The following is a 144,179-nucleotide window of genomic DNA, read 5'->3' on the forward strand; positions in this document are numbered from 1 at the left end:
TCATCATTTTGGACCGTGGGCTATAGCCCATATCGTACGGCATACTATAGCACGCCGTTTTTCATCATTTTTGAGGATTTGAAAAAAAGGAAAAAATGAAAAAAACCATGGGTTATAGCCCATTGTTTTTTTTAATTTTTGATTTTTTTTTTATCCTCGTTTTTCATCATTTTGGACCGTGGGCTATAGCCCATATCGTACGGCATACTATAGCACGCCGTTTTTCATCATTTTTGAGGATTTGGAAAAAATGAAAAAATGAAAAAAACGATAGGTTATAGCCCATTGTTTTTTTGAATTTTTGAAAAAAATAATTATCCTCGTTTTTCATCATTTTGGACCATAGACTATAGCCCATATCGTACGGCATACTATAGCACGCCGTTTTTCATAATTTTTGAGGATTTGAAAAAAATGAAAAAATGAAAAAAAACGATGGGTTATAGCCCATTGTTTTTTTTTAATTGTGATTTTTTTTTAATCCTCGTTTTTCATCATTTTGGACCATGGGCTATAGCCCATATCGTATGGCATACAATAGCACGCCGTTTTTCATCATTTTTGAGGATTTGAATTTTTTTTTAAACGATGGGTTATAGCCCATTGTTTTTTTGAAATTTAGATTTTTTTTTTATCCTCGTTTTTCATCATTTTGGACCATGGGCTATAGCCCATATCGTATGGCATACTATATCACACCGTTTTTCATCATTTTTGAGGATTTGAAAAAAATGAAAAAATAAAAAAAACGATGGGTTATAGCCCATTGTTTTTTTTTAATTTTGATATTTTTTTTATCCTCATTTTTCACCATTTTGGACCATGGGCTATAGCCCATATCGTACGGCATACTATAGCACGCCGTTTTTCATCATTTTTGAGGATTTGAAAAAAATAAAAAAAACGATGGGTTATAGCCCATTGTTTTTTTTGAAATTTTGATTTCTTTTTTTTATCCTCGTTTTTCATCATTTTGGACCGTGGGCTATAGCCCATATCGTACGGCATACTATAGCACGCCGTTTTTCATCATTTTTGAGGATTTGAGAAAAATGAAAAAATGAAAAAAACGATGGGTTATAGCCCATTGTTTTTTTTAAATTTTGATTTTTTTTTTAATCCTCGTTTTTAATCATTTTGGACCATGGGCTATAGCCCATATCGTACGGCATACTATAGCACGCCGTTTTTCATCATTTTTGAGGATTTGAAAAAAATGAAAAAATGAAAAAAACGATGGGTTATAGCCCATTGTTTTTTTGAAATTTAGATTTTCTTTTTTTATCCTCGTTTTTCATCATTTTGGACCATGTGCTATAGCCCATATCGTACGGCATACTATAGCACGCCGTTTTTCATCATTTTTGAGGATTTGAAAAAAATGAAGAAATGAAAAAAACGATGGGTTATAGCCCATTGTTTTTTTGAAATTTTGATTTCTTTTTTTATCCTCGTTTTTCATCATTTTGGACCATGGGCTATAGCCCATATCGTACGGCATACTATAGCACGCCGTTTTTCATCATTTTTGAGGATTTGAGAAAAATGAAAAAATGAAAAAATGAAAAAAAACGATGGGTTATAGCCCATTGTTTTTTTTAAATTTAGATTTTTTTTTTATCCTCGTTTTTCATCATTTTGGACCATGGGCTATAGCCCATATCGTACGGCATACTATAGCACGCCGTTTTTCATCATTTTTGAGGATTTGAAAAAAATGAAAAAATGAAAAAAAACGATGGGTTATAGCCCATTGTTTTTTTGAAATTTTGATTTTTTTTTTTATCCTCGTTTTTCATCATTTTGGACCGTGGGCTATAGCCCATATCGTACGGCATACTATAGCACGCCGTTTTTCATCATTTTTGAGGATTTGAAAAAAATGAAAAAATGAAAAAAAACGATGGGTTATAGCCCATTGTTTTTTTTGATTTTTTTTTTTTTTTTTTATCCTTGTTTTTCATCATTTTGGACCATGTGCTATAGCCCATATCGTACGGCATACTATAGCACGCCGTTTTTCATCATTTTTGAGGATTTGAAAAAAATGAAAAAAACGATGGGTTATAGCCCATTGTTTTTTTGAAATTTTGATTTATTTATTTTTTTATCCTCGTTTTTCATCATTTTGGACCGTGGGCTATAGCCCATATCGTACGGCATACTATAGCACGCCGTTTTTCATCATTTTTGAGGATTTGAAAAAAATGAAAAAATGAAAAAAACGATGGGTTATAGCCCATTGGTTTTTTTTTAATTTAGATTTTTTTTTTATCCTTGTTTTTCATCATTTTGGACCATGGGCTATAGCCCATATCGTACGGCATACTATAGCACGCCGTTTTTCATCATTTTTGAGGATTTGAAAAAAATGAAAAAAACGATGGGTTATAGCCCATTGTTTTTTTTTATTTCTGATTTTTTTTTATCCTCGTTTTTCATCATTTTGGACCATGGGCTATAGCCCATATCGTACGGCATACTATAGCACGCCGTTTTTCATCATTTTTGAGGGTTTGAAAAAAATGAAAAAATGAAAAAAACGATGGGTTATAGCCAATTGTTTTTTTGAAATTTTGATTTTTTTTTTATCCTCGTTTTTCATCATTTTGGACCATGGGCTATAGCCCATATCGTACGGCATACTATAGCACGCCGTTTTTCATCATTTTTGAGGATTTGGAAAAAATGAAAAAATGAAAAAAACGATGGGTTATAGCCCATTGTTTTTTTTTTAATTTAGATTTTTTTTTTATCCTCGTTTTTCATCATTTTGGACCATGGGCTATGGCCCATATCGTACGGCATACTATAGCACGCCGTTTTTCATCATTTTTGAGGATTTGAAAAAAATGAAAAAATGAAAAAAAACGATGGGTTATAGCCCATTGTTTTTTTGAATTTTTGAAAAAAATAATATCCTCGTTTTTCATCATTTTGGACCATGGGCTATAGCCCATATCGTACGGCATACTATAGCACGCCGTTTTTCATCATTTTTGAGGATTTCAAAAAAATGAAAAAATGAAAAAAAACGATGGGGTATAGCCCATTGTTTTTTGGATTTTTTTTTTTTTTTTTATCCTCGTTTTTCATCATTTTGGACCATGGGCTATAGCCCATATCGTACGGCATACTATAGCACGCCGTTTTTCATCATTTTTGAGGATTTGAAAAAAATGAAAAAAACGATGGGTTATAGCCCATTGTTTTTTTGAAATTTTGATTATTTTTTTTTATCCTCGTTTTTCATCATTTTGGACCGTGGGCTATAGCCCATATCGTACGGCATACTATAGCACGCCGTTTTTCATCATTTTTGAGGATTTGAAAAAAAGGAAAAAATGAAAAAAACCATGGGTTATAGCCCATTGTTTTTTTTAATTTTGGATTTTTTTTTTATCCTCGTTTTTCATCATTTTGGACCATGGGCTATAGCCCATATCGTACGGCATACTATAGCACGCCGTTTTTCATCATTTTTGAGGGTTTGAAAAAAATGAAAAAATGAAAAAAACGATGGGTTATAGCCAATTGTTTTTTTGAAATTTTGATTTTTTTTTTATCCTCGTTTTTCATCATTTTGGACCATGGGCTATAGCCCATATCGTACGGCATACTATAGCACGCCGTTTTTCATCATTTTTGAGGATTTGGAAAAAATGAAAAAATGAAAAAAACGATGGGTTATAGCCCATTGTTTTTTTTTTTATTTAGATTTTTTTTTTATCCTCGTTTTTCATCATTTTGGACCATGGGCTATGGCCCATATCGTACGGCATACTATAGCACGCCGTTTTTCATCATTTTTGAGGATTTGAAAAAAATGAAAAAATGAAAAAAAACGATGGGTTATAGCCCATTGTTTTTTTGAATTTTTGAAAAAAATAATATCCTCGTTTTTCATCATTTTGGACCATGGGCTATAGCCCATATCGTACGGCATACTATAGCACGCCGTTTTTCATCATTTTTGAGGATTTCAAAAAAATGAAAAAATGAAAAAAACGATGGGGTATAGCCCATTGTTTTTTGGATTTTTTTTTTTTTTTTTATCCTCGTTTTTCATCATTTTGGACCATGGGCTATAGCCCATATCGTACGGCATACTATAGCACGCCGTTTTTCATCATTTTTGAGGATTTGAAAAAAATGAAAAAAACGATGGGTTATAGCCCATTGTTTTTTTGAAATTTTGATTATTTTTTTTTATCCTCGTTTTTCATCATTTTGGACCGTGGGCTATAGCCCATATCGTACGGCATACTATAGCACGCCGTTTTTCATCATTTTTGAGGATTTGAAAAAAAGGAAAAAATGAAAAAAACCATGGGTTATAGCCCATTGTTTTTTTTAATTTTTGATTTTTTTTTTATCCTCGTTTTTCATCATTTTGGACCGTGGGCTATAGCCCATATCGTACGGCATACTATAGCACGCCGTTTTTCATCATTTTTGAGGATTTGGAAAAAATGAAAAAATGAAAAAAACGATGGGTTATAGCCCATTGTTTTTTTGAATTTTTGAAAAAAATAATTATCCTCGTTTTTCATCATTTTGGACCATAGACTATAGCCCATATCGTACGGCATACTATAGCACGCCGTTTTTCATCATTTTTGAGGATTTGAAAAAAATGAAAAAATGAAAAAAAACGATGGGTTATAGCCCATTGTTTTTTTTAAATTGTGATTTTTTTTTAATCCTCGTTTTTCATCATTTTGGACCATGGGCTATAGCCCATATCGTATGGCATACAATAGCACGCCGTTTTTCATCATTTTTGAGGATTTGAATTTTTTTTTTTAAAGATGGGTTATAGCCCATTGTTTTTTTGAAATTTAGATTTTTTTTTTATCCTCGTTTTTCATCATTTTGGACCATGGGCTATAGCCCATATCGTATGGCATACTATATCACACCGTTTTTCATCATTTTTGAGGATTTGAAAAAAATGAAAAAATAAAAAAAACGATGGGTTATAGCCCATTGTTTTTTTTTAATTTTGATATTTTTTTTATCCTCATTTTTCACCATTTTGGACCATGGGCTATAGCCCATATCGTACGGCATACTATAGCACGCAATTTTTCATCATTTTTGAGGATTTGAAAAAAATGATAAAATAAAAAAAACGATGGGTTATAGCCCATTGTTTTTTGTTTTTTTTATCCTCGTTTTTTATCATTTTGGACCATGGGCTATAGCGTATATCGTACGGCATACTATAGCACGCAATTTTTCATCATTTTTGAGGATTTGAAAAAATGAAAAAATGAAAAAAACGATGGGTTATAGCCCATTGTTTTTTTGAAATTTTGATTTTTTTTTTATCCTCGTTTTTCATCATTTTGGACCATGGGCTGTAGCCCATATCGTATGGCATACAATAGCACGCAGTTTTTCATCATTTTTGAGGATTTGAAAAAAATGAAAAAATGAAAAAAACGATGGGTTATAGCCCATTGTTTTTTTGAAATTTTGATATATTTTTTTATCCTCGTTTTTCATCATTTTGGACCATGGGCTATAGCCCATACCGTACGGCATACTATAGCACGCCATTTTTCATCATTTTTGAGGATTTGAAAAAAATGAAAAAATGAAAAAAACGATGGGTTATAGCCCATTGTTTTTTTTTTTTAATCCTCGTTTTTTATCATTTTGGACCATGGGCTATAGCGTATATCGTACGGCATACTATAGCACGCAATTTTTCATCATTTTTGAGGATTTAAAAAAAATGAAAAAATGAAAAAAACGATGGGTTATAGCCCATTGTTTTTTTGAAATTTGGATTTTTTTTTTATCCTCGTTTTTCATCATTTTGGACCATGGGCTGTAGCCCATATCGTATGGCATACAATAGCACGCAGTTTTTCATCATTTTTGAGGATTTGAAAAAAATGAAAAAATGAAAAAAACGATGGGTTATAGCCCATTGTTTTTTTTGAAATTTTGATATATTTTTTTATCCTCGTTTTTCATCATTTTGGACCATGGGCTATAGCCCATATCGTACGGCATACTATAGCACGCCATTTTTCATCATTTTTGAGGATTTGAAAAAAATGAAAAAATGAAAAAAACGATGGGTTATATCCCATTGTTTTTTTGAAATTTTGATTTTTTTTTTTATCCTCGTTTTTCATCATTTTGGACCATGGGCTATAGCCCATATCGTACGGCATACTATAGCACGCCGTTTTTCATCATTTTTGAGGATTTGAATTTTTTTTTAAACGATGGGTTATAGCCCATTGTTTTTTTGAATTTTTGATTTTTTTTTTATCCTCGTTTTTCATCATTTTGGACCATGTGCTATAGCCCATATCGTACGGCATACTATATCACACCGTTTTTCATCATTTTTGAGGATTTGAAAAAAATGAAAAAAATAAAAAAAACGCTGGGTTATAGCCCATTGTTTTTTTGAAATTTTGATTTTTTTTTTATCCTCGTTTTTCATCATTTTGGCCAATGGGCTATAGCCCATATCGTATGGCATACTATATCACGCCGTTTTTCATCATTTTTGAGGATTTGAAAAAAATGAAAAAATAAAAAAAACGATGGGTTATAGCCCATTGTTTTTTTTTAATTTTGATTTTTTTTTTATCCTCGTTTTTCATCATTTTGGACCATGGGCTATAGCCCATATCGTACGGCATACTATAGCACGCAATTTTTCATCATTTTTGAGGATTTGAAAAAAATGAAAAAATGAAAAAAACGATGGGTTATAGCCCATTGTTTTTTTTTTTTAATCCTCGTTTTTTATCATTTTGGACCATGGGCTATAGCGTATATCGTACGGCATACTATAGCACGCAATTTTTCATCATTTTTGAGGATTTAAAAAAAATGAAAAAATAAAAAAAACGATGGGTTATAGCCCATTGTTTTTTTGAAATTTGGATTTTTTTTTTATCCTCGTTTTTCATCATTTTGGACCATGGGCTGTAGCCCATATCGTATGGCATACAATAGCACGCAGTTTTTCATCATTTTTGAGGATTTGAAAAAAATGAAAAAATGAAAAAAACGATGGGTTATAGCCCATTGTTTTTTTTGAAATTTTGATATATTTTTTTATCCTCGTTTTTCATCATTTTGGACCATGGGCTATAGCCCATATCGTACGGCATACTATAGCACGCCATTTTTCATCATTTTTGAGGATTTGAAAAAAATGAAAAAATGAAAAAAACGATGGGTTATATCCCATTGTTTTTTTGAAATTTTGATTTTTTTTTTTATCCTCGTTTTTCATCATTTTGGACCATGGGCTATAGCCCATATCGTACGGCATACTATAGCACGCCGTTTTTCATCATTTTTGAGGATTTGAATTTTTTTTTAAACGATGGGTTATAGCCCATTGTTTTTTTGAATTTTTGATTTTTTTTTTATCCTCGTTTTTCATCATTTTGGACCATGTGCTATAGCCCATATCGTACGGCATACTATATCACACCGTTTTTCATCATTTTTGAGGATTTGAAAAAAATGAAAAAAATAAAAAAAACGCTGGGTTATAGCCCATTGTTTTTTTGAAATTTTGATTTTTTTTTTATCCTCGTTTTTCATCATTTTGGCCAATGGGCTATAGCCCATATCGTATGGCATACTATATCACGCCGTTTTTCATCATTTTTGAGGATTTGAAAAAAATGAAAAAATAAAAAAAACGATGGGTTATAGCCCATTGTTTTTTTTTAATTTTGATTTTTTTTTTATCCTCGTTTTTCATCATTTTGGACCATGGGCTATAGCCCATATCGTACGGCATACTATAGCACGCAATTTTTCATCATTTTTGAGGATTTGAAAAAAATGAAAAAATGAAAAAAACGATGGGTTATAGCCCATTGTTTTTTTTTTTTTTTTCTTTTTTTTTTTAATCCTCGTTTTTCATCATTTTGGACCATGGGCTATAGCCCATATCGTACGGCATACTATAGCACGCCGTTTTTCATCATTTTTGAGGATTTGAAAAAAATTAAAAAAACGATGGGTTATAGCCCATTGTTTTTTTTGAAATTTTGATTTCTTTTTTTTATCCTCGTTTTTCATCATTTTGGACCGTGGGCTATAGCCCATATCGTACGGCATACTATAGCACGCCGTTTTTCATCATTTTTGAGGATTTGAGAAAAATGAAAAAATGAAAAAAACGATGGGTTATAGCCCATTGTTTTTTTGAAATTTTGATTTTTTTTTATCCTCGTTTTTAATCATTTTGGACCATGGGCTATAGCCCATATCGTACGGCATACTATAGCACGCCGTTTTTCATCATTTTTGAGGATTTGAAAAAAATGAAAAAATGAAAAAAACGATGGGTTATAGCCCATTGTTTTTTTGAAATTTTGATTTTCTTTTTTTATCCTCGTTTTTCATCATTTTGGACCATGTGCTATAGCCCATATCGTACGGCATACTATAGCACGCCGTTTTTCATCATTTTTGAGGATTTGAAAAAAATGAAGAAATGAAAAAAACGATGGGTTATAGCCCATTGTTTTTTTGAAATTTTGATTTCTTTTTTTATCCTCGTTTTTCATCATTTTGGACCATGGGCTATAGCCCATATCGTACGGCATACTATAGCACGCCGTTTTTCATCATTTTTGAGGATTTGAGAAAAATGAAAAAATTAAAAAACGATGGGTTATAGCCCATTGTTTTTTTTAAATTTTTTTTTTTTTTTTATCCTCGTTTTTCATCATTTTGGACCATGGGCTATAGCCCATATCGTACGGCATACTATAGCACGCCGTTTTTCATCATTTTTGAGGATTTGAAAAAGATGAAAAAATGAAAAAACGATGGGTTATAGCCCATTGTTTTTTTGAAATTTTGATTTTTTTTTATCCTCGTTTTTAATCATTTTGGACCATGGGCTATAGCCCATATCGTACGGCATACTATAGCACGCCGTTTTTCATCATTTTTGAGGATTTGAAAAAAATGAAAAAATGAAAAAAACGATGGGTTATAGCCCATTGTTTATTTGAAATTTTGATTTTCTTTTTTTATCCTCGTTTTTCATCATTTTGGACCATGTGCTATAGCCCATATCGTACGGCATACTATAGCACGCCGTTTTTCATAATTTTTGAGGATTTGAAAAAAATGAAAAAAACGATGGGTATAGCCCATTGTTTTTTTGAAATTTTGATTTTTTTTTTATCCTTGTTGTCTCCACCAGGCCGAAGGCATGTGGGGAGAGTATGTTTTGCACTCCGTCCGTCCGTGTGTCCGTCCGTGTGTCCGTGTGTCCGTGTGTCCGTGAACAGCTAATCTCGGCCACCGTTAACCCGGTCGATGCCATATTTTGCACACACACTCCCTGGATGCCAACCATGAACCTCTGCCCCAAACTTTCCAGAACGGCCTGTTATAGCGCCACCAGGAGGCCGCTTTGTGCAAAACAAGTTTTTCAATGCCATATTTTGCACACACACTCCCTGGATGCCAACCATGAACCTCTGCCCCAAACTTTCCAGAACGGCCTGTTATAGCGCCACCAGGAGGCCGCTTTGTGCAAAACAAGTTTTTGCACAGTACACCTACAGATTTTGTCCAAACATCACGCAAATTGGTACACAGTCTCTCTAGAGCCATTCAACCAAACGGGTCTTTCAGATTTATCAGACTCCATCCTGATTGGTTAAGATTGGCTTCCAAAGTTCACAGGAGTGCTCAGTTTCAAACAAAATGCTGCAAATCATGAACACATCGCGTGATTTCCGTGAAATTGTGCACCCACATTCCCACTAGGCCGAGGACGAAATGCCACATGAACAATTTCAACTCAGCCTCAAGGTGGCGCTATAACTGGCCGAAAAGTGTTTTTACCTCTAACTGCACGGATCTGTGGATAACCTGGTGGAGACCTGTGCCCGGAAGGGCACTTTTTCTAGTTTTTCATCATTTTGGACCATGTGTTATAGCCCATATCGTACGGCATACTATAGCACGCCGTTTTTCATCATTTTTGAGGATTTGAAAAAAATGAAAAAAACGATGGGTTATAGCCCATTGTTTTTTTGAAATTTTGATTTATTTATTTTTTTATCCTCGTTTTTCATCATTTTGGACCGTGGGCTATAGCCCATATCGTACGGCATACTATAGCACGCCGTTTTTCATCATTTTTGAGGATTTGAAAAAAATGAAAAAATGAAAAAAACGATGGGTTATAGCCCATTGTTTTTTTTTTAATTTAGATTTTTTTTTTATCCTTGTTTTTCATCATTTTGGACCATGGGCTATAGCCCATATCGTACGGCATACTATAGCACGCCGTTTTTCATCATTTTTGAGGATTTGAAAAAAATGAAAAAAACGATGGGTTATAGCCCATTGTTTTTTTTTATTTCTGATTTTTTTTTATCCTCGTTTTTCATCATTTTGGACCATGGGCTATAGCCCATATCGTACGGCATACTATAGCACGCCGTTTTTCATCATTTTTGAGGATTTGGAAAAAATGAAAAAATGAAAAAAACGATGGGTTATATAGCCCATTGTTTTTTTTGAAATTTTGATTTTTTTTTATCCTCGTTTTTCATCATTTTGGACCATGGGCTATGGCCCATATCGTACGGCATACTATAGCACGCCGTTTTTCATCATTTTTGAGGATTTGAAAAAAATGAAAAAATGAAAAAAACGATGGGTTATAGCCCATTGTTTTTTTGAATTTTTGAAAAAAATAATATCCTCGTTTTTCATCATTTTGGACCATGGGCTATAGCCCATATCGTACGGCATACTATAGCACGCCGTTTTTCATCATTTTTGAGGATTTCAAAAAAATGAAAAAATGAAAAGAACGATGGGGTATAGCCCATTGTTTTTTGGATTGTTTTTTTTTTTTTTATCCTCGTTTTTCATCATTTTGGACCATGGGCTATAGCCCATATCGTACGGCATACTATAGCACGCCGTTTTTCATCTTTTTTGAGGATTTGAAAAAAATGAAAAAATGAAAAAAACGATGGGTTATAGCCCATTGTTTTTTTTAAATTTTGATATTTTTTTTATCCTCGTTTTTCATCATTTTGGACCATGGGCTATAGCCCATATCATACGGCATACTATAGCACGCCGTTTTTCATCATTTTTGAGGATTTGAAAAAAATGAAGAAATGAAAAAAACGATGGGTTATAGCCCATTGTTTTTTTGAAATTTTGATTTTTTTTTTATCCTCGTTTTTCATCATTTTGGACCATGGGCTATAGCCCATATCGTACGGCATACTATAGCACGCCGTTTTTCATCATTTTTGAGGATTTCAAAAAAAATTAAAAATTAAAAAAACGATGGGGTATAGCCCATTGTTTTTTGGAAAATTTGATTTTTTTTTTATCCTCGTTTTTCATCATTTTGGACCATGGGGCTATAGCCCATATCATACGGCATACTATAGCACGCCGTTTTTCATCATTTTTGAGGATTTGAAAAAAATGAAGAAATGAAAAAAACGATGGGTTATAGCCCATTGTTTTTTTGAAATTTTGATTTTTTTTTTATCCTCGTTTTTCATCATTTTGGACCATGGGCTATAGCCCATATCGTACGGCATACTATAGCACGCAGTTTTTCATCATTTTTGAGGATTTGAAAAAAATGAAGAAATGAAAAAAACGATGGGTTATAGCCCATTGTTTTTTTGAAATTTTGATTTTTTTTTAATCCTCGTTTTTCATCATTTTGGACCATGGGCTATAGCCCATATCGTACGGCATACTATAGCACGCCGTTTTTCATAATTTTTGAGGATTTGAAAAAAATGAAAAAATGAAAAAAACGATGGGTTATAGCCCATTGTTTTTTTGATTTTTTTTTATTTTTTTTTTATCCTCGTTTTTCATCATTTTGGACCATGGGCTATAGCCCATATCGTACGGCATACTATAGCACGCCGTTTTTCATCATTTTTGAGGATTTCAAAAAAATTAAAAAATTAAAAAAACGATGGGGTATAGCCCATTGTTTTTTGGAAAATTTGATTTTTTTTTTATCCTCGTTTTTCATCATTTTGGACCATGGGGCTATAGCCCATATTATACGGCATACTATAGCACGCCGTTTTTCATCATTTTTGAGGATTTGAAAAAAATGAAGAAATGAAAAAAACGATGGGTTATAGCCCATTGTTTTTTTGAAATTTTGATTTTTTTTTTATCCTCGTTTTTCATCATTTTGGACCATGGGCTATAGCCCATATCGTACGGCATACTATAGCACGCAGTTTTTCATAATTTTTGAGGATTTGAAAAAAATGAAGAAATGAAAAAAACGATGGGTTACAGCCCATTGTTTTTTTGAAATTTTGATTTTTTTTTTATCCTCGTTTTTCATCATTTTGGACCATGGGCTATAGCCCATATCGTACGGCATACTATAGCACGCCGTTTTTCATAATTTTTGAGGATTTGAAAAAAATGAAAAAAATGAAAAAAACGATGGGTTATAGCCCATTGTTTTTTTGATTTTTTTTGATTTTTTTATCCTCGTTTTTCATCATTTTGGACCATGGGCTATAGCCCATATCGTACGGCATACTATAGCACGCCGTTTTTCATCATTTTTGAGGATTTGAAAAAAATGAAAAAATGAAAAAAACGATGGGTTATAGCCCATTGTTTTTTTTAAATTTTGATATTTTTTTTATCCTCGTTTTTCATCATTTTGGACCATGGGCTATAGCCCATATCATACGGCATACTATAGCACGCCGTTTTTCATCATTTTTGAGGATTTGAAAAAAATGAAGAAATGAAAAAAACGATGGGTTATAGCCCATTGTTTTTTTGAAATTTTGATTTTTTTTTTATCCTCGTTTTTCATCATTTTGGACCATGGGCTATAGCCCATATCGTACGGCATACTATAGCACGCCGTTTTTCATCATTTTTGAGGATTTCAAAAAAATTAAAAAATTAAAAAAACGATGGGGTATAGCCCATTGTTTTTTGGAAAATTTGATTTTTTTTTAATCCTCGTTTTTCATCATTTTGGACCATGGGGCTATAGCCCATATCATACGGCATACTATAGCACGCCGTTTTTCATCATTTTTGAGGATTTGAAAAAAATGAAGAAATGAAAAAAACGATGGGTTATAGCCCATTGTTTTTTTGAAATTTTGATTTTTTTTTTATCCTCGTTTTTCATCATTTTGGACCATGGGCTATAGCCCATATCGTACGGCATACTATAGCACGCAGTTTTTCATCATTTTTGAGGATTTGGAAAAAATGAAGAAATGAAAAAAACGATGGGTTATAGCCCATTGTTTTTTTGAATTTTTTTTTTATTTATTTTTTATCCTCGTTTTTCATCATTTTGGACCATGGGCTATAGCCCATATCGTACGGCATACTATAGCATGCCGTTTTTCATCATTTTTGAGGATTTGAAAAAAATGAAAAAATAAAAAAACGATGGGTTATAGCCCATTGTTTTTTGGAAAATTTGATTTTTTTTTTATCCTCGTTTTTCATCATTTTGGACCATGGGGCTATAGCCCATATCATACGGCATACTATAGCACGCCGTTTTTCATCATTTTTGAGGATTTGAAAAAAATGAAGAAATGAAAAAAACGATGGGTTATAGCCCATTGTTTTTTTGAAATTTTGATTTTTTTTTTATCCTCGTTTTTCATCATTTTGGACCATGGGCTATAGCCCATATCGTACGGCATACTATAGCACGCAGTTTTTCATCATTTTTGAGGATTTGAAAAAAATGAAGAAATGAAAAAAACGATGGGTTATAGCCCATTGTTTTTTTGAATTTTTTTTTTATTTATTTTTTATCCTCGTTTTTCATCATTTTGGACCATGGGCTATAGCCCATATCGTACGGCATACTATAGCACGCAGTTTTTCATCATTTTTGAGGATTTGAAAAAAATGAAGAAATGAAAAAAACGATGGGTTATAGCCCATTTTTTTTTGAAATTTTGATTTTTTTTTTATCCTCGTTTTTCATCATTTTGGACCATGGGCTATAGCCCATATCGTACGGCATACTATAGCACGCAGTTTTTCATCATTTTTGAGGATTTGAAAAAAATGAAGAAATGAAAAAAACGATGGGTTATAGCCCATTGTTTTTTTGAAATTTTGATTTTTTTTTTATCCTCGTTTTTCATCATTTTGGACCATGGGCTATAGCCCATATCGTACGGCATACTATAGCACGCCGTTTTTCATAATTTTTGAGGATTTGAAAAAAATGAAAAAATGAAAAAAACGATGGGTTATAGCCCATTGTTTTTTTGATTTTTTTTGATTTTTTTTTTATCCTCGTTTTTCATCATTTTGGACCATGGGCTATAGCCCATATCGTACGGCATACTATAGCACGCCGTTTTTCATAATTTTTGAGGATTTGAAAAAAATGAAAAAATGAAAAAAACGATGGGTTATAGCCCATTGTTTTTTTGATTTTTTTTGATTTTTTTTTTATCCTCGTTTTTCATCATTTTGGACCATGGGCTATAGCCCATATCGTACGGCATACTATAGCACGCCGTTTTTCATCATTTTTGAGGATTTCAAAAAAATTAAAAAATTAAAAAAACGATGGGGTATAGCCCATTGTTTTTTGGAAAATTTGATTTTTTTTTTATCCTCGTTTTTCATCATTTTGGACCATGGGGCTATAGCCCATATTATACGGCATACTATAGCACGCCGTTTTTCATCATTTTTGAGGATTTGAAAAAAATGAAGAAATGAAAAAAACGATGGGTTATAGCCCATTGTTTTTTTGAAATTTTGATTTTTTTTTTATCCTCGTTTTTCATCATTTTGGACCATGGGCTATAGCCCATATCGTACGGCATACTATAGCACGCAGTTTTTCATAATTTTTGAGGATTTGAAAAAAATGAAGAAATGAAAAAAACGATGGGTTACAGCCCATTGTTTTTTTGAAATTTTGATTTTTTTTTTATCCTCGTTTTTCATCATTTTGGACCATGGGCTATAGCCCATATCGTACGGCATACTATAGCACGCCGTTTTTCATAATTTTTGAGGATTTGAAAAAAATGAAAAAAATGAAAAAAACGATGGGTTATAGCCCATTGTTTTTTTGATTTTTTTTGATTTTTTTATCCTCGTTTTTCATCATTTTGGACCATGGGCTATAGCCCATATCGTACGGCATACTATAGCATGCCGTTTTTCATCATTTTTGAGGATTTGAAAAAAATGAAAAAATGAAAAAAACGATGGGTTATAGCCCATTGTTTTTTTGAATTTTTGAAAAAAATAATATCCTCGTTTTTCATCATTTTGGACCATGGGCTATAGCCCATATCGTACGGCATACTATAGCACGCCGTTTTTCATCATTTTTGAGGATTTCAAAAAAATGAAAAAATGAAAAAAACGATGGGGTATAGCCCATTGTTTTTTGGATTTTTTTTTTTTTTTTTATCCTCGTTTTTCATCATTTTGGACCATGGGCTATAGCCCATATCGTACGGCATACTATAGCACGCCGTTTTTCATCTTTTTTGAGGATTTGAAAAAAATGAAAAAATGAAAAAAACGATGGGTTATAGCCCATTGTTTTTTTTAAATTTTGATATTTTTTTTATCCTCGTTTTTCATCATTTTGGACCATGGGCTATAGCCCATATCATACGGCATACTATAGCACGCCGTTTTTCATCATTTTTGAGGATTTGAAAAAAATGAAGAAATGAAAAAAACGATGGGTTATAGCCCATTGTTTTTTTGAAATTTTGATTTTTTTTTTATCCTCGTTTTTCATCATTTTGGACCATGGGCTATAGCCCATATCGTACGGCATACTATAGCACGCCGTTTTTCATCATTTTTGAGGATTTCAAAAAAATTAAAAAATTAAAAAAACGATGGGGTATAGCCCATTGTTTTTTGGAAAATTTGATTTTTTTTTAATCCTCGTTTTTCATCATTTTGGACCATGGGGCTATAGCCCATATCATACGGCATACTATAGCACGCCGTTTTTCATCATTTTTGAGGATTTGAAAAAAATGAAGAAATGAAAAAAACGATGGGTTATAGCCCATTGTTTTTTTGAAATTTTGATTTTTTTTTTATCCTCGTTTTTCATCATTTTGGACCATGGGCTATAGCCCATATCGTACGGCATACTATAGCACGCAGTTTTTCATCATTTTTGAGGATTTGGAAAAAATGAAGAAATGAAAAAAACGATGGGTTATAGCCCATTGTTTTTTTGAATTTTTTTTTTATTTATTTTTTATCCTCGTTTTTCATCATTTTGGACCATGGGCTATAGCCCATATCGTACGGCATACTATAGCATGCCGTTTTTCATCATTTTTGAGGATTTGAAAAAAATGAAAAAATAAAAAAACGATGGGTTATAGCCCATTGTTTTTTGGAAAATTTGATTTTTTTTTTATCCTCGTTTTTCATCATTTTGGACCATGGGGCTATAGCCCATATCATACGGCATACTATAGCACGCCGTTTTTCATCATTTTTGAGGATTTGAAAAAAATGAAGAAATGAAAAAAACGATGGGTTATAGCCCATTGTTTTTTTGAAATTTTGATTTTTTTTTTATCCTCGTTTTTCATCATTTTGGACCATGGGCTATAGCCCATATCGTACGGCATACTATAGCACGCAGTTTTTCATCATTTTTGAGGATTTGAAAAAAATGAAGAAATGAAAAAAACGATGGGTTATAGCCCATTGTTTTTTTGAATTTTTTTTTAATTTTTTTTTTATCCTCGTTTTTCATCATTTTGGACCATGGGCTATAGCCCATATCGTACGGCATACTATAGCATGCCGTTTTTCATCATTTTTGAGGATTTGAAAAAAATGAAAAAATAAAAAAACGATGGGTTATAGCCCATTGTTTTTTTGAAATTTTGATATTTCTTTTATCCTCGTTTTTCATCATTTTGTACCATGGGCTATAGCCCATATCATACGGCATACTATAGCACGCCGTTTTTCATCATTTTTGAGGATTTGAAAAAAATGAAGAAATGAAAAAAACGATGGGTTATAGCCCATTGTTTTTTTTTAATTTTTTTTTTTTTTTTATCCTCGTTTTTCATCATTTTGGACCATGGGCTATAGCCCATATCGTACGGCATACTATAGCACGCCGTTTTTCATCATTTTTGAGGATTTGAAAAAAATGAAAAAAACGATGGGTTATAGCCCATTGTTTTTTTGATTTTTTTTGATTTTTTTATCCTCGTTTTTCATCATTTTGGACCATGGGCTATAGCCCATATCGTACGGCATACTATAGCACGCCATTTTTCATCATTTTTGAGGATTTGAAAAAAATGAAAAAATAAAAAAAACGATGGGTTATATATAGCCCATTGTTTTTTTTGTTTTTTTTTGTTTTTTTTATCCTCGTTTTTCATCATTTTGGACCATGGGCTATAGCCCATATCATACGGCATACTATAGCACGCCGTTTTTCATCATTTTTGAGGATTTGAAAAAAATCAAGAAATGAAAAAAACGATGGGTTATAGCCCATTGTTTTTTTGAAATTTTGATTTTTTTTTTATCCTCGTTTTTCATCATTTTGGACCATGGGCTATAGCCCATATCGTACGGCATACTATAGCACGCCGTTTTTCATCATTTTTGAGGATTTCAAAAAAATTAAAAAATTAAAAAAACGATGGGGTATAGCCCATTGTTTTTTGGAAAATTTGATTTTTTTTTTATCCTCGTTTTTCATCATTTTGGACCATGGGGCTATAGCCCATATCATACGGCATACTATAGCACGCCGTTTTTCATCATTTTTGAGGATTTGAAAAAAATGAAGAAATGAAAAAAACGATGGGTTATAGCCCATTGTTTTTTTGAAATTTTGATTTTTTTTTTATCCTCGTTTTTCATCATTTTGGACCATGGGCTATAGCCCATATCGTACGGCATACTATAGCACGCAGTTTTTCATCATTTTTGAGGATTTGAAAAAAATGAAGAAATGAAAAAAACGATGGGTTATAGCCCATTTTTTTTTGAAATTTTGATTTTTTTTTTATCCTCGTTTTTCATCATTTTGGACCATGGGCTATAGCCCATATCGTACGGCATACTATAGCACGCCGTTTTTCATAATTTTTGAGGATTTGAAAAAAATTAAAAAATGAAAAAAACGATGGGTTATAGCCCATTGTTTTTTTGATTTTTTTTGATTTTTTTATCCTCGTTTTTCATCATTTTGGACCATGGGCTATAGCCCATATCATACGGCATACTATAGCACGCCGTTTTTCATCATTTTTGAGGATTTGAAAAAAATGAAGAAATGAAAAAAACGATGGGTTATAGCCCATTGTTTTTTTTTTATTTTATTTTTTTTTTTATCCTCGTTTTTCATCATTTTGGACCATGGGCTATAGCCCATATCGTACGGCATACTATAGCACGCCGTTTTTCATCATTTTTGAGGATTTGAAAAAAATGAAAAAAACGATGGGTTATAGCCCATTGTTTTTTTGATTTTTTTTGATTTTTTTATCCTCGTTTTTCATCATTTTGGACCATGGGCTATAGCCCATATCGTACGGCATACTATAGCACGCCATTTTTCATCATTTTTGAGGATTTGAAAAAAATGAAAAAATAAAAAAAACGATGGGTTATATATAGCCCATTGTTTTTTTTGTTTTTTTTTGTTTTTTTTATCCTCGTTTTTCATCATTTTGGACCATGGGCTATAGCCCATATCGTACGCCGGTATGGGCCATAGCCCATGGTCAAAAATGATGAAAAACGAGGTTAATTTTTTTTTCAAAAATTCAAAAAACAATGGGCTATAACCCATGTTTTTTTTTGTTTTCATTTTTTTCAAATCCTCAAAAATGATGAAAAACGGCGTGCTATAGTATGCCGTACGGTATGGGCTATAGCCCATGGTCTAAAATGATGAAAAACGAGGATAAAAAAATTAAATAAAAAATTCAAAAAACGATGGGCTATAACCCATGTTTTTTTTTTTTTTTTTTTTTCAAATCCTCAAAAATGATGAAAAACGGCGTGCTATAGTATGCCGTACGATATGGATTATAGCCCATGGTCTAAAACAGGGGTACTCAACTGGCGGACTGCGGTCCGCGACCGGACCGCGGACCACCTCTTTGCGGACCACATCAGATGGTACATTTCTCATGTGAAATTGCTGCAAAGGCCCCCAAAATGTCCCCCAAGGGCCTCCAAAATTCTGGCGCGCGCTGTGCGCGCGCGCAGTGTGGCCTGCCAGGGCGTATAACTCCCGGCCTGATTTGGAGTTCCACTCCGGGCCTGTACTCTGCACCCCATTATTGGTTGGGTGGAAGGGGATCTGATTTGTATAAGCTTGGCTTGACCATACTAAACGGGCATAGAGCCCCGCTCTCCGAAGGACGCCGCGCATGGGACGGGACCTCGGTCTTATTCAAAAAAAAATTGTGGACCTTCATCATTTCTAGTTGAGGACCCCTGGTCTAAAATGATGAAAAACGAGGATAAAAAAAATAGTCAAAAATTCAAAAAACGATGGGCTATAACCCATCTTTTTTCAATTTTTCATTTTTTTTAAATCCTCAAAAATAATGAAAAACGGCGTGCTATAATATGCCGTACGATATGGGCTGTAGCCCATGGTCTAAAATGATGAAAAACGAGGATAAATAAATTAAATCAAAAATTCAAAAAACGAGGGGCTATAACCCATCTTTTTTTCATTTTAATTTTTTTTTCAAATCCTCAAAAATGATGAAAACCGGCGTGCTATAGTATGCCGTACGATATGGATTATAGCCCATGGTCTAAAATGATGAAAAACGAGGATAAAGAAAAATTCAAAAATTCAAAAAACGATGGGCTATAACCCATATTTTTTCATTTTTTCATTTTTTTTCAAATCCTCAAAAATAATGAAAAACGGCGTGCTATAATATGCCGTACGATATGGGCTGTAGCCCATGGTCTAAAATGATGAAAAACGAGGATAAAAAAATTAAATCAAAAATTCAAAAAACGAGGGGCTATAACCCATCTTTTCTTCATTTAATTTTTTTTTTCAAATCCTCAAAAATGATGAAAACCGGCGTGCTATAGTATGCCGTACGATATGGATTATAGCCCATGGTCTAAAATGATGAAAAACGAGGATAAAGAAAAAATCTAAAATTCAAAAAACGATGGCCTATAACCCATCTTTTTTAATTTTTTAATTTTTTTCAAATCCTCAAAAATAATGAAAAACGGCGTGCTATAATATGCCGTACAATATGGGCTGTAGCCCATGGTCTAAAATGATGAAAAACGAGGATAAAAAAATAAAATCAAAAATTCAAAAAACGATGGGCTATAACCCATCTTTTTTTTATTTTTTTATTTTTTTCAAATCCTCAAAAATGATGAAAACCGGCGTGATATAGTATGCCGTACGATATGGATTATAGCCCATGGTCCAAAATGATGAAAAACGAGGATAAAAAGAAAAATTTAAAATTTAAAAAACGATGGGCTATAACTATTTTCAATAGAAAATATGTAGTTAATGAATAATATTTAAATTAATAGTTGATTTAAATATAAACATGATTTATTTAAAAATATAGTCTGACATTAATCAATTATCATTACTGAAACAGACGTTCTCTCTACCGCAACATACTTAAAAGTATAGCGGTGTATGAGAATGGGTGTTGCGGAGGATGAGACACAAACTTTGGCATGCTACTAGTCCTACATACTTACACCTAGCAACCCCATTATAGCCAGGTTAATCTTACGGTGGACATGTTTGCCTGAAACCGAATATTTGAAATGTTTCATAGTTTTAGAAATATAGTGCTTTCAAATTTACAATGGGGCTCAATGGCAGACATTTCTACGTCAAAAATCACTTTCACCTAGAAACTCCATTCACACTTTTTATTATTCAGCTTAATGTGGAGACACATGCTGGAACTTTTTTACTTTGAAATGTAGTTTCTGAGTTATTTAACTTAAACGCCCAATGTATTCTCTATGGCAATAGCACAAACTTTGGCATGCTACTAGTCCTATACATACTTACCTGAAAAGGAATCTTTGAAATGTTTCATAGGTTTAGAAATATAGTGCTTTCAAATTTGAGAATCTTACAATGGGGCTCAATGGCAGAAATTGGCACGTCAAAAAAGCACTTTCACCTAGAAACTCCATTCACACTTTTTATTATTCAACTTACTGTGGAGACACATGCTGGAACTTTTTACTTTGAAATGTTTTGTAGTTTCTGAGTTATTTAACTTAAACGACCAATGTATTCTCTATGGCAATAGCACAAACTTTGGCATGCTACTAGTCCTACATACTTACACATAGCAACCCCATTCTAACATACTTAGCCTATCTTACGGTGGACATGTTTGCCTGAAAAGGAATCTTTGAAATGTTTCATAGGTTTAGAAATATAGTGCTTTCAAATTTGAGAATCTTACAATTGGGCTCAATGGCAGAAATTAGCACGTCAAAAAAGCACTTTCCCATATCGTATGGCATACTATAGGCAAGCACGCCGTTTTTCATCATTTTTGAGGATTTGAAAAGAAAAAATATAAACTCGCGGGAAAGTGAGTCCATGGTTTTGGAAGGCATACTATAGTATGTCGTTTTTTTGCGATTTCGGAGGATTTGAAAAAAGGGTGAAATTCCCAGTTGCTCATAAAACATCACTTCATCACCAATGTTTACAGAAGAAATATACGTGTGAAAACTTTCTCAAACTAAAATAAGAGGTTCTCATTTTGTTCTGGGTCTAGTGAACAGAAATCATATGGAATAAATAGACTTGTGAACCAAACTGTAGGGAGTACAAACACAGTAGAGAACCTTGGGGTTATCATCTATGAAAAGGCAACACAATGAGCAGAAGTTTTAAATAAACCATGTAAATACAACAAATTGAGCAGAGCACTGCAGGGACTTGAACCCCGTTCTGGTAAACCAGGAGTACCACACTAGTGCCTTAGCTTGTTTTGTTGTAATTTACAGGTCCATTATTTTCATCTTGTTCTCAAATCCTGCAAAATCATGAAAAACGCCATGCAGTCCGAAACCATTAATTGCGAGTTAATTGCACAACCAAACACTGTTGTATATTGTGTAGACGTAATAGAGGCTAGTATTTTATAGAGAGGTTTTATGTGAAGGGAGTTTAATTGTGTTTAAGTGCTTTGCTTTCTATAACCCACTGAGTATTTACTTTAATAAAGATTGTTATACATGTAAAACCCTTGTCTGTGGTCCTTCCAGGTTCGGACATGACTACAGTTTGTAGTAAATATACTAAACCAAGTCATTTTTTTAGACTTAATTTTCGTATAGAAATGTTTAGGCATTTTGAGCAAAGATTCCGGGAGGAGAGAGATACATTTCAGATACAAAAGTCAGAATACGAAAGTGAGGCAAGAGGCGACACATGGGTAGGGATGGAGCTCATTATTTTTTATTCATAACGATCAGGCTTCTTATCGAGCAATTTATATTATTTTGTGGAAAGACAGGAGACAATAAACTCTGAAGAGAACCATTATCTTATACTAGGGCAGACGGAAGGCAATTGACCTTTTTACCAATAAAATATTAAAGAAACTGTTAACAGGTTAATATATGTTCCCCCACTTTAAAAGCTTAAGTGTTTACCCAGATAGTGCTGGTTGGCATTTATTGATGGCCTCTTGACTTGATTATTTAAACATGACCGGGCCATTATACTGCTATGCTCAACAAGCTCGATAAGCCCAAAGCTTATTGATAACTGGTACTCAATAAGCTTATCGGATTTTTTGGGGTATCGAGCTCCATCCCTACACATGGGTATCAACGTTTTATTGCTCACGGTCAAGCGGTTCATGAGCTATGCCCGTTTAAAGTTTGAATTTTCAGTTGAGTGCTAGAGCGCCACCCATTGGCCAATGGTTGTGTAGAGGGCTACCATATTGCCAAGTTTCACGAAAACCCGACAGCACAGTTCAGCCAGAACTGACATTTTTGGTGGAAAGAGAAAAGAAAAATAAGGGACCAAGAGTCCCTTCGGGCTTGGTCCTTAAATAGACTTAACCCAACTGCCCCTAAAAAGAAATAGCAACAGCCCCCTATCCCCTCTCCTTGATTGTTTAAAAGATATTAAAGCCTGGATGGCCCTACATTTAAATATAAATGAAAGTAAAACTGAGGTAATAATGTTCGGACCAAGTGTCATCAACGCTCCTCCCTTAGACCTGGGCCCACTTCAACCCTTTGTGGTTCCCATGGTCTACAATTAAGGAGTTAAAAATGGATAATGCTTTTAAACTTGATACACAAATAAATGCTGTGGTTAGATCTAGTTTTTATCATTTGAGGCTTTTATCACAAATCAGTTTTATCTTTTAAGGACCGTCCTAGAGCGAGTGATACATGCTTTTATTACAACTCGCCTTGACTATTGCAATGCCCTCTACGCCGGCATCACTCAAGCCTCCCTCTCCCGCCTTCAACTTGTTCAAAATGCTGCCGCACGACTTTTAACAGGAACCCGGAAATATGAACACATCACTCCCGTTTTAGCTGCACTCCACTGGCTCCCAGTAAGTTTTAGAATCCATTAAGATTTTGTTTGTTTTTAAATCTTTAAATGGATCAGCGCCAGTTTATGTTTCCGATCTCCTAAAACCCTATGTTCCATCTAGGTCACTGAGGTCAGACAATCAAATGCTCCTTGTCATCTAGTCCCAAGGCAAGGTGTGAGAGAAGAGGGCACCGAGCCTTCTGAGTAATTGCTCCGAAACTGTGGAACCAGCTTCCTAGCCATGTCAGGCTGGCTCCAACACTACCCGTTTTTAATGTGTACTCCTGATTGCTTGATTTTATTGTATGTTTTCTACTGTATTGTGTTTTGCCTTGCCCAATTGTACAGCACTTTGGTCAATTTTTTAGTTTTAAATGTGCAAAATTGGATTGGAACTGTAGGGAGTACAAACACAGTAAAGAACCTGGGGGTTATCATCTATGAAAAGGCAACACAATGAGCAGAAAATGAACCATGTAAAAACAAATTGAGGGCACCGCAGGGAGTTGAACCCCGTTCTGGTAAACCAGGAGTACCACACCAGTGCCTTAGTTTTTGTTTTATAATTTACAGGTCCAAAATCAGTCATTAGTTTAAATTCTGCAAAATATGTTTTAAACTTACTCTTGCCGACCTCCTGCGGCAAGAGAATTAAAAGGATAGCCTACACACTCAATTTGAATCATGACTATAAATGATAGCCATGATTATGTCTTTAAACAATTGAAAACCGGAAGACTCACTCCACAAATACCTTAAGGAAAACTCCTCAGACATAAACTAAGAAAATATTTTGTCATGCTCATAAAGTGCTGCAAAGTGGTAAAAGTGAAAAGTGCAGCAGAAAACGTTTGGGTCATAGGGCCATCGTCAATGCCTCGCCTACTGACCGGCATGGATGACGACGTTTTAGCTGCAAATGGCAGCATAAATAAATCACATCAATACACACCACATAATGTGATGTTAACTGACACGATGAAGCTTCACTCGCACATCATAAAAGACATACATCACATCAACCAACATCACATACCTAGCCCTAACCTAACCCTATGCTCATTATGTGATGTTGGGATGACATGATGAAGCCTTACTCACAAATGTGAAATGAGACGAGCCATAAACACACATCACATACCGGGCCTGTATTCATATGTGATGTGGGCTTACATAATGAAGCTTTACTCACAAATTAGATATGATAATATAGCACCAACAATGGTCTTATGACCTAGATGTTTGCTGCTGCACTTTTCACTTTAAGCACTTGGAGTGCTTTATGAACATGAACAAAATAGATTTTCTTGGTCTCTGCCCAAGCAGTTGGCCTATAGATTTTTTTCTATCTAGTTGTCCCATGTAGGAAACATGGGGCAAGACTGTACAATTTATGCCATTTGTGGACGATTGACATAAATTATACGAGGTAGCAGCATTCTTTGCGCCCCAGTATTTGTCAGCAATACTATGAACATTAGTACACAACATACAACAGCAATAAACACAATTTGTATGGCGTGAACAATGCCGACAGACGTGACTGACGAGCTATCCGCAATTGCTGTGAAATATCACCTTTAAAAACTCCCATAAATGCACATCACATAACGGGCCTGTGTTCATATCTGATGTGAACTGACGGGACGACGCTTACATGAAACAGCTCCAAATGAGAAACTGTACACGAGACACTACCCGAATCACACATACACTAGTGAAGAACTAGTGTCATAGATAAGAAAGAAATAACTAAAAACAAAGCAAAATGCGATTAATAACTCTGAGACCACAAAAACAAATAACTTTATTAAAGCAAAGAATAGAAGAGAGAAAAGATGAAGGTTGGGTAGAAACCTTGTACGTCCAAAACAATTACTTTTCTGGACAAAGAAAATAAACTGATCAAATATTATTAAGATAATAATCTGTGTTCCAATGTTATTTTTTAGTCACAAGCTCTTGGATACTTCACTGGTTCGATATAAAAAAAAAAAACAGAAAAATCCAAATATTCAATAATCGATTATCTTTGCGTCGTGAGATTGGACATTTGCTACTTGTGTGTGACACTGTAGCATGACCAAGTAAGGAAATTAATTCACAAAAGAAGGTTGAACTATGGAGATACAAGGTTTCTGCCCGACAGCCAAGGTTAATAAACTGCTCACTTACCTTCAATATCAGCCAGTAAACTCAACACACACCTAACCAAGGAAGCAAATGACACAGCGGCCATCATTTGCTTCCTCTTGTTAGTTTGCACAGACCTACAGCATAGTAAGCTGTAAACACAGTGTTAAGGGGCTACATGCTACCATAATGACACAAGACATAAATCACATACCTCCACATCATTTGTACACACATAAAACACTAGTGAAGAACTAGGGCAATAGATAGGCAAGAAGAAAGACATAATAAAGCAAAATGCGATTAAAAACTATGACAACAAAAAATAAATAACTTTATTAAATCCAAAGAATAGAGAATAGAAAGGAGACACAAGAGAACATACATATGTGATGTGGACAGACTTTACCCGTAAATTATGTTAAACGATAAATAAATCACATCCACAAACATCACATAACGGTGATGTGGATTGGCATTATACACACAAATTAAGTGAAACTATACATGGCACGGTGTCCTACGGTATGGTAGCATGTAGCCCACTTAAACAAGCAGCAGGAATCAGACGGTTAACTAACCTTCACTAACAGCACCCAGCAGTGGCATATAGTTCACCCAGCAGTGGCAACAGCATAGAGTTCACCCAGCAGTGGCAACAGCATAGAGTTCACACCTCCAGTCAGCTTCACTTTCTGAAATGGCAGGGGAAAGAAAATAATTAGTTGTCGGCCTACAGGATGACATTATGGAAGTCATAACAGTCACTGACAGGGCTGTGTCACCATTATTACACACTTTCCTGGGGTTATGTGTACAATATGTTTTTTCCACTTTCCATGACACCTTAAAATACCAAAAACTCATATTGCCCACATAAAATCACTAGGAAAGTGTTTTGGTCTACGGCAGTTATCTATGGCTCTGGTATGTGAAATACTGCAATAACAGACATTCTAGGGCTATAATCTGCCTTGTGCAACATTTCTTTTATGAAGCCTAAAAGCTAAAAAGAAATTAAAACTTTGTATTCATGTTCAACAGACAACAGCAAACACGATTACAATTGTTAATCGCAAACCTTTGTATATGGTCAACTTAACATGTTGTAATGGTGACACAGCCCTAGTTTCTACTACAGCCACATGTAATCCAGGTACGTACCGTGGGGGGGCTTCCGTCACTCGGTTGAAGATGGCCGGTATTAATAGAGCCACGTAGGTTGTACGCCTCGTAATCTCAGGAAGAGCGTTCGTTGACACCGTTATACGTTTCAGCCCAGCCGAGTAGACACCATTACCAATACCAGCTATCTCCTGATGACTGCATCCAAGGTCACCGCATGACACCGAGGTCACATGATCAACCTGTAAGACACAAACATACACCAACATTACTCTTTATCCAGATTTTATACATTGTAGAAAATAAATCTATAGGAAATTCTACTAAATTCTACTACTAAATTCTACTTTCCTGGGGGTTTTATGCATCAGTATTTCAAATGAGTCCATAGACTCCATGATGTCATGGACACTGGGCTCACTTCCTTCCTGGACTACATGTTGTCTCAGTAAGACAGCCCTCCCCCTATCCACAAGGAGGAGCAGTGGACCAAAGCATTGTGGGAATTGTAGTTCAGGAAGGAATTGAGCCCAGTGTCCATGCCATCATGGAGTCCATGGACACTTTGAAATACTAAAAATACATAAAAACCCCAGGAAAGTGTTTCTCAAAAATCATAAAAAAAAAAAGATCTGGTTGCAAAAGGGGTGAAGTGGCCCTTTAAAGTTGAAATCAGGTTGCTCTGTATGGTAGAAATGAGCTTGTACATCTGCTACTTTTGAATTCTGAGAAGTTTGTACATTTGAGTTTTCCATCCAGCAGAGAGACATTTAGTTTCATCTTATGAATGTGTCTGAGCCACAGTTACAACTTGTGTTACCATTATGTACTAAAGTAAAAGAGTATGGCATCAAAATGTACTTAAAAAATGACCAAAAGTACTCATTTCGCAGAATGTCCCATTTCAAATGTTTGAAAGAAAATAAAATCTGAAAATAGAGCTACAATCTCACAATGCATTGTGAGATTGTAGATCAGCTACTTCCAAATGGCCAAAATGTGGTTGTAGCCCAGTGGTAAATTGCAATGTAAAAGGATATACATTTTTTAATAATCCGAATCTACAAAATAACTAGTAAGGTGTCCAAATAATAGAATATAAAAGTAAAATATATTGTCCACAGTACTTCAGTCGATGTAATTATTTACTTTCCACCTGTTTAAGTTTATTTGTTTGTGTCTCAAAAAGTACAAACACATTCCTCATATTGTTGTCCTTTTAGAGTCACAATAAACAATCAACAGTCCTAACAACACTAATGTTTAAACAATAACACAGAGTTAATGTTGGCTAAAAACCATGCGGTTCTCAAACAAATGTTACCTTCCAGCTACGCCACAAACACACTGCTATGGACCGCGTGCGGCTACATTTTAAATCATAAGCCCCGCCTACTGTATCCGGATCTAGACCGTCCAATAGTGTCGTCCGTCAGAGTGAATGAATCACGTGATCCATTAAAAATCTTGTTTGTACAATACACTTTGTGTGTACAAGCCACACGCACGCACGCACAGACAGACAGACAGACAGACAGACAGACAGACAGACAGACAGACAGACAGACAGACAGACAGACAGACAGACAGACAGACAGACAGACATTGTATACATTATATAATTTGTGGGTCCTTGACAAAGACCCACAAATTATATAATATGAAAAGGTTTGTCAAGAACTGCTGCATCCATAATAATATTCAGACACATGCAGTGTCTGCTGGTGAACACTAGATGGCAGCAACACGTCAGTTTTTTTTTATTGATTGAAATATTTATTTCAGTTTGTAGAATTACAGTACATTTCAAGCACAAACTCAATACAAAGACTGTTAACTGAGTGGACGACCCAATTAAGCATTACACTTGTTTACAACAGGGTCCACATTGTTCAATTCATCAAAACATTTAGAGACATACAAATAGACACTTCTATGTAGTTAAAGAACAGAACCCATCATATAGGAAGCAAAAAGGGAAAAGATACATATACAGTGAGGGGAAAGGGGGGGTGGGGGGGATTCGGATTTTACAGAGGCCAGTTTCGAATTGCAGCCATCCGTAGGTGCCCTTTGAGAGCGGTTTTGAAGGAGTCAAGGGATTCACATGTCTTAATGACTGTTGGTAGGGCGTTCCACATTTTGGTGGCATAGGAGCGAAAATAATTTAGTCCCTTGTTTGTGCCGAATCTGGGTTGTACATGGTTTGTTGCACTCCCTCTGGTGTTGTGGGTGTAGACTTCGTTTACATTAAGGAAGTATTTAGACAGGTACATGGTATCTTAGTGGTGTATCGAATCTTGTGGACCAGACCCATTGCAAGATGCTGTACTCTGTCGTCGACCCTAAGCCATCCCAGCCTGTCAAAGTGGGCAGGGGTGAGGTGGGTTCGGGGGGTGAGGCCAAGTAGGAGCCTGACCAGTTTGTGGGCCTTTGAGGTGTGGTACCAAGAGGTGGATGCATAGTCAAAGAAACCTTGTACGAGGGCTCCTGTTAAGGTTTTCAAGGTGTTTTTGTTGACCAGTGAGGAGATCCTGTAAAGGAATCTTGTTCTTTGATTGACTTTTTTGATTACGTTGGTGGCCATTTTATCACCAGAAAGATTGGCCTCCAGGATGGAACCTAGGTAGGTAATTTCATCTTTTCGTGTGATAATATTGTCACCAACCCTAACCAGGAAGCCATCTGCCTTGCTGAGATTACTATTTGATCCGAAGAGAATGGATTCAGTTTTTCCCAGGTGTAAGGATAGTTTGTTATCAGCGAGCCAGGTGCAGATTCTACCGAGTTCAGAGCTGAGGGTCTTTTCAACCTGCAGTTTGTTCCTGTCCGAGACCAGCAGTGCAGAGTCGTCTGCGAACAGGAACAAGTTGCAGTCACAAGCTGATCTCATGTCGTTAACATATATTAGGAACAGTAAAGGCCCTAGTATGCTTCCTTGTGGGACGCCACAGCTCACTGGGAGGGGGCGGGGACAGTGTTCCGTTCACCTCCACCATCTGTTCTCTCCCCTCCAGTTTCCCAGTCTGTCCATGACAAACGACTTTAGTTTAAACATGTAGTTTCACCTGCTCTCTCTCTCTCTCTCGAAGTGTATATTTGTATGTCTCTAAATGTTATGTTGTCACATTCATTAATATTCACGGACTAGTGGTGCATTGCATTGTATGTAGTCATAGCACGTCATAGTACATATGTATAGCATAGTAGTATAGTTTATATGTATAGCTTAATTATATAGATATTCTACTGTTACTTTCTTAGCTTACGCATGTTACTTGATAAATGTTTTTATGTGATCTATTCCCATGCGTATTTTGTTCTTGCTTAATGTAAGTCGCTCTGGAATAAGAGCGTCTGCTAAATGCCTAAATTGTAAATTGTTATGATGAATTGAACAAGGTAAACAAGTCTAGTGCTTTATTGGTCGTCCACTCACAGTTTGTATTGAGTTGTGCAATGGTCACACATTATATAGGAGGAACATGCACACCAAAACCCAGTTAAAGCTACTCATAGCCTAGTTAAGATCAAAGATTCACAGTTTAAGAATGCTTAAAAGAAAAGCCATAGCTCGGCTGATGCCACCGATAGAGAATAGATTCAAGCAACCTGTCAGAACCTTGATCTTGCTTTAGACAGAAACAGATACAAGAATGTTCACACCTTTATTAGAGCATACAAAAAACAACAAGTTTAATTAACAACATAACATCTTGACAGAACAGTCCAAGAATCTGCTGCCAACTCCAAAAGTACAAGTTTGGACAGCAGCATGGAATTGATTACTTGTTACCATCGTTGTTTTTGGACAGAAATCTCATTTGTAAAATAATAAAAAACGGTTTTGGACATAAAAGGTTTCCACCTGACAGCAGTGCTATGTTACTTTAGAAGTGTAAAAAGAAACGGTCTTAATTAATATCAGCTTAATTTAAACAGTGCAGTAAAGCTGGCTTTACCCATATTAAAAAAAGAAAAAAGGTTGCTGTCCTATCACTTTTTAACATAGTGGAGAAAAAAAGACACATACCGGTATTTAGAAAAATACAGCAAAGTGCTTCATTTACTTTATTTAATATTTATTCTTATTCTGGGCCAGCCTCTAGCAGAAAACACTGAAGGCCTTACAAAAAGTGTCACATTTAGGTTCAGTCACACAGTCACAGTCACAATCTGAATCACAGCCTTCTTCTCTTCTTGGCTTCTTCTGTCCAATATGGTCCGGATGTTCTGCGTGAGCTATGGAGGGAAAAGTCAAGAGGCATTAAAAATCACACCCGTGTGAACTGAGTGGTGCAGCTCTCCCCCGTATCCCTCTCTGTTTCTGGCGCCCCCTAGTCATGGTCATGTTGGTGCTCATGACCACATGGGTACATGACACACACATGGGTACATAGGTGTACACAGACATTGCTGGTTGTAGGAGTGGTTGCACCACTCAAAAAATGGCACATGTACACAGCATACAGGTAAAGTATAGCCTCTGAAGGAGGCTAGTCATCTAGAAGAGGGTCTGTGTGTTGGTCTGGAGGTAATCTCAAAAACTTTAAGTTGCTTGATTCAGTATTTCGATATTTGATATTAGTTTTATCTGCCCCGCCCCCTTCATATACAAACCCATTGTAACTTCAAACTTCATTTTAACCAATGACCATGATAGATTCATCGAAAACACCCGTCCTTTTTTCTGGTGACTGATATTGTCCTTCTAATACGCTTATCGCCCTCAGGCGTCTTACTGGTTTACTTACAGATTGCTGTTTTCCACAGGCGTCCCTGTATAGAGCTTGTCTGCGTGCCACTTCCATGTCATTGGAAAATTTCCAAGTCATGGCCTTGGCCCTGACTTGCTTATCATCCAGATTGGGATCAGCAGCCCACTGTAAAGTACAATTCATCATTTATAATTATGACATGACAGCTATTCTAATATGTCTGTGTGTGTGTGTGTGTGTGTGTGTGTGTGTGTGTGTGTGTGTGTGTGTGTGTGTGTGTGTGTGTGTGTGTGTGTGTGTGTGTGTGTGTGTGTGTGTGTAATTATGACATGACAGCCATTCTAATATATATATATGGGTGTGTGTGTGTTACAGTAAAATCGAGCTTGAAGGGGAGAAATAATCAACCAGACAGACAGACACACACAGAGACACACAGAAACAGACAAAGACACAGACACAGAGACACACAGACAGACACAGACACTCTCTTACTCACCAATTGCACAATGCAGTCTTCTAGGGTTAGGACCTTAATCGATTTCAGTGACGTAATGGCCTTGCTGACATTTTGTCGACACTCATTCACCATGCTCTGCAAAGACAAATGTAATATAACAGTATGTCATTAAACCAACGTGACACATTGGCAAGGCAGTAGCAGTGTTGTTTTTGGCAGCAAATTTTGATTTTAGTTTTAGTCATAGTCTCTTCAATAGTTTTAATTTAGTTTCAGTCACATTTTAGACACCTGGAATATCTTGGTGTTAGACTAAAATTAATTTTGGCGGGCCTTGATGATCTTAACCCTTAGACTACCAGTCCCAATTTTTTGGTTTGGGTAACAAATTGGCATATTTTTAATTCATCGTTTTAACATACAAGAAAGATCTGGTGGATTGAAGAGATGATTTTCTTTTTTCATTCATTGCAAATGTATTCTCTCGATTCGCCACCAGATGGCGGGAAAGCATAATTATGCTGATTTTGGCTAAAATAGACAGATCTTCCTAAGTCACTTCCGGTTCAACGATCAACAACAACCTGTAGTATTTTGACCCTAGTCAATAGCTTGGCTGGTCCGGATTGCTAAGCTAATGCTATATTTTTCATAACTAAGTCAAATTTACCTCAAATCAACCCCAAAAGATCGCAAAATATCACATTTTTTACAGCGACGCACATAGAGACGGCGCGCATGCACGATAGCGCACGATCACGCGGATTTCGGCCGTTTTTTGGTAAATTACATCCAACATTAGTGATATTAGCGAAAAAATATAAATTTTTGCTCTTTTGACCCCGCGATAACTGATATTGATTGTCATTCCGTTTTTTCCGTTAACGGGAGGTTTAGATTTTTCGATTAATTCCGTTTTTTCCGTGAATTGTAGGCCAAGGGTTAATGACTGTTTTTACACTTGCTGAAGCTCTACAAGCTCACAACGCGTCACAGCGTGACGCGTTGTGAGCTTGTAGATCTGCTATTTTCAGCATGCAACCAAGTGTAAAATGACTTATACTGGATCTCTTCTCTACTGGGTCCCTTGCTAAAATTTAGTCTAGTTTTTATTTGTTGACAAAATTGTCAGTATATTTAGTCGTTTTTATGTACCAGTAGTCTTTGTCAGTGAAAAAAGGTAGCCGACGAACAACTTTCGTCATAGTATTAGTCGACGAAAATAACACTGGGCAGTAGCTAGAAAAGCAGCTGGATGTGTACGTACCGTTAGCTGCTGATTGCTCCTCTTGTTCAGGGCGGTGTGGATGGGCTGAAAGCGCTGCCCTGAAGGCCCAGGGATGTTTGAAGGCCCAGGGATGCTTGGTGGCTGCTTTGCGACGGCGGCACGACCCTTTGTTATACAAGAGGTAAGCGTGTTTAAACAAAAATAAAAAGGTATACAATTGGGTCTATTATTACCACTTTCCCTTTGGTGCCCCTACTTTGGACATGTCATTATAAGCGACATTTACGTTCTTTTTCGAAAAAATATATAATACAATAGCAGATCTACAAGCTAACAAATTGTGATTGGATGTGAAGTGAAAATGTTCATGGCATTAAGTCTAATTATTATTTTGTTGAAATGTCATTAAATGGCAGTCCGTAGCCTAATGCATGTCAAACTGGGGGGGGGGGGGTCCTTGAAATTATACAGGTTGAGAATCACTGCTAGACCCGTCAAGTCTTCTCTTATGGGGGTCCCTGGCATATATTTTCTAATGGGGCTCTGCGGGTTGATAAGTGTCAATTTAGGGGGTCCTTGACACAAAAAAGGTGTGGTATAGAGCAGCGGTTCCCAACGTGGGGTCCGCGGACCCCTAGGGGTACGCGACGCATAGCCAGGGGGTACCCAAGCCCCCTCAAAAAAAAAAATATGTGTGTGTGATATGAAATGTCCAGTACCTCCCCAGTGCCTCCCCAAGTGCCACCCCAGTGTCTTCCCTGCAGTGTCTGCCCAGTGCCTCCCCAGTGTCTGCCCAGTGGCTCCCCAATGTCTCCCCAGTGGCTGCAGTTTCTCCCCAGTGCCTCCCCAGTGCCTCCTGCAGTGTCCCCTCAGTGCTTCCCCAGTGCCTCCCCAGTGTCCCCCTGAGTGCCTCCCCAGTGTCCCCCCAGTGCCTCCCCAGTGTCCCCCTGAGTGCCTCCCCAGTGTCTCCCCAGTGTCTCCCCAGTGCCTCCCCAGTGCCTCCCCAGTGTCTCCCCAGTGCCTCCCCAGTGTCTCCCCAGTGTCCCCTCAGTGCCTCCCCAGTGTCCCCCTGAGTGCCTCCCCATGCTCCCCAGTGTCCCCCTGAGTGCCTCCCCATGCTCCCCAGTGTCCCCCTGAGTGCCTCCCCATGCTCCCCAGTGTCTCCCCAGTGTCTCCCCAGTGTCTCCCCAGTGCCTTCCCAGTGCCTCCCCAGTGTCCCCCTGAGTGCCTCCCCAGTGACCAGCCGAGTGCCTCCCCAGTGCCTACCCAGTGTCCCCCTGAGTGCCTCCCCATGCTCCCCAGTGTCTCCCCAGTGCCTTCCCAGTGCCTCCCCAGTGTCCCCTCAGTGCCTTCCCAGTGCCTCCCCAGTGTCCCCTCAGTGCCTTCCCAGTGCCTCCCCAGTGTCCACTCAGTGCCTCCCCAGTGTCCCCCTGAGTGCCTCCCCAGTGTCCCCCCCGAGTGCCTCCCCAGTGCCTCCCTGAGTGCCTCCCGAGTGTCTCCCCAGTGTCTCCCCAGTGCCTCCCCAGTGCCCCCCCAGTGTCTCCAATAGCAATACAAGAGCAATAATACAAATCAATCTTAATTTATTAATCTTATTCATTAATTATTGAATCAAATTAATTAATTAATCAAAATGTTCGACGCAAGAAGGCCCCCCTGCGGCCTGCGCCCAGCACCATGCCAAAGCTTTTTCCTGCAGGAAACACTGCTTGTGGTTGTAAATATATTGTTATCTGTGTTGCGAGGATGAGGGGGTACCTGGAAAAATATCTACCGCAAAAGGGGTACCTGGTCCAAAAAAGGTTGGGAACCCCTGGTATAGAGAACTGTTCCCTGTGTGTCAGTGTATGTGTCGTTTACCTCGGCTTCATACTCGGCCCAGGCAGCTTTGCGGTCAGCCTCGCTCAGCTCCTCCTCTGCTTTATGGTCAAGCAGCGACTCGTGCTCATGGTAGGACACGATGTGTTCCTTCAAACTTTGCAGAAGCTCTGCCAGTACCAAGTCCTGAGACAGATGGACAGAAAACAGTGAACAGTGAACTCTGAATAACCCCATGTATTATGTTGCCAAATTATGTTGCAAAATAATTTAGGTTTTCTTTTAATTTTTCTGATTACTTTCCCCATTTCTATTGTATTTTTGTTGTTAAATCTGGTGAGATCAATTCCTTTTTAATCTAAATATCACCTGCACAACCCAATATTATGCTGCTTATGTACTGGCTTCAAGCGAGAGAAAACAACAAACTAAATAGTCTCAAAATGGCATCCACGTCAAGGTTCCTCGACGTGGTTCCAAATGCACCCTCACAGGTCTGTAACTCTGAGTGTACAAATGGAACCAAATGGATCCAAACTAAGAAATCAAAAATGAAATCCTTTAATTACCTTGGGCAACACAGGTGTGGTCCGCTTGCTCTTCGTAGAGTTGGGGTCATCCAGCAGGTCTGGGTGAAACATGTAGAGTTCATTCAGTTCAACTTGGGTGAAGTGCCTCTCTATCTGTTGTTGGTCCACCACACGGAATGCCAGAGACTGCTTGGCCACCTGACGGTCATAGATCTTCTCCTCCATTGTGCCCTAAAAAAATAATAATAATAATGTTCCTACCGTCAGGTCTTCATCAGGCAAATGATGATATTTTGCCTGACCTAATGGTTGAAACGTTAACACCATTAATAAGAGTACGTTCTTTGGAGCTATAAAACAGTGTGCAGATGTTTTTATCCTCTTCTTGATTCTCGCCTTGATGTACTGATGTCCAGCACCTGGCCTAAATACAGGCATCTTCTCTGGGACATGAGAGTATAAAACTATAGGATAAAACTCTAATAAAACACTAATAAAACTATAGGATAGAACTAATAAAACTATAGGATAAAACTCTAATAAAACTATAGGATAAAACTATAGGATAAAACTCTAATAAAACTCTAGGATAAAACTCTAATAAAACTATAGGATAAAACTCTAATAAAACTATAGGATAAAACTAATAAAACTATAGGATAAAACTCTGATAAAACTATAGGATAAAACGCTAATAAAACTAATAAAACTCTAGGATCAAACTAATAAAACAATAATAAAACTAATAAAACTCTAGGATAAAACTCTAGGATAAATCTCTAATAAAACTATAGGATAAAGCTCTAATAAAACTATAGGATAAAACTCTAATAATCACACAACAACCCCCCAAATTCACACCACTTTACTTTATAAATCTCAAAGCACGAAATTGATAGATCAATGATAATGCATAATGAAGAGTTTATAATAAATACCTGAGCCAAGAAGCGATAAATAAACACGTTCTTCTGCTGACCGAAGCGATACACCCTGAAGATACTCTGCGTGTCGTAAGAGGGATTCCACGAGGCGTCAAAGATAATGACTCTGTTGGCTGCTACGAGGTTGATGCCCAGTGACCCGGCTCTTGTTGAGATCAGAAACAGCCGACCACTATGGGAAAAGATCAAGGCAAAGGGGAGAAGCTTAGTAACAGAAGGGGGGAAGTCTGCACACTAGAAAATGTTCCCATAGCAATTAATTTAGTGCCACCACAACACCAAATTGTCTGTTTTAGTGTTTTTCTATTCAGCACCTTTATAGCATTGGAATGAATAGTTTATTTCGGTACTTACTACTTACATTTTTTACATTTTTAAAGACAGATTCTATTATACGGTCAAGTTTAGCACCGAAAAGGTGTAGGCTGAAGCCAAAGCTTATTATGCCTACCCTTTAAATTGAATGCATTGAATGGTTGTATGTGCTTAAAAGAGTATTCCGGTTTCGGTTGTTATCATATCCAATAATGAGTCATACAAGAGAAGAATTACATAACATCCAGAGCACAGTGCAGCTCCGACCATGCACGCGGGGCTAAATCAGTGATTCTCAACCTGGTACAAAGGACCTCCTCGGCCCAGGCCGTAGCGTAACGGTCTGGGCACCGGACTGGTGATCCAGTCGCGGTGTGCCGCGGGTTCGACTCCCGAACCCGACACGGCCTTTACCGCATGTCATCCCCCCATCTCTCTCCCGTTTCCTGTCAGCCTACTATCTGTCCCTTAAAAAATCAATAAAAGGCGTAAGCCGCAATAAAAAATAAAAAAAAAGAGAAAAAAAAAAGGACCTCCTCTGGTGGTGCGAGAAATGTTCCCGAAAATGAAAAAGGTAGGGGTGAGGGGGAGTACAAGTTTTGCTTTGCGTTGTCACTGAGTGCCGTGTTTAGAATGGCTTCGTGACGAGCACTGCAGACGATGCATTCACGGAGCACAGGGTGGCAACCCAAGATATACAGAATATACAGCGTAGCGTAGGCTAGGGATGTGATCATGCTGATCTCTTTATTGTAATCTATCTATAAATGCACCAAGTCTCTGTCTGTACAGCTCCCCGTGTGTAATCCACGTAACTCGGGAACCGTTCGCACCACCGACAACCGCTTTCCTCACCCCCAGAGGAGGTGCAGTGCCCGGTGTCGAGTCAAGCGATTTTTGTTTGTGTTTTCTTCGCCCTCACCAGTGGTTGTTAATAATAAAATCACAAAAACTCTAGTCTGGAATTCTCCTTTAACTCCACACAAAATGTATAGGAAATGTCTAACAGAACGCCATCATCAAACATTAAATACTTCTTGTTGGTAAAGAGTTATACTATAGTGTACTTACCTACCTACCTAGGTTCCATCCTGGAGGCCAATCTTTCCGGTGATAAAATGGCCACCAACGTAATCAAAAAAAGTAAATCAAAGAACAAGATTCCTTTACAGGATCTCCTCACTGGTCAACAAAAACACCTTGAAGACCTTAACAGGAGCCCTCGTACAAGGTTTCTTTGACTATGCATCCACCTCTTGGTACCACAGCACCTCAAAGGCCCTTAAAACAAGGCTCCAGACCTCCCAAAACAAACTGGTCAGGCTCCTACTAGGCCTCACCCCCCGAACCCACCTCACCCCTGCCCACTTTGACAGGCTGGGATGGCTTAGGGTCGACGACAGAGTACAGCATCTTGCAATGGGTCTGGTCCACAAGATTCGATACACCACCAAGATACCCATGTACCTGTCAAAATACTTCCTTAATGTAAACGAAGTCCACACCCACAACACCAGAGGGAGCGCAACAAACCATGTACAACCCAGATTCGGCACAAACAAGGGACTAAATTATTTTCGCTCCTATGCCACCAAAATGTGGAACGCCCTACCAACAGTCATTAAGACATGCGAATCCCTTGACTCCTTCAAAACCGCTCTCAAAGGGCACCTACGGATGGCTGCAATTCGAAACTGGCCCCTGTAAAATCTGAATCCCCCCCACCACTGTATATGTATCTTTTCCCTTTTTGCTTCCTATATGATGAATTCCTGTTCTGTTCTTTGACTATATAGAAGTGTCTATTTGTATGTCTCTAAATGTTTTGATGAATTGGACAATGTGGACCCAGTTGTAAACAAGTGTAATGCTTAATTGGGTCGTCCACTCACAGTTAACAGTCTTTGTATTGAGTTTGTGCTTGAAATGTACTGTAATTCTGCAAACTGTTAATAAATATTTAAATCAATCAATCAATCAATCAATCAATACTTTATGTAGGTAGACATGTGTTGAAGTTGGATATTACGTACCGAACATTAGTCGCATCATTGAACAGTTCAGTCCATTTCTTCCTAGAGGTAGCAGTTGTTGTCCCGTCAAGACGATAGTAATCGCTGTTTCTAATCCAGCTGCCAGTACCTACAAAGGCAGGAGTTTGAAGCAGAAGGACAGTGACACATTTTAACACCCTCAACTAATACGTTGTGCAGATGAATTGCAGTATAAAAGTATAAAAAATACTACCTTCAAATGGGGATGATTTTCCACTCATTGCGGCATGGTGAGCAGTTTCCAGAAAATCTTCAATCAAGTCTAATGCTAGCAAGGATTGACTGAACACCAGCCTAAGAATGCAAAATGAAGAAAACGATCATTCAAGTATAGAGAAGATTGGAAATGTCATGTAATTTATCACATCATTTATCTCAGCAATTTGAAATGTCCACTGAAAAGACATACACTTTGTCGTCCAGCGCCTCAGCCATCCTGAGAATCTCGAACAAGAGAACCATCTTCCCTGAGTGCTCCAAGATGTGCGCATCTGCTTGAGTCAGCAGGTTCTTGTACCAGTCGTCAGCTGCTGTATCAGGTCTCGAGCTGCTGGTCACCATCTCTCCTGTACACAGTATGGCACAGGGCAGACTGTTTTACATGTTCACTTTACATAGCTTTACTTAGCCATTGGCTAGACTAGAGGCCTTTCTAGCATTTCTAGCATCTTTATACTTTGCCCTCCTGCAGTGCCTTGCTGGGCTCCTGCCACTTGGCCCTTGTCCTTGGCCCTTGTCGTTTCATTGCTGTGCGTCCCGTTACACTCTCTCTCTCCACTGTTCAAGGTATAAAATGGACAGAAGGGAAAATAATGAGAGATCTTTGGTTTTAAATTAGATTTAGAAAACATAAATGCAGCTTGTTTAGCAAGTACAGTGCTAAAGTGCTTGGAATCAAACTCGGTCAAGAGGTGCACCCTCATTCATAAGTTGGCTATTTTGATGGGTGCTAAATAGCTAACATTGTAGAGAGGGAGAAGGTCTTAATGCTTCCAAAAAAAAAAACAATGTGTGAAAATCGAACTCACCTCTGAACATCAGCGGATTCTTCACCTCTCAAGAGAGCATTGGCTTTAATGTAACTTCTCCCATTAAAACGCCCCTGCAATCAAAAAGTATAACCATCAGTTAAGTGAAATTAAGGATGTATTTTACACGCCATCAAGCCAAGACAGAAAGACAAGCACTTTGGTCAGTATGTTTACTTTGTTTTCTTTGCTGATGTAGTTGAGATGCAGGCACCAGGGATGTGTCCAGACTCTGCAGAGTATCTGGTAGTCTTTGAAGAGACTTGTTCCAATCTTGACAGTGGCCCCCATGCCCGCACCTGCAAAAGCGGTTTGCTTCAGACCGTTTTCAACAAATACAGTATGTACATACAGTACATATACATGCATTGTCCAGTATGTCCAACAGGGAAAACAACTTTGAAAGAACCACCACGGGTACTTTTACTATGGATAATAAGCATCTTATCTGCTGCCAGAAACGTGGCCTTAAAAATGTTAAGACTCCCATTACATTGTCTGGAAACCAGATGAATCTGCCATTGCAAAAGTTGCCCTGAGCAGATTGGGTCTGGTACCGCTCAGCTTTCACTCCCTCTGAAGTAGTGAGGGGCCAATCGGGAACCAGTATGCAAATATGGGACAGGTTTATCCATAAAGGCTAGATGGCTCAAGGCGGAGTCTCTGACGTAGTTCACCCGGAGGCCATCTTACTTCGGGGCTACAGTACAGTATGTTCAATGGCAGCTCAAACAAAAACATAACTCGCTCAAATCTTGACGGATTTACAAACGGGTTGGTTTATTACAAACGTTGTCAATGTGGCTATATGATTCAGGACGCTTATCTGCTTAATTTAGTTTTTTTATATGAACGTTGTATAAAAGTATGCGGACGTCTGACGTTTATAACAAACCAAACAGTTTGAAAATTGAGCAAGTTATGGTTATTTAAAAGTACATGCCCCATAGACACAATGTTATGCTGCCCCGAAGTAAGATGGCCGCCACGTAGCAACGTCGCTCTCCATTGGCCAGAGAGCAGGTGAGCCATCTAGCTTTCTTATATACATCTATGGGTTTATCACCAGAGGCTTTTTTTTTATCCGCCCCATGGAAATGCAGGTTCCACACAGAGATTCCAGACTAATATCTACGCAGTGATATCGTTTAAAACTTAAATGGTAAGCCCCACACACACACACACAGTTTCTTACCAGTGAAGTGGTCAATGTAGTGGCGGTACAACTTGCACTGCAGTGGGGTCACCCTCACCAGTAGCACATACTCGTATTTAGGAGGCAGGAATTGAGTCAATTCTGAATAGTCTCTTCTCTAGTAAGACAAAAAACAGACTTAGCATAAAACGGAAACAATTAAATTCATGTTCTTATTAGTTGAATACATTTACTTTTAATCATATATTTATCAGGTATTTCATTTCCGTATCAAAGGCAGCTGAGTCCTCAGAGAACATTGGAACAATTAAGTGATTACATACACGAGTGCTGGGTTTGAAACTATTCTGAGCACATGTCACATAGGTAGGCTGAACATTCAGAAGCCATGCTCACCTGCACACATCCAGCCAACAAAGCATGAATGACATGCGCACGGTTTTTCATGATTTTGACATCTTTCGGGGTTGAGTCAGCGCACTGCCCATTCTGTATGGGATTGATGAAGCGGTTTCGGAATTCCCTCGTTGACCCAAGGAGGTTCTCCTTGATGAAATTGACCATGCAGTGGTCTGGGATGGCAGAAAATGTATTCAGTGAGTATCCGACACATATAATTTAGTTATTTTAATACCTTAATATAGTGTGTATAGGGTGTGGTGCAGCCTTACACTCGATCAGGTTGTTTTGCATCGGTGTTCCAGTTAGCACCACTCTCCGTCTGGACTTAATGCGACTCATGGCTTTGGAGATGTTGGTCGCTTCATTCTTTAGGATGTGGCCCTCATCACAAATCACAAAGTCTGGACCTGGAGAATAAACAACAATTGCCTACAAACGTACAACTGTTCCAATGTGCCATGCAACAGAACATACAATAGAATCGTTTTACCAGCATGGCATTTTACTGTTATCTTACCTGGATCAATAAGTGTACTCTTAATCATTTTCTTGAATACTTCATTGTTGACATTGCGCCCATATGAGAGGTTGCGATACATCTCATACCCTATAATCATGACACCTCCAATCCTGTGCCATTTCTGGAGGGCTGCAAAACGCTCCTGAGGTCCCTTAAGTGTGGCCAATTCCGTAACCTGTAACAAGTTTGTGTGTTTGAGAAATTAAAAAAAGTTATAATTAACTAATAACTATAATCTAACCTGGTGACACATTATGACGCCTAAGTAGGTGAGTAATGCATGCGTGTGTGCGTGTGTGTGTGTTAATATACCATAACATCACAAACATTCTAACCACTTTAAACCAATTTTCTACTTTGGCTTTTCAATATTAGCCAATTTACAAGCTCACAACACAACGCGATAGAACTCGTAAGCTTGTAGATCTGCTATTTTGTACAGATTTGGCAAAATCTTTTTATACATTGATTATTACTATTTTAACACATCTTCTCTTCTGGGGGTCTCTGTCACAAAACATTTTCAGATGGGGCTCCACGGCCAGACAAAATTCAAATTGGAGGCCGTGCACATGAAAACGATGACGGTCCATTAGGCCATATCGGTTAATAATGCCTTCAGGTAATTTGCAAGAGTCAAATCATTAAAAATGTTGAACCACCTTGACTTTATCGTTTCCCATGCTTTCTTGCCATTTGTCGAACTCATTGATCCAGTTGAGGATGGTGTTCAATGGACAAACCACAAGGGCAGTTTTGAATTTCAGGCTTTTAGACTGCAGCATTGTGTGGAGGAATGTTACGACCTGTGGGACAAAAGACAGCAACACCATGAACACAATTCAAGACTAACAAAATGTGAAACATTGTAGCCAAATACAGTGCAGATTAAGGTACATGGGATGTGTGACTGCTCTACGAGTACAGATGTTTCTTCTTCTGTCACACCTGAAGAGTCTTCCCCAGGCCCATGCAGTGTGCCAGTATACATCCCGATCCAGGGGTGGAATTGGCCTTCTTCACAGACTCACAACAAGAGTCCCAGATAAACTGGACACCTGTAGTGAAATGAAGCCAAATGCTGTTGACAGTTACTTGTACATGAACATCAATGGTGAATGCTATTGGCCAAAACACAGGGAAATATAATCACAAGAAGCACTTAAGTTTAGTACATTTTAGGGCTTTCACTTCTAGTGATTTTTACTTTGAGGCCTTTTTTCTCTCATCAACTAGCCAACTAGTACCAACAAGGTCGATTTTCTAGTCGACTAGTTGCTTAGTACATTTATCGTCACACAATGTTTGTCCGTACTTATGTATGTAAGGCAAATATCCAACATTTAGACACAATCTACATTCAAGCTTTTAGTTGAGTTGAGCTTGTTTTCATGAATGCGACTGACATTCATAGTGTGTAGAATGACACAGTATTCATATACATAAGTCAGAGAATTGACTAACCATCAACCTGGTGAGGCTTCAGCCTAGTCACCAGGTTCCGGTGAACCTGAACAATGGGTTCCTTAGTGGTGCTATCCTGGTCCAAGACCAGCTTGGTGGTGACGGGACATGTCACCTGCGACACTTCATCTTCTATAACGATCACCTGGAAGACAATGGTGCAGTTTAAGTAAGAGTAAACCACGAATACATACAACACACACTGAAAGCAGGGTTCTGTGCAGAATGGTAGTATCCCCAGCAGCATGGCAAAAGTTGTCATTGAATGCTTTCATGGATATGGCAAAAGTACCACTTGTCCTAGCCTTCTTATTTCCTAGATTAGAACGTGAGATTCTGGAACATGTCCTGAAAGTGTATCCAGTCACTGTGGGTGGATAGTGCATACCTGGCAATATTAACCCAATTTGGGTCGGGTACCCCTATTGGTGTTTTAAGCATTAATTTAAACTTTAGTTGTTGAAAACTAGCAGATCTACAAGCTCATAGCGCGGCACTCTCGGTGCTGCGCTATGAGCTTGTAGATGTTCTTTTAGAGCGAACGTTTTAACTCAAATCTTTGCTTCTGGGGGGGGGGGGGGGGGGGTCCTTGACATTAAATAGTTTGAGAACCACTGACATAGAAACATAACTGTGAGGATTTAGAAGACATTTGTAGAATGTAAGTTAGGTCTAAATGGGTAAATATATACTAGAGTCAAGTGTGGCTGTAGTGTAGATAGTGTAGCCGCTAGTGTTGTGCGCACATGTTTTACGATTTTAGAACAGTGAAAGCCAAATCCGTCTTTGCATACCTCTCTCAGGGCCTCCCTCTGCTGTTCTCTATCTGCCAGGCGTTGACGTCTCTCCTCTTCCTCCCTCAGTGCGTCTTGGGTCTCAGCACGAAGGTGTTGATCGTTGATGATCCTGCGGATCTTTTTGCGACCCTTTGGTGTGCCTTTAAGGTCTCCCTCTTCATCTGCCTCATCCTGTTAAGTACAAAATGATATACTGTATTAGCAAGCCCTTCCAAAAAGACAATATGACGGCTTCCAAACAACCAATGAGCAGTAGCGCTGCAGGAGGTTCTCGCTTTACGGATAAACATAAACAGCAACTAGAAAAAGTGTTGATCACATGACTATGGAGTGTATACCGAATTGCGTGATGTATGGATAAAATGTGTACACGTAATCTACAGAAATGTGTTTTGCCAAAATTGGCCTCATGGTGGCGCTATATCAGGCCGTTGGCATGGATGGGGCCAACAGTGACAGAGATTAGCTGGGAACGGACGGACAGACGGACACACACACACACGGACGGACAGAGTGCAAAAAACATACTCTCTCCCCATGACTTTGGCCTGGAGACAATAATGGTTCCCAGTACCTTTTCGTCACTGGAGTCTGACAACACAATACAGGGTGGTGGTTTTTTCTGTAGATAACTCCGAACTGCTTCCTTCTCCACTCTGGTGGATCTGAGGAAATGCAAAGGCAACACAAAGAAAGACATTACACTTAATCCAGAGAGATCATATTGCACAATCCTGTCAACCTGTCCAAAGCAGAGGCTGATATATGCTGCATCAATTGAAAGGACATATGATTTATGGTCCAATTTTTTAAAACTGATCTGGTGTGTTTTCGTAAGGTTATACAAGCTTGCATGTGCCAGTTTCGCAAAGACTTTTATTTGAAATTACCTTTTTGACTTCTCTTCATTGCCATCATCCTCTGATGCACTGAGCTCTTCGCTGACACCAGACTCCTCTAGCTCTGCCTGGCTATTGTCACTACCACTCCACAAATCTTATATTCAAGAGAAATGCAGAAACTGTTAAGACATCCAGTGTTCTCTCAACTGATAATCGGTCATTGTTAAGAGGCTTCCTTGCTCTACATTACCTTGGCTCCTGACTCTTCTTTTCCTCAATCTCTTCTCTTTATCCGTTACTCCTGGAGTCTTATCAGCTGCCGTCTCTTCATCGAGGGTGAGTTTGTGACGCAGTAGGTGGTGCCTGCCTCTCGGAACGTCAGAATTGTCTGATGATTCCGAGGTCAAGCTTGAGTCTTCCCCTGCAGGAAAACATTGATTATTAGGCAGTGGAGAGCATCATTTCCTGATTAAATCTGGCTGAGAAAAATTAAAATAAACTACTTAAACCCCATTACAAAAACATATATTTATTTTTCTCTACACCACAGGTTGGCAGACTATGTGGGTACGTCAGAGCTTGAGCACCCATGCAGAAAACAGGAACACAAATTGGCCCCCCAGCTTCCCTCACTGTCGTTTTGTCACGTAGTCACACCTTTATGGGGGTGGTGGGGGGCTGGGGCCACTGGAGGGTGGGCGATACACAATGGGGAAAGCTAGACTCAATCACCTTGCTCTGCTAAACTGTCATTGGACATGGGTGTCATAGCTAAAGACGCTCAGCTGTGAGGAGAAATACCTTCCTCATGCAATGAATGGTACGTGAATAAGCGACCGCCACACTTACGCTACAATAGACATTCAATAATTCTTTACTCTACTGCCGACTTCATTACTACCGTTATGGTGCTGAAATGTTGAAAACAGACGATGAAACAAGTCATGAGTGAATCATGTGTTTGTTGTGAACTGGGGGCCAGTTTCTGCTGGTTTCGCAATTTAAAAAAATTAAAGTGATAATGCATGTGTAATTGCGTATAATGAAATGCCCAAACTAGGGACACCAGCTTTAATTAAAGTGGTTAATGAATGTATGGTTTCAGACGAGAAAATATGTCACATCATCTCACGTCACAATGTAGATGGCCGAATGTGGATTGAGATGCACTCAGCATCCATCTAAAATCAATGAATGTGCACATCTATCGAGAAGGAAAGTATGCATTAAATAGCTGAATTTGAGGTTCGTTGCTAATACTAGGGGGGTGGCAATTGCCATGCCTTGAGTACCCAAATAACACCCCTGAGTCATCTGTTGTATTTGAGACACACGGTGAACAATTTGCTAAAGACTGACTTACCATTCTCATCTCTGTTGTCATCCTGTTTTTCTTTAAATTGCTTGTCACCATCAGACTCAGATTCATCTTCCAGTGTCTCCTCATCTGAAGAGAAATCTTCCCCAGAAGAGTAGTTGGCTGTGATTTGGGCCATGAGCATTTTCTTAGCAATTCTTTTAGAAGCAGGGGAAGAGAAGGAGAAAAGGTACCTGAGGTTCATTTCATAAGCAATATGTTGTCTCCAGATATGTACCATCAACAGAAGAATTTACAAAAATGCGTAGTAGCTTTTCTAGAAAGACTGCTAAAATGGGACAACCAAAGGGGCTCTTTAGTCTCATTTGGTCTGCAAGTTTGAAATTGTGCGAGTAAATTCTAGCAATATTTTCTAATAACCAGGGGGAATATTCTGTTGAACTGATATAAGCGCTGCAAACCAATCACTTACAACTCAAAACGGTACAAACTGGATCAAATCAGACAGACACTGGAATGTTTACATTTATTACAATTTCTCAAATATAATGAATTAACTAAAAAGCTATAGTAAAGTAGGTACTTAAAGTAAAAACATCAAATTAAACATTGTGGATAGAACACCTATAAAAGGTAAATCGCAATTTGGGTGCAAGCTGTTCCCAATATAATGATATCCAACTGTACAGAAAGTGTTTCCCCAAAATAAAGATATGGGCCTATTTCACTTTTTAAAAAGCTTGTCATTTCATCATCTACTCAAGATTTTGAACACCCCAGACAGTTTTTAAGTTGCTCGATTCAATATTTAAGATATTTGATATTCCTTTTAGCTGCCCTGCCCCCTTCCGGGGAAATGAGAAGAATAAGGATCTACCGGTATATTAAAAACATATATTAAAACATACTCTCTCCCCATGCCTTCGGCCTGGTGGAGAAAAACAAATATATTATGAAAAATAATTAATGGGCACCAATGGGTATTAGGACATTACCAGAAAGTAAGGACGGGTGTTTGATGAATCTAACATGGTTAAAATAGAGTTTAAAGTTACACTGGCTTTGTATAGGAAGGGGGTTGGGCAGCTAAAATGAATATCTAAATACTGAATAGAGCAACAAAACCTGGTTCCTCCCTAATATAAGGCAGTAGTATTGAGTAGTCAGACAGCTGCATAAGCCTAGGCCCTTATCTCAAGTGTTTCAGCTTGGAAGAGTTGTGGAAACATAAGGAAGCGAAAGAAAAAATAACACATTGCAGAAGAAAAACTCTACATCACTGCCACACAGACATTAGGAAGGACTGAATTCATGAGAAAATGTCGACATTTTGAGTCACAACATGGATTTTCCATTAAAGCGTACAAAGACAATTAAAAAAGTGTTACAGTAAAAAAACAAAAAAGCCAACACAACTGTTTACTAGTTTACCCAGCAATAAAGGCTCAGAAAATGTATTATTTTGTATAGTGCAGTGTCCATTCGGAACGCGTGTCTGTTCGGAACCAGACGATCGCTTGGCCCCCAGAAATGCTGCTTGCAGCGTTCATTTCGAGAACAGCACATCTGATCCAACTTCCCATTCAACATCGTACTCACTAACGGTAACCCACTCCAAAGTGTGAAGTTGAACCAATGAAAGGTTCTCAAGATATGCGAAGGATAGAAAGGTCCCATAAAGCAGAAATCAGAAAATGTAATTGCTGATGAACAGAATAATAAATAAAACAAGGATGTCATACTCTTGTTTAATAACATGAAAGGCAACCTACATTATAGTTTAATTACAGTATCTGGGAAAATAACAGTGCCAAAAGGAAAAGGTGAAAGTTATTTTATTAAAAAGATTTTCTTCACTTTCAGAATTACTTGATCAGGAAAATGACTTCCCAATGAATACCTTACAAACACGTGCATTTGTAAATATCAAAAAGAAAACAAATGTGTTCAGTAGAGCAGAGCCCACTGTGTTTAAGGGCAACTTCAATGACCCTTAACCTGAATCCTACCATTCTATTGAGAGGACATGAATGCATTGTCGGGAAAATACGTTAGCCTCTCTATGGATATGCATGTCCTCTTCACAGTAGAACAATATGATGCAGTTTTAAATCAAATAGTTTTTGTGTTTGAACTAAAACGCAGAAGCAACAAAAATGTCAAAAGTATTGAAGGAAGCAGATGCACAAGTACATCGAACCCTTCTTAAATTCGTATAGTGAATGTTAATGCAACTTTATGCACTTTTAATGCAAGTGTCTGCAAACAAGCTGTAATAAAAATAAAGTACTTTCATAATTAACCAATGATCTACTCTCAAATGTAACCATACAGCTTTCTTTTATGCATATATAATAGTACAGCTCAGTAGGAGACTAACATTTAAAGATTATTTTTAAGCATTCATGATTTATTGAAATGAAAGACAGGAAATTGAGAGCAGAAGAAGAGATGACATGTAAGAGGCTCTGAGGCAGAAAACGAAACCAGGACATTTCAGTTATGTGGACTGCGCTTAACTAGCTTGGCTCACTTCTCTGTTATAAGAGACCAAATTTCAAAACAGTCTAAACATAGACAAATGTTACTGGCGATAAACTTAAAATATATCTTTGTATGTTGAGTTACAAAAATATCAAACACATGTGCTTAATTTGTTCTCCAAGGCTATCTAGCGCAAGTAATATGCTCATGGACCGGAATCCTTATATTAACTTGTATACAGTCAATGCCAAATTAATTCCAAAAGAATCTTATCCCAAGAAAACCTTCAAATGACATGTTGGCCAAACATTCAGGCAAGACAGGCTAAGCAAGATTAGTAGAGGATCGAGCTCAGATTCATAAAGTGTTTAGTGCACATAACACTGTACATTACCGCTGGTAGACCGCTGGTCTACTGCAGCTACGTTTTGGTCGCAACTGGGACTGGCGTGTCTCGATGACGGGACCGACACCAGATTTAACACAGGATTTGAGGTTCTTAGGCGTTCTCCCACATTTAGAGTGTGTTACAAATGTTAAGTCCTGTCTTTTTGAGCCATACCTATTTTCAGGGTCATCATCTTCCTCTGCTGCCCAAGAGGGCCCAGAATGGGACTGCTCCTCATCCCCTGGAGTACAAACAAAATGGAACAGTGAGCAAGTTGTACACGTCACATATTCCCATTTTGTCATGACCAAAGATTTAACAGACACTTGAGTGTCTCACTCAGAACAACCCGTTTTCATTAACCAAAATGCATGACTAGAATTAAGCCACATGGATTAATTTTCTCTCCAAAGACTCAAAAACTATCGTCGTTATGTTTTCTCCATTTTCCCCCAGGATAAATCTGGTATGGTACTTTCGATCCTTTCCCCTCACAGGCTCACACCCACGGTAGCGCAGTAGCCACAGCCTCTCAAAAAACAAATATATATATATACACACACAGACTTTCGCTATTCACCAAAACAAGACAGGTTTAAGATGTTAAAACCTCGCATCCAAAATACACTATTTGGCCAGAAAATAAAATATATCACCGGAAGAACTAAATCAGCCCTGTCTGAACTGAGTGGTGCTGTACTACTGTACTATACTGTAGAAGCCCTCCTCCCTGGCCTCTGTGTGCGCGTGCGAGACGTAATGGCTGCTAAAAACTCAGCTTCCCATCATGCACCTGCATGTGCACAGTATGAAGCTCAACAGCACCACTTTGTCACCTGTTGGTACATACATGGGCAACTGGCGGCGCAAGGGCCCCACCTTCACTTAATGTGGCCCTCAGGTTAATATCGCAATACTGATATATTATTGATTTCAGCTGTTACAACTCCAAAAAAAAGTCTAAAATACTAGCTTAATTAGTATTCAAATGTTGTCTTTTTTATGTCCAATGTAGCCTATTTATAAAGTTAGCATAACTATAATTAAATGCAAAATGTTACGATTTAAACATGGCAAAAATAATACAAGATTAAAATTCATATATAGCTGATCAAAACGTGTCACAGTGTGGCACGTTTTGAGCTTGTCAATCAGCTATTTTTGCTATGACAATTGCAATGTGGCCCTATGGAGTGAGTGTGGAAATATAGTGGCCCTCTCCATCGTCAAAGTTGCCACCCCTGCCCTAAACAGTCAGAGGGGCCCTAAACATAGGCTGTGCATTGGAGTGCCTGCACCACTCAAAAAGCTGTTTTAGTTAATCCACGCCCTCTACAGATCTTGTCAATAGAAAAGTCCCATTGACCAGATATTTGTGAAATATTTGTGAATTTGTGTGAAATATTTTCTTTTCTAGACTAAAGGTAGCCTGGCTCCAGCCCTGAATCGCTACCATTAAAATAATATTTCCTGGCGATTCAGAAGAATAATGAGGTGAAAATTCAGGGTAGACAAAAGGTGTAATTTAGACAAGACGTGGTGGGGTTCCAAGTGTTCCCACTAAGGATAGTAAGCTTTCAACTCCTCTAAACAGTCTTTGTTTTGGTCAGAAGCCAAAGTATTATTATTATTTTTACAACCACCGAGAGGCTGCTCTACCAGCTGGTGCACGCACCGGCTTGAAAGTAACATAGCATTAAGGAAAACTCCGTCTAACGCTATGTACCAGAGCTATTAACATAAAGTAAGTAAGCAACCATTTCACCTTTGCATTGATCCGTCTGTGATTGCACTGATCTGTACCATGTAACTTTTACCATTCACAGACTCAAAGAAGTTTCAAAGCTTAATACATGTATTTGTTGAGTGACTGCCCCTCCCAGACAAAAAATTAAAAAGGTATACTAGTAAATTTCATGACACTAGTACTACTAGTATATTCATGCTCTGATGAAGACAGACTACGCCTGAAAGGTTTACATGTTTTGTTTGGCCAAAATAATTTGGTGAGTGCCCTTTAGAAGCAGTGTTTTTTAAAGCACTCACATTTAATAATCCCAATACAGAGTATGAGATTAAAAAAGAATGTTAGAGAGACAATTTGCCTGACATGTGGTTAATTATATTCGTGCAGATAGGTAAAGAAAGGTTCACCGGATGACTGATGATGGAATGTCGCTGCTCCCTGCAAGGACACGTCCTCTAGGATTGGCTTTATCTTCTGGACATCTGTATCACTCTCAGAATCCAAGTCCACGTCGGGTTCCTCATCACTCGATGAGGCAGAGGTGTCCATTTCCTTCTCCTGCGACCTGGTTACATTTTTAGACTTCCTGGTTTGTCGTCTACCCTCCTTTGAGTCATGTCTCTTCATCAAGCAAGACCGGATTTTATTCCGGTCTTTCATTTCATTCTGCACATTTTTGTCATCACTAGAGGAATCTGTGCCTCTCTGAACCTTGGCTCTTCGGTCACCCCCGTCGGATTCAGAGGAACAATCCGCAACTTTGCGTTTGCGGTGAAGCCTCTCTGGTGGGGTCCTAGTGAGCGCAAAGAGACATTTCTTTGTCACTTGTGTTGATCCCTTCTCGTCGTCATCGGTCTGGGGATCGTCAGAGCTGTGTGCCATGGCTGACCGCTGAAGTAGAACAGCAGGAACTTCATCTGAATCAGAGTCCTCTCTCAGTCTGCTAAACCCTTCATCCTCGGCCTCGTTGGCTGTCTTTGTGGTAGGGCTGTCCTCGGGATCTGAATCACTGTCACTGTTAACAGCTGAAAGGGAGGGATTGGTCTTCACGTCACTTGGTCGACGCAAAGGTGTAGTCTTCACTCGAGGAGATCGTCTGTTTTTATGTTCTTCTTCAACATGTGAAGTATCCTTGGCTCCTGTGCCGATTTCACATTTTCTCTCTTCATCAGCTTGAATATTTCCAACACGTTTCTCTCCATCCACAACGTGGTTGTCTTCCTTCTCCTGCCTCAGGTGCATTTCTGTGTCAGTCTCCTCTCCCTGCTGCCCCCTCCTGTGCATGGCTGCCTCCGTCTCCCCTTCCGTTTCCTTCCCCGTGTGCATTTCTAAATCAGTCTTCAGTTCCCTTTTTTGAGTGGCTGCCTCTGTCTCTTCTTTTCCCCCCCTCCTGTGTGGTGCTGCCTCGGTCTCCTCTTCCTGCTCCATGTGAATGACTGCCTCGGTCGTTGGGCTATTAGAAGGCTTTTGTTCCATAGGCACTAGTTTCACAACTAGTTTCTTAGTCAAGTCGAGGTCAGCGGGAATCTGGAGATCTTTTCTGGGTCTCCCCCTTCTGCGACTTGATTGTGAATGTGCAGCTCTCTCATGTAAGGACAACCTTACATCTTCTGAGTCAGAATCGTGATCGTCCACATGTTCAGCAGCCAACTTTCGTAACTCTTTCATGCATGCATCATCGGAATCGCCGAGTTCGGCTCCTACATTCTGTATATCAAAGTCCTCATTAAGCAAGCTTTCCCAAGAGTCCGATATACCCAAGTCACTGAACTCCTCCTTAAGACCTTCCTCCAGTGCGTTGTAGGTTTTACGCAGGCCTTTCAGCACAGAGAGGAAAGACTTCAGATGGAGAAGTCTAACGCCAGCCGGTTGCTTGGCCTTTGAATCACTTTGAATGAAATTCACAAATGATCTGTTTATCGTGTTCGTCGAGTCCATCAAGTACTTGGCCTGTTTGGTGAGCTCCTTTGGGATCGAAAGCATGTTGTAGTTGAACACCACATTGCCGTCCATGCCACTGTGGTCCCACTTATCTAAGGCAATGTTTTCGGGAAGCTTTGTCAACATGTGATAAAGTTCAGACTGCTCCTGCGCTGGACGGTTCTTTTTGCGCTGCTGTTGCCAGAGATCTTCCATATTGTCGAGAACGCGGTCACAGGCCACTACCAGGTCAAGTAGAGGCTCTGGGCTGCAGACGTAGCAGTACCATTTGCTCTCCAAAATGCCCGATAGTTCCTTCCTCCCCAGATTTCTTAAAATGCACTTCTTACAAAAGGCATTACTACAGTAGTCGCAACAGATCAAGTTGCCTCCTTCTGCACACCATCTGTATGAAGAGAAAATAGAAAGACTTAACAACTTAATTTTATGTGGCAGTATGTTATTGAAAATGGTAAATACAACCATCATACCTGCACTGTTCATCCATCCCGTCTCCATCCTTACTAATGTCATCACTTGAATAATACCTGATACAAGACTGACGAAGAACAAAACATACGGTAAACACTATTAAAACTCACCAATAGACAGAATACATTTTACATTACAATGACTGTAATGTTTACAAGTTCAAAGTTTGATCACAAGCTAAACAAGGCAATTATTCAAAAGAAAAAAAGACAAATTCCAGTAAGAACATCTTCATGTTCATATCAAATTATTAAGGATGCGCCGATAGCGTCCGAAAAGATCGGCATCGATCTCAAAATAACTCTTTATCCCATTTTGGGCAGGAACCCCTTTTGATGTTTTAAACATTATGTTATAATTTATTTTCAGATTTTCAGAGTTCATAGCGCACCACCGAGTGGTGCGCTACGAGCTTGTAGGTCTGCTATTTTTTAAAGATTGTGAAAATATTTATTTCAGAAAACTGGGGGATTTAGAAGATTTTTTTTTAATTTCGAGGTCAGGCCTAAATGGGTTATATCTGTGATTATTTTCACATATTGAAGATGCAATAATAATGTGACCATCAAGGCTACAAGCCATGGTGGGATCATTCACCAAACGATGCCACAGTATATGGCAGTCCAAATAATTGCAGTGCTAAAAAGGCTTATGAAGAGGCTTACCTTGCATACAAGTACTTTGAGAACTGGATGACGATACAAAGCGTCTTTCTGGAAGTGGTTAACTTGACGGCCACAAGCGGTACAGTTTATAATTTGCTGTTGTGCACCTACAAAAAAACACAATGCTTTCATTAGCCAAGAAAAATTGGTTACTCGTTTGTCAGAATTGTATTGAGAGGATGGCCCCTTGAGATGCTCGTTTTAGAGGGGGGTCCTATACACAAAACTACAACATTACAGCAGTGCAAGTACACAGTACTAAAGACACAAAGGTGCAACATGACATACAGTACAAACACATGAGACATACTGACAACACATACATGTACAGTTTGAGCGCAGTACTTTCATCCGACAGAGCATTGGTCCGAACGACAACCTACCTCCTCCCTCACCCTAACCCTAACTTCCCCCGGGGCAGACACCTAAACCTAACCGCAACCCTCTCCCGACCCGCAGCGCACCTCGGAGCAATGCTCTGTCGGATGATAGTATGTATGCCTCCCTTCTTCCCTTCTCCAACCCACATTCCTGCTACTGTACTATTACCTGTATCAAAGTTAGAATTAAACACTGTGTGCAAACAGTGTTAGAAGCATGAACAGGTTGTTTGGAGATGCCGACAACCCGATATAGATATCGCTGTTGGGCGTCGGGTCGGGACGTCTAGGATCGTTTCTAACTCCGACCGAGCAAGCTCAGTCGGGCTCCGACGTCCGTATAGATTCCGTATAGAGTGGACCTCTCGACTGCTAATGATGTAGCCATGGATCACTCAACGCTCGTGATGTTTCTGCCAGGGCTACTACTGGTGCTGCAAAAGCAAGCCTAAATAACCCATTTAGGCCTGACCTCAACATTTTAAAGAATTATTCTAAATCCTCCAGTTTTCTGAAATAAATATTTTCACGATTTAAAAGAAATAGCAGACCTGCAAGCTCGTAGCGCGCCACTCGGTGGCGCGCTATGAGCTTGTATGAGCTTGTAGATCTGCTATTTTTCAATAGCTAAATTATAACATAATGTTTAAAACACCAAAAGGGGTTCCCACCCCAAAATGGGATAAGCCAGAGACATTTGCCCGTCACACATTTGAACTACGGTAGATAAATTACCATATTCTCAATCTCAACTTTACAACCAATCGATCAACATTTGAAATCCAAAGCAAAGCTAGCACAAAAATTTATATAATATTTTGGCCCGAGACCGAGTTGAGTATTGCCAGATTCTTCTGCGAGTGAAATAAGTGACCAGTGTCTATGAAAACATGTTTCACCACTACGCCACTACATTCAAAAAAATAATCTTTCCTGAAAGCAAGCCCACCTAACCAATGTACTTCAGAAACGAGCTCAAACTAGAGCAACCCGCAACTATGAATATTTACAAGCAACTTTACATGAAAACAAGCCCAAAGTCACTTAAGCAGACATGGCAGGCTGTTGCAGACCAGACCAGTGCTGCAGACTACTGCCACCTTCTGCTGTGGTCATCGGATTTCATCAACCCATTTTTGACGGGAACCCCTTTTGGTGTTTTAAACATTACGTTACAATTTAGCTATTGAAAAATAGCAGATCTACAAGCTCATAGCGTGCCACCGAGTGGCACGCTACGAGCTTGTAAGTCTGCTATTTTTGAAAAATCGTGAAAATATGTCACAAATCTTTGAATATACCGGTATATTCTTTCAGAGCCAACGTTTTTAAGTCAAATCTTTGCTTCTGAGGGGTTCCTGGAACAACATATTTTCGAATGGGGGTTGGTGGCCAATTACATATTATTTTTGGGGTTCTTGACATGAAATATGGAGCACAGAAACATCTTTCAGAAAACTGTCAGAATTTAGAAGACATTTTTAAAAGTTCGACGTCAGGCCTAAATGGGTTAAGGCATGCACAAAGCGACAGCGGCTGACAGTTTGTGCTGGAAATAAATGCCAGTCTGCTGTAGTCTGAAGTAGTCTGTAAAAGTGTATAGTAGTAGTCGGTAGGGCTGCACGATTTTACCTTTTTCTCTGAAACCTCGATTTCGTTTTTTTTTAAATGCAAACAAATGTGAATTTCCTATTGGAAAAAAGTCCAAACCTTAAAAGGATCCCTGGCTAATAAGACAAATATGCCTTAAAACATTATACTTGCTCTCTATGAATATTTTCTTTTTCATGAATAGAGAATCTTTGCTCCCATCGCAGGTTGATGATATATATCTGCCCTGCGCAGATGGAAGCACTAAGGCTATGGACCAGAGCTAGTCCAGCCCTATGGAATGCATATGCTAATAAAAACAACTTAATACTTCCTAAGAATAATAGCATCAAAGCAATATTTAAATACTTTTTATTAGCATGTGCATTACATACATTCCCTGGGGCTGGACCACACATGGACTACTAGACATATGTCATATGACATATGAAAGATTCTCCATTTATGAAAGAAATAAAAAATATTTAAGGTGTGTTTATTTTTTTGATATAGAGGGCAAGTATAGTGTTTTAAGGCATATTTGTCTGGCCAGGGATCCTTTTAAACAAAGAAAGATAAATCCCCTTTGGGATTAAACAAGTAAAATATGTCCAAATTAATTATTTAAAAAGACATTTAGGGAAGAAAATCGCCAATTTAATGTTTAGGTGCCCACTCTTCCTGCACCCTTGCAATGTGAAATTCCACTGAATCTGTAGGCCTAATCGTTTTACATTTTGATTATGTCTCATAATGATTATGACATTTGATTATGTCATATGGGCCACATCCTTTTTCAACTTGTGACAGCCAGCTTGTGTACTGTAAAGGCAAAGGTTTCTGAACGTCTCATTCTCCATTTTTACACGTGCTGAAAATACTAGCTCACAACGTGTTGCGGAGGCGACGTTGTGAGCTTGCAGATCAGCATGCCGATGCAACAGGTCGTACGGCGAAACATAAGACAGGCTTCCCTTGTGTTTTTAGCCGAGGCGACGTACACAGTCAACACAGAGTCAGACACACATGGCTATTGGCTCCTCGATGCAAAATAAACAGGTTTGGTGGAGTCACCTTCACACTAGTGAAATACTTTGCATTAGCTTCCTGCTGCAGTCTTTCCTTTCTGTATAATCCCTGCACTTGAAAATATACTACAGACAGTGGTAGGGGTGAATCTGGCTTGCCAGATATTATTGATCACAGGCCGGCGGCCGCCTATTGCAAACAACTATCCTAAGTCTTCAAATGGGAGACCTGATAACATTTGAATTCAGTAGCCTATCATTTCTCATCTTGTAAAGGAAGATTGCGTGTTCCTTTTTTGCGCCCCAGTTGTTTGAGCTACAGTAAAAGCAGTGTACTGCGCACTTATTCTATTCACACAATTCTAAAAAACAAGTGTACAGCTTGAAGAGAAATTCAACAAGACGCACAGCAGATAAATGAATCGGTGTATGCAACTGCAGAATGGCATGACCACTTAAAACATTATCTTGAATTATTTTTAGTCCCAGAGATAGCAGATACCGTAATCCTCTAATAATATCCTCCAATGAAAAGCCATGCCTCTATTAATTACCGGGGGTGGCATTGAATGAAGCATTCAAGAACCGACTTCCTTTATTAGTTATTTATTTGTATTTGTTTTAAGTGGGCGTCGCTACCCGTCAGTGCCTGACTTTATGTCGGCGAGCACATCACAACAACAATAAACAATAATCCGAACGGAGACACAAGTTTTGGTGTTCAGTTAAGAGGAGTGGAGCATTCGGGAGAGAAAGCCACTAAGCACTTTTCATGGCTGCGGACAATAAAACTAATAAGAGCAGCAGTCTAACTGGAGGGGGGAGAAGGAGATGGAGTAAACAGTGTATAAATGCCTCCTTTCAATAAAAGCCTGGTATCAAATACAATCGAGACGAATAAAAGCCCAGGTTACTAAGAGAATTTACATAGCAACACACAGCCACTCTCACATACAGATAGCAGATTAAGACACAGGCCGGCTATAGTAATGTCAGTAAAGCATGTTGAATTCAATTGAGTTGAAACAGAGATGCTGAAAGAAGGAATATGCCCTTCCTTGCTTGCCTTACTGGATTCTATGTTTACAGTGTTCTTACACATTTTCCATGTTTTCCAGGCAAACTTCAACACAGACCAGTGGCAGGGCACGAACCGGGGGCCTAGGGCTCCGGTCAACTAAGTATATAAATGATTTTAAAATCAAACCATTACTACTAGGTACTGCAACTTATGCAAATCGATTAACCAATTAAGCCTGATGTATTGGGGCATATTTATGTGAAATGTGACTTGTCATCTCACATTATACTGTAAATTGCAACACTAGATTTCAAGAAGTCAATGTCATTACAGGCTGTAATATGATAATGCTCTAAATGCTATAATTGTTATAGTGCTCTCAATCCTATCATGGTCGTTGTGTTTGGAAAACTGGAACAACCACACTAAAAGGTCCCTACACGCGGATTTTTAGTGGCGTTTCCGAAAAACGCGTCCAGTGTGCAACCACCTTAAATATTTATGACAACTTGCTACAAATTAGCAAATTACAGCAGCGTTAATTCATCAATAGCTTACCTCCACGTCTCCTTGGAAAATCGCGGTGACCAGATTTCCGACTACGAAACTCCGGACCTCTGAAGTCGTCTCTTACTTGACACACTGCTTCAGGTTTTACCAAAACAGTTCCTATGTGAAGAAAACCCCGACAGTGAAATCTCAAGCTACTTTCAGTTGCAGACTTCAGTAAATGTAAATTTCTTATGCAGCAGGAATATTAAATACCTACCTTTTGGTAATCTGCTTAGATCAAGGTCACCATTTGAATTGAAGGGCAAATCAATGTCATTGTCACTTGCATTTGATTCACCAGATTCATCTAGCCCAGAGTGTTTTATAACAACAGATGGTTTCCTGTAATATTAGTAAAACAGAAAAGAACATAAACTTCCTATAAGCATGGTTCTTAACTCTTTTTTTGCACGCAGCTGTTGAGTCTCCGTTTCATACCCCTTACCTCTAGTCAGAAACGGTTACATATATGAGTGATGCGAGACAAAGTCACAAATGAAATCCGATCATCGTGATGTGCGACGGCTCACCACGAGTGCTCGAAGCTTTAGAGATACAGGGCTTTGAAAATCGTAGGCTCGATACTGGATGAAAAAAACCCATAGCTGGTGGGGACGGAGGCGTTGCATAGCAACCGGAGCAATGCTAAAAGGTAAATTGGCGGTCTCCACCAGGATAATATCAATTGACAATTTAAGCATTTAGCAGGCGTTCTTAATCCCGAGCGATTTACAGTAAGCGTTTAAATTCTGCTGAAATTGGCCTCATGGTGGCGCAACAGGCAGATGTGGAAAACTTTGGAAGGCAATCTCAGCCAATGGGGATGGAATATGGGGACACAGAGTTGTCCGAGTGCGAATTAGAATATTTTGTAAAAGTTCATTTTCTTCTGTAATATAATTCAAAAAGTGAGCACAGTAATACCATGGTCCGTACACCAGTTACTAGTAGTTTTGGCTCTGTGGGCAGGTGCCAAGTCGAGTTGGAAAGGAAAATTAGCATCTCCATGAAGCTTGTCAACATACTGAAGCACAATGTACATCCGGGGAGTGTATGTGTGCAGTTTGGCATCGGCCGCAACAACGGTGCCGGAGATTAGCTGTACACGGACGGACGCACGCACACATGGGTGGACGGAGTGCAAAACATACGCTCTCCACATGCCTTCGGCCTGGTGGAGACAATTAAAGTGGTGCTTTACTCGATTTTCAATTAAACGTAAACCCACCTCCTTGATCCTGAATTCTTCAAGAGATCCACAGAGATTCCAGCCTGAAAATAAGAGATTTTGCAAAGGGACATTTTAGAGGCAAATTACATATATGATGTCAAGATTTCTTTCATAGAAAATCCTCTCTTATATTCAAAATAGTCCCACCAAGATACATTTTAAAGAACAGCTTAAATTAAATGTCAATATTTCTCATGACAAAGTTCTGTTTTTTAAGAACTATGCCTTTTTTAATTTAGGTAACTTTGGAACTGTGGGCTGCAACTATTTTCTCCTCGTTTCAAATTTCTAGTACAGTACCTCATAAGGTACTTTGACAACACAACCAGAGCAGTGTTCATTTCAAATGCTAGATGCACTAAACCTCATTGACACCCATGTAACTGTCTTAACTATTTCAAAAACGTCAATGTAGTCCACAATCACAACACCAGAGGGAGCTCCACAAATCCCGTTCAACCTAGATTTGGCTCAAGGGGTTCAATTGGTTCTCCTGCTATGCCACAAAAAATGAGGAATGCCCCATCAACAGTCATAAAGAAGTGTGAATCCTTACTCTCTTACAAAACCGCTCTAAAGGAAAACGTACGGGTGGCTGCAATTCGAAACTGGCCTGTGTAAAGAGTCAAAGCCCACCTTTCCCCTACTGTACATTGTAAAAAGAAAATCGTTTTCTACTCGTTTATATGTTTTAGCACAGTATTGTATATTTCTCTATAATTGTTTCAATGAATAGAGTATAAAAGGACCCCAATGGAAACCAGCCATTTTTTGGACTGTTAATAAAGTAATGCAATCAAGCAAGCACTACTGTATGTAACTTTCCTACAGATTGGACAAAAATATATTTTATTAATTAAAGAAAAGGGACATAATTCTGCTTTAAAGTGACGGCCAAGCTACACAATTTTGCGTGCGTGCGTATGCGTTTACTGCGCGCGTACAGTGCGTTTGGATAGGACCAATATATGTCAATGATACCAGCTACACCAGACGCACGGATACCGCGGGCCATCCTACGCGTGCTCTAAAAATAGGATCGGTTCTAAAATGTTTACGTGCGTATGCCCCCATATGCGCATATCTATATATCCTCCTGGAAGGTCCTGCACAAATCTGCTGCGCGCCACAGATCTGGTGTAGCCGGGGCATTTCGCATGCATACTTTGTGCGTGCAGTGCGCTTACGTCAAACGCACACATGCCCGGTGTAGCTTGGCCGTGAGAAGAAATAACCCCAAAACATTAAAAGTATTAAACCTCAGTGGTACTTGGGCCTGTTGAATCCTTGGCCGGCAGATCTGTGGGACATAAAATAATCAGTTATCTACTACATGTTTAAGCAAATTCATATTAAACTAATATCTTAATTTTGTGGTGGGAAAATATATTTTTTTTTAATCATATTAATACCTTCCACATTTTGAGAAGCTAATGTGTCATTACTGTCCTCTACAGCAGAACGAGCCATGTACTCATGGAGTTTGGTCACCAACGCATCCATCTTGCTACTACAGACAGGATATTAAGAATTGTTAGAACATACATGAATCTCGATTTTCTTCCACAAGAATTGAGACCATGATTCTCACATGATTCTCACTATTTCCATGGAAATATTTATTGTCTTTAGTCTGTAGTTAACATAAAAAATGTGGCACACCACGTTCTATCTGCCAAGTGTTTGTTTCTTAAATGTAATGTAATGTTGGCGAGTTTAATAGAATCAGATGATCTGACTCTTCTGTTTAGATGTATGGACTGTCAATGGCTGGTGTTTCAACTCTAGATTCAACCCATTATAGGCAATAGAGAAAGGCCACCACAGACCGATTCCGCTCCCAAGGGAAGACAGACTATGCACCCACTGCACACAAAATGTGGTGGAAACAGAGCTACACTTTCTTTTCTTTTTTTAAGATATTTTTTTGCGGCTTACGCCTTTTATTGATTTTTGAAGGGACAGACAGTAGGCTGACAGGAAACGGGAGAGAGATGGGGGGATGACATGCAGTAAAGGCCGTGTCGGGTCCGGGAGTCGAACCCGCGGCACACTGCGACTGGATTACCAGTACGGTGCCCAGACCGTTACGCTACGGCCTGGGCCAGAGCTACACTTTCTAACCACCTGCCCACTATACAAAGACATCAGAGACAAATACTTCCCACTGATTACACAACCAAATGGTGCGTTCACGCGGCCAGATGAAATGATGCAAAGACGCGTTGTGAGTTGATTTGGAGCAGCTACATGCATCGTTGCATGGGAAGTGCATGGGAAGTCAAGGAAGAGAGAATTTCAGAGAAGCCAAAAATTTCAGAGAAGCCAACAACTAAAGTTGCAGTCTCCTACTGCAACTTTATGCATCTTTGAAACATCGCATCAACACTCAAGCAACCCTGCGGGTCTCCGTGAGCAGACAGTGACAAAGCTGAGTCCTATCATTCCTATGGAGAGTGGAATAACTAGGAAGGTGCCTAGGGTACGGGCTGTCCAAAATTTAGAAAAGGTAACAGAGGTCAGAGGATCCCGAAAGGGGCTAGTTGTGACCAGGCTTTTCACTTCTTAGATCATGAGTAATAATAATAATAGCTTGAATTTATATAGCGCCTTTCATGAACCCAAGGACGCTTTACAAAATGTACCAACAACTATATGCCATAAGCCTGAGAGAATAAGTGGCTAGGATCGAGGAAAGCCACATAGCCAATGGTCAAAAAGTGTTGAAGTCCGAGCTGCCTGATCATTGATCAGCTCTGCAAGCCCATACAAATCTATAGTGGGGAAACTATCCCCTGTAGGCTACTGTAGAGTAGTAGGCCTACAACTATACAGCCATTTAGAGATCTTGTCTGATAAATTAAAAAGCTTGTTGGTGTTCAGTGTTGCCATGCATCCTTCGGCTCAATTGAGAGATAAAATTGTTTCAAACTGGTCAGGCTCCTACTTGGCCTCAACCCCCGAACCCACCTCACTCCTGCCCACTTTGACAGGCTGGAATGGCTTAGGGTCGACGATAGCCCCTCTCGGAACCCTCCGTAAAGCTTTTCTGAAATTTGGATGTCACTTTGCGTAGGGTCCCTGTGTGTATCTATATTTTCGTATGGGAATGTTGGAACGCGGACATAAATATCCTCGGTAACATCGAGTCTGCACCGTTTGACGTCTTCTTTTCGTTTGCATTATTCTGAAGGTGTCAACTATAAGTACCTATACATACCGCTGCGAATTCTCTTGTGTCGCGGACCGATTTGTGTTTGACCGATTTGGTCGCTTTGATTCTTCTTGTTTATTTACTGTTTATTGTACCGCCTCCCGATGTGCGGTTGGCTTGTGCCGGCTACGTTCCTGCCTCTGATCTGCTCTGTCATAGCTATAGCGCCACTAGCTAGCCAGATAGGCGGTACAATGAGGTGTCAATAAACAAGGAAGGAAGAGAAGAATCAAAGCGACCAAATTGGTCAAACAAAATACTTAACGGCTTCCGCGCCACAGGAGATATTCGCAGCGGTATTTATAGGTACTTAAAGATCACACATTCAGAAGCCCTCACACTTAAAAAAGTCCTCAAAGAGCGCAGAAGGACTTATCCGAAGGTGTTTGCGTTTATTTATGTGTGCGTACCCGGTGGCAGGGTGGAGGTGGAATAGGACCCCATGCTCTGGGTCTAAAAAATGTCAGAAACTTAAGTAGCATTGGGTTCTGCTTGTAGGGCTAGGTCGACGACAGAGTACAGCATCTTGCAATGGGTCTGGTCTACAAGATTCGATACACCACCAAGATACCCATGTACCTGTCTAGATACTTCCTTAATGTTAACAAAGTCCACACCCACAACACCAGAGGGAGTGCAACGAACCATGTTCAACCCAGATTCGGCACAAACAAGGGACTAAATTATTTTCGCTCATATGCCACCAAAATGTGGAACGCCCTACCAACAGTCATTAAGACATGCGAATCCCTTGACTCCTTCAAAACCGCTCTCAAAGGGCACCTACGGACGGCTGCAATTCGAAACTGGCCCCCGTAAAATCTGAATCTCCCCCACCGCCCCCCCTTTTTCCCTCACTGTATAAGTTTATTTTCTCTTTTTACCTCCTTTATGATGAAATCCTGTTCTGTTCTTTGACTATATAGAAGTGTCTATTTGTACGTCTCTAAATGTTTTGATGAATTGATGAATTTGATTAATGTTTTTATGAATGGTGGACCCTCTTGTAAACAAGTGTCATGCTTAATTGGGTCGTCCACTCACAGTTAAGTCTTTGTATTGAGTTTGTGCTTGAAATGTACTGTAATTCTGCAAACTGTTAATAAATATTGCAATCAAAATCAATCAGTTCACAATTGTTTTTCGGGATTTCCTCCGGAGAACAATGGTTTCGTTACATTTTACCGTTACCATATCTCTGAACATCCCGATTTGTTCTCCCCAGTTTGTTTAAACAATGACATTTGTATATTCCGAGTTAGCTGGTATGCACTAAGATTGTGACTAAACTAACAGAAACCGTATGAAACACACGCATTTGATTTAACAGTTAGCTAGCTACAAATGCTAACGTCTAGCTCTAGCTAATCATGCCGCGAAATAAATAATTATAGTAACGTCTACTTTTAGTTTTTACCTCAGCATTTCCGTCATCTCGAGAGATTAGACAGGCCGACGGCGGATTCGCGTCTCAGATCCTTTTTTGTTTACATACTATGGTGGTACCGCTGCATAATGTAATGACGGCTAAAACCACAACAAGCGAGACGGGTTTTCTCTTCGCGCGTACTCCCCTTGCTAGGCTAGCCAAGTAGCCAATGTAGCCATGGACCTCGGCTCGCGCCTCCAACGCAACCCGTCGCCCGACCGACTGTGACCTGACCCGGAAATGAATCGAGTACTCGAGGATCATCCAAGGACTCGAGGAGCCAATCTTTTTTTGATTGATTGAAAAATGTATTAACAGTTTGCAGAATTACAGTACATTTTAAGCACAAACTCAATACAAAGACTGTTAACTGTGAGTGGACGACCCAATTAAGCATTACACTTGTTTACAACAGGGTCCACCTTGTTCAATTCATCAAAACATTTAGAGACATACAAATAGACACTTCTATATAGTTAAAGAACAGAGCAGGAATTCATCATAAAGGAAGCAAAAAGGGAAAAGATACATATACGGGGGGGGGGGGGATTCAGATTTTACAGGGGCCTGCAGTTTCGAATTGCAGCCGTCCGTAAGTGCCCTTTGAGAGCGGTTTTGAAGGAGTCAAGGGATTCACATGTCTTAATGACTGTTGGTAGGGCGTTCCACATTTTGGTGGCATAGGAGCGAAAATAATTTAGTCCCTTGTTTGTGCCGAATCTGGGTTGTACATGGTTTGTTGCACTCCCTCTGGTGTTGTGGGTATGGACTTTGTTTACATTAAGGAAGTATTTAGACAGGTACATGGGTATCTTGGTGGTGTATTGAATCTTGTGGACCAGACCCATTGCAAGATGCTGTACTCTGTCGTCGACCCTAAGCCATCCCAGCCTGTCAAAGTGGGCAGGGGTGAGGTGGGTTCGGGGGGTGAGGCCAAGTAGGAGCATGACCAGTTTGTTTTGGGAGGTTTGGAGCCTTGTTTTAAGGGCCTTTGAGGTGCTGTGGTACCAAGAGGTGCATGCATAGTCAAAGAAACCTTGTCTGAGGGCTCCTGTTAAGGTCTTCAAGGTGTTTTTGTTGACCAGTGAGGAGATCCTGTAAAGGAATCTTGTTCTTTGATTTACTTTTTTGATTACGTTGGTGGCCATTTTATCACCGGAAAGATTGGCCTCCAGGATGGAGTGTGATAATATTGTCACCCACCCTAACCAGGAAGCCATCTGCCTTGCTGAGATTACTATTTGATCCGAAGAGAATGGATTCAGTTTTTCCCAGGTGTAAGGATCTGCCCAGTGCCCACTAGATGGAGATATTGCACCCTATTGTTCAATAGAAATGCTGTACCACGTCCAATGTAGCAGGTATTATTGATTGATTGTCTGATAATTTTATTCACAGTATACTGGTGGGTACATTTCAACGATAGTAGCCTACAGGTCAAAACTGCTACGAGGCTAAAACCAGCATTGATTGATTGGTTGGTTGGTTGGTTGATTGGTTCATTGATTGATTGATTTATTGATTGATTAGATGAAATGACCTACCTTGGTTCCATGGTAACCGGAGAAGTCGGCGGTTTTCCGACTCGCCGCGAAAAGTGCGGACAACTCGCCGGACATGTCGCCGCAAAGTTCCCCGAAAGTCCGGACATGTTGCTGGACATGTCACCCCGCGGCGGGAGAGCTCGCCCAGAGCTCTCCCAATAGGCAGAGAGACAAATTGGTAAACCAGCGACTTCTTCGGTATTCGGTTCCATCCTGGAGGCTAATCTTTCCGTAGCCCTCAGTCCCTACGCTCATTTTGTAGCTCCGAGATGAGGTCACGTCCAACCCCCCTGCCACTGCGGTTCAGAAACGCCGCATGGTTTCCACCAGGAAGGCTGCTTAACCTTTTCTGCACATTATATCCAAAAAGTTATTAGCTAAACTTATTACGGATTTTCTTGTCCACTCCTAAATTAAAATTAGTTTAGCTTCTTCGCGGATATTTTCTTAGTAGGTTTCATGTTGTCTTTAGTTCAATGTTTGTTTTGTAAACGCCATTGACAATGAAGGGATCCTTAAAAACAAAGGCTTCAGACTTCCCAAAAACAAACTGGTCAGGCTACTACTTGGCCTCACTCCCTGAACCCACCTCTCCCTGCCCATTTTGACAGGCTGGAATGGCTTAGGGTTGATGACAGAGTACAGCATCTTGCAATGGGTCTGGTCCACAAGATTCGCTACATCACCAGGATACCCATGTACCTGTCTACATTCTTCCTTAATGTCAACGAAGTCCACATCCACAACACCAGAGGGAGTTCAACAAGCCATGTTTCGTTCCTATCTATGCCACCAAAATGTGGAACACCCTACCAACAGCCATCAAGACAAAGGGCACCTACAGCTGCAATTCGAAAGTGGCCCTGTAAAATCTGAGTCCCCCCCACACCCCTTTCCCCTTTCTGTATATGTTTTTCTTTTCTTTTTCCATTTTTACCTCCTTATATGATGATTTCAAGTTTTTATATAGAAGTGTATATTTGTACGTCTCTAAATGTTCTGATGAATTGAAAATGGTGGACCCTGTTGTAAACAAGTGTAATGCTTTACCAGTGTGTCGTCCACAGTAATAGTTTTTGTATTGTGTTGTGCTTTCATTTGAAATGTACCCATTCTGCATAGTGCATACTGTTAATAAATAACTTCCATCAATCAATCAAACACAGCCTCAGTGAGCAGGGGTAATGTTTTCTTCTTTTTTTCATGTCCTCCCTAGTTCACAAAACCTTCATGATGCTCAGTGAAAGGTAGGTTTGTTTCTCTGCCCACTCGTTTTTCTTACAGGCAGGTGTTCGGGTGACTTTCACCCGTGTTTAGTGATAGTGTGATAGAGAAAAATCCAGAAAAATCCAATACACCCACAATGGATCTTTTTTTCTTTTTTTCTTATTAAATTCTTTCTTCACTGGACAAATCTCACATGTCTTAGGAATGGGTGGACCAAAGGAGAACTTCATTCCTCTTCTTTTTTAGGAATATTTTAAAAATAATATGCACGTTTTTCACCGATTTTGCCCCCCCATGATAGGGCCCCCATGAAATCATTTTTTTGTTTTTTTGTGAAAAGTCATGATGACATATTAAAGAAGAGTACCTCAAGTTGTCATGTATTGCTGTACTGTAATATATTTTGATGGGAAATGTTTTTAATAATACCCGTGTTTAGTGATGGTGTAACAAAAAATATGTTTAGTGTTCTAGGGTTAAGTGTGTAAACCAGCTGGAAGGCGTCTTTACGAACCACTATCATCCCTGTTAAGTAAACAAAAGGTCTCTGCCAGAATGACTACCACCTTGTTGCACACACCAGTCATCATGAAGTGCTCCAAGTAGATGGTCAAAATTCACGGACCACATCATCGCCTTTCACGATCCACACTGCCTTCTCTCGCCTATAAACTGATGAATATCAAGTTGAGAGACCTAGAGGACTCAACATCACCCTGTGCCGTGGAGCTATAGATCCTGGACTTCCTGACAGGCAGACCGCAGGTGACTCAACCCTGGGAGTGTGTGCTCAGCCCCCTCCTGTAGCATAATCCCTGTTTACTCATGCAACAGTGTGACCAAATTCTATTATAAAGTTCGTTGATGACACCACCGTTGATGACCTGATTGCTGACAATGATGAGACTACAGGAAATGAGTGCCCTGGAAATGAAAACAACCTCTATCTCACCGTCAGCAAAACACAGGAGATGATTGTGGACTCTGGAAGCTATACAGTGAGCACACACCCTATTCACATCAATGGTTCCTCTACAGTGGAGAGAGTGAGTGGCTTCAAGTTTCTCGACAAGGTATGTATCGACAAGGACCTGCGCCCGGTCACACCACACAGACACTGTTGTGACGGTGGTGAGATGATGGCTATCCTCTTCCTCCATAAGCCGAAATGGTTCACATTGGTTCAGCATGGACTCCCTTAAAATTTCTATAGGTGTATAGAGAGTATCCTAATCTTTTTATTCAGAGTGCCATACAGTCATGAAAAACATGCTTTACATTTCAGAGTATCCTGACTGTCTCCATCACTGTCTGCATGGAATATGCTCAAAATCCAAAAACAGAGGGTGGTTAAAACGGCACAGCCCTTCAACAGGACCTGACAGACGTGCAAGACCTTTGTTTACAACAAGAGGAGAAGTCGGACGTTTTATATCACAAACAAACAAGGCAGATGCACCAACAGAAGCAGGCTTTTTTTTTTTTTTTTTTTTAGATATTTTTTTTGCGGCTTACGCCTTTTATTGATTTTTTAAGGGACAGACAGGAAACGGGAGAGAGATGGGGGGATGACATGCAGTAAAGGCCGTGTCGGGTTCGGGAGTCGAACCCGCGGCACACTGCGACTGGATTACCAGTCCGGTGCCCAGACCGTTACGCCACGGCCTGGGCCAGAAGCAGGCTTGAGCCCCACGAGGTTGCTAATGAGGAGGCTAATGAGTAGAGTAGACTAATGAATCCCACTCTCACTTTGTTTTTTTGTAGGAGTGAGACCTACTGTAAACTAGCATTCCGGGCTGGAGAGAAATGCCACGTGTTACATTTCACCTTCAATTTTATGTAATTTTTTTATTCAAAATATGGTGCCTTGTTTAGCAGGTGCAAGTCAACCAAGGTGGAAGCACTGTGAAATTTAGGCTATTCTAACATTTCTACCATGCTCAAACACTTTAATTTTATTCATTACAAATGCATGTCTCTTTAAATAGTATTCATGACATATAGAGGGTTGGACAAAGAATGTGTTAAAACAGCTATAAACAGCTTTATTTCTTTGCTATAAGCACATCTGTTATATTTTTTACATCCTTTTGTTACTGTCATACGAAATGTAGATCATTGAAGCAGTATGTGGCAGGGTGTTGTAATTGGTCCTATCAGTACGAAGTAGTAGCCTATTTGTATGCCTCTAAATGTTATGATGAATTGAACATGGTGGACCCTAGCCCTCCAAGCAGAACCCAATGCTACTGAAGTTTCTGACATTTGTTCGACCCAGTGCATTGGGTCCTGTTGCACCACTACCATGCCACCTGGTACGCAGCCATTCTTAAACATAAACAACATGTTTAGCGCCTGTCTGCGCTCTTTGACGAATTTTTTTCGTGTGAGCGTTTCTGAATATGTTTAGTATAAGTACCCATACATGCCGCTGCGAATATCTCCTGTGGCGCGGAAGCCGTTAAGTATTTGACCGATTTGGTCGCTTTGATTCTTCTCTTCCTTCCTTGTTTATTGACGGCTCATTGTACCGCCTATCTGGCTAGCTAGTGGCGCTATAGCTATGACAGAGCAGATCAGAGGCAGGGACGTAGCCGCACAAGCCAACCGCACACTGGGAGGCGGTACAATAAACGGTAAACAAACAAGAAGAAATAAAGCGACCAAATCGGTCAAACAAAGATTAAAAATACTTAACGGCTTCCGCGCCACAGGAGATATTCGCAGCGGGATGTATAGGTACTTAAAGTTCCCGAATTCAGAATAACTCAAGCAAAAAAAGACCGTCACACGGCGCAGATTCAATCTTAGAGAGCATTTTTACTTCCGCGTTCCGGAATTCCCATACGAAAATATAGTTATGACCAGGGACCCAACATAAAACTCATCAAAATCTCAGAAAAGCTTTATGTAGGGTCCCGAAAGGGGCTAGGTGGACCCGATAACAAGTGTAATGCTTTTATGGTGTCGTCCACAGTTAACTTTATGTATTGAGTTGAAATGTACTGTAATTCTCTGTTAAACTGTTAATAAATTATTCAATCAATCAATCATTCAATCAATCAGTATCTGTTTGTTTGTTTGTTTGTTTATTAGCAAAAGAACAGATTTAAACTGTTGAAATGAACAGGAGCTGTCCCCGATATGACTTAGGTCATGACTTTTGGGTCATCAAAATCGAGAATGGATTTCATGAAAATGTAATGATCAGAATAAGGATAATAATAATAAGGTCAAGGCACAATCAAGGTCAAAATCAAGAATTCCTGCACAGATGTTTCCCTGTTAATAGGCCTACTAACCTTGCCAAGTTCAATATTGATAGATGAAAAGTTAACTCAAGTATTTGGTTTGGGTTGATACACAACACACTTTTAATTGGTAGGCTATATTGCTTTACTGACTACCCAAGCATGGGTGGAATGTATGTAGTAGGAGGGCAGGCTACCTACCAATTAGGTTCTCTGTGCATTGATGTGCAATGTTTTAGGATGTGTTGAGAGTCAGATGTCTTCATTGAATTTTTTGACAAACGTAATATCCCAACCTAAATGTCACGTCAGTGCCTGGGCGGGGTGAACAACATTCCAGTCTCTCTTTCTACTTTTTTTTTGCTCCTACGTGGATGAGGGAGTACGTCTCCGGTCCAACTGGAGTCTGGACGTTGTCTGGAATTTAAGGCGCACACAGAAAGTGAGTATGAAGTGGCGCCTTGATGTGTGCTATACTCTTCTTCTTTTTTGAGAAAATTGTCTTGTTATAATATGTGGTGTGATCCGACTTGTCGGCCATGGCTGCATTTGTTTGTTTTAGTGATAAACTGCTGTTACACGGGAATAGTTTCCTGCATGTCCGTTGCTAGCCCAGCTAGCACTTTCACTGTGTGTAGCCTATTCATCTCTGTTCGCGACGCTACCACATCGTCTATGTATTGTAATAAATTATTTCCACTCCTCTGTGGGGCCAGGCGGCCAGCCAACTTTTGCCTGGAGTTAACCCAGGTTAAGACATCCTATGGAAGTTTGTATCATTGCAATTACAATGAATACTAAATGTAGCAGCATATATCCAAGTAAAATCCACACTTTTAAAACGCAGAAATGTAAAGTATTTGTGACCCACCCACTAAAAGCGAGAATTTCAAGAACTACGTTTCTTTACTAGACTGGCTTGTTAAGCCGTACTACAGATGGAGCCTGCATTTCTTTTAAACATTCATGTCCAGACAGACTGATGTAGTGGCAACTTGTACAACAGCGACATGGACACTGCCACTGATGCCAACTACTAGTCTGCGATGCAATGTAAACTAAAGTGAAGTAGTTTCCCAAACGACAATAAGGCATTACTTTAATATCGTCAGTTATTTAAATTAGAATCTCATTCTGACTCATTCTTTTATAGTGTACTGTTGCCTTAGTACATATTTTGGCTTTGGGTCATATGGTTCAAGTGAGTAATCCTTTGAGGTCTATATTGTTCTAACATTGATGAATTTGAAAGCAAGTGCATGGAGGAGGGGGTGGTTATTTGCAGAGACCAACAATGGGGGGGCAAAAATAATGCATGTGTTGAAAGGAAGCTAAAGGCACCTGTTTGTAGCCCGTTTGAATGCCAGCCACAAAACACAGTGTACAGTGTACACACACAGACAGTAGCATATCTAATGCATTACACATGCTCTATAGTCAGGTGCTTAATGTTTCACTTCTTGTCCTGTGAATTAGTAAATCAAAGCCTGTGTATACTGTGTACTAGAAGAGATATCTCTCTCTCTCTCTCTCTCTCTCTCTCTCTCTCCTTTTTTGTTGGTCAGGGATCCAATACAATTCTCAACTAGACAGTCAGTCACCCATCCTCTCTCCTAATGCATCACTTACCACTATTGGTTCCTGATAACATTGTTCTATTATATAGACTCTTGCTTCCCCCCTTTTGTTTTGTAGATCCTCTCTAGGGAAATATATTGGACTTGGACCAGCTCTTGGTATCAGTAGGGCTGTATGTGTATATGTATGGTGCATTCTATTGAAGCCAAGGAAATTGTCATTTGTCCCATCTACAACAGTTGTATTGGCCATGTGTTGCCATATGGCCAACACCAACATTGACATCATTAATTGCTTGTGTGTTTATGGTTTGTCCAGTTGTTGTGTGCAATCTAAGTTTGGAAGTTATGCCCTGCCCTCTCATTGTAAGAATGTCTGTATGTTCTAAATGCATGCAGGAAAAAACAAAATCTCTCTGGAAAGAATCTATTCTAGACTGTCGGAAAAAAGGATCTTGCATAACATTGGTTTACACCCAAGTGCAATTTACCTATGGACAGGTTGCCCCACTCCATTCTGTCAGTATTTAATCCACATGTTGAAATGTGTTACTCAATCCGGATGGCTCCACAAGCAGCTGTGCAGGCCTTTCAATAATTTTCTATTTTTAATTGTTGTTCCATTTTATTTCTGCTGTTTGCTGTTTGCAAAACATTAACTTATTTGAAATGTGTTTTATTATGGAGCTATATTGTGGACTTCCTGTGCACATGTGCAGCATTTACAGCATCAAAGCCTAGTAGGTCACTGACAGTACCTACTACCTACCTACCGGTATAGATATTTTTTTTAGGTGTAGCAATGGAAACTCATTTTGTGGATTTGGATTATTTGAAGTTGAAACAACCTAATCTGCTTCATTAGGAATTCGGTAACCAGCCTGATGACATTCCTCTGATGGATATAAAACAAATTCCTTTGTTTACACCCCAGTCACCCAATGCAGGCGACTGTTACATGCTCCATTGCATGCAAAACTGGTAACACCATTGCCTCCGGGGATCAATAAAGGTTTTATCTTATGTTAAAAAGCAAATTTTCATGAATGTACTAAAGATTTGCTAGTGATGGTGAGGGTTCCACCTCAGTGTTTGATTTGAATATTCACCACAAGGCACATGACCAAGTGTCCATGGCATGTAGCCTTGTTTTGGATGTTTTTCCTCCTTTCCATATATGCCTAAAACACGCCCTATTCTTTGGGTGGTGAATGACATAATTCAGAGTACCGGTAGTGCAAACTGAAATAGTTGCTGCCTTAGCACTGCCTTACCTGTCGGTGTGGTTTGTAGTTCCTGTTCACTTGGAGTTAAAGGGAAATGAAAGGCTTGTGTTATGGAGTGTGTAGGCTTTGAAGCTATCTGCGGGTGATTCTGACAGGGCTGAAAATGTCCATGTTCTTGCAGACTATGTTGGGTGTGTGCACATGAACTTGACCACACTTGGGAAGAGTGCCCAGTCTATTTGTGTTACCTTATATATTTCCCATGTTACTCTGTGGATGAAGCATAGGCAGGGCGGGGTCTGTTGGCTCTTCAAATTTTACTCTGCCATCATGGGAACACCCCTCCAAAAATTTAAATAACTGTAAATGGTGTTGATGTGTTGTTTTGGCGTAGTCATTAAAGCTGGTACTTTCTTATAGGAGGATGGACGCTAGGAAGCAAGGAAGTATAACGGCATAGCATCGTCTGTTTTTTTGTTACAACAGAGCTTTGGCTTTTTACTTCTGTATTTGAAATCTAAGCAAATATTTGAATTATAAGAGCTTAGAGCTATCACTGTCATGCCTCACGGCACATGGCTACTTCTTATGATATCTGAATTTGCCACCAATAGCTTACAGTGCCTTTTGCATGAGCACTGCAGTGTGCAATAATGTTTCTGTTCCATGAGCAAGCCTCATTCAGCTGTCGGTGACAGCAACTGTCTTTGGAGTCTTAACGTTCAGGACTTGGTTTCTAAGGTCTCTGGAGATTTACTGCCACAGTTTATGAATGCGACACAAGCCCTCTATTCTTCTGTGCCACCAATGATACCCCATAACATTTGTCTATTGCCATCTGTGCCCTGTGCTCCATGTACTTAACTCCCCTTTCCCCCCACTCCTCCGTTCTCCCCCTCTCCGCCAAGGGTGTGACAAGAGTTGGTAAATGAGGTAATGTTTGTAGTCCTTTATTGTAGCCTGGCCGACATCTGCAGTCTCATTTCACATCCTTCTGGAGAAATCGAGCTAAATATAGGCCTAGTGGCTGGCACACGTCACTTTCCAAACTTTTTTGCTAGGGGTTTGTACTTAATTAGCAACATTTTGCAGTTGTTTTCAAAATATTTTAGCGCTTTTCTTTTATTTTGAGTGAAGTGTGGGAAAATATGTTTTAGACTGTAGATTATCATTATCACCTATGTGATTACATACACTGTACTCTTTATTGCACATAGCTGTGTCAGTCTAAACTAAAGTAATGATGTTATTATGGGAGTTGGGGAAACTCCCTTGAGTAATTGTGAGGTAAAGTGTTTTGTTTTCATCAGTAATGCTTTCATAGCCTTTTGTATTATTATTGTATGCTGAACCATCATATCCTCTATCCATTATCCAGTTTATTAATAGTAATTAGTCAGTTTTCCTTATCCATAGTTTTTCTGATTGAATGTGTTCCATAGATGCTGCCTTTGGTCAGAAATGGCCAACTTACTCAAATTTATCAAAGAATTCTGAGAAGTAAACATTTAATATAACTCACTATGCTATATAATATATGCTATATTATATAATCTGACTTTAGAGCTCTCTTTCTTTTACCTATAATTTTGGAATGATTGTGAGATCTGCACTTCGATTTGACTTGAAGACATGGGATTGGGATGAACTTAGTTTGCTTAGATGCGTCTAGCACTGTTGTGGGACAATGGGCACTGTCTCCCGGCTCTTTATCTGACCTAATCGATCAACAGGCCCTCATGTGATGTGACATGTCTGTTTACTATTTGGCCAGAGCTGTAGCTGTTGGCAGATATAAAAATCACACAAATGGGAATTTGTGTGGGACAAAAATAGCCGATTTGTTCGTCTACATATGACGTAAATTCTCCATTCATTGCCAATAGGAATTTAATGTTTGTGTAGGCACTGTAGGACAAAAATACCAATTTGCACATTATGACGTAAATTATCCAATCATTGTCGATGGCATTTAATGTTTGTGTTAGGATAAAAATCCTACACTATAGCTGAATAGCGCCCCTCAAAAACTGTGAATCTCTGTTGTTCTTTGAGCCAGACGGGTTTTCATTGCATTGACAATTTGACATTGACGGGTCATGTAAGCTTTGACTGCTTACTCATACTTTGAAGTCTGATTTCTTGTCTTGCCTCATTGTGTATATATGTTTCTGAGCATCCACTACTGATTTTCCACTTTGACAAATGATATGGATAAATGTATCAGTCAGGAAGTTATTATTTCAGCAGGCTTCTAGGAGGCTTCTAGGAGCAGCCCCTCCTATGTCCAGCTTTTAGTGTGTGTAAACACAAAGTTTGTCCTAACACAAACATTAAATGCCATTGACAATGAATGGCCAGTTTTGAGTATTTGTGTAAACGCAAACATTGCGTAAACACAAACATTGAAGACGCAAATTGTGATGTGGCTGGAGTGAGATGATGTAATATGTGTGATGAAAAGAGTGCCCTTCACTTCACACAGGTGATTTTTTTTTAAATGATAATTTGATAATTAATGTCTATGAATGCGATAGCTCAGACAAAACATTGTTATGAAAGGTTGGCTTATAACATACAGACTTCAAAGTAAGAGTAGCACTGTATTCTTTTTTGCTGAGAATCTATGCAGTCAGTCAGATTCTTTCCTGTTGTGTGTCACTTTTATCATAGAGGAATGCTATCGTTCCAGTTTAGCATAAAGAGTAACCTGAATGAGAAAGCAGCACACCCCTGAGTCTGCACAGGCCCGCTGCATTCCTGTTCCACTAAATCTAGACCAGAACATGATCGGAGGAGCTTAATTTAAATTGATTTCTCTTCTTATGTGATGTTCAGATCTCTTTGGTCTGAGAGCCGTGCAGTAGCAAGGTGGTTAATTTGGCTTGAAACTGAACTGATTCCCCAGCTGTCTGATTCCTTGTTTTCCTATTTATGCATTTGAGTGTTCTGGAAGATTTGTGATCGCCATTTATACTACTTCTATAATGATGAAAGTTGTTAGGGTTTACAAGGTAAGCCGCCACCCCCACCCACCACCCCACCCCCCTCCCAGTAGTAATGCTAATGTTTCAGAAACTGGTGCATCCAGCCCACAAGGACAAGAGTCCTTATCTCCCCTAGCCTGTTGGGCCTAAATAGTTGACTCTGTGTCCTTCTGACATTGTGCTCTCTTTCTCTTTAGAGGAACCTACCTCTCTCTCTGACTGACTGACCACTTCAGGTCAATCACAGGAAAATGGCAGGAAAGATCGCAAAAGACGAGATGGAATTGGAAGAATTGAGAGAAGCTTTTGGGAAAGTTGGTGAGTTTGTTCTTTTCTGGTATTATTAGATAGATGGGGGGGGGGCATATCATTTTACTATCAATTTACAATTTAGGCATTTAGCAGACGCTCTTAATCCAGAGCGATTTACATTAAGCAAGAACAAAAGGATGACAATACATTACATGCTATCACTTTGTAAGATGTTTCTATTGTCTAACATTGGTAATTAACATTTGTTTTATATAGCCTGCCCTGTAGTATCTTGTTTGACTATATTGTACCATTATTTTCTGGCTTCTCACATAGATCTGGAAGGCATATCATTTTACTATGACTTTGTAGGATGTTTCTATTTCTATTTGTCTGCAATGGTAACATTGGTCATCAACATGTGTTTTATATAGCCTCTGTAGTACCTTCTTTGACTCTATTCTACCATTATATTCTGGCTTCTCGTAGATCTGGACAGCAATGGATATATCTGTGACGATGAACTCCATGAGCTCTTCAAAGCTGCCAACGTCCCCCTGCCCGGCTACCGGGTCAGGGACATCATCCAGAAACTGGATCGCAACAAAGATAACAAGATCAGCTTTGACGAGTTTGTATCGGTATGTTAAGTTATTCACTACTCCTTCTGTTGGTATTCCGTTAAACTTGTTGCGTGCAAATCTGGTTTGACTAGTTTTTCACCTTGGTCAGAAATGCCTTGTCGGCGGTTGGTGTCTGGTTCCTTGTCTGGCAAAGGAACCACTGGCTACTGCTGAGTGAGACCACTGTGTGGAAAGCACCTTTTTTAGCCACTGAGCATTCACTCTGTGCACAATAGCATGGAACCCCCACCACCCCTCTCCACATGCGCACACATGGGGAATGAGGAAATGAGGTCAGCAGAGTGGTGTGAGTTCCAGTATTTTGTTTCGCCAGTGATGAGAGGGCAATAATTTGGACATGAGGCGTATAGTGTTGTTCCGTAGTGGGATTAAAAATGTCCAGTTACTTGTTTTTCTTTCCCTAAAATGTTCAAATACTTTACAGTCTATATCATGACATGAGCCATTGCCTGCTGAGTCACCAAAGAGGACCACAGCAGTTTTCTTTTCTTTTTTACTTTTCATAACTTCCATGTCTCACGGTAATGGAATGATCGGTGGAGGGGGAAAGAGACGGTTACTGCAGAAGTAATTTGGGATTTTTTTTTTTTTTTAACAAACACCCACGTCTGAAAAACGGCTAAGTTAGATATGTACAAAACAAATAATATATGATATTAGCCATTGGGACCGTGTTTCCAAAACAAACATTAAATTCTCTTTATTGTTAATGGCATTTAATGTTTGTGTTGGGGACAAGATGACATACATTTTCCCTTCATTGTCAATGGTGTTTTTAAAACAAACATTGAACTAAAAACAAACATTAAACCTGTATTTATAGGAGGGGCTAGCGCCCCTCAAAAATATCAAATGTATCAGATTTTAAGGCTAGAACCATCTTGGGTGTATTTGATTAGGGCCAATCAATGGCCTCAAAGTACTAACCCAGTGTCAAGCAGTGGTAAACATTGACAATTTTCATTATGTTTGTCACGGAGGTACCTCCCCATGTCAACAACATGCATTTGTTTGTTCAGCTTACAATCCCACTGCACTGTCACTTTGGCATGTTGTCTTTGCACATTAGTTTTGACTGATGAGGCTGTACAAGTTTTCACTTTGTAAGATGCAAACTAAGTAGCGCAATACTAAATCTACACACAACAAACACAATGTAGGACAAAATTGTCCCACTGTCGACATTCTTAAATGGGACATGCTGGTTGTTTCCACTACTAGTATAATCAATAGAGGATAAGAGACTGTATAGCTATTTGTTCTTATAAATAAAAAAATATATAAATAAAAAAAGTAATGCAATATAAGACCAATATAAGAATTTCCTCTGCACTATTATCCCTGAATGTGCCTACTTACATCTGGAGAGTGGCTAGCCGCTAGAGGAAGGAGAGGTGTGGTGGGCTCATTTGTAATCTTACTATTTTTAGGGATGTGAGGAGTTTTCAACATTTTTTCTTATTTAGTTTAAACCACAGTTATGTAGGGTATGACCACTTTAAGGGAAAAAACAAATGCATTTGCATTATTTATTGTTTGGTTGGCTAAGTTGCTAAAATAAGTTGTTTTTATAATGAACACAGTGTGTCTCTTCGGTTAATTAGTCAGTATCTATAAACGTCAATCTGGGCTACAACTGTAGGCACTTTTATACATTTGAAAGAAACATTTGTCTGCGACTGCAGTGCAGAGCCATCATTGTATGTTGTGGTTACTTCCTCTTCCTCGAGTGTACAACTACAGTAACGTAAGCGTAGACTCTGTGGCCTTGTGTTTGTTTTGTGGTGCATGTATATCATTTAAAAAAGTCACTAAATTCCAGGCTGAGTAGCTCATTGTGGCCTGAATAATACAATAAGGCCTCTAGGGCTGGTACTCAATACGCAGTACTCGAGTATCAGTCTCAATAAAAATATAATCGATTCAATCAATTATACAAAATGTATTTTACATTTTTGGGTGGATTCCTTGATATAAGAAATTGTAAAAAACAGATATAATCAATGAATCGAGAATGCTTCTCGATTCATTGATTAACCTACATGAGCAAGATTAATTTGGTTGTAAATATTGGTTTCAATAACCTGCCTTCCCATTGTCGTGTCTTGTTTGAATAAAGAATCGAAGGCATTTTATTTGCTAGTACTTGTAAATAGTTTTAGGTGCCCTTTTAAAACTTTTGTACTGTTTTTATTTATGTATGGCTATGTTTTTCGATTTTGTGTATGGAAATAAGTCAATTGTCTTTCAACCTTCAATGTATGACGGTTGCTAGCAATTGAATAAATCAAATCATAGTCCAGTATTTCTAGTTACCTTTGGTTGCTTGTCTTATCACTTGGGTTGGAAGGTGCCTTACGGAATAACATTATCAACAGGAATATTCCATTTAGATTGAACTCTTGACTTTATTGTCGTGGAATACAGTTTAGCATTATTATTTTATTTTATTTTATTTTACAGATATTCCAAGAACTGAAAAGCAGTGATATTGCTAAAAGCTTCCGAAAGGCCATCAACAGAAAAGAAGGCATCCTTGCCATAGGAGGAACATCTGTGCAATCTAGTGAAGGCACGCAACACTCCTTCTCTGGTAAGACACGACACTAAAGCCTCACACAACACTCCTTCTCTGGTAAGACACGACACTAAAGCCTCAAGGTCATTACACACTGGCGAATTGGCGACGCGATATATTCGTGCGAATAATTCGCATTAAAAAAAAAACAATTGAAGTCCATGCAAGCTTCCACATCAGTGGCGAATGTGCGAAAATGCGACCGTTTTCGCTTTTATTTGTTCGCTCTGGTGTCGTATTTTGCAGAGATTCGCAGGCGAACTGCAACATGCACTATTTCGCATTTTCAGATCGCTTATTCGCATCGCGTCGCTAATTCGCCAGTGTGTAATGACCTTCAGTCATACTTGTGTGCAGCTTACCATACTCTGAAAATAGCCATTCTAGATCACAGTGTGTCGATTTTCAATGTGCAACACCTGCGCACATCTAAGTAAATCGGGCTTAATGTTTTCCTGAAAAACAACACCATGTATTGCATAGTATACTAGAGACAACTGACCATATTCTCCCATTGGCCATTTTGCCCATATCATACACATGTCGTGACGTAAGACCAAAATGGCCATTGTCATGTCATGGTTAATGAAAATGTCTTTCTCAATGTAATTGCTTTGAGACATCACAATGGACAGCGTTGCCTACCTTAATTGCCTTCCCAAGAGGCAATATATATATAAAAATGGCTTGCTTTGCTTTTTTTTGTTGGCTAAATGATGTCTTAATATTGCATCCTTGCAGAGGAGGAGCGCTTTGCATTCGTCAACTGGATCAACACGGCTCTGGAAAATGATAATGACTGCAAACATGTTCTGCCAATGGACCCCAACACGGACTCTCTGTTCACGGCCGTGGGAGATGGTATAGTACTCTGGTGAGATTTATTGTGTGCTTCAATGCCCAAATCATGACTTTGTTGCCTAGGCACCCTACTGATAGGAGCTGTATAAATGGCAAATACCAGCATCATATTATGCTTAGATGGCTCATAGTCATAAACCTTTTTTGTTTACCTTTCTGTGGTTGTATAGCAAAATGATCAACCTGTCGGTGCCAGACACGATCGACGAGCGAACCATAAATAAGAAGAAGCTGACACCGTTTACAGTACAGGTCAGTACAAAGGAAATCATGGGACACGAGTGTGGTTTTTTTTCTCCCTTTCATTGAAACTTCCTCCAGCTAATGGTTTTTATCTTACAGGAAAATCTGAACCTGGCGCTGAACTCTGCTTCTGCCATTGGCTGCCATGTTGTGAACATTGGAGCTCTAGACTTGCGGGAGGGGAAGCCTCATTTGGTGCTGGGTCTTCTGTGGCAGATCATTAAGATTGGCCTGTTTGCTGACATCGAGCTCAGCAGGAATGAAGGTACGGTAACGGTGCCATTTAATTATTCACACGGCCCATGTTTCCATCTGAATAATGGGAGGTCGGAATTATGAGCCGACCCCGAAGGTACAGGCAGGTCAGTTGAAATGGTTTGGCTGTGTAACCAGTAGTAATACCTCCTTACATCACACCCTCAGCATTGGCAGCCTTGCTAAGAGATGGAGAGACCTTGGAAGATCTGATGAAGCTGTCGCCCGAAGAACTTCTGTTGCGTTGGGCCAACTTCCACCTGGAGAATGCTGGCTGGCAGAAGATTAACAACTTCAGCTCTGATATAAAGGTGAGCCTGCTTACCTTACATTTCTGCTTTTTCTCTTCTACTACCTCTGTAACTGATGGTTTGTCCCTATTGACACAAAAAACACAGCAGTGTTATGCCTGTAATGCTCACAATTCAGCTGGGTGACTGAAGCAGGTGTTGGTTGAATTAGTAACAGTAACACCCCAAGAGATCAGAGTTCCTATCCTAAAGCTGATATAAACCTACAGTAACATTGAAACCACCAATTGTAGTTGCTGTGACAATCATAATTATATCTCTAGCGACAACAAGATACTCAGTAAGGATTGTTTGCTGGAATAGAAATCCTGTAATGTTTTACACATGTTACACAATGTTCTATTCTAGAATCTAGTTGGGTAGGAAGTATGGCAACTTTTCTTCTGTTTGTGAAAAATCTTGACACTGACACGATGAGCATCGACTTTAAATGTAAAGTCTATGGAGACGAGTGTCGCTGCACTTTTCCAGTGTCTGGCCACTCGGCAGCAAAAAGTGTGGCTTCAAAGTTGAGAACCTCAACTTTGCTGCTAGTGCACTAAGCGTCCAAACAAATTTCAAAGCTGTGAAAAATATATATTTTGGGGAGGTTTTGTTGCAAACGGTGTTCATCTATTCATCTGTCTGTTTCAGGACTCCAAGGCATATTTCCACCTCCTGAACCAAATCTCTCCTAAAGGCACGGAGGAGGACCAGCCACGCATAGACATCAGCATGGCAGGCTTCAGCGTAAGCGCACTGTACATGTTTAAATGGGGCTGAAAACAGCTCTGTCACGTCACATCTCAGTCTGAACCAGACTTTATAGAAAATGCCTCTGTGTGAGTTACGATCCATCCCTGACCTGAACTGATGCTCTGCGTGTTTCAGGAGAAAGATGACCTGAAGAGGGCAGAGGCCATGTTGCAACAAGCGGACAGGCTGGGCTGCCGCCAGTTTGTCACTCCAGCGGATGTCGTCAGTGGCAACCCTAAACTCAATCTGGCCTTTGTGGCCAATCTGTTCAACAAATATCCATCTCTAACCAAACCTGAGAATGAGGACATTGACTGGGGACTTCTGGAAGGTGAGCAAAAAGTTGCCGAAGGCCTTGAGGTGGACACAAGCAATTTAATTTAATGTCAGTTTCTGAAATTGATGTCCCCATAGATAAACTTCAACTCTGTATGCCGAATTATAATGGCTCTAACCATCACATTAAAGATTTTGAAAGAAATGTGGATTGGTGCAATGACATAGACAAATTACTGTCTTACTGAGAACTCTTTACATTTGATTCTGATTCCTTAGTGGACAGATTTTGATGCCAGATTGTCATACTCTTATTCTTGAATGACCATTTAACTTCTCCTGTCCTCTTCTATTTTCTCCCTAGGTGAGTCACGAGAAGAGAGAACATTCAGAAACTGGATGAATTCCCTGGGGGTAAACCCACATGTAAATCATCTGTATGGGTAAGCTAGCTCACAATTTCCCTTTTTAGTAACATATTGCATGTTTTATTTATTTAATGATTATCAAATGTTCCATGTCCAATGTTCTTTTGTAGAGACCTACAGGATGCTATGGTCATCCTTCAGTTGTATGAGAAGATTAAAGTACCCGTTGACTGGACGAACAAGGTTAACAAGCCGCCATATCCCAAGATTGGAACCAACATGAAAAAGGTGAACCATTGTCTTAATCCCCTGTACACCATTTCAAGAACATTAAAACAGAAATCAACCCTGATTTCATTCATTTTTTTGCTCCTAGTTGGAGAATTGTAACTACGCAGTAGAGTTGGGCAAGACGACGGCAAAGTTCTCCCTCGTTGGCATTGGCGGGCAGGACCTGAACGATGGCAATGCCACCCTTACTCTTGCTCTGGTGTGGCAGCTGATGAGAAGGTAATTTATACGGCAATGCTTAGCCTTATATGCATCACTTTTCAAATGAAATAAGATTAAACACATTTGTTTTGTTCTCAGTAGTTAAAGAGTACGTAACCCATTCTGGGCGGGAACCCCTTTTGGTGTTTTAAACATTATGTTATAACGACCTACAAGGTCTGCTATTTTTGAAAAATCGAAGAACGACTGACATAGAAACATAGCTTTTTCAGAAAACTGTCAGAATTTTAGACATTTAAAAAAAAATACGTCAGGCCAAAATGGGTTAAAGAGTACTTAATTGGCCACCCATGTTGCAATTCATAATTTCCTTGGAGACCAAAATACACTGCAATAAATTGCCTCCATTTAGCATTCCGAGTGGTCCTACAAGGTGTGACGTGTGAAGTGTATATTGTTTGACCTGAAATTGCACAACTCAGGCCTTTCAGTTGCTTTGCTGTTATCAGCATTATTTATGACTTAAAGGTTCGTTTGTCCTTTTTGACTCTTTTATACATCAATATCATACAAAGAAAACGGGAAGTTCCCACAGGCAGTGGGAACTTATGCATTTATTGCACTATACAATATATCATGGCTTATTATTATTTTGGTGAATGCATGTCAGTTGTTGATCGATGCGCTCTCCTTTGAATTACAAGGTCCTGGCCTGGGTTCAATACCTCATCCCTGGTACTCGAGCCTGGCTTATTAGTAGCATGGTTTTGGTAAAACATGCCGTGACCCGTTAAGTACTGGGAGCCGATTGTTCTGTAGGTGTGTCTCCACCTGAGCAATCCATCTCCCAGGGGTCCTAGCCATAGACCTGGCTGACTGCCCCCCTGGTCCTAGCGCATTGTAAAAGGAATAGACTTCCTCAGTGCTCGGCTGATACTGACAATATGACCCGTATAATGGATGTGCAAATCCTTTTTTGTTAAATTGTAAACGTGCTTATTTGTTATCTCTTTCAGATATACACTGAATGTACTGGAGGATTTGGGAGATGGACAGAAAGCGAATGATGACATTATTGTAAAATGGGTCAACAAGACTTTGTCTGAGGCTGGGAAAGCTACGAAGATTTCAAGCTTCAAGGTTTGTCGGGTGTATATGGCTCTTTGGATTAGGTTTTCTCATGCCTTTGTGGAAATAATTTTAACTGAGGTCACATAGGTATTATTTTTACATCTAGAGATAGTTAATCATTGAATGCGACTCCAGAGGAACACCTGCCAGGTGCAATTAAGTTGTTACTGTATAACTCACTTGCAATATATTCGAGATATTAGAGGTATCAATAATAAAAAACAAATTGGCACATTCTCTTGAAGTTTTAACAAATCTGATATCTCACTGTATTTATTCAGTAAACCCATTCATAATGATTGTGTGTATTTTATCACTGGAGTGGATTAACATCTACCTCTATGCTCGTCAGGACAAAGAGATCAGTAGCAGTTTGGCAGTGGTTGACCTGATAGATGCCATCCAACCTGGAAGTATCACCTATGACCTAGTAAAGACAGGCAGCCTCTCGGATGATGACAAGCTGGACAATGCCAAGTAAGATATTAACAGCTTACCTGATCAATATTATGTATATGTTGTGATTTCATAACTTTGTATCATGTCTGCTAGGGATAGTTCTGTCCGTTGTTGCGACTGCAGGTCGCATTTACTATGAAATTGTACATTTCCTGAGTCACTCAAAATCCCCATACATGAGAATTCCCAGGTCCCCAGGTCTTGTGACATCATCAGGGATGGAGATCTGATGACCTAGTAAATGCGACTTGCTGTCGCAATTAAGCGACCCTGATGTCATCAATAATGGCCAGCAACTCTACATCTGACCTCAAACCCTTAGATCTCCATATATGGCAGAACCCGTTCCGACATTCCATATGCCATATATCGCACATATTCCATATATATATCGAACACACACGCATGTTACTCGTTCATGTTTTCGGCTCGGGACGTTCATTTATGGCAGAAAATTCCCCAAATCCATCCCCTGTTCCAACCCAAAATGGTGAGCAACTCAATGCAAGTGGATGGGAGGAGAGATCCGGTGACGTCTCCGTTATATATAACTATATATGACACCCTAACCCTAGCCCCAGACACCCAGTGAATTATTCCTTTAACCTGTGGGCGTACCGTTATACGTGAAAATTCTCCGAAATATACACATCACACACTGGTGTTGCATAGGGAAATGTAAATCTACAAGCTCAACACACCGACCATGCGTAGATTGGCTAATTTCAACGTTTGACGTGTCAGACTTAAACGGTTAACACAATGTGTGAATGCATTGTTATTCTATGCATTAATCTCAACGCCCCTCACAGATATGCTGTGTCTATGGCGAGAAAGATTGGCGCACGTGTCTACGCGCTCCCAGAAGACCTTGTGGAAGTGAAGGCCAAGCTGGTGATGACGATCTTTGCCTGCTTGATGGGCAGAGGAATGAAGCGAGCATAATGGACTGGCTGTGTTTTGTGTGGCACTTGATAAAAAATACCCACCTACCAGCCATTTGCTTGAATGAAGGAGACACCCCCCGACCCCCAATCCCCTATTTGAAGGAATTATATTTTTCAAGAAGTAACAATTTTAGGATGAAAATATCACCTTGATTGTTTCCAAACAAATTTAAAAAAATGTTCATCTTGGTAACCCCCCCCCCCTCTTGTAATGTACTGAAGAATAATATGCTGTCTTGTTATTTAAGGTAAGCCCAAAATGTTACATTCCTAAAAGGACAGGGGCATTGTGTTACAGAAAACAACTTGGTATGTTACTTCTCAATTATGCAAAGATGTTTGATAATGTATAGAAATGCTGTTTTTCTTTTCTTATGTCTGGATATTTCCAGCTGCAAGGTTGTTTACATATTTTTACTCAGACTGATAAGTTAATTATATCCTCAAATGTTAATGAAGAAGTAAGCATTCCGCAATACCATACTCCTTAATACTGTATATCTGTTTGACTTGGCAAAAGCAGAAGTGGGAGGGGAGGGGTTTAGGTGTGGCATCTCAAACAAAGCACCCAAACATTCCCTCTACCTATTCTGGCAGTGCATGCATGTCTCGTATTTTTAAAACTGGTATCATGAACTGCTACATATCTACAGAAGCCGTAAAGGTCAAGCTATAGTAATGACCAAGCCTGATATGTGCTCTCTGTATTCTTGAATACATCCATTTCTTGGGGTTATACATTTGGTGAAAGCTGTGGTGGGGGTGACTGGCTGTTTTTGTATCAATCTGTTTATTTTTTTCGTTTTGTTTTTCATTATGTTGGATGAAACTCGAGGATCAGACAGAGTTTACTCTCTTGGCTTCTTCTGTGCCTTTTTGTCTTGATGACAACTTGTATTGCGCTTTGAGGTTCTCTCTTTTGTATTCAGCATTACCAAATATAAACAATGGCTCCATTCCAGGTAGCTTCATGATATTCTATGACAATGACTAAATAATTTGATTTGGTCATGTGGTTAAGTGCTTTATACATAATAAATATGACATTGGAAAAGAAAATCACCTTCTATTCCTTTCCCTCCCCAATTTCAGATTGTGAATGAAAAAACGAATTACTGACAGAAATGCCATGGGATTTTATGTGCACAGTGCACCTTCATGACCCTGGGTTTAGGCCACCATTTCCACTGGCACACAATTGCCATGCAACTCACTGAGCTCCCTGATGGATGGCCCCTACTGATTTGGGTGACTTTTCCCTTAACCTTAGTCTAACATTTATAAGTGCACACAAGTTATCTCAGAAAGTAAAATTGCCATGACACTAAGTGACCCCATGACCTATCCTCTAGTGCCACCCTCAGGCTAAAATGCCAACATTTCACTAAATATATCTAATAATTTGATGTGCAGATTCCACGATGAACCCTACATATTGTCTTGATACTGCTGTGTCAAACTTGGGTCAGTTTCCAGCAGTGGTTCTCAAAGTGGGGCCTGGGGGTTCCAGGGCATTCCCACTAAGATTTGTTAATGCAGCATCGGAAGCAGTTAACCTTTTTTTATACTTTGGCTGTTCAAAAATAGCTGGTATAAAAGCTCACAAGGCATTGCAACGTGACATGTCTAGTTTGTAGAAAAATCTATTGTGGAAAAATATGGAATAATTTTGAAAACTTGATAACAAATATCTTCTTGGGGTTCCCTAAATCCCTAGCACAATACATTTGGGCTAGAGTTTAGGGTTTGAGGAGTAGTATGGCGGCTATGGCCTCTAGGGGCTACTGGTTGTGCCTTTAGGCTGTTTTGTTATTGAAAGCCAGGAAAATGGAATAACAGATAACACCATTTACCATCATAGCTGCCATTTAGTACACAGCTATTGCACAACTAAACCGAAAAAAACCCAAATCCCTGTAGGCCCATGTTTCGTTTTATGAGCACATTCATTTATTAGTTTAGAAATTATCTGTGGAGTTGGAATACATTATTAAATCGGTAGCCTACTACTCCTGAGTTTCCTTTTCACAGTGGTCTTACCGTCTTTCAGACAATGGTCCCCATACATATGTCAGATTTAGGCTATATAACATACTTGACAGAAGACACATTTCTCCTAAATCCATTTGCTAGGAACATTCTGGTCTACTAACTAGGGCGGCTATACACTGCAGTTGACGGTCCATTGGGCTACAGCGTAGAGGGCCTATAGAGACCCTAGCCTAGGGCCTCAAAGCTCCACTCTCTCTCTTAGGGTATTTCATTAAATAGGAGTGTCATGCTCTGTCAGACAGCCTTACGGCAAGGAAGACATGAAACGCAAATGCCTGTCTCTTGCGGCCTCATCATCTGTGTTCTCAAGCACTCTGAGCTTCGTTAATACCCATGTGTCTTTGTGACGTAAATACCATGTAGGTCTGTGTATTGCCCGACAACGTATTCCTTCCTGTTCACTTTTAAGCCGTTTCTTACAGGTCTGTGTAAAGAGAGATACGACCACCAGGTTTTTTTTTACCAAGCATCTGTTTGAGCATCTCTCCGCCCTTTATTTCCTACAGCAGCTAGTCCATCAGAAGACCTGTTATCACACCTGTGAGGATACAACTGCACTTATGCCTGTACTTATGCCTGTATTTACCACTGGAAACACACTCACAGGCAAAGTGTTACATGTTCAGCAGCAACGGGGTAAGCAATGGTCTTGGGAGTAGAGTAGAGTACAACAGGCAGAGTATAGTCCTGTAATGGACATTGACAATGGACTGGTTAATGGGATTGAGCTCTGGCTGTCTCTTTGTGAAAGCACCAAGGATTTTGTTGGAGTAGCTGGACGGAACTAAGGTAGGCAAAAATCCATCTCAATCAATTGATAATAAATGTATGAATGCTAATGCATTCCTATCATTTAGCATTCCAGGGATATACAGAGTCAAGTGATCAATTATAGCTATATGACATTTTATACATTCATTATTTTTTTACACCATGTTTTATTATGTTATTGAAATGGAATAAAGTATGAATGACAGTAAGATTAGGCAAGATTTACCCTTTGTCATACATTAGACACATGTATAACGTCTTATAAAGCCAACTGTCTGGATATCGTTTTAGAGGAAAAAAGAGAGGTCATGAATTAAATCCAAGTCGACAATTACAATTCACCAGAATTCAGTACTAGAATGTGATTATGAGTCAATTGTCTTGACCTAATGTATAATATATTATTGTAAGAATAAATGGAGAGGGACAAACATCACATGCTGCTCTGCAGTGTTTGTTTAACTGTGTCTACAGTATAGGGTCATGAGACGTTATACTATAGTATATAGTATATCACGTTGGACTTTGTAGTCTCCTAGTGGTTTCCTAAGTGATGAAGCCCCTGGGGGAGGTGGGGTGACTGTCTCACTGAGCGCTGTGCTTCAGGATGACTGCCTGTGTTTTCCTTAATGATCTACCAATTAGTCACACAATGGTAACACCGTCTAAACACCTCCTCATCTGTGTCCATTTCCAAACATGCACCACAGACATCTGTTGCCCCCCCCCCCCCCTCGTTATCCAGCTCTGGACGCAAAACCACAATTTTTAAAAATAGATTTGTATGTATAGAGTGCAATATCCTCGTACTCATCCTCAAATAAAAGCTACATTTTAAATAAAGTCATATCAGATCCCTACGACGCCATTGTTACATTGTAGTATGTGCTAGTCGCCAGACTCACCACAGCAACCACTTTCTCTGCAATAGGCCAGAACAGGGACTGTGGCAGGCAATCCCAACCGTCCTACGTCCCTCGACTATAATTTGTTTAAACACAACACATAAACACTCCAGACTTTATGTTCACCCTCTTTCTCTTTCCCTCGGTTATGATAGTGACACTGACCATAGAATCGAGATGGCTTGTGAGGGGTACAATAACATAATACATTATTTCTCCTAATAACAGATTTGAAGATGACAGGCCAGGTGGCTGGGAGAGAGGTGTCGCCCCATAACCTTTCAGTGAAGACCACTTTAGAGGAGGAGAATGACAGAGAGAGTATTCCTAGCAGGTTGGCCATTAAGAACTACAGACAATTTGCATTTCCCAATTCAATCATAGGCACTCTCACTGTATGTATTCCTCCATTCAGTAATGTTTTGTCACAGATCATAAAAAAACACGGTTTGTATTCAACATTTATCACTTGTTTCTTTTTCAAGGGTGCCATCAGCATGTGATGACACATCTTCCGAGCTACAAAGAGTGGCTGACCTTGATCCTCAAGGACGCAATTCTAGAAATTCTTTACAAAGAGGAGGTGCTTTCACAAGGTAAAGTTGTGGAAGCCTGGCCTGGTATGCTAATAGAATGTCCAACACATGCAATCCTAAACACTTATCAGACAACAGCCATCATTAGTCTCTATCCCTTGTATACATGGACTTAGGACCAGGTTCCACACGAGTTACCAAAAAACACAGAATGCTTCCACTGATAAACCAGCAGTGTTAATTAAAATAGGTATGCGTGGACTAGAAATCTGTAGTGCTAATATTTGGTTGGTATTTCTCTCTTAGATTTGTGAGCTTGGTGGTGACACTGAGAGATTGGGCACACAGACGTTTAATAGAAGAAGAAGAGCGGCCAGACTCTTTCCTGGAGCGCTTTCGAGGGGGCGGTGAAATAAGAGCTGCCCCCAGTCGCAACAGTGACTCCAATGGCAACAATAGCAAAGGAATCTTTAGGTATGAGTGCTACTGTACAATTATTAGTATTCAATATGTGACAATATATCTCTCAAACAATGTTTGATAATGGAATTATCAGTCTGTTGAGCTGTGTAGGAACATATACATGTTGTTCAGTGAATATATACAATAGGTGACTGAATAATATTGTGTCCTTTATTACCACTCCATGTTTTTAGGAAAAAGTGGGAGGTGTTCGTCGTGTCCCCATCAGATGATGCATACTATCGCTGGCTATTTGTAATCGCAACAGCCGTGCTGTACAACTGGATCCTTGTTGTGGCTAGGTACTGAAGGAAAGAATAAGAAAAAGGGAAAAACAACCTTACAGTTTAAAGGCAAAGCTCTCTGTCTACCGAGCAATCCTCTCTCATCTATGGTCATGACCAAAAGAATAAGGTTGGGAATTGGGATACATGCGGCCGAAATGAGTTTTCTCAGACGGGTGGCTGGCATTTCCCTTAGAGATAGGGTGAGAAGTTCAGTCACGTGAGAGAGACTCGGAGCAGACCCGCTGTCCAATACTGAACAGGAGTTGAATGCTTTAGTTAAATGTCAAATGTTTTTATTTTATCCATAGGGCATGTTTTGACAAGTTGCAGTTGGGAAATTATATCTGCTGGCTGGTGTTGGACTATCTCTCTGATCTTGTCTACATAATGGACACAATGGTCAGACTTCGCACAGGTAGATAATTTCAACACACTTTCCTGTCATAAGATACATTTAAGTATTGTTTAAATGCAGTTAGAATGCACTTAAGGGTCCATTTGGTTACAAACTATCATTTAGCTGGGGACCCCCTGGAGGTCCCCGGACCCCACTTGACTTTTGGAACCACTGCTGTAGACAATATACATTGTATGGTCGTTTAAAACTGTGCTTTGCTTGTTGTAGGGTTCCTGGAGCAAGGCTTGTTGGTGAAGGATCATGCCAAGCTAAGAGACAGCTACATACGTACATTTCAGTTCAAACTTGACGTGGTGTCCATCCTGCCCACCGATTTGGCTTACATTACTACAGGCATCCACACGCCACAGCTCAGATTCAACCGCCTGCTGCGCTTCCCACGCATGTTTGAGTTCTTTGACCGCACTGAAACACGCACTAATTACCCAAACATCTTCCGCATCTGCAACTTGGTGCTCTACATTCTGGTCATCATTCACTGGAATGCCTGCATCTACTTCGCTATCTCAAAGTCTTTGGGATTTGGTTCTGATACCTGGGTATATCCAAACATCTCCAACCCAGAGTATGGATCATTAACCAGGGGATACGTCTACTGTCTGTACTGGTCAACCCTTACTCTCACCACTATTGGAGAGATGCCAGCACCAGTTCGAGATGAAGAATATCTATTTGTAGTTTTTGATTTTCTTGTCGGGGTGTTGATCTTTGCTACAATTGTGGGAAATGTGGGCTCCATGATCGCCAACATGAATGCAACACGTGCAGAGTTTCAGGCCCGCATTGACGCCATCAAACATTACATGCACTTCCGCAGAGTCAGCAAAGAGCTGGAGGGACGTGTCATTAAATGGTTTGATTATCTCTGGACTAACAAGAAAGCTGTGGATGAGCAAGAGGTGCTTAAGAACCTGCCTAACAAACTAAGGGCAGAGATTGCAATTAATGTACACCTGGAAACACTGAAAAAGGTCCGCATCTTTCAAGACTGTGAGGCGGGACTATTGGTGGAGCTAGTGCTTAAGCTCCGCCCACAAGTGTACAGTCCAGGTGACTATATCTGCCGTAAGGGCGATATAGGAAAAGAGATGTACATCATCAAAGAGGGGAGGCTGGCTGTGGTGGCAGATGATGGCATCACACAATATGCCCTTCTAACGGCTGGCAGCTGCTTTGGGGAAATTAGCATTCTTAATATAAAGGGCAGCAAAATGGGAAATCGTCGAACAGCCAACATCCGTAGCCTTGGTTACTCAGATCTGTTTTGCCTCTCCAAGGATGACTTGATGGAGGCAGTGACTGAGTACCCAGATGCAAAGAAGGTACTTGAGGAGAGGGGTCGGGAAATACTGATGAAAGAGGGCCTACTGGATGAGAATGCCGAAAGTGGGGGGCTGGGTAAACCAGACACAGAGGAGAAGCTGGAGAGACTAGAATCTTCTCTAGACACCTTGCAGACTCGATTTGCTCGACTTCTTAGTGAACACACAGCCACTCAACAGCGGCTGAAGCAGCGGGTCACTGTTCTGGAGCAACAGCTGAACCACACATGCTGTGGCCTGTTGGCAGATGATGAAATAATTGACACAGATGCAGAAGCTGTCACTGAGACAGATTCTGCAGGCGTTGCCAACACAGAAAGATTTGCACATGGAAATAATATACAAACTAAGCCCAATGTATAAATGTGAACTGTACCAGTGAAGAGGTTTTTAAGGTCAATACATTTCAAACTCAGTATAAAGAATGAAACTCCTGCCAGTGATGTCCCTTTGACTTCCACCATAAGAACGAATTTAAGACCTTTTCAGGACAATTGTTACAGTGGAACATGAATATATTGGACAAACTACAGGCTACTGACTTGAGGTCTTTTTCTACTGTATGTCAATTTAACTTGAATGTCTTGAGGATGTTTATATTGTGCTATAGCTTTAAAATAGGATGAAGGTATGTGTATTAAACATTAAAAGAAGCAGTCTTTGGGTAAACAGTGAAAACCTACATTTGAGTTGCGATAATTGCCATTATTCCAGTGGCATCAGTTGAGGAAATATTTCCTTTTAATTGGATATTGCGTTCTAGCACTGTACATCTGACCTCTCTACTCCTCATGGCTTATAAGTCCTAGGAGGATCTTAGATGTTGATTTGTAAAAAAAAAAAAAAAAAAAAATTGAACTGCAGATTTCCACATGAAGCTGAACTGGACTGGTCAAGTTTAAACAATATCAAAATATGCTCATTCTTTAATAGATTAAATCTGTTAACATTAACAAAACCCTAAATAGATTGAAAGAAATGCATTTTAGGGAAAGAGGGTAAAGACTAAGAAATTCCAAATTCCTCATAGATGCCACCTAAATGCGGTCAAGGAGAGCATGACAATTCAATTGCCAACCTCGACATAACTCGTGGGTAAGGATACAACTAAAGTTTGTTGTTGTATAATCAACACTTGGAAGTCATGGGCTGAACACTAAGTGCTCAAAAGTGGTCAGTGACCAGTATGGTAATTTTCAAATAAATATTTGAGGGTGTTTCACTTTTAAAAAAACCTCAGGAATGATTTTAAAGTATACTCTAGCTTTTGTGACAGTTAAGCGGCTCTGATATTGTCCTAATGGCTTTAATATCTTTTGTTACTTTATCTTTTGTAAACATTTTAAGAAAATGAGAACATAAAGAATCAGTCGATGTTAAAATGACAGGTTAAAATGATCCAATAAGTATTTTGAAGTGAAATACCCTTTTTACCAAATATTAAATAGCTTGTTAAAATTAAATAAAGTTTAAAATATATTGTAATGAATTATCCAAACAGGATTTTGCATACAATTCACTTATGCACATGTTCTGACCTTTTGTTTTGGGAGTTTTGTCCTTTTATTAATGACATAATTCCATACCAATATTAGCATGGCAAAGCATGACAATCATAGTTGGCCCCTTAAATGTAAACACAAGCATTTATTTTTTCCTCCTTTAATTCTTAATGTTAGGACAAATATTTCAACAAAATAGCATCACTGATCATGATACATATGATCACTGTAGAAATTAGACTTAACAAAAAATCAAAAACTGATTTTCCAACAATAACTCAATAATAACTGTGATTGAGTGTGAAGATACAGGAGAGGCAGTGCGGGGCTGCTCATTTGAAATCACGGCTGGACCACATCCTGTGGTCTGAAGTTTGGACTGATTGGTTGAGTGTATCCACTTACTCCCATTCCTTTAGCTAGCGCATTCGCATATGCAGACTGTGCTTGGGTCCGTCCACACGCTCCAGCTTCTCAAAGTGTTTCCTAGCATTGCGAATATTGATGAGCGTCGCTGCAGATGCTATAAAATAAAGACATGCATTATGCCGATATCGCTGTTTCACTGTACAAGCCGTTTGTACTTAAGACATGCATGGCTTAATCTTTGAGACAAGCATATGCTACTGGCAGGATCAACCAGGTGATTTTTGTGTGAAGTCCTAAGAATTACAATTGTAATAATATCATTGCAATGCATGGTTCTATGAACTGAATATTCAAACTTACGTATGGAGGGGTCTGACATGATCACCATGACGTATGTGTTGGATGTAAAGACATCGATGAAGGCTGCAAAGTTGGAGTTCCTCACCTCCATGCTTTGGAAGGAGGCTGCAAGTTTACTGAAATAAATAAAGTCTAAAATCAGAATCACCGAGTTACACGTATCAAGCAGTCTTGTAAGCAAATGGACTTTTCCTACCCGAGGGGGCGTTGTGTGCTTACCTACAACTGAGCTTGAACTGTTTAATTATGTTGCTGATCTTCTCAAACCGGTGGGCATCACGTTGTTCTTTGCACTGATAGTGGGAGATCACCTACAACATAATGTGTAACGATATTAGGTTTAAGTTGACTATTAATTGTCTAAAATAATTGCGATTTGTTGTGTTTTTGGCATTGGAACATACGATTAGAATTTTAATTTCCGTTTGGTTTTTAGGCTTCATACTCACAAATTGCACAGGGCAGATATGACAAATAGCTTAAATATATAAAGAAATTACATTAAATCATACTTAAAAATTGAAAAATTAATAAATAGAGGAAATAGCTGATCTACAAGCATGACATGTTGCAAGCTTGTACATCTGCTATTTACACGATTCTGGGAAAATGTGTAAACATGTATGAAAGATTTTCAACATGGCAATGATTATGAAAGATAATTGTGATTGTGACAGGCAATACAATACTAAATAACACGGCAATCACAGGAGAAATATATTTTTAAATACAAGCATAAATTACATCCCAACTCAAGCAGCCTGCTTTCTCTTACCAGAAATGTGGCTCTCTCAAACAGAAGAACTTCGTCTGCTTCTATGATTTGTGCAAAGTTTCTGAGGTTTGTCTCCAACTGCTGTACGTTTGGGATCAGCTGATATACAATACTGGACCATGCCTAAGAACATGGAGAGACAGTGGTTTGTTAAGAGATTGCCAGTACTAGCACACAGTTCAACACGTGGTGAAATAAGATTCTCAACCTTGTACAGCGTTTCATCCCAAATTGACGTCCTGAAGCATGTGCACGCCAGTGGTCTGGACAGTCTCCTCAAGTCTTCTTCACGCTCCTTGAAGATCTAGAACGTCAGTCACATGGATTGAGAGTGTTACTTTAAAAAAGGAGTTTAAACCACCATAGCACATTATCAACAGTGAACATTAACACCACCACCACATTATAGTATTCACTGCTACACTATAGTATTTAAAAAAGTAGAAAATATGAAAGGTGAAAGATGGATAGAAAGATATTCCTCACTTGAATCAATGTGCCAGAATTAGGATTCACCGATTCAAATTTAATCAGTGAATTGACGGCTAATAATATGGTGAATAATCCCTTTGGTTCACTACAGTTAATCATTTCTACAAGCTGAACAAGCTGTCGATATGGTGTGATAAGTTAATGACACTAACAGACTATAGCATAGTGAGCAGGGTAGGGCCTAGACCTGGTCCAGTGCTTATAGCGAGTCTCTCACTAACGCCCTGACGGGAATGCCTCTGAGTCTGCGCACACAGGTAAAAAGTCTGCTGCTGTGTGAGGGGCTAGGTACTAGGGCCCTTTAGTTGCATGCCAATGCTGATGACATCCCGTCACATGACGCATGACTATCATATTTAGGCCTACAAATTACATTCGTTTTGTGGATTAATTTACTTTTACTGCGTGGCCCCCAGTGCCCTCCACAAAATGACCGGAACTACTTAATATTGACCAAAACCAGAGCAGAACTCCCACCATGGGACTCAGGCAATCAATTAATACAGTTGCAACCACTATATTAATGGCAAGTATAAGTTAAAAAAAATCTAAACTATCCCTTTAAAGCAGAACCGAATTTGCAGAGAAGAGCAGTAATAGCAGCCGGATTTGGCAAGTCATTGTGTGGGTGTGTGTGTGTGTGGGGGGGGTAACAAGACTACTCGCCCCGTTTCTGTTTTCCTCCCAGAATTTTCCCCAGTGAGGGGTGGGAGAGGCTGGACAGCAGACGGCTGGACTTTGAATTTCTCTAACTATAAACTTTCATGACAGCAGAACAGCCTAAGTACAAATATAATTTATGAAAAGCTACTACAGTGAAGTCTGTTCACAGAAGTTGTTGTAGGATATGTTTATAGGTTCAATATAAGTCAAATAATATAGCCTTTCCACAGGAGTATCTTTTTATATTTTTCCAAAAAGAATACAAACAGCCAATAGCATATTACAAAGTTATCCCCCTCACTGGGGAAAATTCCGGGAGGAAAAACGGACAAGCACCGGGGCGAGTAGTCCAGTATTCGTGGGGGGGGGGGGGGGGGGGGGGTACTGTTGATTTCCAAACCACATCTGTCTTACCAAATCTCTTTGGTCTTCCTGCACCAGATCCATTTTGTGCACAAGGCAGAACACTTTTGCATCAGGGGAGTTTTGCAGGATGGCTTCCAGGCATGACTGGTAGTAATGCATGTCTTTCTCCAGCTCGCGGCTTTCAACATCGAACACATAGATCAGCACCTCCACGTTCCTGAAAATGTTGTCCCTCTGGCTTGTGAAATAGTTCTCCATGAAGTTGTCCTGCCTGATGTGTGTGAGAGAGAGAGAGAGAGCAGAAAAACCAGTCAGATCATTAGCTCTGACTTCTTTGTAGCTGGTCAGAAGGTAATAAATAATAATAAATAAGATTTACCCGCCACAATCCCAGAGGTTCAGAACCAGATTGCCAAGAAACCGCACATGGGAGTGTTCCACGTCAACTACGTTTTGAAGGAGAGATCATTTGTATATTAAAAAACATAAATTATTATATTATATTATTACAAAATAAACGCTCATGAGTTGACATGACAAGATGACTTTGATTCCATTCTACGTACTTGTGGCTCCAAGGCGCCGTGTGTCTCGGGCGATGTAGTTGGCAAATATGATTGACCTCATGCTGGTCTTCCCAGACCCACTCTTCCCCATCAACAGCACCTGAACACAGCGCAAGACAAGGTCATTATCACTCAATTCACCTGGCCCCAGAATGTACTGTAATATATATGAGACTTTGATTGATTTAAGAGATTTTAACAGATTGGAGAATTACAGTACATTTTCAAGCGCAACTCAATACAAAACTGTTAACTGTGGACGACATTACAATAGGGTACACCATGTTCAATTCATCATAGCATTTAGAGACGTACAAATATACACTTCTATATAGCCAAAAACACTAACAGGAAATCAACAGTGGTTAATGACAGAGACTCACCTTCTTTTTCATAGCCGTGCTTGACATTCCCTTTATTGAACAAGTAGAGTATTACTTTGAAATGGTTTTCTTGCTTCTGTTTCCCCCCCCAGGTGTGGCCTCCCACTTCTTCAGTTACTCGCGCGACTGTGACAGCTGCAGGCTGGTCAAAATGAGAACATTTTCACTTATAGGTGTTAAGGAGAGCATATAGTTCATCTTAGTGTTCTCTTAAATTAACTCACAAACGGGACCATAATCATTGTTGGGGGAGACGGCCGTAAACTGAGCCATGTTTGCGTAACTTTGAGTTTATAAAACAAAACACATTACGTCAATCACATTTTTTTTTGTTCATGCAATAAAGCTATGCTAAAGCGCTAGCTAGCATATATCAACCAAACCGAATAAAGTGTTGAGACAGCTTAGCAAAGCTATGTTAAATTCAAGCTAGCCATGTTCCAATGGTTTGCCTGGCATGGAAGACGGGTTAGCAATTTTATATAGACCGTTTTGTTGGTCTTAAAATAATTGTTATACATTACTTGGTCACTGGTCTTTCTTCTTGATCACAAGCTGGCAGTGAAGTACAGATCAGCTGCTTCCTGTTTACGCTGATTGACTACCCAGTCCCAAGACTCCCAACTGATGGCCACCAGGTGGAGCCCGAGACGTCAGCTGGAGCTGGGTTCTGTCTGTGTGCTCCAGTTGAGCAGTGGTTCCCAAACCTTTTCATGTCAAGGACCCACAAAATGACACTCATTTAAAATGATATGCCAAGGTCCCCCACAAGAGAAGATTTTTACAGCTCTAGCAGTGATGTTCATGTTCATTTCAAGGGCCCCCGGTTTGACCTGAATTAGTCTATGGATCCCCTATTTAATGGCATTTCTAGCTCTGGGACCCCAATTTGTATTGTAAAATCAAAGTTAATTTAACTCTGAGAGTGAACAAATGGAACCAAATGGACCCGTTCTGTGAGTTACAAACCATAAGGGTCCATTTGGTTCCTAAGTATCATTTACTTGGGGACCCCCTGGAACTCCCTCAAGGACCCCTGGGGGTTCTTGGCAATCTTAAGGTATATTAACACAATACGAATCATGTCATTATTTTAGTGGTTGTGTTCTAAGCTGAGTCCGTAGCCTAAAATTTAGACTCTCGTAGATCGATTGACATTAATGAAAATGTCAGAATCGATAAATACATCTTCTACGAGTCTACATTTTAGGCTAAATCGGACAGGCAGTGGTGAAAGCTTGACATCTCCAAAAATACCAAATACACAAAGACATAAAATACTTATGTTCACCGCAAATCTTTAATTAGTTTAGCTTTCTTTATTATGAGAAGCTTAGGCTTAACATTACACCCCAATTAGAAGCTATCATCTCAATATTGGCTTACTAGTAGAATTCTAGTAGACCTGACTCATCCAGGGTAGAGCAAGATGGCATACAACAAGTATCCAGTGACATTAGACTAAATGAGATGCAATGCAGATTTCTATTACATTTATTGAAAAACCAAGGGCAAAAAAGGTTATAAAATGTTATTATCTGCTTATGTAATTTCCAAGCTACATCCCATTTCCCAAAAGAATAAACATACTTGTCATACAAAGACAAAGACAAGTTTTTAATCTACAAACCCACACAAATACACCGGAAGTAAATTCATCTCCAGAATGTTTTATAATAGGAGAAACAAAACCATATTACAAATATATTTCTTTGTTTAACCACAAATTACACACTTATGCCCAAGAAATATATGAAATAAAATTCCAATTTACACACTTCTGAAACATACATTTTCAGAATATGCATATATTTTATACACACTCTTTTGAGTTTTTGGCATGCACCCACAAGTATGCATGGTGAGGTACCAGAAACAAATAAGGCCCATAGACTAAAATATTATACAGTAGAACCCGAAGAGAGAAGTATGTGATGGAAAGGCAAAATAAAGACATTATTAATGTCATTTTAAAGTAATGGAGCAGTTTTGAGTTTCAGATCGTACACAGTTGACCTGATGCTCTCAGTTATTTCCCCATCGACTGAAGTCTTTCTTCTTACATTTGGTCTCGGAGTTTGGCAAGCCTTTGAGACAATTCATCCTTGAAAACAAAGGAACAACATTTGTCATAGACAAAGGCAATACATGGGGGATGTGTGTGTGTGTGTGTGTGTGTGTGCGTGTGTGTGTGTGTGTGTGTGTGTGTGTGTGTGTGTGTGTGTGTGTGTGTGTGTGTGTGTGTGTTTGTGTGTGTGTGTGGGGGGGGGGGGGGGTCTATTTAGGTTAGGACAAGTGTATGTGTGCGTGAGTGCAACATGTATGTACTTAAAGGTGGAGTGCCGTGATTTTTTTATTTTGCATGTGTCTATGGTGTTAACATTACTCTAATAGACCCCCAGGTGTGGTTCACGGCACTCCATCTTTAAATTGTAATATGTATATACTGTAATATGTGAGTAATAAGACTGGTTGTGATTTGTAGAGTTAGGTTTATTCCTTAATTAGGAAAAGATTCAGTTGGGGTTAAATTAGGATTAGACATTTAGAGGTTACATTTTATTGTAGTGATGCACCGAATATTATATATATATATATATATATATATATATATATATTCGGCAGAAAATGGCAAAAAAATGCATTTTCGGCCAATTCGGTTTCGGCCCGAATAGGCAGAAAATATATCACCGAATAGTGTATGCAATTAATGCATTCAAAAGAGCTGAATACCGGTAAATGTTTTATGGACCCATAATAGTGATTCTTTTTTAAGTTAAGTTTTGCCATAACCATTTATTTTGCCATAAATCAGGTAGCTTTAAGGTACGGCCATGACAGCAATGGTAGGAAAAAAGATATATAATATGAATCATATTCAGATATTCGGCCAACTGTTTCCACTTTCCTATATTCGGTATTCAGTTTCCGTTCACAAAAATATTTTATTTCTATTTCTGCTAAGCAGCAAATGTATGCTTAGATGACTTTTGGATTGATATATTAGGTAAAATTTGCGCAAGTGTAAAGATGAAACGGAATCAGGGAGTAGGCGTCACATCCGTTGCTCATGATCATAGCTTCTGTGCTCCAGACTGTATGACAGACATGCCCATCCCCTTAAATGCATTTGAAAAAGTATTTTTCAAAACTAGGGTTTGGCCACACAAAACTAGGATTAGCTATGACTGATTTATTTTTGGTGTCACGCATTGCAAATATCGTGACAAGCTCACAACGCGTTGCATGTTGTGAGCTTGTATATGTGCTACTTTTCATAAAATCGTGTCATGAAATAATGATTTGTTCCCAAATTAACTACATAGTAATACAAGTACAAATAATACAAACACACGTGTGTGTGTGTGTGTGTGTGTGTGTGTGTGTGTGTGTGTGTGTGTGTGTGTGTGTGTGTGTGTGTGTGTGTGTGTGTGTGTGTGTTTCTGTACCTGTTCTGCCGAAGCAACACTGGCGCCGACGACGGATCCTGTCTGTCCCTGGGGTAGCTCCATGTTCAGATCCAACCTAAAAGATGCAATTTCAACATATTATATTACACCAAAATATTTTACATAGAGAAAAATTAAAAAATAACAACAAAATGTGCAGTATATTTCTTACCCTGCTTCATCGGCCAGTTCATGCATCAGTGACTCCACTTGGTGCTGAAACATAAAATATATATTTGGGCAAATGAAATGAGTTTTTCAATATCATAATTACAGCTCAAACTGGTGAAGATAATGGGGAAAGCAGAGCATGTGTACCTGTGGTGTTGTAAGTGTTGTCGTGCTACTCATGGTGTCTTCCATTTGGGCTGTCTGCACATCCAGAGTTTCAAACTGATGTTCAAATTTGTCCATGAGAGCTGAAATCTGAGAAAATAACACTATCAAACATTTGTTGATTTATTCTTGCAGTAACAGGCAGACTTTCTTTTTTAATGAACAGAAATCATTGAGCATATTTTTGTAACAAACATATTCATCTACAGTATGAATTCACAAAACGGCTTCCCTGTTCTGCCAACCTGACCCGCCATCGGCTTTGCAAAGTGGCCGAGCTTTGAGGCATGTTTGCACCACTTCACCAATATAAGTGACGGCGTATGAGAAAATGTGAGATAAGCCTGAGACCCCAACATGTCAGAAATGGGGAGTACTGCACACAATTCAGCTGTGTGGTGCCCTAGCTAGCAGTCTAATATTAATAATACTACTGGTATATCAGATTATCAGCTTTACAGGAAACTATTTATTCTCGCTTTTCATATTTTGTCTCTTTTACGAGCACACGCATTACCTTTTCTAGATTCATACTCTTCAGTGTAGAATCCATGCCTTTCACCACTCCAGCCATAGATTTAGTGACCTGTGGAATAATACAGCATTATCCGAATATAAATGTGTTGCTGACATAGTAGCACTGTGTAGATCAACAACAACAAAAACTTAGCAAACTGCATATCTGAACACTATGACTATGATTATGTAGATGTATATATGGATGAATGTAATGTCCAGGTAGGTTATTCAGAATAACCATACCTTGTTCATCGTGACTGCCGTTTGGACCCTTGCTGCGACTGCATCAATTCGAGCACTCATTCGCAGGAAGTTGACCGACTGATTCTTCTGTCTAATAGCATTTTCTGCATGGATCCTGGCCACTTCCATGTTTCCTTTTTGGATTGCCTGATATGAGGACACATAACCCATCAGCAGGCAAGTAGAGATATTTCAGTGCCACGTTGACTGCTTATTATTGTCAGTACTTACTTTCTTGATTTTAGCCTTCTCTATCTTTTCCTCTTTGTCACATTTTTTCGAATTGCGTAGAAGTTCTTTGGCAGCAAACTTTAGGTTGAAGAGTTGTTCTGTGATGGGAGGTTAAAGACTAACAACGCTCGATGACATACAAGTAAGTAATACAAGTAAATGTTGACACTTTATAAATGAGAAGTACTTTATCTAATTTGTCCAGTGTGACAATCCATAACTCAATCTGGCTTGCTAGCTTGTACCAGATGTACCTGCATCTTAAACTAGTCCCCCCCCCCCCTTCTTGGTGGCCTGATGCCACACATACAGTAGTTGCTCACTAAAATCACCCGATTAAGTAAGAAATTCAATCACATTTGTTTCCCATTTTCTCCACCCCTCCCCCCACAGTTATCGTTGTAATAATTTCCTTTTTCCAAAACATTTTCCAATGCTAGTAAAGCTCGCCTGATGAAAGTATCAAACTCTTAAAATTCACCAGAACACAGGAAATTACATCTGCTCTGTTAAGAAATAATGCCACTGTTATTTGTCCCCTAGCTCTAATGCCGTTGCATTTCTAAATGCAACGGTATTAGAGCTATGGATCAGAGCTAGCACGGCATTAGAGCTATGTATGGACCAGAGCTGTTTGCACCCCTAATATCCTGGCCGGATTCTCACTGTCCAGTCCAATGTTATTTGGCAGCCCTGGCTTTAAGCTTTATATGTACTGCACTCCAATCAGTCACATAATATGTCTATAACACTCGGCCATGAATAGTTTTTCATGTACAAACACGTCGTTTATGATTCACCGCTTCGACAGAACAACCACAGCATGTAGTTTTTAGTACTTCGTTACAGAACGACCAAAATGCTTGATAATGAGTAGTATGAAGTAAAAACCAAAGCTTGCTGTTAGGTTGTTTACTTTATAGTGACTACTTAAGTACGTTACCATTTTGAGTCATATCTTTCTCGCAAGTTTTCAAAAGGATACTCTCCATGTTCGACATATGTTGAGCTAGCGTGAGACGTCACAATCCCCAAACGAAGCGGATCAAATCCTTACGGGAAGCCGTCGAGGCGTGTATATATTAGTAAATAAAGTTAAATACAATAAAGTTAATATTTTTGCGAGCTATTTTTTCCTTCGCCTCCTTCCTTTTCCTACTTCCTGGTAAACTACCAAAATATGAACGACGTCATCGTCACGTGCTCAGTTACATCACAAAAGAAGTGAATTCCCCTCTCGATGAAAAGCTAAGAGTATATAGTATTATAGTTCCATGTTGACTTTGTTTTTGCTAATTATGTCTTATGAAAATAAAGAAATAATTGATATGCAAGATCAATTATTTTTATTGATTGATTTATTGATTGATTGATTGATTGGTCGGTCGGTCGGTCGGTCGGTCGGTTGATTGATTGATTGATTGATTGATTGATTGATATATTGATTGATTGATTGATTGATCGATTGATTTCACACTATGCAGAAAAGTTGCATTTACAGTGAAAGTTCAGCTTAAAAAAGAAAAAGGAAAAAGAAAGAAAGACTGGTCTATACTGCACGGTAGGCTGTAGCCGGGCAGTTTGGCTCTTTCAGACTTTTGTTGGTGTGATGACAAGTCAGTGCAGTGCTCGTCGTCAAGTTCGTGACGCCAGATTGCCATGGAAACACCGGTACCCCGCTGAGAGAAAAGACCAAAGCGATTCATAAGCTATACAACTTAAACATTGCATTGGACAGTCTGTCTGTCATCAACACCTCTGCGCTTCCTCAGTGTCTCGCTGTTGGAGATTTACTTTGGATCTTGTTTTGTTTTGATCGCTGCAGAACAATTAAGTAGCATAGAGAGGATACTTTAATTCAGTTGTGTATGTTTTAATCACACAAGAATACTGCAGGTGAGTTCTGAGTCGAATATATATTCGATATATCATATTAGCCAATTCAAAACGAAGTCTAAATTTTTAAACCATAGCCTATGTGGCTGCCCTGCCTGCATCTATGCTTGAAAACGTGCGGGAAATTATTATTTTATTATTATAAAATATTATTATTATTATATATAATATATATATATACTTTTTACCAATATTAAATAATAGAATAGCCTATCAGTTGATTCATATCCATGGCAATTAGATGGACTTGACTTCAGCATAAACATCAGTAAGTTAGCTTCCTCAAGTGTATTAAATTCCAATTCCACAACAGTGGTGGTCATTGACATTGCTACTTGATGTGTGCGAAAATGCCAATCAATATTGCATGTCACGACTAAAAAGTAAAAACCAAACCCTGTCTGTCATATGTTTTCGACATGGTTTGGCAGGCCATTCATGGTCGCATTATAACCTAAACATTAAATATAATTTGACCTCTAAACACAAGCAATTATGTCATGCACAAAGTGAAATAAATACAGTATATTGCTCTTGTAAAAGAAACAACTTGGCAGCCACAATGCAGGGGTCCTGCTAGTGCTACAAGACTGGGGGTTGCTATTGTCCTTGCACACCTCAGTTTTGTCTTATTATTTCATACATTGACCAGAGAACGTGCAAAAAGTTATTTATAAAATAAAGGAAAGTGGGCATAAATACACTGACATTTGCAAGTGTAACTTCTAAACTAATTTAGCAAAATACGATAAGATAGGTTGGCAGATGCTTAGCTTTATAAAGGTCCTATATAATTCCTTGATTGTGCAGTCTTTGGTTGTGTCCTTAAAACCACTCACCAGCCCCCTTATGGCACATATTTACAAAATCACATCTCATTGTAAAAAAAGAACAAGTTCTGGATAGCTTGGCTATTGCCTGCACAAGTCAGCCAGTACAAAAGTAGGCTATGTTTTTTATTGTGGAAAAGAAATCACTTAGTCGACCAGATTTGTTTTATTTTGCTTGAATGAAGTGCTACTGAAAGAGATCTTTACTCAAAACTTTTAATTGTAATATATAATTCCTGCAAGCTCTGCCAGCAGCGACGTCGGCTCCAGAAAATTGTGACTGGGGGTGCTATGGGGGTGCTGGCTATTTAGAGGGGGCTAATGAATCTTGGTTTACATAGAAGTCAGTCAATTGGGCTTGTTTTGAGGGGGGGGGGGGGGGGGGGGGGGGGGGGGGATAAGCCGTCCCTGGAGCCGTCCCTGTCTGCCAGCCAGCTGGTTTAGTCTAAATAACAGGTAAATTAAAAAATATAATGTGGGGCCCAGCTGAAGTTTCCTTTGAAAAAGTGGATCTATTATGAAAAGACTTTGAGGCCCATGCGAGGCAAAGTTTCAGCCTCATCAACCTCTCTCATTTTCCTTTCCATTCCAGCTGTTCCAGGATATTCAGGCTTACTGTTTGTTCTACTATGAATGAAAAAATAAAGAAAACTTGAGAGTTCCCTCTTAATACAAAACAAAAAGAACTGTAGGTAACTGCTTCTTTATTACATTAAATAGACACAACACAAGTTAGAGTAAACTAGCACCCTAAAGAAATCTACCTGATTTGTAAACAATACTCACCTGTTAATACCACAACTTTAGAAACATGCTGTTCTTTACAGGAGGAGTGTGTATTCGCTTTTAGATTGGAACATCATCACGGTAAATAATGAAATCACTGATAAAGTCACTGATGTGCAGAATTATTAAATTACATGATTAATGCATCATATATAAAGTGTGCAGTTTGGATTGCAGTACCCTTTCTAACTTCTTGCTTTAACTCAATACAATATCAATTAATTGGTTTGGCCATTTTACCTTTACTTAAATCTTTGTGTTCACTATTAATATGCCATAATGTGATCTAAGTCCTTTCTTTTTTACAGATTAAGATAATGGCGCTTCAGATGGATAAAAGGTTCCATAAATTGACCCTAGAACAAGTCCAGGCTCTGGATAAAGTTCTGACTGAGGTCATTCCCATTCACGGGAGAGGGAACTTTCCCACATTGGAGGTGAGAGCAAAAGATATAATTCGTGTAGTGAAGGATCGGCTGGCTGAAAGAGACATCCAGGTCAAAGACATTCGCCTCAATGGCTCGACTGCCAGCCATGTGATGGTGAGAGATAACGGCATGGGCTACAGAGACCTTGACATCGTTTTCCGAGTGGAGCTGCCTCGACAAGAGAACTTCCAGGTTATTAAGGAGGTGGTGCTGGAGAGCCTCAGAGACTTTCTCCCTTGTGGCGTGAACAGGCGCAAGATTACTTGCCTTACCATGAAGGAGGCCTATGTGCAAAATATGGTCATGGTTTTCAATGAGCATGACAGATGGAGCCTTATTTCTTTGTCCAACAACAGGACTAGACCTGTGGGGCTTAGGTTTGTAAGCTCCCTGCGAAGGCAGTTTGAGTTCAGTGTAGACTCCTTCCAGATAATACTCAACCGTATGCTAGAGTCCTACTGGGAGACTGAAAAGAAACAAGGTGAGAAGTTTAAGGGATTACAATTACATGGTGTGAAGTTGTCAAATGTCGGACCGGAGGGGAGAGAAACAGAATCACGGAAATCTTACAATCTAAGAGAGGACAAAGAAAAACACTCAACGATGGCAGGCAGCAGTGAAAGTCCTTGCCAGGATGAAGATGCCATTAGGCCTGAGGAAGACTTTCTGCATCCAGTAGTTGAGTGTGTAAAGGAAAAGCAAGACCCGCAGGAAGTGAAACAAAGTGAGAGTACTGGACTTGATTTAACATCTCTGGAGGGTGAAGAGGATGCAGAAGACATAGACATTCCCTCTGGGGACGACATGGCGTTTAAACTGCATGGAAGCAATAAGGAGGCAAGACAATTTAACAGAAGAGACTACGTGTCAACCTCATCCCCCAAACCTTTATTTGAAGATGCAGAACCATCTGTGACAAATGTGTGCATGAATCTGCAGAAGAAGGAAGATCTACCAGAGTCTAAAGCTTCCAAACCACTTTCCTTGTTACATACAAAAATGTCGATAGAAGAAATAATCCAACATCAAGAAACACCTCAGTTCAAAGTAGACTCGCTAATACATGTGAGTGACAATGCACCATTAGTTCTACAAGACTCCCATTTTGAATTTTCACTTCCTCCTCCAGCTAAGAAAACCTGCAACACATCGCAGGACATTGTACCAGATTATTGCCCATCCCCTCAATTACAAAGAAAATTATCACGGAAGAATAGCAGCAAGTTGGCGCTCCCTGAAAATGTGCCTTTATTGACAGATTTGTCAGACCTTACAGCACAGCTGTTTCCCCCCATAGAAATACCCCAAACAATCCAGCCAAAGCCTCCTGTACAGCAGAATGCAGAGGTTCATTACTCTACCCCGCCAGACTCTGTGCACAAATTTTCAAGGGATGCAGAAACCTGCACAAGTCTCACATATGATACCCCTGTCATGTGCCAAGACGGAAAAGTCTCAAAAGAAGATTTGAAGACAAAACTATCTGACACAACGGCTCAAAGTCATTCACTTGCAACAGACAGAGACATGCAGCACACCCTGGCTTCCCAGGAGCCACAGCCAACAGACGGATTCAGAGATAACACAGAGTCAGGCTCATGGGCACACTTATCAGAAGGTAATGCCACAATTATCGTTGAGGCAGAGTGCATGTACGGAGACTTTGAGCAGGCCATCAGCCACCTCCGAAACCATCTCATTGTGACACACAGCCCGGAGGAGATTCGAGGAGGGGGCTTGCTAAAGTATAGTGACTTACTGGTACGAAACTTCAAGCCAGCCAGTGAGATGGAGATCAAGTCCCTTGAGCGCTACATGTGCTCTCGTTTCTTCATTGACTTTCACGACGTGAGCGAGCAACAGCGTAAGGTCGAGGCCTACTTGCGGGGCCATTTTGTTGGCAACGAGGAGACAAGCAAGTACGACTATCTGATGACTCTGCGGCGAGTGATAGACGAGAGCACTGTGTGTTTGATGGGGCACGAGAGGAGACAGACGCTCAATATGATCACCGTACTGGCATTGAGGGTGTTAGGTGAGCAGAATGCCATCCCAAACACTGCCAACGTGACCTGCTTTTATCAGCCGGCGCCATACATAGCAGACCCCATTTTCAGTAGATATTACATTGCCCCGCCCCAGTCGCCGTTGCTGTACCATCCCTACCCTTTGCATCTCCATATGCAGAGTGGCATAGTGTAGCTCTGGCATGTTAGTGTGGAGAGCATGTACTATGTACCACCAGAGGCACATTTGAAGTTAAAGAATAAGAGGCATGCACAGTTGCAGTATATTAAATGCTTTGAAAAACCTTTATGCCTGTGATATGAAAGATGGCGCAGTAAAACTGAGAAGGAAGCTCTGTCTTTTGTTGAGGCCAGCATGTCGATGTTTCAAGATGAATACACAGTAGATGAATGTACAGTAGAAGGTGATTTGGGGGTTGGAAGGCTTTGCAGTGTTTACTCTTCCACGTAGAGAAGAATACGGTTGGAGAATTCTCCATGGACAGAAGTTATAATTCTAACAATGAAAAAAAAAGTAATAGAAAAGGTCTTCATGGTCTGGGCTAGAGGAGTTCTTACTGACATTAATAATGATTTTTTCTTTAGTATTTCTACACTGATTCTATAAATGATATAAAATACAACACAAAAATAAAATAAAAGTAAAAGTAAAACAAAATATGGCCCTCGGCTCTCACGTATTCGGAGGGTAGTATGAGTCACCAGAAACCAAGGACGAATGTTTTTTAATCTATCATTAGTAAAATGGTAAATGGTGGTGCATTTATATAGTGCCTTGAAAGGCACGCACGCACGCACGCACGCACGCATGCACGCACACACACACACACACACACACACACACACACACACACACACACACTCACACACACACACACACACACCAGTGGCGGAGGAAACCATGCAAGGCACCATCCTGAATTAACGGGAGCATTTAGCGGTTCAGCGTCTTGCTCAAAATGTAGTGGAACATGAAGTTTGTAGTTACGATGGGTTTGTATAGGAAGGGCTGTGTCTGTGAACTCAAATATATAAATAAGTAGGCCTGAATCTAAAAACTGTCCGGGGTGCTCGAAATTCTAGTATAAATACATTCATGAATCAACTTGCTGACCGGCTGTCAGTATTGGGCAATAACTTTTATAGGGGTTTCTACCATTAACATCCTATGGCAGGCAAAATTGTCAAACTTTCCTTATGCTTTAAGTAGCATGTGACAAACTAGGGGGTTTTCATGATTCTGAAGCCATTCCAAGTTAGTTTTGCACAAAAAACACTCCTTGGGCTAAAAACGGCCATAGACGTCATGACAAAAATGTGATGAGGTCAGCACAAATGTGGTGAGGTCAGCACATTTTGGCACATTTGGGCAAGTGGCTATAGCCCAAGCAGTGTATTTTGTGCAAAACTAATGCTTGGAATGGATTCAGAATGATGAAAACCCCCTAGTTTGACATGTCACATGCTATTTAAAGCAAAAGGAAAGTTTGGGATGTTAATGGAAGGATCACAAGAAACCCCTATAAAATAATTGCTCAACACTAACAGCCCGTCAGCAAGTGGATTCATGAATGTATGTATACTGTATAGACAATATTTTAGGCCAATAAAAAACCCACGTACACGTCCACCTCGGCTGCCGGATGAATAGGACAACTGACAGAACACACAAGCAAAGCATGATGAGACTCCCAGCGTACAGAGGATAAGCCTTCCCATTGCTTTGTTTTGCTATTATTATTATTATAACATTCACAAGCTGGATAAACTATGCAATCCTGGCTGTGTGCCATGGGACAAATATGGTAAAGTAAATAAATAAATAGGTGTAATGGTGTTATGCACTCGACCCATTATTCCATTGAACATGTGGTTTCATGGTACGGCGCAGTGTCTTAAAATGTGTCTGACAAACCTCAGTATACAGTACAATCATCAATATTGGATGCAAGAATTCCAAAACAATGAACCGCTGTGAATTGCCCCAGTATAAATTGTTGTTGGAATTGTTTTCATCATGGTGGGTGGATTTGCCATTACAGCAGGCTGTGGCGCATTGGTGACTCAGACTCATCACTGTACTCTTTGGAGGAGTGAAGATGACTCACCAACCCAAAACCAGAGAAAAAAGGGAAGATTTTGCCAATAGGGAATGCAAGGCTGACCTCGTGGTAGATAGGTAGGCTGTCACGCCTATACCGGCACCATTTTGATTGTGATGGCCTACAAGCCCTACATATTACTATCTGCATCAAGTGTATGAAGTTGATGTTTGAGTGTTTAGTGCACAGTGCTAGAGCTCTTTCAGTTCGCCATACTCGCCGATACTTTTACTCAAGTACATTTTCAATTCCATACTTTTACTTGTAACAGAGTAGTTCTAAACTAGAAAATTCGCAATTAAAAAAAATTGCAGAGTGTGGTTGCCGCAGTGGCTCACATATGCCCCTCCCACTAGTATTGCCAGCCAATTACAATTTCAAGTCACGCCTTAGATCATGCGTAAGTAATTCGGAGGGGATTTAACCCCCGAAATTCATGTTTTTGCGACAAACGGTTACATTTCTCGCATTTGCGGCGCCCCCTATGGATGAAAATGGAATTTTAGAACTTGGTTGATTGAACCACCCCGGACATGTGATTCAAATTTGGGATGGATTGGACATTCCGTTCGTGATTTATGGCATTTTTTGTGATATAGGCCCCTCCTACTAACTTCGGAAGACGATTACGGCCGAACGATACGCACTTTCAAAATTATGCAGTTCAGTTTTAATTGGATGGGTCCAGAGATCACGTGTGCCGAATTCTGTGAGATTTGGACAAAATCTGTAGGAGGAAAAGCAAAAAGTGTGTTTTGGACAAAATTCAAAATGGCGGAAAATCTATCATGGCGGAAATGGGCGTGGCCTATATGGGGAGATGCGTCATGACCCAAGGAATCCAGGGAAAAAATATTTTTTGTTTTACGACCTACGGTTCAAGAGTTATAAGCCAAAAGGTAAAGTGGGCTGTTATAGCGCCACCATGAGGCCGACAGATAAAATTTTAGGGTTAAATAATTTTAGGTATAATGTTGAATTATCCCTAAAAGCTTTGTAACTATAGTGATTACAGTCTCCGAGGAACAAATACTTGAATGTGAATTTTTGCCTTTTCCCATTCATGTCAATGGGGAAATTTAAAAATCACTTTCACCTAGAAACTACATTCACACTTTGTTATTCAGCTTACTGTGGAGACACATGCTGGAACTTTTTAGTATTGAGTTTGTGCTTGAAATGTACTGTAATTCGACAATCAATCAATCAATCACTGACCTTGAGCAGTATAAATGACCTTCATAAGATTAGTAAATGACCTTCACCAGTATATATGACCTTCACCAGTATATATGACCTTGACCAGTATAAATGACCTTGACCAGTATAAATGACCTTGACCAGTATGCGGTCCGTGACCATGGACTAATATAGCCTTTCTCTTTTCCGCGATTTTCACCATTTTTTTTTCAAATCCTCAAATTAAAAAAAAAACGACATACTATTGTATGACCTCCGAGACCATGGATTAATGACCTTGACATGTATAAATGACCTTCACCAGTATAAATGACCTTGATCAGTATAAATGACCTTCACCAGTATAAATGACCTTGATCAGTATAAATGACCTTGACCAGTATAAATGACCTTGATCAGTGTAAATTACCTTGACCAGTATAAATTACCTTGACCAGTATGCAGTCCGACACCATAGACTATAGCCCTTCACTTTTCCGCGATTTTCACCTTTTTTAAAATCCTCAACAATGATGAAGAATCGCGCACTATAGCGCGCCGCTCTAATGACCTCTGAGACCATGGACCAATGAACCATGTAAATACAACACATTGAGCAGGGCACTGCAGGGAGTTGAACCCCGTTCAATGAACCATGTAAATACAACACATTGAGCAGGGCACTGCAGGGAGTTGAACCCCGTTCAATGAACCATGTAAATACAACACATTGAGCAGGGCACTGCAGGGAGTTGAACCCCGTTCCGGTAAACCAGAAGTACGACACCAGTGCCTTAGGTTTTGTGTTGTCCTTTACAGGTCCTTTCGTTGAAATGTAAATTTTACATTTCAAACAGTAAAGTAATGTATAAAAAAGAGAAACACAAAAGCACAAAAATAACATTTTCGAATTACCTTTGCTTTGATTTTTTAAACTTTCTCTTTTGCCGACCTCCCACATTTCATTCGATGATTAACAAAAAACAGTGTTGGATCTGTAAGGATCCATTTGGTTACACGTGCGTGCGTGTGTACATGCTTCGATAACCAGTGTTGGACCTGTAAGGGTCAATTTGGTTACATGTGTTACACTCTCAGAGTTAAAGACCTGTAAGGGTCTATTTGGTTACATGTGTTACACTCTCAGAATGACAGACCTGTAAGGGTCCATTTGGTTACATGTGTTACACTCTCAGACTTACAGACATGGACCAAATGGTCCATTTGGTTACACTAGACCTGTACGTGCCCGTCGGCCACCATATATACTCTCAGAGTTAGAGCTGTAAGGGTCCATTTGGTTACATGTGTTACACTCTCAGAGTTACATTTGGTTAGCGTGTGCATGCACATGTGCGCCCGTGCGTGTGTAGGTGCATGTGTGTGTGTGCGTGTGTGCACGCTTCAATGACCACTGTTGGACCCCATGGGGATCAAGGACCTCAGGGAGCCACCCATAATTCACAACGATCACAGCGAACTCTGTTGCGTCACAACTGGTGGCCAACAGTCATAACCAACACCGCCGCCGACCCACAGGAGAATACCATCGCACAGTGGTATCAGACCAACCACAATCAGCCAGCCCTCAAACCAAACCCTTCGACCTAGAAGAACTCGAAACTGCAATGGGAAAGTTGAGCACCTGGGACCTAACGCAAAGACCTGGCTCGTGGGGATACTGAATAAATGCATGGCACAGAAAACCATCCCTTCTGTCTGGAGAAAGGCCAAAGTGGTTGCAATCCCCAAACCTGGCAAAGACCCATCATCCCCAAAGAGCTACCGACCCATTTCCCTCCTCTGCATCACCTACAAGAGAGGCTGCTACTCCAACGCCTCATGCCACTCATAGACACCAAGCTGACTAAAGACCAAGCTGGTTTCCGTCCCGGCCGCTCCTGTGCTGGACAGAGCTCAACCTCACCCAACCTCTGGCTTGCTCAGCTCGCATTCTGAGCTGGCTGGCTTGCCAGAAAGGCTGGTTCTGTTGCTGCAAGGCAGGGCGGAGCAGACTGGGCCAGGCAGACAGAGAGCCAGGCCTCGAGAGAGGCCTGGCTGAGCTGACTGAGCAAGGCTAGTATGGCTGCAGTGGCTGACTGCAAGGGCTGATATGCTCTGGCTTGGCAGCCTGACTTTCTACACTGGCTGACTGGCGGAGCTGACTGGCTGCGTTCGCTGACTGGGCAGGCTTGCTGGCTAGCTGGCTTGCTGAGCTCCCTGAGGGAAGCTTTGGGATGGATCTCTAGGGGCATCGGCTTGTGTTGAGCCTTCCAACGGCGTCTACCTTGATCTCCGTCCTAAGAAAGAAAGACAGAAAAAGAAAGACACGGTTTTCACAAAGACACAAACCCAACTATGCAGCTTCCACCTGAGGAACCGAGACGCAAAAAAAGAACTGAGCGTCACTTGGGATGGTCACAAACTCTCCAACCATACCCACCCCATGTATCTTGGAGTTACACTGGACAGGACCCTCTTCTTCAAAAAACACCTGGAGAACACAAAAGCCACGGTCAACACCCACAATAACATCCTGTGAAAACTAGTGAACTCCAAGAGGGGCGCAGACCCACAAACAATCCGTGCAACTGCCATGGCCCTGTCTTTCTCTACAGCAGAGTATGCCTGCTCAAGCTGGAGCCGATCACGTCACACCAAATTGGTCGACACAGCCCTAAATGACACCTGTCGCATCAACACGGGATGCGTCAAGACAACACCTGTCCCGTGCCTTTATGCACTAGCCGGCACCTCCCCCCGCACATCAGACAACTGTGTATCGCTCAAGATGAATGGAGAACACAGGAGATAGACAGTGAAGTTGGGAATGAACGAAGGAAAGTCTGGAATTAAATGATAGAGAACACCTCACACACACATAGTTTCCTTTCGTGGCTGTTTACATTCGAGGGTTGCCGGTCCTCTCGAACGGAACAGTTTAACGTCATGCCCAGGACGAAAAGATATAGAGAACACCAACATGACAAATAACAGCAGGAAGGCATGGGCCACAATCCACCGTCTTGGCAAAGACCACACCACCCATAATTCACAACGGTCACAGCAAACTCTATTGCATCACAACTGGTGTAGTTATTGGATGGAGCCCGCACACCACCAAAAATAGAAAAACAACATACTATAGTATGCCCTCCGTGACAATGGACTTTAGCCTTTCGCTTTTCTGCGATTTAACCTTTTTTCAAATCCTCAACAATGATGAAGAATCGTGCACTATAGCGTGCCACTTAATGACCTTGACCAATATCAATGACCTTGAGCAGTATAAATTACCTTCAATAAGACTAGTAAGGCCCAGGCCGTAGCGTAACGGTCTGGGCACCGGACTGGTAATCCAGTCGCAGTGTGCCGCGGGTTCGACTCCCGGACCCGACACGGCCTTTACTGCATGTCATTCCCCCATCTCTCTCCCGTTTCCTGTCAGCCTACTGTCTGTCCCTTCAAAAATCAATAAAAGGCGTAAGCCGCAAAAAAATATCTTAAAAAAAAATAAAATAAGACTAGTAAATGACCTTGACCAGTATAAATGACCTTGACAAGTACAAATGACCTTGACCAGTATAAATTACCTTCACCAGTAGAAATGACCGTGACCAGTATATGACTGTGACCAGTATACATGACCTTCATGAGACTAGTAAATGACCTTGACCAGTATAAATGACCTTTATAAGACTAGTAAATGATCTTCACCAGTATAAATGACCTTGACCAGTATGCGGTCCGTGACCATGGACTATAGCCTTTTGCTTTTCCTTGATTTTCACCTTTAAAAAATCCTCAACAATGATGAAGAATCGCGCACTATAGCGCGCCGCTCAATGACCTGAGACCATGGACCAATGAATGAAATACAACACATTGAGCAGGGCACTGCAGGGAGTTGAACCCCGTTCCGGTAAACCAGAAGTCCGACACCAGTGCCTTAGTTTTTGTGTTGTTGTTCATTTAAAGGTCCAGGTGTGCATACGCATGTGCGCCTGTGCGTGTGTAGGTGCATGTGTGCATGTGTGTGTGCACGCTTCAATGACCACTGTTGGACCCAATGGCGATCAAGGACCTCAGGGAGCCACCCATAATTCACAACGGTCACAGCAAACTCTGTTGCATCACAACTGGTGGCCAACAGTCGTAACCAACACCGCCGCCGACCCACAGGAGAATACCATCGCACAGTGGTATCAGACCAACCACAATCAGCCAGCCCTCAAACCAAACCATTCGACCTAGAAGAACTCGAAACCCGGAAAAGCAGCAGGGATTGATGACATACTGGCAGAAATTATACAGCACCTGGAACCTAACGCAAAGACCTGGCTCGTGGGGATGCTAAACACATGCATGGCACAGAAAACCATCCCTTCTGTCTGGAGAAAGGTCAAAGTGGTTGCAATCCCCAAACCTGGCAAAGACCCATCATCCTCAAAGAGCTACCGACCCATTTCCCTCCTCTGCATCACCTACAAGAGAGGCTGCTACTCCAACGCCTCATACCACTCAGACACCAAGCTGACTAAAGACCAAGCTGGTTTCCGTCCCGTCCTGTGCTGGACAGAGCTCAACCTCACCCAACACATTGAGGATGGGTTTGAGGGAAAACAAATAACTGGAGCAGCAACTGGAGGGCGAAGCAAGCACGCAGGCAGCTTGTGCCTGCCTGCGTGCCTGCCTGCCTTCCTGCCTGCCTTCCTCATGTGGAAACTGCATAGTTGACTTTGTGTGTGTCTTTCTTTTTCTGTCTGTCTTTCTTAGGATGAAGATCAAGGTAGACGCCGTTGGAAGGCTCAACACAAGCCGATGCCCCTAGAGATCCATCCCAAAGCTTCCCTCAGGGAGCCCAGCAAGCCAGCTAGCCAGCAAGCCCGCCCAGTCAGCCAACGCAGCCAGCCAGCCCCGCCAGTCAGCCAGTGTAGAAAGTCAGGCTGACAAGCCAGAGCATATCAGCCCTTGCAGTCCGCCATTGCAGCCATACCAGCCTTGCTCAGTCAGCTCAGCCAGGCCTCTCTCGAGGCCTGGCTCTCTGTCTGCCTGGCCCGGTCTGCCCTGCCCTGCCTTGCAGCAACAGAACCAGCCTTGCTAGCAAGCCAGCCAGCTCAGAATACGAGCTCAGCAAGCCAACGCAGCTGGCAAGCACGCAGTTAGTCTAAACCAGTTTCAGACAGGCAGGCCAAGGCAGACAGACAGGAAGACCGAGGCGCCTAGGCAGGCAGACAGGCCAGGAAGGCAACAAAGTGCAGGCAGGGGGACTATCCGGCCTAAGGCTGCGCTGCAAGGGTTGGAGCCTGGCCAGCTCCTGCTGGTCTTGGCTGAGTGGCTGTGGCTGCACAGTAAGGCTGCGGTAACCTAGTCTGGGCTTGCTGCTGCACTGGCTTGCTCAGCTCGCATTCTGAGCTGGCTGGCTTGCCAGAAAGGCTGGTTCTGTTGCTGCAAGGCAGGGCAGGGCAGACCGGGCCAGGCAGACAGAGAGCCAGGCCTCGAGAGAGGCCTGGCTGAGCTGACTGAGCAAGGCTGGTATGGCTGCAGTGGCTGACTGCAACGGCTGATATGCTCTGGCTTGGCAGCCTGACTTTCTACACTGGCTGACTGGCGGAGCCGACTGGCTGCGTTCGCTGACTGGGCAGGCTTGCTGGCTAGCTGGCTTGCTGAACTCCCTGAGGGAAGCTTTGGGATGGATCTATAGGGGCATCGGCTTGTGTTGAGCCTTCCAACGGCGTCTACCTTGATCTCCGTCCTAAGAAAGAAAGACAGAAAAAGAAAGACACACACAAACCCAACTATGCAGCTTGCACCTGAGGAACCGAGACGCGAAAAACCGCCACCGACCCACAGGAGAATACCATCGCACAGTGGTATCAGACCAACCTCAATCAGCCAGCCCTCAAACCAAACCCTTCGACCTAGAAGAACTCGAAACTGCAATGGGAAAGTTGAAACCCGGAAAAGCAGCAGGGATTGATGACATACTGGCAGAAATGATACAGCACCTGGGACCTAACGCAAAGACCTGGCTCGTGGGGATACTGAATACATGCATGGCACAGAAAACCATCCCTTCTGTCTGGAGAAAGGCCAAAGTGGTTGCAATCCCCAAACCTGGCAAAGACCCATCATCCCCAAAGAGCTACCGACCCATTTCCCTCCTCTGCATCACCTACAAGAGAGGCTGCTACTCCAACGCCTCATACCACTCACAGACACCAAGCTGACTAAAGACCAAGCTGGTTTCCGTCCTGGCCGCTCCTGTGCTGGACAGAGCTCAACCTCACCCAACACATGGAGGATGGGTTTGAGGGAAAACAAATAACTGGAGCAGCATTCAGAGATCTCTCTGCTGCCTATGACACTGTCCAACACCGCACAATGGTCGGGAAAAGCCTCCTCAACAACAGGCGCTTCTATGTCCAGTTACATGACCAGAGGAGTAAATGGAAAGCCCAAAAGAACGGCCTACCACAAGGTAGCCTGCTCGTCCCCTCCTTTTCAATATCTACACAAACGTCCAGCCACTACCCAAAGTAGTAGTACTGGAATGAAATGATAGAACACCTCACACACACATAGTTTCCTTTCGTGGCTGTTTACATTCGAGGGTCGCCGGTCCTCTCGAACGGAACAGTTTAACGTCATGCCCAGGACGAAAAGATATAGAGAACACCAACATGACAAATAACAGCAGGAAGGCATGGGCCACAATCCACCGTCTTGGCAAAGACCACACCACCCATAATTCACAACGGTCACAGCAAACTCTATTGCATCACAACTGGTGTAGTTATTGGATGGAGCCCGCACACCACCAAAAATAGAAAAACAACATACTATAGTATGCCCTCCGTGACAATGGACTTTAGCCTTTCTGCGATTTAACCTTTTTTCAAATCCTCAACAATGATGAAGAATCGTGCACTATAGCGTGCCACTTAATGACCTTGACCAATATCAATGACCTTGAGCAGTATAAATTACCTTCAATAAGACTAGTAAATGACCTTGACCAGTATAAATGACCTTGACAAGTACAAATGACCTTGACCAGTATAAATGACCTTCACCAGTAGAAATGACCGTGACCAGTATATGACTGTGACCAGTATACATGACCTTCATGAGACTAGTAAATGACCTTGACCAGTATAAATGACCTTTATAAGACTAGTAAATGATCTTCACCAGTATAAATGACCTTGACCAGTATGCGGTCCGTGACCATGGACTATAGCCTTTTGCTTTTCCTTGATTTTCACCTTTAAAAAATCCTCAACAATGATGAAGAATCGCGCACTATAGCGCGCCGCTCAATGACCTGAGACCATGGACCAATGAATGAAATACAACACATTGAGCAGGGCACTGCAGGGAGTTGAACCCCGTTCCGGTAAACCAGAAGTCCGACACCAGTGCCTTAGTTTTTGTGTTGTTGTTCATTTAAAGGTCCAGGTGTGCATACGCATGTGCGCCTGTGCGTGTGTAGGTGCATGTGTGCATGTGTGTGTGCACGCTTCAATGACCACTGTTGGACCCAATGGCGATCAAGGACCTCAGGGAGCCACCCATAATTCACAACGGTCACAGCAAACTCTGTTGCATCACAACTGGTGGCCAACAGTCGTAACCAACACCGCCGCCGACCCACAGGAGAATACCATCGCACAGTGGTATCAGACCAACCACAATCAGCCAGCCCTCAAACCAAACCATTCGACCTAGAAGAACTCGAAACCCGGAAAAGCAGCAGGGATTGATGACATACTGGCAGAAATTATACAGCACCTGGAACCTAACGCAAAGACCTGGCTCGTGGGGATGCTGAACACATGCATGGCACAGAAAACCATCCCTTCTGTCTGGAGAAAGGCCAAAGTGGTTGCAATCCCCAAACCTGGCAAAGACCCATCATCCTCAAAGAGCTACCGACCCATTTCCCTCCTCTGCATCACCTACAAGAGAGGCTGCTACTCCAACGCCTCATATCACTCATAGACACCAAGCTGACTAAAGACCAAGCTGGTTTCCGTCCCGTCCTGTGCTGGACAGAGCTCAACCTCACCCAACACATTGAGGATGGGTTTGAGGGAAAACAAATAACTGGAGCAGCAACTGGAGGGCGAAGCAAGCACGCAGGCAGCTTGTGCCTGCCTGCGTGCCTGCCTGCCTTCCTCATGTGGAAACTGCATAGTTGACTTTGTGTGTGTCTTTCTTTTTCTGTCTGTCTTTCTTAGGATGAAGATCAAGGTAGACGCCGTTGGAAGGCTCAACACAAGCCGATGCCCCTAGAGATCCATCCCAAAGCTTCCCTCAGGGAGCCCAGCAAGCCAGCTAGCCAGCAAGCCCGCCCAGTCAGCCAACGCAGCCAGCCAGCTCCGCCAGTCAGCCAGTGTAGAAAGTCAGGCTGACAAGCCAGAGCATATCAGCCCTTGCAGTCCGCCATTGCAGCCATACCAGCCTTGCTCAGTCAGCTCAGCCAGGCCTCTCTCGAGGCCTGGCTCTCTGTCTGCCTGGCCCGGTCTGCCCTGCCCTGCCTTGCAGCAACAGAACCAGCCTTGCTAGCAAGCCAGCCAGCTCAGAATACGAGCTCAGCAAGCCAACGCAGCTGGCAAGCACGCAGTTAGTCTAAACCAGTTTCAGACAGGCAGGCCAAGGCAGACAGACAGGAAGACCGAGGCGCCTAGGCAGGCAGACAGGCCAGGAAGGCAACAAAGTGCAGGCAGGGGGACTATCCGGCCTAAGGCTGCGCTGCAAGGGTTGGAGCCTGGCCAGCTCCTGCTGGTCTTGGATGAGTGGCTGTGGCTGCACAGTAAGGCTGCGGTAACCTAGTCTGGGCTTGCTGCTGCACTGGCTTGCTCAGCTCGCATTCTGAGCTGGCTGGCTTGCCAGAAAGGCTGGTTCTGTTGCTGCAAGGCAGGGCAGGGCAGACCGGGCCAGGCAGACAGAGAGCCAGGCCTCGAGAGAGGCCTGGCTGAGCTGACTGAGCAAGGCTGGTATGGCTGCAGTGGCTGACTGCAACGGCTGATATGCTCTGGCTTGGCAGCCTGACTTTCTACACTGGCTGACTGGCGGAGCCGACTGGCTGCGTTCGCTGACTGGGCAGGCTTGCTGGCTAGCTGGCTTGCTGAACTCCCTGAGGGAAGCTTTGGGATGGATCTCTAGGGGCATCGGCTTGTGTTGAGCCTTCCAACGGCGTCTACGTTGATCTCCGTCCTAAGAAAGAAAGACAGAAAAAGAAAGACACACACAAACCCAACTATGCAGCTTGCACCTGAGGAACCGAGACGCGAAAAACCGCCACCGACCCACAGGAGAATACCATCGCACAGTGGTATCAGACCAACCTCAATCAGCCAGCCCTCAAACCAAACCCTTCGACCTAGAAGAACTCGAAACTGCAATGGGAAAGTTGAAACCCGGAAAAGCAGCAGGGATTGATGACATACTGGCAGAAATGATACAGCACCTGGGACCTAACGCAAAGACCTGGCTCGTGGGGATACTGAATACATGCATGGCACAGAAAACCATCCCTTCTGTCTGGAGAAAGGCCAAAGTGGTTGCAATCCCCAAACCTGGCAAAGACCCATCATCCCCAAAGAGCTACCGACCCATTTCCCTCCTCTGCATCACCTACAAGAGAGGCTGCTACTCCTGTTTACATTCGAGGGTTGCCGGTCCTCTCGAACGGAACAGTTTAACGTCATGCCCAGGACGAAAAGATATAGAGAACACCAACATGACAAATAACAGCAGGAAGGCATGAGCCACAATCCACCGTCTTGGCAAAGACCACACCACCCATAATTCACAACGGTCACAGCAAACTCTGTTGCATCACAACTGGTGTAGGTATTGGATGGAGCCCGCACATCACAGGTGTAAAAAAAACGTTCTGTATTGAAATACTGACAACGTTTCGATCTATTTGATCTTCATCAGGTCATGTGTACACAAAACATACACTTTTATACTAAGGGAGTGCCCCCATCAACCAATCAAAACACCACATTTTGGTGCCCCTCCCATCACTGCAGGTGTGACACGTCAACCCTGAGTGAGTATGTGGGGACCCAGACATATTGATGTAAATATAGTCTGTTCAGAAATGTTAGTGCCTCTCATAGAGCTTGTAGGTGATGCAGAGGAAGGAAATGGGTCGGTAGCTCTTCGGGGATAATGGGTCTTTGCCAGGTTTAGGGATTGCAACCACTTTGGCCTTTCTCCAGACAGAAGGGATGGTTTTCTGTGCCATGCACGTGTTCAGCATCCCCACAAGCCAGGTCTTTGCGCTAGGTCCCAGGTGCTGTATCATTTCTTCCAGCATGTCATCAATCCCTGCTGCTTTTCCGGGTTTCAACTTTCCCATTGCAGTTTCAAGTTCTTCTAGGTCGAAGGGTTTGGTTTGAGGACTGGCTGATTGTGGTTGGTCTGATACCACTGTGCGATGGTATTCTATGTGGGTCGGTGGCGGTGTTGGTTACGACTGTTGGCCACCAGTTGTGACCAACACCGCCACCGACCCACAGGAGAATACCATAACACAGTGGTATCAGACCAACCTCAATCAGCCAGCCCTCAAACCAAACCCTTCGACCTAGAAGAACTCGAAACTGCAATGGGAAAGTTGAAACCCGGAAAAGCAGCAGGGATTGATGACATACTGGCAGAAATGATACAGCACCTGGGACCTAACGCAAAGACCTGGCTCGTGGGGATACTGAATAAATGCATGGCACAGAAAACCATCCCTTCTGTCTGGAGAAAGGCCAAAGTGGTTGCAATCCCCAAACCTGGCAAAGACCCATCACCCCCAAAGAGCTACCGACCCATTTCCCTCCTCTGCATCACCTACAAGAGAGGCTGCTACTCCAACGCCTCATACCACTCACAGACACCAAGCTGACTAAAGACCAAGCTGGTTTCCGTCCTGGCCGCTCCTGTGCTGGACAGAGCTCAACCTCACCCAACACATGGAGGATGGGTTTGAGGGAAAACAAATAACTGGAGCAGCATTCAGAGATCTCTCTGCTGCCTATGACACTGTCCAACACCGCACAATGGTCGGGAAAAGCCTCCTCAACAACAGGCGCTTCTATGTCCAGTTAAATGACCAGAGGAGTAAATGGAAAGCCCAAAAGAACGGCCTACCACAAGGTAGCCTGCTCGTCCCCTCCTTTTCAATATCTACACAAACGTCCAGCCACTACCCAAAGTAGTAGTACTGGAATGAAATGATAGAACACCTCACACACACATAGTTTCCTTTCGTGGCTGTTTACATTCGAGGGTCGCCGGTCCTCTCGAACGGAACAGTTTAACGTCATGCCCAGGACGAAAAGATATAGAGAACACCAACATGACAAATAACAGCAGGAAGGCATGGGCCACAATCCACCGTCTTGGGGGGAAAAAAATTGCTGATCAATAAGCCCCAAACGTGTTGCACTGTGACCCGTTTTGAGCTTGTACATCGGCTATTTTTGCTACAACAGCAATATGCAACGTGGCCCTCTGGAGTGAGAGTGGAAATATAGTGGAAATATAGTCTCCATCGTCAAAGTTGCCCACCCCCATTCTAAACACTACAACATGCAGAGGAGAAGTCATAACAGAACCATCTAAACACTACAACATGCAGAGGAGAAGTCATAACAGAACCATCTAAACACTACAACATGCAGAGGAGAAGTCATAACAGAACCATCTAAACACTACAGCATGCAGAAGAGAAGTCATAACAGAACCATCTAAACACTACAACATGCAGAGGAGAAGTCATAACAGAATCATCTAAACACTACAGCATGCAGAGGAGAAGTCATAACAGAACCATCTAAACACTACAACATGCAGAGGAGAAGTCATAACAGAACCATCTAAACACTAGAACATGTAGAGGAGAAGTCATAACAGAACCATCTAAACACTACAGCATGCAGAGGAGAAGTCATAACAGAACCATCTAAACACTACAGCATGCAGAGGAGAAGTCATAACAGAACCATCTAAACACTACAACATGCAGAGGAGAAGTCATAACAGAACCATCTAAATACTACAACATGCAGAGGAGAAGTCATAACAGAACCATCAAAATACTACAGCATGCAGAGGAGAAGTCATAACAGAACCATCTAAACACTACAACATGCAGAGGGGAAGTCATAACAGAACCATCTAAATACTACGACATGCAGTCATAACAGAACCATCTAAACACTACAGCATGCAGAGGAGAAGTCATAACAGAACCATCTAAACAATACAACATGCAGAGGGGAAGTCATAACAGAACCATCTAAATACTACAACATGCAGTCATAACAGAACCATCTAAACACTACAGCATGCAGAGGAGAAGTCATAACAGAACCATCTAAACACTACAGCATGCAGAGGAGAAGTCATAACAGAACCATCTAAACACTACAGCATGCAGAGGAGAAGTCATAACAGAACCATCTAAACACTACAACATGCAGAGGAGAAGTCATAACAGAACCATCTAAACACTACAGCATGCAGAAGAGAAGTCATAACAGAACCATCTAAACACTACAACATGCAGAGGAGAAGTCATAACAGAACCATCTAAACACTACAGCATGCAGAGGAGAAGTCATAACAGAACCATCTAAACACTACAGCATGCAGAGGAGAAGTCATAACAGAACCATCTAAACACTACAGCATGCAGAGGAGAAGTCATAACAGAACCATCTAATCACTACAGCATGAAGAGGGGAAGTCATAACAGAACTATCTAAACACTACAGCATGCAGAGGAGAAGTCATAACAGAACCATCTAAACACTACAGCATGCAGAGGAGAAGTCATAACAGAACCATCTAAACACTACAGCATGCAGAGGGGAAGTCATAACAGAACCATCTAAACACTACAACATGCAGAGGAGAAGTCATAACAGAACCATCTAAATACTACAACATGCAGTCATAACAGAACCATCTAAACACAAGTAAGACGCGCAAACGCGGGAAGCGAACGCAGCTCGTGTGTGTGTGGTTGTGTGTGTGTGTGTGTGTGTGTGTGTGCTACAGCTGCGCCCTGTGTGTGTGTGTGTGTGTGTGTGTGTGTGTGTGTGTGTGTGTGTGTGCTACAGCTGCGCCCTCTGGTGGCGGGCGGGTGGTGTAACAGCGGGACAGACAGACAGACACACAGACATTCAGCCCTTGCTGTCATAGTAAGTGGCTCACTGCGTTCGCAACTACAGCATGCAGTCATAACAGAACCATCTAAACACTACTCTGTTCACCTCTAGTCGATTATTTATTCAGCCACGGACCACCATTTGAGGCCATTTAGCCTCTCAGACCCATTTGAGCCACTGACCACCATTGTGAGCATAGAGTATATTATGAATAGAGAAAAGGCACCCAGAGGAAACCCTGAGGCCAAATGGACATAGTGGCCGAATGAAGGTATTGCAGCCTGGCCCCAAACACATGAACGCGCTGGTCCGTTGACTATCATTGTGCACGTTCACGACGGCAGCACGCTAGCTAGCTAACGAACACGCTAGTTCGTTAGCTAGCTAGCGTGCTGCCGTCGTGAACCAGAATGCTCTGTTCCTACTGTGTTGTGTTCATATATGTTACTAACTACATTATAAAACCATGATCCAGTAGCCCAATGGATACCGTCGATGGTAATAATGTGAACAACCGGGCCCGGGTTCACTTCCCAGTCGATGACCGAGTTTATTTTCTTCTTAACAAACACAACTGTTTGTTTGCATCAAGTCGAGGTCCTTTATTCATTCGGTATCTGAGCCACGGGACCACCATTTTTAGGCTCAAATACTGAATGAATAATGGACCTCGACGAGAAAAGCTAAAACAATTGTGTTAGTTTGGTAAGAAATGAAGCTAAACTCTCAGTCCTCGATGGGGACTCGAACCCGGGCCCTGGCCGTAGTCTACTAGGCGCCGACGGTAACCATTCGGCTACTCGAACACGGTTTTACAGAGTGGCACGAACATAATATATAAACATCACAACAAAGTTATCATAAAGTGATCACAGATGTTTGAACAACAACAACGTTAAGTATTAAATAACATTTAACGTACCTGCTTGCTGCGGACACGACGACGCCACGGCGGACATGCCCAGCTAACATTGCCCCGCTAGGTACCGCCTCCCGCTGTCGGGAACCGGGCGCGCTGCGCCCGGGCGCGCGGAGAATTCCCGCCGCGGTCTTCACGTCAGTCACTGTCACTCAGTAGATTTTCATTCCTGATGCACAGATCTGTGCATTTACAGCCCTCGTGACGCTCTCCTGAGGCTTGCCCCCCCCGCCCCTCTCTTTCTTTCTCTCTCTCTCTCTCTCTCTCTCTCTCTCTCTCTCTCTCTCTCTCTCTCAGACAAGGATGTGCTGCGCATCGTATGTATAAATAAATCAATAATAATAATATTATATTTTGTAGGATTATTATTATTAAGATTATTTTTTAACTATTATTGAATATAATTAAGTGGATTCTTCTTATTATATTATTCTTCTTCTTATTATTATTATTATTAATTTCTCATCATCATTCAACACTTTAATGTGCCGGTTGGTGTTATTGTACCCGGCATGCATTGCAGGCTGCCCGCCACTAGACGGCCAGTTGTTGTTATTGTTGAAGGTCGGAGGCTCGGAGCTGAGCGTCTGAGCAGAGTAGACGAGGAAGACAAAGTTGGCAATAAATGCTTATATTCACCGTTTTTCTCCGGAGAAATTCAGTTGAAAGGTCAGTGTATTTTTATATCTGATATATATACTGTATACTGTGTAGTGTAATTTCACGTGTTAGAATAGTTTTGATCTTTATCTGTTTATCTGATTAGCTAGCTCGCTAGCTAGCTAGCTAGCTAATCAGATAACTAGCTAATCTATTGTTTGGACGTTAGCAAACCCCAATGCTTATAAACATCTAGCTCCGTTGGAAAGAGAGAAAGCTACTGCAGCTTAAGCGTTATGGTGTTTTATATTATTATTATATTATTATTATTATTATCTTTATTTTGCTAATGTAAAATATATCACATAGTAGGCTAATGTTTAAAACAGACTTTTTTTGTTATTATATTACAGGTGCAGATGCAGTGAATGAGCATTGCCATGCAGGTACGTTCTGAGCCATTTCTTTTACTCTTCTCTCTGTTGTCTCCTCTAAAGGAACTCAAGAAAACTGCCCTGTCTCTGCTCTGTCTGAACAGTTATTTGGTGTGAACCACTGAATTAAGTAATTACTTTTTGAAACAACTGAACGTTGTCTTTTCCTGTCTCTAAACTTCTCAGGACTGGACTGGAACCCTGCGTTCTCTACCGCCCTGACCTGGTTTCTACTACAGTTGCATCATGGCAACAACAACAGCAGCTACATAACAAGGTTAAGCCATATATTTTGTGTAACTTCTTAATATATTGGCCTTTGGATCCTGCTGAAAATAGCCGATCTACAAGCTCTCTTGCCTCAAGTTTGCAATGAGTAACTGTGTACCATTGTTAATTTGTTACCATCATGACATTTTAAATGACTGAGGTGTAGAAGGGAGATGGATTTGTATTAAACTAGTGGATGTACAGGCAATTATGTTTTGCAGAAAAAGTTGACTGCACTTTTTTCATTGTATCTTTTTTTTTACTTTGCAGATGCAGTCATGAAATTCTACCATGAAGCAAGATAGGGTGACCGTGGACACAACCTGGGACAGAGCCGGAGACATTGGACAGGGCGCCTTCTGGAACTTCTGCTGGGGGCCACCACCAGTCAGGCTTCATAAAGCTCATCAAACGTTGGTCCGTGGCTTAAATGCTGAATAACCTTGGCATGAAAATGGTTTAAACCCACCGCTATAGGGGTTTCCAAATGGACTCTTGATGCTGCACGATTTATTGCTCAAAGGTGAATCTCGATTTCCCTCCAAGAATTGAGGGGTCTCAGGCCTGCTATACCGGGATAAAAGTTTGGTTTTGAAATGTGAATGGAGTTTAAGTTATTACTTTTTTTTTCCCCCTGAAAAGTTTAACAAATATTGCGTGCCTATTATGTGTTCTGTCTATTGCTGTGTAACTGTTATTGCAACATTACTGGGCCTATATAACTAACATAACTACTCCACACAGAATAGACTTGGTGTTTTATAGACTTAAGAAATTAAACTTGAGAACTGATTCTACAAAATGTCTTCTAAATCCTCGCAGACTTTAGTTAAAACGTTGACTGTGTTTGAGCCACATTTTCACAAATAGCAAATCTACAAGCTCGTGAGCTTGTAGATCTGCCAACAATCTAACGGCTTTTACAATTATGGTTAAAGTGTTTAAATGTTATGACTGTTTTCTGAAAAACTATAGACTCCAATCTGAAAATATGTTGTTCCAGGGACCGCACTACGAGCTTGTAGGTCTATTTTGTTTTATCCTGAAAATGTGCAAATCTTTGAATATATATTATTTCAGAGCAAACGTTTTTAACTCATCTTTGCTTCTGGGTAGTCCCTGGAACAACATATTTTCAGATTTCATAATATTTCTGGGGTCCTTGACATGACATAATTTGAGAACCACTGAACATAATTTTTTCAGAAAACTGTGGAATTGTGGACAATCTTATCCAACAATGTTCTGGTGGTTTCAGGAAAGTTGGTGTTTTACTGTTTTATATATTTTAGGAGCCAGTGGTTCTCAAAGTGTGGTCCTAAAGTGCATTCTCAGCAAAATGGCATAAAAATCAACCACTTGTATTCTAAACTTGTCTGTTTTAAAATATTTCCATGTTTTTTTAATGTTTATGTGACTTTATTTATGTTTAACATGGCTGTCTAAATGTTTTCATTGTAACCTTTTTTTTTTCCTAATAAAGAAACAATGAAGTATACATTTGCTGCTTTATTATGTTTCTATAAATATGTGGGAGGGAGGTGAGCATGGGGGAGGATCGAGGGGTCGCAATATATATGGGGGGGGGGGGTGTCATAAGACAGCTTCACGCTGTCCTGCTGCTGCCGTCCGTAGCTGACGTTCGAGTCGCGGCAGAGAAGCGGGGCGCCGGCTACACGCGCGTCGGGGCGCGCGGCCCACGCTGATCAAGAACGACTCACCCACGTCGCGTCACGCGCCCGGCGGAGGACACGATCCGCGGCGCGCGGGGACCGCCTCACATCGGCGGCGCGCCATAACTTGCTAGCTGGGTGGTGACGTGGCAAAATCAAAACAACACTGAGCAAAACCCCCCTCCACGCGTCTCTTCCGTATTTGAGGGGTTGGCGTCACTTCCTTCCGGGTGTGACGTGAGGCCACGCCCGCGAGTCTTTTGCCGCGTCTTTCTTGTAGTCATATATTATTGTAGTCCTCCTACGTTACATCCGGGTCCCGTCCGCTTCTATAGCTACATATTATTATGATTCTGAACGCGTGAATCTTTTTATTTTTTACAATAACGTTATTTTTCAGAAAGGAAGCCATTGAGGGTTAAAATGTGTCTTAATGCTTCCAACTCGAGTATAATTATTATTAATGTAAACTGTAAAGTGTCCACGACAAAGAAAATGTATGACGTGGAGCTTTCTTGAGTAAGACCCGGAAGCGGGTTACGTCACGGCTTAAATAGTCAATACAGACATGAGTCCCTTTCCTGGCAGCGTCCTCAGTGGTCTAGCGGTCTAGACGCCCGACTTCTTAATACAACTTTATAGAACTTCACGGGTTCAAACCCCTTTGATGTTTTTCTCAATCATTGATTCACAATATACCAGAATGCACGTTTAATCATAATACATAAAGCAGACAGCCCTGTGATTAAACCTTCAGCATTACATTACACTGCAACCCCACTGTGGCTAATACCTTTTTATTCACAATGCCAAGTTATTGTACTCCTAATAATATATCATGGTGTAGTCTAGCTCTGGTTTGATTGATTGATTTAAATATTTTATTAATAGTTTGTAGAATTACAGTACATTTCAAGCACAAACTCAATACAAAGACTGTTAACTGTGAGTGGACGACCCAATTAAGCATTACACTTGTTTAAGAGGGTCCACATTGTTCAATTCATCAAAAGTCCACATTGTTCAATTCATCAAAAAACTACATTATTACAAACCTACATTATGTGGGATCCTTTAGCTTACAAACGGAGTGACATTTCTGGCCACAACGTGGGTGTCGCTGGGCTGTGGCGCTGCCAACTGACTTTTGTGTTTCCCTCTGCTTCATCACCTTTTAGTTCCTTTATTACAGCGAATCAAAGGTGTGTGAAATACTTCTGTAATTAATGACTTGCTGACTATCTCGCGATTTTAGCCTGGATTTAGTGTTCACGCCACATAGGCTATACATTGAAGACCACATAGGCTATAGCCTACATGAAGACCCGACTCCAGCAGCAGAACTGACAGGTATAGGCTACAGTAGCCTACCAAAAAAAAGCCCTATCTTGACCACAGAAACGCCCCTAAAAGACACGGTATCCTACCGTCGGTATACGTGTAACATAGTGTGTATAAATTGGCAGATTTTATTTTTTATTTTGCACGTCACTTTCTGACTTTCCAAAGGAAACGTTTCAATGCCTTATTGCTGTGTTGTTGGTGATTTGTGGATTCGTTTTTAGATCAATCAGGGATCTGTTAATAACTTAATACTGTACTGCAGTCTGCAGTTGTTCCCAAATCCACATTTGTTGAGCCCCCATTAGACCCCCATTAGACACTACTTGATATGTATCAAACAAATTTGGCTAATAATAAATTAATTAACATAATTTCAAACATTAAACCATTTAAACTTCTTCACCTGAACTGAACCAGCTCGGTGAAATAACTCAGTAGGCTACTCAAAACATGTTAATTTATATCAATTTTATTTATAACTGCCAATGTCATGTAAATGTACAACGCACAAAATGTATGTCACCATAACCAAACATGTATTTCTACTTGATAAACCTTATTTATTGGAAGACGGAGCACTTGCAGCATGTATAGATTTTGAGTCTAATTTTGTTCTAAATACCTGCAAATTGACAAATTGTACATAACTCCTGTACTGGACGCTTTATCGTATAAAGTAAAGAAAATAAAGAACCAGACCACGTGATTAGACAAAAAGTCTCTGCAAGCTGATAAAAAAAACAAGTGAAACTTCAGTAGTATTTAACCCATTCTGACCTGAGATCAGATTCATACGAGGTTTCCACATGGACACACACTGGTCTGATTAACCCATTCTGACCTGAGATCAGATTCATACGAGGTTTCCACATGGACACACACTGGTCTGATTAACACGGTTCTGAATGTGAAAATCTGACATAACATTTCTATGTTCCGCATCTAGAGCCATACTGTAAAATAGATTCCAGCCTCACAAGAACTATGCATAGCCTACATTTCACCTGGGCTGGTGGTGATTCACATTAAATGCCGGCAAAGCCATCCATCCTTTAATCACTTGAAACATGTGAAATTATCCTTTACAAATGTTCAAAAACAGCCTCACAATGCTGTGTTGTGAGTTTGTAGATCAGCCATTTTTACAATTGAACATTGTTGTGCGACTAAGTGTATATATTATGTAGGACTTAAGAGGTTAATTACAAAATGATGTAACAATAACTGAACGACTTCTACAAACATCTGTCAAAGGCATCACAAACTAGAAAATTCGCAATTTAAAAAAATTGCAGTGTGGTTGCCGCAGTGGCTTACATATGCCCCTCCCACTAGTATTGCCAGCCAATTACAATTTCAAGTCACGCCTTAGATCATGCGTAAGTAATTCGGAGGGGATTTAACCCCCGAAATTCATGTTTTTGCGACAAACGGTTACATTTCTCGCATTTGCGGCGCCCCCTATGGATGAAAATGGAATTGCTTTTAGAACTTGGTTGATTGAACCACCCCGGACATGTGATTGAAATGTGGGATGGATTGGACATTCCGTTCGTGATTTATGGCATTTTTTGTGATATAGGCCCCTCCTACTAACTTCGGAAGACGATTACGGCCGAACGATACGCACTTTAAAAATTCTGCAGTTCAGTTTTAATTGGATGGGTCCAGAGATCACGTGTGGCGATTTCTGTGAGATTTGGACAAAATCTGTAGGAGGAAAAGCAAAAAGTGTGTTTTGGACAAAATTCAAAATGGCGGAAAATCTATCATGGCGGAAATGGGCGTGGCCTATATGGGGAGATGCGTCATGACCCAAGGAATCCAGGGAAAAACTAATTTTGATTTTACGACCTACGGTTCAAGAGTTATAAGCCAAAAGGTAAAGTGGGCTGTTATAGCGCCACCATGAGGCCGACCGATAACATTTTAGGGTTAAATAATTTTAGGGATAATGTTGAATTATCCCTAAAAGTTTTGTAACTATAGTGATTACAGTCTCCGAGGAACGAATACTTGAATGTGAATTTTTGCCTTTTCCCATTCATGTCAATGGGGAAATTTAATTCACTAATAAATTCATATCAATTAAACTATACAACATTTCTCTTAACAAAATACAAAATACAAGCAGCATTCGGGCAACCACACTAATTACAGTATTGGTACTTTTACTTAAGTAAAAGAATTGAGTACTTTTTCCACCACTGTATGCCTATCCATTGGCCAGGTATAGTAGTGACTCATCACAATCAAAATGCCACAGGCCCCGAATTTGCATACCAAAGGTGCAAGGTTTGCATGCCCTATTGCTTAATTTTGAGGAGAAAATGGGGAGTATAATTGACTGACGTGATGAGTGAGTGATGACTATACCACCATAACAACCAGAGGTACTGAAACCTTTTCACAAAGAATGTGGTCAGGTAAGTGTATTAACATTATTAATCTCTGGTATTAAGAATATCTCAGCATACACCATGGAAGAAAAAAAGACATATCAAGATGAGAAACCCACTTCTTTATTTAAAAAAGAAAACTCATACAATCAAAAAACAGTGTAAAAAACAAACACAAAAAAACCCAGTCACATAAGTTTTCCCAGCTAGAATGTCATTGTTTACGCAATCAGTTATTTTTTAGAGGTTAGCTTAAAAGCCTTCTATTAGATATGAAAATAACACATTCCCAAAATATTAATCATACGTATTGGCCCAATGGAAGCCTTCACACACACCAGTTAATGCTACCTCTCAGAGAAAATAAGACTGACGTTGACTTTAGTTAATTTCTGAGATTGACCCCTATCCATATTCTATAAATGAAAAAATAAACATCTGAAAGCCTCCGTGTAAAACTCGTACATTTCTTCTAATATTGGATAAGTCTGACACCAAAGGCTTCAAATGAACATACTAATACTACCACTCTGTTTAAGGAAATGGTGCTGCAACAACAAGAGATGAAAGAGAATGCAGTTGCAGTGAATGGGTTGGGCAGAAGAAAAAAAAACACGTGACACAAATAACTGCTAGAAGAACATGGCAAAGGCCAGTCAATAAGCCCAAATTATACTTTGTGGATTTATCCTTCAGGTGTTACCTGCCAGCTAGATCTGTTCCAACACAATAAAAGCATACAATAAACCAATATCTAGCTTTTTGTTTTGTTGTGGTGTATCTAACAGGCTAGATTTTGCTTTTGTTCTAAGTTTTAATTATAGCAAAACGTGTTTTTTAAATCCAAGATCGAACAAAGTATGCTGCCACAGTTTAAGCATTCTTTCACAAAAAAAGCATTAAAGTCTAGGGTTGATCTTTTCATAATTTGTCACGTATCCAATATATGTATCACTGTCAGCTGCCACATAGGGTAGATCATGTGCAAAATGTCCCTTTCCTCATTATTTAGGAATAGTTAAAGTAAAGAGTATAATACACTGAAAAAATATATAAATTCCATGGAAGAGTTGGCTATGGGTAACCCTTTGTTTTGGAACATGCTGTGCAGACAGTGCCATGGAAGCCACTGTGGGTGGATGTGTCTGATGTTGGATCAATCGTGGATTACAGCAAGATGTGGTGCCTTTATGCCAAAAAGTTAAAACCCACCACCATTTAATTTTGTCCCCTAGATTGGAAGACAAGCAATGCCACATGATGAAAGGCCAACATACCATGATTCTATGGAACAGTATATGCAACGAAAGGCAAATGGGGAGACATAACATTCAATGGCATAGGAGCCGGAGGTCAATTTGTCTGATTTGGGGTTAGGTTTCTTTTTTTACCAGCTGCTATGCAATAGCAAGCCGAGTCTATCATCAATGTGCAAGCTAGTCCTCTAGTCCAGCTGGTTCTCATTGGCTGACGTATGTGCGCACCGCAAATATGTCCGGGCGGAAACGAACAACTCAGTCAGAACACAATAGTTTCGCCTTAGAGAATTTTGGTTCCTACCTAAACTACTGCGCTGAAACTGACACAGAGGCAGTTATAGCAGACCCCCGCAGATAATAATGCAGCTGGCAATTCATTGAATTAATTAATTCTTGTTATTAATGGCGTTGCAGTATTCTATTGAAATGATTAACACTGTTTACTTAGTATTGCTAGTGCCCACTCCTTATCCGAGCTGCGAGTCCATACGAAAACTAGAATATAATTAAGGTAGGAATTCAGATGGGTTTTCTTCAAAAGATTAATGCTAGAGAATATAGCAAACACGTGGAAAGTTGACATCAGTTACTGTATGCAATTTTTTAAATGTGGGGCATGAGTTTACAAAAACACACTAATGTCGAGAAAACCAGAAACCAATACACTCCTTGAGAAACAACATGAGCACCAGTATTTTGGCATCTCGGAACCTTTCTTTGGTGACCTTGAAAGAAAGACTGGGTGGTGGGATAGGGAGAAGAGAGGAGAGAGGAAAAGATGTAGGGAGGAAAGCAGGTATTGGTAAAGTAGTGGATAAGAAAAGATGACGGCGGAGAATAAAAGACGTCAAAGTTGAAGAGCAGGCCCATGTGGAAGGCTCCAGAGAGCAGTAAGGCGGAGGTGAGTTAGTTGAGTTTTGAAGAGGGTCCTTGTGGAGCAGTTACTACTACAGACCAGGGAGGGATGCTCTCCTTGGCAACATTATCAAGAGCACCAGCCAGTCAGTCTCAGATAAAAAAAAGAAAGTCATATATACTTAGTCATATATATATATAAAAATAAACAAAAAAGAAAAAATCCCTGCAGTATATTATTTCTAGACACCAGTCTCTTCATTTCAGCCGTAAAGCCTCGTTTGTACTTTGTCGCACCGTCCTGTGACAAAGTAGAAATGGGGCCTTAGAGGGCGGGCTTGGCGGAGGGCGACGTGTCAATGATTCCAACCCATAAGGTGGCTGACACGGGCTTTCTCAGTCATGCGCCGTACCCGTCCCGAACGGGACTTACCAAGGTTCAGGGGGTCATCCTTTGACCCATGGCCATCGTCCTCCGAGTCGTCCCCGTACATTACCGTCCTGCGGCCCTGGTTGCGTGTGTTCACCCGCCTCGACTTGCCCCGGCTACTCCTCTTAGCGCTGACCGCCGCCTCCCCACCCTGCTCTTTTTCAGAGTCCTCCTCCTTTTCAGAGTCCTCCTCTTTTTCAGAATCCTCTTCTTTTTCAGAATCCTCCTCCTCCTCAGGCTCCTCCTCATCAGGCTCCTCCTCCTCATCTTCTTCACCTCCCGCCTCCTCCTGTGGTGGTTGTTGTTTCTGTTCCACCTCTTCCGTCTCCTCTTCCTCTTCTTCCTCCTCCTCCTCCTCCTCTCCCTCCTCCTCGTCGTCATCTTCCTCCTCCTCCTCCTCTCCTTCCTCCTCCTCCTCCTCCTCTGCTGCTGGGAGTTCTACTCGCAACCTTTTGGGTCTCTGTGAGATGTCCTCTCCTCCCTTGTGCCTCCTTTTCCCTGAGGTTGCCGCCTGGTCCTTAGAGGCCTGCAAATGTTGTTCTGCTAAGCAGGGGGCCTTGCTGTAGTCATGGGTAGGTACCGATGAGCAGGGGGCCTTGCTGTAGTCATGGTCTCCCGCTCCCCCTCCCCCTTCCGCCGCCACCTCCGAATCGGAGCTGTTATCGCTGTCGGATGAGGATGAGTCCGAGGACGAAGAGAAGGTATCCGAGGACGAAGACGATGACTCCGACGTGGAGCTGTTTGACGCAGGTCCCTCGTTTTCATTTGACTGCATTAATGCTCGCCTGTGGCTCTGGCTGGATCCATTGGTCAAAGCCATGTTAAGCAGTTGCCCTGAAACAAAAAGGCGAAACAAATAGTTCATCTCTGTACGACATTGGAAACGTCACACATACATTAGTGCTTAATTTCCTTCTTTAAGAAAATAAATTGCCCTTAGCCAACTCTCTATTGGCCTTTTCCCCAATTAAGACTCTAAAAACGCCTTCTAAAACCTAACCTGAGTTTTCTGAAAACCTAATTAATATGTTGCTACATCACAACTAATGAGACACAGAGGTAGCTCCCGGATTGAAAGGTATAACAACGAATAGGTTACAACAGGTCTAAATGGGTTAAGGGGTGGAGTTCTTGTAACCTTCACCTTGCAACTAATCTCTCAAGACACGTCACTGCCTTAAACACGTAGTGTTGTCGTTAGTAGTAATAAACACAGAAGCCACTGGGAGGAAGTGGACTAAGAAAGGTGAGGAGCCAAATATAGTTCCTGTTTCTACAGAAAACAAGCCCAAATTGATTAAATCAATTAATTACCAGCTGCATTATTATCATCTGGGGGTCTGCTGCCGACGTTATGGCACTTATGACCCTAAAGAAGTCTGAGGCAACATGGCTGGAGACGAGGCAGCCAATCAGAACTGCTCGACTAGCCATGCCGTGCAGACGATGGGATGTTATGGGTTGTTGCCAGTGGTGGCAACTATCGTGACAGAAATAAGCTAAGCAGCCTCCAAAAACCAAACCAGGCAAGCAACTGTGAATGAATCCACGTTAGGCTGGAAATATGCAGGCTTGGCAACCAGTAGCAGAAAATGATCTCCAGTGTGTACTACCCGGTCGGAACTATGGCAAGCTAATATTGACCAGCTTGCAGCTGGTGTTTTTAACGAAATGGGTTGATTACCTGATTTCTTAGTTGGCGTTGTTTGGCTGCGGGTTAGCCGACTTGGCTCTTGGTTCCTGCTCCGACTGCTCGTCCCTAAACTGGAAGAGGAGGGTTGGCTGTCCTCGTCCATGGCTACGCTGCTGCACTCTGCATAAAGGAGAGAAGCAAAGTACACTACTGAGCAGCAAACCACCACGCCACAGAGGTGCCGTACACTGCACCACACTCATACCATCCACTGTACCACATTGGATTCATACCATCGTTCGGCCGACGAGAGCGGCTCTTTGAGGTGGGCTTGGATTTTTTTGGTTTCGACGCCTTCCCCGACTTGTGCTTCCCTTTCGGGCTGAACATTAAAAAAAGACAAGAAAGTAAGAAAATAATGATTACATGAGCACTACTTTATATAGACGGTAAAGAATGTTGTAGAGCTAATCTTCTACTGTGGATGGGCCCCAATATCAGGGTCCAGTACCTGGGAGGTGGACTGGTGGCAGGAGAGCTGCCTCCGCTGGGCACCCTATTCCTGTAATTGAGTCTCTGGCGACTCCGTCGCTGATTCTGAATGGCTGACTTGTAGTCAGAGATGACGGGGATAATGTGCCTTTCGAAGTAGGCCGACAGACTTAGAGTTATGGTGTACATCTGGGGAATAAACAAGAAGGTAAACTTAACTTGACATACCGGCGACCATTAGAATCAAACTGTCACAGAGGGATTTGACACAATTTATATCTATGAGCGCAGGGGCCCTTGCCTACCTGTGATTTCTTGTTGGGTGTGTATGCTTTGGAGTTGCTAAAAATGAGCCGCATGTCTTTGGCAAACTCCATCGGGTTCTCGTAGTTCGCTGCAAGCAGTGTCTCTGACACCGAGCCCATGTCCATTGGAGTGTCAATAATGTCTCGATAGTCCTGAGTTGAGATAGGATTTAGAGAAGTGACGTTTAGTAGACAATCACGACAGTTTCATTACGGCCACTGCTTTTGATTCAGATGTCATTGCCTATCAGATGAATAGAAAAGAATATTATGAAATCGGTCATTCTGTAGCTGGTGGTAATTATCTTTCTGTGTCTTACAGGGTAAACAAAGAGATCCACAGCCTGTTTGAATGGCTCTGAATCTGGGTTGTCCATCATACGACGTAGCAGGTCCCGACATTGGCCTCGCCATGCTTTCACGTTCAACACCACGCCGCGTTTCTTCGTACTAGGGTTGGAACGCTGATAGACAGAGAAGGCATAGCTGAGAATGGATCTCTTTATAAGCAAAGATTTACAATATTGCCAGTGTAATGTATGCATCATTTATTGAGATTATTATTTTAATAATAAATCACTCTTCCACTATACATAGACAGGAACTACACATTGTTTGCTATATCTGTGTAATTTATCGTTTAACTTAACACGCCATCGTATGAGGTGTCATGCGCTTAAAATACCTGATCTACAAGCTCAGATCGGCTTGTAGATTGGGTATTTTTCAGTGTTCGACACTGCCGCATATAATATATATCAGGCTTAAGAAAGCATGCAGCTTGACTAGCATTCATTCTACTTTACCCGTTGGCCCGTGGATGTCCCTGGAGTGTCAGAGTCCACATCCACCTCAACTGCCTGCAGAACGACAAGACACACAAATGCATATTATGATTATTACCCTGTTCAGAACAATCCAAAGACAAAGCAGCCTCTGATGCCCCACAAACCCATTGTGATCAACTTCTCTCACCTCCGCCTCTCCTCCACTGCTGACCTCAGACTTCAGTTTGTGGTACAGGTCCAAGATGTCTGTGCAGCTCTGGTCACTGGCCAAATAACAATGGACACGTTTAGGGGTTAAATATTATGAAAAAAGCCCACTTAACGAGGGAAGACACGGGACTATTCTTTCACTGCGTCTCACCCGATGTAATGGAGAAGCACGTCAGTCACCACCTTGGCGGCGGCTACGATGGGGCTCTGTGGCTCGTTGAAGGTTCGGGCGTTGTGCTCGATGTAGCGCACCTCCCACATCAGCGCCGAGATCCGCCTACAGGGAGAGAGGAGGCAGTTATTTTAAACTCAGAACTTCCAACTCAAAACCCCCCCAGTGTGATGTCGCTTTGTTACAATATGGAACACGGGTGAAGGGACGGGACCTATAGAAGTGGTTTTCCAGTCGACGGCGTATGGTGCGGAGGTCAGTGGGGTAGGCGACCACGGTGCAGTACAGAGGGTAGTCCCGCAAGTCCACCGGTGAAGCAAACGCCTTGGCTACATCTGTAAACAAAGACATAACAAATCTCACTCCGAAGCCTAATAAAGATATACTTTACTTTAGCTAAGCCCAACTTTACTTCAGTTAAGCCTCATTACCGGTAACGGCTGATGATATAGAGCTCCGCAGTCCCGGCCCCCTCCCGAGGACCAGAAGGGAATTCCCCGTTCATTTTCCTCATAGACTTTTCAAAAGGTCCGCGGACAAAGACAACTGGAGTTGTGACGACAAATGACAGTAAACACAATGTTTTGGGCCGATCAAATAATTTGTAAGAAGAAAAACACGGCAGTATACAACACTTGTTGTTTTGTTTTTCTTCTTACAAATTATTTGACCAGCGAAAAACATTGTGTTTATTGTCATGGAGTGTCACAACTCCAGTTGGCTTTGTCCGCGGTATAATCGTCTTTAAATAAATACCTTTTGAAAAGTCTACGAGGAAAATTAATGAGAAATTCACTTCTGGTTTTAGCGTCGTCATGAAAGAGGGCGGGACGCTCTATACTACATACAGGATATGACGTTGACATAATGATCCCTCTCTCTCTGCTCTTTCCAGTGACCTACCTAGTGTGAGAAGGTCATCGATGCCGTTGATGACCCTTTCGCAGTCCTCGTCCCGTATGTGAGCCCCCCATTCCCCCTCCTGGGGGCTGTAGAGCAGAGCCTTCACTTCCTCCTCGGACACCTCCACCCCATCACCAACCTGTTCTGGCAACTCGGCTGATACACACACAAAAAACCCAAAAAATAATTACATGGGCGAAATGGAATCTATTATTTAGCTACTAGCATGCAGTTCTTTTTTTAAAGCTTTACTGTAACGTAAAAATTACATGTTTACTTTTGACATAAACGTGCATGATGTTTAAAACTGAGGACACCAAAAGCTCGAAAATAATCAGCCATGAGATGAGCAAGTAAATGATAATCTGAACGACTAGAGATGTCACTCTCTTTGGCCACCGTTATGCCAGAAGTACGGTATGTTGAATCTTTATCAGAGCTACAGTAAAATCACGAGACTGACCTTCCTCGGGAATAGGCTCCATGTCCCATGGGCTCATCTTCTCCCTCTCGCCATTATCCCACCTGAAGAGTGAACGTCACACCTCCACATCATGAGGCTATTCAACCAATGCACTCCATGTCAGAATCACCCTCACATCTCCATACAAAAGGTTGGGAGTGTCAACACAACTTACTTTACTGCATAGCACTGAAACAGGCTGTCTGGATACTCTGGCTGCAGAGGCTGCTGCTCCTCCACGGAGCCAAACCACCAGGCATCATCAATGATGCTGCGAAATCGCATACCTTTTAGGACGGAGGGGGCTGGATTAGCATGCAACGCGAGTTGTAGTGTGAATGTTACACTAAAGCTAACACAAACTTCACAAAGTTAATAGCAAGGGAGGTTGGGGAGTGACAAACCTGGCTGCCAGTTGCGCTCTTTTGCCTCGTTGTAAAATTGCAGCAGTACCAGGAAGTCTATGACATCAGGCATGTCATGGTACCTGGAGGAATATGGGAACAGAATATATTGGACCATAGAAACGGAGAATTCATTCATCATTCAAACACGCACACAGTCATACAACAAGCTTAAAACACTCACTTTAAAGAGAAAGACTCATAGGTCATTTTCCCTGAGATGGGGTCGAGGAACGCCAGCTTTAGGCAGCAGAGTGTGGGAGGTCCCACCTCATACTTAATGCCAACCACCTTCACTGCCTCCTGGTCCTGAAACGCACAATCGCAAATGTTACGTTTAGGAGGGTAGAATGAAGGAACGTAACGTTTGGTGGTTAAGTAATTAACAGTGGATCTCACCCTGAGGTCGGCCTTGTTCCAGGGCTGTTTCTGAGGGTTGATACTGTAAGCTTTGGCCCTACGGACAGCCCTGACGTACGCCTGGTGGCCCTGATGGAAGTACATGAGCTGGAGGAGGAAGGTTGGGAGTAAGAATAGAATTATCTTAATTTTGTTTTGATATTTTCAGTTTCTCATTGGCCTGGTTTGTCTTGGTTAAGTGTTGTAGTTAAGGTGGGGTCATTGTTGGTAGGGTGAGGGGGAAGCATAGACTGTAAAACAAATATGGACAAAAGTGTTCTCCGGGTCTGATATGGACGTAAAATGAAGCCTGTCAGTCCTTGAATTGTAAATCGCCATCTTTCTAGATCCGTTTGGGCCCAGCTGGCCATTGGCTGGCCCAGACAACGAGGCGGGACTTCCCCCCTTCTTCTTCGTTGGTTTTTATTTTGACTGGAACGGGGTTTGGCTCCCGATCCTAGACTGTAACGGTAGCCAACGCCCCTCAGAACATACGCAACATTATGGTCATTTTTTTAATAAATGGGACCATCATTTTTCAAAAAGAATATTATGACATGAGAAATGAGACTTTAAACTAGTGACTGGAAGCAGAAAGTATTCATGACCCTGTTTATTAAGGTATTAGTCTAGGTGAAGTTGGGCCCAAATACATGGACCTCTATGGAGCTATGGGTTTTTTTGGGCCCAATGACAGCGCCACAACAGGCCATTATATGAACTTTCAGGAAGTCCCGATTTCCTTAGCGGCTTCACAAAATATCTGTCTGACTGCCCCCCTGGGGGGAAGACACATATTTGAATAAATGTTGTTGGTCATATCTGGAAGAAAGGAATAATAGAGGCCTTGGCTTGAACTTTGTTTCCCCAAAAGTAGTCTCTCGCTCCCTTACCTCATCTCCCATTTGTGGAACAAAAGGAGACCGGCGAGGGACCGTCTCCATTATCCATGGCGGTGGCAGCCACTCCTCCGCATCGACCCCAGCCAGGGAGGAGGTGGGTTTCTGAGCAGAGACAAGCCAAGAAGTGTGATGTTCAGCACCAACACTCGCTCACATGATCTTGCCAAAATGCACTGAGCTTTTACGTTTCCAATCATCTAGGACCCCCCAGTCCGCTCACCTGTTTAGCCTGTTTGGGCTTCTTCCTCTTCTCGATCTCCTTCTTCTTGGCCTCCTCTCCCCGAGCGTCTGTGTCCCCTTCCTCCTCCTCCTCCTCCTCCGAGCTGCTGTCGGCCTGCGGCGGTGCCTGCCGTCTGCTCGATCGCTTTGGGGGCTGGAGGTTGATCCCGGCGTCGGCTGTCCAATCGGAATACTCGCTGGAAGATTCACTGAGAAAACAAAGGGTGTATGAGAAGGTTTTTTTTTTTTTTTTGAAAGTTATAACACATTTTTCTTCTGAGCAGGTATTTCCCAAACATTGGGTTGGGACCAATTTTTCCATTTTTCTTTTTAAACATTACATACAAATTTATTTTATAATTTCAAGTTTTTTTTTCTACTGTATATTTGTTATATACATTATTCAAAATAATTTAAGGATTTTTCAAAACAATATAAACTATTTCTATATAAATAAGAAAAAAGCTTTTTGGGTCCCGACGAGGCACAAATATTTGGGAACCACTACAATAGTGTTTGTTCAATAACACGGGTCCTATTTAACACTAATTTTAACAGAAAAGACCACTCACTGCACCAATCTAATATGGTAGGCTATTCCAGAGCCTGGTGCCCTGGCTCAATCAGACAATTACCCCCGTTTTTATTTTTTTACATAGATCCCAGAACGACCAGTTCAGTCGATCTCAGAGATCTGGTTGGAACGTAGCTGTGTACTGTACAAGGACTCGGCTCATATGGACATTACTCTGTTTAGATGGTTTACCTGGAACTGCTGTCGCTCTGCCATTGTGCTTCACCGTCAGAGGAAGCATCACTGGCCTGCTGTTCCACTGCCTGTGAACAGACAGACCCACACATTGTACCATTCATCATTCAGTCGTTCAGATTCATCAATATATAGTATTATGTAGGGTGGCCTGATAAATGTTCAAAGTCATTTTTGTCTGTTAGACAGACACTTTGGGGTGACTTTCAGGATCTCTGGCTAATAAGCCTTAATACAGCTCTATAACTACAATTAAAAATACCTTCTTTCACTCAAGAGGGTCACAAGTTGATGATGTCATTTGTCATTGACATCACTGAATGTGTCAAACTGGCATATTGAGCCTATGACACACAGTGTGGCTGCACCCAGTAGGCTACCTTCACATTCAGTAGATCCTGGGATCTTTTGTGGCCAGATGTAATTTATTGGGGTTTATTAGGATTAGGAGTAAATAATAAAAAAAGAAATCGCTATAACATTTTGTAAAGAAATACATATTTAGCCCCATGTTCGAATGCCCCCGCCCCCCTGTCAAAAACAGCTAAATTCCCTAAAACGAAAGAAAACAGCAAATGAAAAACACATGACAAACACCCATATTTTACTTTCTCTAATAACAACCTAAAACATGAGCCTTGGTTGGAAAAAAACTAAAGTTGTCCTTTAAGTGCAGACATGCTTGCCCCACTCACTTCTGCATCACTGTCCGAGTCTATCTGACTGTCAGAACTACGGGGGCTGCCGACGGTCCTACTCCTGTTGCCACGACGGCTGCCCTGAGCCGAGCGGGTCTGATAGGCATGGCGTTGCTGCGGCTTCTTCTTGGCCGGCCGAAGGGACTGCATACGCCTGGTGAGCGGGCCTGTAGTCTGCCGCCCAGGAGGAGGAGGAGGAGGATCATGAGTACATCAGGACGTGCTTTAAACATTATAATGGCAACAAATGTATTAT

The 144,179-nt window shown here is 40.8% G+C and overlaps 6 protein-coding genes across 8 annotated transcripts in view; 2 read left to right on the plus strand and 4 right to left on the minus strand.

Annotated features, from left to right (window-relative positions):
- Nucleotides 1–30,643: 30,643 nt before the first annotated feature.
- Nucleotides 30,644–64,815, minus strand: atrxl (ATRX chromatin remodeler, like). Its single transcript, XM_083782844.1, has 35 exons — nt 64,608–64,815; nt 61,389–61,486; nt 61,236–61,276; nt 59,974–60,017; nt 58,963–59,087; nt 58,752–58,862; nt 54,175–54,281; nt 53,509–53,576; nt 51,505–53,423; nt 49,525–49,591; nt 46,524–46,675; nt 45,411–45,581; nt 45,209–45,314; nt 44,893–44,983; nt 44,316–44,489; nt 43,522–43,666; nt 43,006–43,115; nt 42,720–42,863; nt 42,055–42,232; nt 41,807–41,944; nt 41,532–41,707; nt 41,175–41,292; nt 40,157–40,278; nt 39,980–40,053; nt 39,628–39,728; nt 39,361–39,517; nt 39,145–39,245; nt 38,931–39,039; nt 36,577–36,754; nt 35,678–35,869; nt 35,151–35,294; nt 33,330–33,455; nt 32,102–32,197; nt 31,639–31,767; nt 30,644–31,126 (listed from the first exon to the last, which is right to left on the minus strand). The coding sequence occupies exons 1-35, from the start codon at nt 64,622–64,624 to the stop codon at nt 31,040–31,042; spliced, it is 5,916 nt and encodes a 1,971-aa protein (XP_083638970.1). The 5' UTR covers nt 64,625–64,815; the 3' UTR covers nt 30,644–31,039.
- A 6,152-nt stretch (nt 64,816–70,967) lies between these two features.
- pls3 (plastin 3 (T isoform)) lies at nt 70,968–87,003 on the plus strand. 2 transcript variants are annotated; one of them, XM_083782968.1, is made up of 16 exons: nt 70,968–71,087; nt 76,631–76,749; nt 77,173–77,324; nt 79,791–79,920; nt 80,647–80,779; nt 80,937–81,018; nt 81,109–81,274; nt 81,433–81,575; nt 82,209–82,304; nt 82,446–82,641; nt 82,951–83,029; nt 83,125–83,242; nt 83,331–83,464; nt 84,424–84,547; nt 84,891–85,015; nt 85,810–87,003. In XM_083782968.1, exons 2-16 carry the CDS (start codon nt 76,683–76,685, stop codon nt 85,940–85,942), a joined length of 1,878 nt encoding a protein of 625 aa, XP_083639094.1. In that variant the 5' UTR covers nt 70,968–71,087; nt 76,631–76,682; the 3' UTR covers nt 85,943–87,003. The 2 variants fall into 2 exon arrangements, with proteins under 2 accessions (XP_083639094.1, XP_083639095.1); XM_083782969.1 differs by having other exon boundaries at nt 71,024–71,083; nt 76,629–76,749.
- Nucleotides 87,004–89,908: 2,905 nt separating this feature from the next.
- On the plus strand, nt 89,909–93,060 carry cnga2b (cyclic nucleotide gated channel subunit alpha 2b; the record flags this gene model as incomplete). Its single annotated transcript, XM_083760403.1, has 6 exons — nt 89,909–90,006; nt 90,158–90,268; nt 90,515–90,682; nt 90,865–90,972; nt 91,266–91,372; nt 91,583–93,060. 6 exons carry the CDS (start codon nt 89,909–89,911, stop codon nt 93,058–93,060), a joined length of 2,070 nt encoding a protein of 689 aa, XP_083616529.1.
- Nucleotides 93,061–94,343: 1,283 nt separating this feature from the next.
- Nucleotides 94,344–98,760, minus strand: rraga (Ras-related GTP binding A). 2 transcript variants are annotated; one of them, XM_083769667.1, is made up of 10 exons: nt 98,698–98,760; nt 98,174–98,315; nt 97,791–97,890; nt 97,604–97,670; nt 97,273–97,495; nt 95,912–96,007; nt 95,704–95,826; nt 95,148–95,239; nt 94,929–95,044; nt 94,344–94,722 (listed from the first exon to the last, which is right to left on the minus strand). In XM_083769667.1, exons 2-10 carry the CDS (start codon nt 98,198–98,200, stop codon nt 94,619–94,621), a joined length of 948 nt encoding a protein of 315 aa, XP_083625793.1. In that variant the 5' UTR covers nt 98,201–98,315; nt 98,698–98,760; the 3' UTR covers nt 94,344–94,618. The 2 variants fall into 2 exon arrangements, with proteins under 2 accessions (XP_083625793.1, XP_083625794.1); XM_083769668.1 differs by lacking the exon at nt 98,698–98,760 and adding an exon at nt 98,398–98,569.
- Nucleotides 98,761–99,825: 1,065 nt separating this feature from the next.
- LOC310872135 (charged multivesicular body protein 1B1) lies at nt 99,826–104,125 on the minus strand. Its single transcript, XM_083783848.1, has 8 exons — nt 103,937–104,125; nt 102,952–103,049; nt 102,721–102,867; nt 102,476–102,544; nt 101,941–102,048; nt 101,795–101,838; nt 101,623–101,698; nt 99,826–100,277 (listed from the first exon to the last, which is right to left on the minus strand). The coding sequence occupies exons 1-8, from the start codon at nt 103,950–103,952 to the stop codon at nt 100,233–100,235; spliced, it is 603 nt and encodes a 200-aa protein (XP_083639974.1). The 5' UTR covers nt 103,953–104,125; the 3' UTR covers nt 99,826–100,232.
- A 29,004-nt stretch (nt 104,126–133,129) lies between these two features.
- The window catches only part of brwd3 (bromodomain and WD repeat domain containing 3), a 21,975-nt gene continuing 10,925 nt past the window's right edge, over nt 133,130–144,179 (minus strand). The window contains exons 21-40 of the mRNA XM_083778732.1: nt 143,921–144,097; nt 143,223–143,293; nt 142,458–142,665; nt 142,229–142,339; nt 141,336–141,443; nt 141,121–141,245; nt 140,937–141,019; nt 140,708–140,819; nt 140,533–140,594; nt 140,070–140,225; nt 139,381–139,501; nt 139,146–139,271; nt 138,972–139,047; nt 138,803–138,856; nt 138,317–138,460; nt 137,997–138,149; nt 137,711–137,880; nt 137,493–137,581; nt 137,251–137,379; nt 133,130–136,400 (exon numbers count right to left, since the gene is read on the minus strand). Of these exons, the coding sequence (XP_083634858.1) occupies nt 135,493–136,400; nt 137,251–137,379; nt 137,493–137,581; nt 137,711–137,880; nt 137,997–138,149; nt 138,317–138,460; nt 138,803–138,856; nt 138,972–139,047; nt 139,146–139,271; nt 139,381–139,501; nt 140,070–140,225; nt 140,533–140,594; nt 140,708–140,819; nt 140,937–141,019; nt 141,121–141,245; nt 141,336–141,443; nt 142,229–142,339; nt 142,458–142,665; nt 143,223–143,293; nt 143,921–144,097 (3,183 nt within the window). The 3' untranslated portion in view covers nt 133,130–135,492. The remainder of the gene's footprint in view (nt 136,401–137,250; nt 137,380–137,492; nt 137,582–137,710; nt 137,881–137,996; nt 138,150–138,316; nt 138,461–138,802; nt 138,857–138,971; nt 139,048–139,145; nt 139,272–139,380; nt 139,502–140,069; nt 140,226–140,532; nt 140,595–140,707; nt 140,820–140,936; nt 141,020–141,120; nt 141,246–141,335; nt 141,444–142,228; nt 142,340–142,457; nt 142,666–143,222; nt 143,294–143,920; nt 144,098–144,179) is intronic.

Source organism: Protomyctophum parallelum (assembly GCF_964188405.1).
Source record: "Protomyctophum parallelum genome assembly, chromosome: 1".
Taxonomy (NCBI): domain Eukaryota; kingdom Metazoa; phylum Chordata; class Actinopteri; order Myctophiformes; family Myctophidae; genus Protomyctophum; species Protomyctophum parallelum.

What these genes read in the sequence shown, in the direction of transcription:
- atrxl (XM_083782844.1), bottom strand. An exon ending in TCTAAGCAGATTACCAAAAG is followed by an intron (nt 58,863 to 58,962) that starts GTAGGTATTTAA and finishes TTCTTCACATAG; the next exon opens with GAACTGTTTTGGTAAAACCT. An exon ending in GAATCCGCTGATGTTCAGAG is followed by an intron (nt 39,729 to 39,979) that starts GTGAGTTCGATT and finishes TACCTTGAACAG; the next exon opens with TGGAGAGAGAGAGTGTAACG.
- pls3 (XM_083782968.1), top strand. Translation starts at nt 76,683, where the DNA reads ATGGCAGGAAAGATCGCAAAAGACGAGATGGAATTGGAAGAATTGAGA. An exon ending in GCTTTGACGAGTTTGTATCG is followed by an intron (nt 77,325 to 79,790) that starts GTATGTTAAGTT and finishes TTTATTTTACAG; the next exon opens with ATATTCCAAGAACTGAAAAG. An exon ending in CACGCAACACTCCTTCTCTG is followed by an intron (nt 79,921 to 80,646) that starts GTAAGACACGAC and finishes GCATCCTTGCAG; the next exon opens with AGGAGGAGCGCTTTGCATTC.
- rraga (XM_083769667.1), bottom strand. Translation starts at nt 98,200, where the DNA reads ATGTCAAGCACGGCTATGAAAAAGAAG. An exon ending in ACGGCGCCTTGGAGCCACAA is followed by an intron (nt 97,671 to 97,790) that starts GTACGTAGAATG and finishes TTCAAAACGTAG; the next exon opens with TTGACGTGGAACACTCCCAT. An exon ending in TTGAGAGAGCCACATTTCTG is followed by an intron (nt 95,240 to 95,703) that starts GTAAGAGAAAGC and finishes ATTATGTTGTAG; the next exon opens with GTGATCTCCCACTATCAGTG.
- LOC310872135 (XM_083783848.1), bottom strand. An exon ending in GAACTGGCCGATGAAGCAGG is followed by an intron (nt 101,699 to 101,794) that starts GTAAGAAATATA and finishes TGCATCTTTTAG; the next exon opens with GTTGGATCTGAACATGGAGC. An exon ending in GTGTTGCTTCGGCAGAACAG is followed by an intron (nt 100,278 to 101,622) that starts GTACAGAAACAC and finishes TTTGTTTTCAAG; the next exon opens with GATGAATTGTCTCAAAGGCT.